We start from the raw sequence: 121,896 nt of genomic DNA on the forward strand, positions 1-121,896 counted from the left end.
TGGTTTGAATTTGGTCCTGATTTTGGATGAGTATCAGCCAAACCAATTCATCTAGTGGAAATTTAAAACAAAATACGTAATTATAAATATTTACTGCATTTCCAAAACAGCAGCTAAGGGAAAAAAAAGTTTACCATTAACAAGGACTTTTATAGATTAAACAGCATCTCCAAAGCATGTTCAAACCCTGGGAAACAAAGCAAGGCACAGCTAACAACATTAAGAAGCCCTAAGAGGAAAGTCAGAGCATATTGGAGTCTTTTATTAAAAATACACTCTCAGAAAACATATCCCTAATAATATTTAAATAGTCCCCAAAAGAATCAGCAATTATTTCCACCTCTAACAAAATTTAGAGAAATCAGAATATTAAATAGTATTGTCCAAGAACTTAAAATAAATACCTAGAACACAAGAGTTAAATAAAAAGGAAACTTTAATATGCAATATATATATATATATAGAGAGAGAGAGAGATAGTAAACAGATTCCCTTTCAGAGAGAATTTTATACTGAAGAATGAATTGATACATCCAATTCCAGCAATATGGCAGACTACTCGTGTAGAAACCACCTCTCAGTAAAAAATATCTTAAAATGCTCAACAAAAACATCTTTTATAAAGTATGACTGCACTGGTGGTAAAATAAGGGACACCATAGGAAGCCAGAAAAGAAAAAAAAAAATGCAGTATTCCACAGGAGTTAAAAAGGGTTAGAGACAGCATTTACTCTGAGAGATTCTGTGAATTCCTGGTGGCCTAGCACCTGGTTTTAATGACCCACATATGCTGGGACAGAAGACAAACCTTAGGACCCAAGTAAATGAGAGCTCAGATCAGAAAATCACACATAAGCTGGGAACCCCCATAAGGAAGTAAACTGTTAAAAAATCCAGCTGGTAGAAGGAAACAAGCCTTTGTTGGCAAAGGCTCTGAGAAGGGGAAGTGGGAAGAAAAAGCATATACTGTCCCAAGACTTCCTAATGACAAAGGTATACTAACTTAGTTTGGTATTTCTACTGACTCTGTGGCCTGAAAAAGCTCAAGCATAAATAGTAAAGTGGCCCTGGACTTCTGTGCTCCAGGGGAGTGGCAGAAGCAAACATAGGAATTTCAAGAACTCCTCTGGACACAGTTCAATGAATATATGCAAAAAAATGAAAATTCACTAAACACATGAAGAAGATACCATGAGCTAGGGATCAGCAGAAATAAGAAACTACAGACTCAAACAGGGGAAGACAGCAGATACTAGAATAATTAGATAAATATGAATGTTTAAAAATAAATGTTTTAATAGATTTAAAGCAATAAAAAGAGACCTTTTTTTTACCCCAACATGATGCCTGGGAGAAAAACTATATTAATCTACCTATATAAGATATATAGAGTTTTTCTGAAAATATGGGCCTTTTAAAAAAATTTCATTATATTGCTACCGACTTATGTGTCTCTTCTACGCCAGAGATTTTTTTAAGTTTCTTATTTAACTCTTTAGGCATGGTTCGTCAGAGAAATTTTTAATTTAGTTATTTCTCTAGCCTCTGTGAAATAATTAATGATATTTAAACAAACTCTTAATTAAGAACTAGAATTCATAACTTAAAGAATTTAAGATGTGTACTTTTATAACTAGTACAATCATCTTCTTAGTAATGTCTTATAAATTTTAATGTCCAGGTAGGGCTTTTATTCCTTCTCAAAATAAATAGAACAAAACTGAGAAAAAAATATATAAATAAATATGCTGAAAAAGAGAAACCAACAACTGACCAGGCAGATCTGAAAAGGAACTAAATAGAACTTTTAGAAATAAAATATATAAGAAATTAAATTGAAAGCTCAATACATGGGCCAACTGGGTGGCTCATTAAGCGTCTGCTTTCAGCTCAGGTCATGTTCCCAGTGGGCACCTGGATTGAGCCTTGCATTAGGCTCCCTGCTCAGTGGAGAGTCTGTTCTCCCTCCCCCTCTGCTTGCCACCCCTCCGACCCCTGGCTTGTGCTTTCTCTCTCTTTGTCAAATAAATAAATAAAATCTTAAGAATAAGTAAATGAATAGAAATAAATAAATAAAAATCTTTTTTCAAAAAAAGCTCAATACATAGTTAAACACCAGAGTAGATACAAATAAAAGTGCCCTGGTAAGCTTGAATATAACTGAATAATTATTTAAAAATGCACAAAGAAAAGAAAACGTAGGGAAGAGAGTTATAAGATCTAGAGGACAGAGTAAGCAGGCAGGCCCAATGTATATCTACTGGGAATTCCAAAATGACAAATAGAACAGGAGAAAGGCGATATTCAAAAGAATAATCACTAATAATTTTCCAAAATTCAAAAGAAACACTCAACCCTTAGATTCAAGAATGTAAGCCAGGATGAATTAAAAGAAATCCAAACCCACACACGTCATGTGCAATTGCAGAACATCAAAGCCAAAGAAGTTTTAAAAAGCAGCCAGATAGAGTATAGAAATTACCTAAAACGACATCATGATTAAAAGCAACAACTGAGGGGCGCCTGGGTGGCTCAGTGTATTAAAGCCTCTGCCTTTGGCTCAGGTCATGATCCCAGGGTCCTGGGATCAAGCCCTGCATCGGGATCTCTGCTCAGCAGGGAGCCTGCTTCCTCCTCTCTCTCTGCATGCCTCTCTGCCTTCTTGTGATCTATCTCTCAAATAAATAAAATCTTAAAAAAAAAAAAAAGAACAACAACAACTGATATCTTACCAGTAACAATGAAAATCAGGAGAAACTGAAATAGTAACACACTAAGGTAAAATAACTGTCAACTATATAACTGTACAGTCAATGACACTATTTTTCAAGAATAATAGCAAAATGCATTTAATTAAAATAAAGCACTAAGAGACCTTCACCAACTTGGCATCTAACTCAGTATATTTCAGAAACTTGTAATTCAGAAAGAAGAAAATTGTCAAAGGATGATCTCAAATGTAAAAAGAAATGGTGAGGAAAAAAAAGTAAACTTGTAGGCAAATCTAAACAAATTGTTAACTGTGTAGAACAGCATAATAATTTTTAATTTATTTCATTAAAAAAATCAAGAAAGAACTTAAATCTTAGAGAGTAATAGCATGTAAGTTAAGAATAGCAGTAACTGGAGTTAAAGATTCTAAGGTGTTGACATTATTTGGGAGGAGGACAAAATACTGACTAACTTGAACATAAATAACTGAAGATGATATTAAAATGTTTAAGGTGGGGTGCCTAGGTGGCTCAGTCAACTACGCATCTTACTTCAGCTCCTGTCATGATCTCTGGGATCAAGCTCAGTGTTGGGCTCTGCACTCAGCAGGGCAACTGCCTCTCCCTCTCCCCTTATCCCTTCCCAACTTCTGCTCTTTCTCTCTCAAATAATATCAAAAAAAGAATAAATAAACAAAAATAAATAAAGTGTCTAGGGTACCCTCTAAAAAAACAAAAAATAAATTAAACTTAGCCAGAAGGCAAGAAAGGGAGGGCGTGGTGAAGAAAATGTATTAGAACAAATAAACATCACAAAATAAGATAGTAGTACTGAATCTCAACAATTTGGTAAACAAAATAAATGTAAATGGGCTAAAGTCTCCAAGAAAAGGCAAAGACTGTCAGACTAAACATTCCAAATTCAGCCACACGATATTTACAGTAAACACATCTAAAACATAAAGATATAAGAAAAATAATAGTAATAGACACATTATTAAAGCTGGAGAAGGTCATGATACATGATTTGGTTTATGAGGAAGATGAAACAATATCTAATTTGAGTGTCCTAATAACATCAGCTCAAAATAAGCCAAAAATTGCAAGCTACAATAAGAATTAAGTAAGTTCATTACAGTGAAAGATTTGTATCTCTTTCAGTAATTGACAGTCCATGTAGACAAAAAACACACAAAGCATACAAGATTTAAACAACATATTATTTTTTTTAAATTTTATTTTTTATAAACATATATTTTTATCCCCAGGGGTACAGGTCTGTGAACAACATATTATTATGTTTCATTTTAGGGACACAACAATAATGTAAACATATTCTTTTCAAGAATAAATAAAACTTTAATGTAAAATGAAGATATTATAGTCTAAGGCAAGTTTCTATATGTTGAACTATATGAAATTGGTATTTGTATGTCAAAAACAGCTAAAAATCATAATTATGTATTATTTAATCTAAGATTTCAAATACTCTATAATTTATAGACCAAAATTTCTGACAACAATTTTGTTGGAACTTGGTACCCTCTCCCCCAAAATTAAATTCCCATGTGTTTGGAATATTAAAAATATCTAAGTAATTGAGGAGATAAAGAAGAAATAATAATAAAAACAATAAAAACTTAGAATTAAACATTGAACATTCTATTTATCAAAATTGTGGGAATTAGCAAAAATGATACATAATGGAAAGCATATAGTCTTAAGTGCTTATTTTTAAGTATGCTTTTTGCTTTTAATTTAAGAAGTTATAAAATTAAAAAATAAGCCTTCCCCAAATAATAGCAGAAATTAATGAAATAGAAAAATAGAGAAGAGCAACAAAACTAAAATTTTTTTGAAAAGGCTAACCAAATTGATAAATCTCTAACAAGCCTGATCAAAAAAGATGGGTAAGAGAGTGACAGCAGAGACCACAAGACTATAAATAAACATAACTAAAACGAAATGCAACTACAGATGGAGCAAGGTTTAAGAAATTTAGAAGAAAATACTATTAATAACTTTTTGTTAGCAAATTTGAAAGCTTAAGTGAAATGGACAAATTCTATAATAAATTAAATTCCTGAAACAAACTAAACAGAAAAAGAGAGAAACTGAATGTTTCTACAGTTACTGAAGAAAGTGAATTAATCATTTAAAACAAAACAAAACAAAACAAAAATCCCACCAAGAAAACACCACACTCAAATAGTTTTACAGGAGAGAAAAGAAAAGGAAAAAACTTACTCCCCAGTTCATTTTATGAAGCTAATACAACTTTAATGCCAAACCAAACAAAGGCAATATAAGGAAGGGAAAGTACATATCAATCTCAGTCAAGATAATAAACACAAAATGTACTAAGTCAAATATTACCACATTGAACCCAACTATATTTTTAAAATGTTTCACAAATACATGGCTGATTTAACATGAGAAAAATCTGTTCATTTATTTACTAAAGACTAAAGGAGAAAAATGATATGGTCATCTCAATAGATGTAGAAAAAGTATTTGATGAATTCAATAACAATTAATGATCAAAAACTATTAGTAAGTCAGAAATAGAAGAGAACATCCTGCAAGTTATAAAGAATATCTATGAAAAACCAAGATTAAACATCATGCTCAATTTTAATTTAAAAACATTAAAAGCACTCTATAAAATCAGTGATACTTGCAAAGATATCTGTTATCTCCATTTCCAACATTTACTGGAGGTTTGGTCAATATCAGCGTGTATGCTCACATAGACATAGACACACACACACACACACACACATGAATATAGAAAGACTTGGAAGAAGGAAATAAAGTGCCATTATTTTATTATTTATATCAATTGTCTTTATGGAAAACCCCAAAGGATTAATACATGTATAAACTATTTGGAATTAAAAAGATTTAGAAAGTATTTTATGCATAAGAGCACTACACAAAAGCCAATTGCACATGTATGACCAGCAATAACATTAGAAAAAGTAAATTTTTAAAAGATACCATTTATAATAACTAAAATAATTGAATTATAAATAACTATAATTGTTTAAACAAAACATATGTAAGAATTTTATGAAGAAAATAGTAAATGTTATTAAAAGATTTTAAAAATCTATATAAATATGGAAAAGTACCATGTTCATGGGTGAGAAAATGAATTATCTTAAGTGTCAATTGCAAAAAAAAAGAGTGTCAACTGCCTTCCAAAATTAATCTATAGAATCTATACTACTCCCTTCAAAATCCCACCGAAGTTTTTACAGAACTTGAAAAGCTGATGTTAAGATTTATTAAAAAAAAAAAATGGAAAAGAATGGTCAAGAAACTGCTGTAGAAGAAAAACTGGTAGGTGAATAGGGGATTGGAAAACCTGACCAACCAGTTATCAAAAATTATTCTAAAATTACAACAATTAAGACTGAAGATTTGCAGTCAAATAAGAGTTTAAAAAGAGACTCACATGTATACAGAAAGTTGATATACTGCAGAGAAGTCAGAACAGATTAGTGAGATCAGGACAAATTATCCAAGAAACGTTGTAAGGACATTTGGAAAATATAAAATTGTATCTCTATCCTACATCATACATGAAATTTCAGATGAATTAAGAATTTAAGTGTAAACATCAAAACATTTAAACTTCAAGATGTATAGATGTTGATGATTTCATGGTTGGGAAAAATTTCTAAATAATAACATGTTGAAGATAAAGAGAAAAAAATTTAAAATTTAAAATTTAGCAGTTTGGTCCACCAAAACACACCATAAAGGGGTTGAGAAAACAAGTCACAAAGTGAGAAAAAATATTTAAAACACATATAACAAAGAACAATATCGAAGATATATAAAGAACTCCCATAAATCAATATGAAAAACAATCCAAAAGAAAAATGGACAAAGATTTTTTTATTTATTTTTATTTTTTAAAAAGATTTTATTTATTTACTTACTTATTTACTTATTTATTTGTCAGAGAAAGAGAGAAAGAGAGAGAGCACAAGCAGGCAGAGGCAGAGAAGGAGGCTCCCCGCTGAGCAAGAAGCCTGATTTGAGACTTGATCTCAGGACCCCGGGATCATGACTGGAGCTGAAGGCAGTGGTTCAATCAACTGAGCCACGCAGGCATCCCACCTTTTTTTTTTTTTTTTTTTTTTTTTTTTAAGAAAAGATGTTTTTTAAAGAGGATTTTATATAAGAGAAATGATAAATGGCTTATGAGCACATGAAAAAACACTCAACTTCTTTGGGAATCAGAGAAATACAAATTAAAAGGTCAATAAGATATCCAAGTATTGGTTAGGACATGGAGGAATGGGGACTGTCAAACCTGGCTCACTGGAGCTTAAATTGGCTACTATTATTCTGTAAGCATTTTAGCATCAGTAAAGCTGAAGATGTATATTTCATGACTCAGAAATTCCATACCTGGGAATATACTCTAGAAAAATTTTTACACATACGTACCAGAAGATAAACACAAGAATGTATTATCTTACTTGGTGAGGTCAAAATAAGAAATTATTATGAAATACTTAATTAAGCGTCATACAACATACTTATCCAAAATTGATATTTATGGAACACATAAATATTCTCTTCATGGACTTCATTAATTATTAAATTTATTAATAATATCCTTTTGTAAATGCAGAGATAAAACACACCTGACAGATCAATTTTTGATATATCATGAATAACTTTTTGTTTGCACTGATAGGCATATATACTTTAATCACTAAAGACTAAACTGAGCATTTATAAAAGAAAGTCCTTTTTGAAGATTATTTCAATTTAATCAGGATTAAAATAAATAATACTTTTATCCTTATAAACTTCAAATAAATTTAGTTTTAATATCATACTTAATCAGAAAATATACAAAAGAAAACAATAAGAATAGGGAGAGCCTGGTGTCCTATGGTCTTCCTTAATAACAATCCATTTTCAAGAGACTATAATCTACTCAACAGAAATCGTTCTGCCAAGGATATTAATCAGATTCTAAGAAAATTCACACTCAAAATAATAAGCCACTAAAACCAAAACAATGTAGGTATTAGCAGCTATACAAGAAGTCAGCCTCTCTCCGATGAGTCATTTCTAAAATAATGAACATCTACGTCTTTGCTTTGAAGTGTTTTATTCAAGCTGGAAAATATATAAAGGTAGGAATCACCTACAAAGTAGGTTGACTGAGAAATTTTTCTTCATTTTCCATAGTCTTATTTGACTCTATGCAAACATCACACTAAGAATGGCAAAAATGAGTCTCTCTTCCTACCTATTAATCCTAACTTTTTCTCTGTTTTCTCAAGGCATTTTACTTTCAGCATCCAAATCCATAAGAAATTTAGAAGATGACATGGTATTTAATACATTCAGGCTGGGGAAAGCCTTTCAGAAGGAAGATACTCCACAAAAATCAGTTGCTGCTCCTTCTCTGGAACAATATAAAAATGATGAGAGCAGTTTCATGAATGATGAGGAAAACAAAAATTCAAAGGTAAGTGGCAATGTGACTTATCCTTTCTTCAATGGAAATCTGAATGATTTTTACAATCAAAGTAAAATTGATACTTTTATAAATAGAAGTATATATAAACCATCACACTAAGCTTTAGGAAAACTGATGAAATTTCATACACACCAGGTTGTTGTTGTTCTCTGCACAACACTCTTATCCAAAAGTTTTCGCCCCAAAATTTTTATCTAATGTATTTTTAAAGAGTCAATACTGTACAGAGCATCTCTGAATTGATCAATGAGAATATTATACAAATATATTACAGTCCTATTACCAGTAAGACAGCTAAAACACAAATCAACCTTTTCTTTACAGAACACAGACTCCAAACATAATTTCTTAAATCATGGTCTGCCACTGAATCTGGCTATAAAACCTTATCTTGCACTAAAAGGATCTGTAGCTTTTCCAGCTGAAAATGGAGTTCAGAATATTGAATCAACACAAGAAAAGAGAGAAATTGGGGATGAAGAAAACTCAGCTAAATTTCCTATAGGAAGGAGAGATTTTGACAGTGAGTAGTCTTTTAAAAAATTCAATTCTTATATCTTAATATCATGAAAATAGAAACTCGGTGTTTAACTGGAGTTGGATCTGATTTTAACAAAATCAAGTAAGACCATGGTTCAATTAAGTGACCCCTGCCAAAGATGTGGGATTAAAAGTCATTTAAGGGTTATTATAATTCTGATTTATTCAGAATTAGCTATTAGATCCGTTTTCTTATTTCTAATAAATTTTGTGTGATTATAATAGTGCTTTAAACAATTTAAACTTTTTTTCCCTCCAGTGCTCAGATGCATGCTGGGAAGAGTTTACCGACCTTGTTGGCAAGTCTGAAACCTGTTGGACAACATCATCTTTTCCGAAGAAAACAAAATCATTTAATTGTCTGTCGGGGAAAAAGCCCTTAACATTACTATGACTTGTGTTACTTTAAATGCTTGTTTCAAAAGAAAGCAGCTGCTAACATATATCTGTAGCCTAAATGATATGATTTATCTGTGCATTAAACTTTGTGAATATTCTGCATAATGATTTACTAGTATTTTTTAAATGCTTAACTTACCTTATATACATTTCAGACCAACATAATAAAGAATCATAACTTATACCTTGCTCTCTTAAAAATTAAGTAGATGCCTTTGGCAAATAGTTAAATATACACAGAAATCTAAAGCACATAAAAACCAAATTCATAGTCTAAAAAATTGAGTTAACTTTGTCTGGCCAGTAATCAATTTGTCCTTGGCTGTACACTTGTTGTTTTTTGCTACTCTGGCTACTTTGCCACATGGTTTATTCTGGAAATTGTTTGATGTCTCACATATCTTAATATTTTTATGTTGAGGTGGTTCATTTCCACTATCACAGAGATTATTTTTATCATCTAAATCCACCTGTTTCCTTTTTGAGCTTTTATTTCCTGTCTGACTACTTGATTTTCTTGCCACTTTTTCAATTTTACTTCTATCCAGATGAACATTTCCAGAACTTGTTCCAATTGCTGGCCTTCCAACAGATGAATTTACACCTTCTGTTATGCAAGATGAAAAAAGGAAAGAAATTACATAATATTTAGAATTACATGTGAAAATTACAATAAACTTTAAAAATCACTAAAGAATATTCAAAAATTTGATTTGCAATCACATGTAAGTCACATGATTAACAAATACAGCTACATTATTAGCACCTTACTTTCCATTTACCATATCATATTTTTATCCCACCAAACAACAAATATTTGCTTTCCTTGAATGCATGCACTTAATCTTTAAATGCTACATGTTATTTCTTAAATATATTTAGTTAATCTGTGTCCTATTCCTCCTAGATTTGTACCTAGGTTTAACTTTTTAAATAAACCCATCTTAAAAATATAAACCTTTACATTTCACATTTCATATTTTTCAAAACAAAATTTTGTTTTACTTAAGATAAAAACCAATTTGGGGTGCCTGGGTGGTTCAGTTGATTAAACATCTTCCTTCTGCTCAGGTCATGTTCCCAGGGCCCTGGGATCAAGCCCAACATATTGGCACTCTGCTTAGTTGGGGAGTCAATTTCTCCCTCTGTCCTTCTGCCTGCTTATGCTCTCTCTCTTGAGCGTGTTCTTTCTCTCTCTCTCTCTCTCAAATAAATACATAAAATCTTAAAAAAAAATTAATACACTAGAATTAAATAGTTATTTAATTACTCAAATAAGTTCAATTACCAGAAAGGTCATTTTCCATGGGAAGTACATACAAAGGCTTGGATGCTGAATTAACATCATTCCATTTATCCTTGTTTATTGTGCAGTCATCTTTATAAGTACAAGCAAACTGGGATCTAATTAAGGTTTGTTTCATCTAGTAAAAGGAATACAGAAGAACATATACAGTTTTTTAATTTATTTTTTTCGTCCAGACATAAAACTATTCTATGATAATCAAGATACAAAATTTCCCTTAAAAACTCCATTATTGGGGTGTAGGAAAAGAATATATGAAACAAGATGGGATCGGGAGGGAGACAAACCAAAAAAGAGACTCTTAATTTCCCAAAACAAACTGACGGGGACCAGGGGGGAGAGGGTGGTAGGGTTATGGACATTGGGGAGGGTATGTGCTATGGTGAGTGCTGTGAACTGTGTAAACCTGGCAATTCACAGACCTGTACCCCTGGGGCTAATAATACATTATATGTTTATAAAATATTAAAAAATTAAAAAAAGAAACTCCATTATTCATTGGGAATTTTTAACCCTTGATGTTTCATAATTTACTCATCCATTGCTACACAGGCATTTTTGTTCTTTTCAGTAATACCAGCTTTTTATACCTTTTAACAGTTTAGAGAAATCAGCTTTAGACTCCAGAACATGTGACTACTTGAATATTTAGGAAAATAAGAAAGATGATTCAAATTATACCATTCTAGGAAGATCTGACCAAGTGATTTAATGGTCAAAATAAACTCTTGCATTTATCTTCAAAGATCATAAGTAGGAGAAAATCAGAAAGCTAAATTTAATTCTTAACCACAAAAAAGGATGTCAAGAAAGTAATTTATGAAATGTATTCTGCAAACATAAGACCAGTGGCCACTTTAGGGACAGAAATTAATTTCAGAACAAAGTAACCTCTATGGATAATGCAAATTTCAGTAAATTACAGCTGATGTGTAATGACATTCAGTTATCATGGAGAGATAACTTCAAATTGAGATGTCAAATCCTTTTCAGAAATAGATGTTTAAATTTCAGATAAATGAATAAGGAAGACTTCAACAATTCAAAAATTTAACACTTCAAACCATAACTATATTATGTTGAATATTACTTACAAAATACTGATTGATAACAATGTTGTTCATAACATCTGAAAAAGCACAATTTTATACTTCATATTCAGTAGGTAAATACTATATTATACATTCAGAGAGATCATTGCATTAATCAACTTAGATGTTAGCAAAGATAATGGCAGTGAAATCCACAGACTAAGGTTTAAAAGAAATTAGATCAACCCAGTTGCTTCATCAAAGCAAGTGTTTCCAGGGAGCGTCTAGGTGACTCAGTTGGTTTACTGTCCAACTCTTGATTTTGGCTCAAGTTATGATCTCAGGGTCCTGAGACTGAGGCCCAGGTCAGGCTCCAAGTTTAGCAGGGAGTCTGCTTCTCTCCTTCTCCCTTTACCTCTGCTCCTCCCCCATGCTTTTGTTCTCACCTGTTCTCTTTCTCTCTCTCTCTCTCTCTCTCTCAAATAAATAAATAAATGGATCTTAAAAAAAAGAAAAGAAAAGAAAAGAAAAAGCAAGTGTTTCCAGGATGACTTTATATACTTCTGACTAATGGTGTCTATGAGAGCTCCAATTCCCACATTAAAAATTATGTTTAATTTTCTTTCATTTTAAGCACAAAAATTCACAAAATTGAAAAAAATGTGAATATGTAAAAGATCAAAAACTATTTTAAAAAGTAGAAGAGAGTATGGGGAACCTGGGTGGCTCAGTGGGTTAAAGCCTCTGCCTTCGGCTCAGGTCATGATCCCAGGGTACTAGGATCGAGCCCTGCATTAGGCTCTCTGCCCAGCAGGGACCCTGCTTCCCCCTCTCTCTCAGCCTGCCTCTCTGCCTGCTTGTGACCTGTCAAATGGATAAACTAAAAAAAAAAAAAAAGTAGAAGAGAGTAGTAGTGGGCTCTTGATTAGGGATGATGGACTACAACCCAATATCTTCCTGAATCTCTATGAATACAACTACTATTCTACAGTTTCCATCATGAGATGCCCTAAAATTCAACCAAAGGTTTTAACTAGCCCTTTCTGGACTTTATTAATTCCATAAGTAAAGAATTAAAACAAATGATTAAAGCTATTAAAATAAATTTTGTTAATAAAATGAATTCTGTAAAGTTTATACTATATCACATTGTTACTATAATAACATTGTCAAAAACCTTTTATTACTTTCTGCAAAACCAGTACTAACTGTTGATGTTATCGTTTTTTTTTTTTTTTTAAAGATTCTATTTATTTATTTGAAAGACAGAGATCACAAGTAGGCAGAGAGGCAGACAGAGAGAGGAGGAAGCAGGCTCCCTGCTGAGCGGAGAGCCCGATGCGGGGCTTGATCCCAGGACCCTGGGATCATGACCTGAGACGAAGGCAGAGGCTTTAACCCACTGAGACACCCTGGTGCCCCGATGTTATCTTTATTATTATCATTATCATTACTATTATCTGTGACATTATACATTTCTTTCATTTCACCAGAGTTACTGCTTAGAGATAATAAACTTATTCTGAGCAAATAAAATTATTGCCCATAATGAGCTATAAAAGAGTATGGTAAGACCATGAAGGCAAATGAATGCTAAGTGGCTGTCTAGGATTGCTTTTGTATTACCCAGATAGTGAATGCAACTGTGGGTGGCTTGGAGGACTTTAGCATCCCACCACAAAATCTTCATCAGCACCCCCATAAAATACTCTAAATAAAAATACAATAATTAGGGGTGCCTGGGTGGCTCAGATGGTTAAGCGTCTGCCTTCAGCTCTGGTCACGATCCCAGGGTTCTGGGATCGAGTTCCACGTCAGGCTCCCTGCTATGCATCTCCCTCTGCTGTTCCCCCTGCTTCTGCTCTTTGGCTCTCTCTGTCAAATAAATAAATAAAATCTTTTTTAAAAATTAAAATATAATAATTATATTATTTAGTACAGGAAATTGATGTTTTCTCAATCTCATGGTTAGAATAATAAACATTTCTTTAGAAAGCTGTGTTATTTTTAAAAATTTTTGACACACACCTAAGTAAAAACCTTTCCTTGCTGTGTAATATACAGTCACAAAATAAGTGTCATAGTCATCACACTAGATTTCCTCTCTTTAGGCCTCCTATAGAAAAATTTGTGAGACTCAGTGACAGTAGGGTAATTTCAGAAAACCAGAATTACAAGGTAATGATTTTTAAAATACTGAGAATGGATCCAGATGTAAAAGGAAATAGTTAACGACTTTATTTACCATAAAATATATTATTTATAAAAATATTAAAATATGAGAACCACAACAATTCTACGGTAATCTTTGGATACTTATGTCTAAAGGAAATAACTGAGTAATTACATTGAAGGTGTTTTTTCTTTTCGGAAGAGATTTTATATGAGTTTCCCTTTCTCTGCCCTGTACAAAAATCTCTTTTTATCAATTATGACTTATTAAGTTCCAACCACAGGCACACAGAATACTAAAGAGATTACTAAAATGGCTCCTATAATTACAAAGACATTTCACTTATAAAAGCTGCTTTTGACACACAGCTGGAAGAAATAATAAACTGGATAACAGACTCAAGATTGAAAAGTGTCAGAAAGCTAGCACCATAAGTAGAAAACAATAAGATGAGAATGAGTGAGGGTAAACAAAGTCCTATATTTAAGTTCAAAATATCAATTACAGATGAGGATGAGGAAAACTTGACTTAAAAACAACATATGAAAAAGAACTAGAGATTCTCATTGATCATGAACCTGACTGGAGCCAACAATGTGATGTCTGGCTAAAAAGATCAGCACAAAAAGACAATGATGTGATGGGAAAGGCACCAGATTTGTAGTTAAAAGACCTGCTTTCTAATACTGGCCCTATCACTTATAATCTAGATGATTTCATGTAAACTTATGAACTTCTCCCACTTATCCACACAGAAATGAGAATAATATTTATCTCACAGAACAGTCAGAATTAAATAGTTAAAAATTTGAAAGGACTATTTAAGTTCTAGAGCTCCATCTAGGTACCATGTAATTAATTAATGTAATAACATCTATGAAGACAGTTTTTCTGTAGAGTAGTAATCTGTTTAATTAGATTCCTCAAGACCAAGCCAACACTAAAATTATTCTAGGAATGCAACTCAAAAACTGAACTTATAATCAGCATCTTCATTTTAGTTATTAAAACAATACAAGCTGCACTGGCTTGTATTTATAATTTTAAAGAGATTGCTTTTCCTTTGTTCATAAAAGTTGAATTTTTCTGCACAGGATTAGTGGCTACATAGAATTGAGATTACTTCCTGTGGCAAATCATCCAAATCTCTCTGTGTATTTTATTTGGAATCACAAACAAGCAAAACAATTCCCTCTTGAAAGAGCTTTTGAAGTACTAAACAACTAAAAATATTCATACATGGCTGTTAAAGTCATTTTATGTTCAAGTCACATGAGAGAAAAGGATTGAACATTTTCCTTTGTAGAGTGATTTCCCCCCTTTGGAAAGATTTCTATCCACAGTAAAATTGCAATGAACTTCAAACTTGCCAAGAATTGGAAAAGTCCTTTTGCCACAAGCTCTTTTTAAATTGGAATTATTAGTAGGTTCCCAGTTTGAGGAAAATAGTACTTCACATAAGAAAGCCTGACTCCAGTTAGATTAAAACAAATGAGTCAAAATACTGTAAAAGTCACAGTCATTCACAGTCTTTCCTGGAGTTAGCCATTAATAAAAGATAATGAAAGTGCTAAGCCCCATTATGCTGATAAATTTATCAACAAGTATGAAAAAGGAAATTATTTTCAACATACTTATTAAATATGGAACTGTAAATAAATATTCTAAATTTACCTTTTCATTCTTATAGTATTATTTTTTCAAAAAAACAGAATTGCTACCCTTAATGGTATATGGATTGTAAATACATCAAATAAGCCATTTCTTCATCAGTGAAATTTCATTTATTTTGCTAACTAGCAGAAAGACAATATTTTTGACCTAAGTAGTAGCACTACTTTTTTTTATGACTCTTCATTATAATTACTATAATTACTATGTCTTTATTTACTCTTTGGAAATAGCATAAAGTCTTATACCTGAATACAAATTCTTGCTCTTTTACTTACTAACTTTACGATCTAGAAAATGATGCTTCTAGAATTGAACAATGATTAATTGTGATGAAGGATATAAAATGTCTAGTAAAACACTTGACACCTAGTGGGTACTCAATAAATACCAACTTCATTATTTCAGCCCAGTGAATTCAACTTTAGTTCAATCTAATACAAACATCTCCTATTCACTCTAATAATAAAAACCCTGCTCACTCTCTTAAAGTCTTTGCTTAATGTCACCTTCTCAAAGAGACCTCTACTAATCATCCTATCTAAAACCAAAACACACTCACAAGAACATATTCTCCTAACTCCCTTCCCTAGTTTTTATTTTACTCCACAGCACCTTCTAATGTTCTACATAATTCACTTTTTCATTTTGTTCATTATTTGCCTCTCCCAACTAAAATGTAAGCTCCATGAACAAAATCCTTAGTTTGGCAACTGGTGGTGACCTGCTCTGGCCTTCCTTTGGCCCTCCCCTCCTTAATGGACTTGTGCTGGCCTCTTCCTCTAGACTCAAGCGCTGACTATTTTATGGCAAGGGTAATGAGGAGTAGAGTGTGCCCACCTCTTTGTGGAGTGTCCTAAGAGTGTGGAATAGAACAAGGGTTGAAAGAGGGTATCGGGATGGGCCAAGGACTTCTATTTAAATTCTTGTACCCCAGCCCCACAAATACCTGGGGAAGATTTGCCCATGAGGGCAGTGGTTTTTGTCTGTTTTGTTCACTGATGTATCCCCAGTGCCTAGGATAGAGTCTGGTACCCAGCAGGCATTTGATAGATATTTGCTAAATGAATCATTTAAGTAAAATGTTAAGACTATAACAGATGCATGCAAGAGAAAGGTATGAAGGAACAGAGACATGAGTAAGCAAAGGCTTGGAGGAAGAAAAAAAATTTTACAGAATAGATTCTATTCTTTAATAGAGAGAAAGAAAACCATATGATACAGAAATGAGAGAAGTAGACTGGCAAAGAACAGCTATATCACCCTGAGGACAAAAGCACTGAGATAGAAAAACATGTACAAAGTAAACTCTACGTGGTGAAACCATTTGGCAAAGAACAAGAGAGATGCATACACACAGAGAAAACCTAAATCCCATTTGGGTACTGAGAATCATGCCACTGAGTCCTTAAGTCCCATTATGTACACTGGCCCTTTAAGGATTTTAATAGTCCACATTTCTCAGGTTCTCATGACACAATATCCTATCTTCTATCTATCTATCAATATCTTATCCTTACAATAAGCCCTCCAAAAATTAACTCTTACCCAAAACCACAAAAGTCATATTTTCCTTAACCTTGCCCCACACTATTTATTCACTCATTTTGTACAACTACCCAATATATACTCTATATGAGTGATATAATCTAACATTTTCATCAGATTATTTGTTCGGCTTGGCAGTCTCTCTTCCATTCTCTCTGCCTATTTAAACCTTATTCTCATCTCTCATGGTCAGAGCAGCATTTCCGGTACTTACTTGTCTCCTGTTATTCTTTTTGTAGGTATCTCTAAACTACCAGAATTGCAACTGTTTTAATATGCTATTCATCATGTCCTTCATCAATTAAACTTAAATAAAATTAAAAATCCACTGCCTCAGTTGCAATGACCACATTTCAAGTGCTTAATAGCCATGTGTGTTGACATAGTTATAGAACATTTCCACAGAAAATTCCACTGGAGAACACTATTCTAGATCAAAGCTTATCATCTATACCCTGTAGCACTTTTTTTTTTTTTAAGATTTTATTTATTTATTTGAGATAGAGCAAGAGAAAGAGAGCACACAAGTGGGGGCTGGCAGGGAGAGAGAAAGGGAGAAGCAGACTTGCTACTGAGCAGGGAGCCTGATGTAGGGCTCAATTCCAGAATCCCAGGATCATGACCTGAGCTGAATGCAGACACTTAACCAACAGCTGCTCCAACCTGTAGCACTTTTATGTGCTGCAAATGGATTCTCAAAGGACTCTAGGACATTGTTTTTTGCTGGGTTTGGATTATTGGAACACATATGCAACTTTGTATTAGTAAAAAAGACCTTACATCTGTTCCCCATGTCTTCCCCAAGTTTTCTAACAACTACCACCTGATGATGTGAAAGAACCAACTAAGCTTTAGAAAAAATTACTATCATTATATCTTCTAGAAATACCATTTCTTCCTATTTTCTCCTCTGGGACTCTAATTAGGCACACGTTAGACTTTTTCTAATTGTTCTAATGACCCATCTTCAAGTCCAGGTTTACCACCTATGCTATGTCCGTTTACTATTAAGCTCATGTAATGAGTTGTTTCAGATAATGTTTTTGTAGTTCTAGGAATACAGTCTTACAGATTTTAATTCTCTGCTGGAATTCCCCAATTTTTCACCCATTTTGCCCATCTTTTCCTGTAATTACTTTTATATGTCGAAAAAAATTTTAAAGACTTTAAAGATTTTATTTATTTATTTGAAAGAGAGACAGTGAGAGAGAGAGCATGTGAGGGGAGGTCAGAGGGAGAAACAGACTCCCGATGGAGCTGGGAGCCCAATGCAGGACTCAATTCCAGGACTCCGGGATCATGCCTGAGCCAAAGACAACTGAGCCACCCAGCAGCCCTATGTTGAAAAATTTTTAATCCCTAGCCTGCTAATTCAAATATCTGGATTATTTGTAAATCTGACAGTATTTTTAGTTTTCTCTCTTAATTAAAAGACAAATCTTCCTATTGCTTTTCATGTCCAGTATATTTTATTTTATGCTGGATACCGTGTATAAAGAAACTGTAAAGCCTCCAGATGAAAAACCTTCTTCTATCTACAAGGGTTTCTCTTGTCTCCATTAAGCAGACAGAGCAAAGGCCTGATAACCTCAGTGCAGTCAGGGACTGAGCTGACTAGTTAGGTTGCAACTTGTCATAACTTACATTTGACTTCTGGTTCTTATCTCTTCCTTGACAGTGTCCCTCCCAGGCTTCAGTCAAGAACTTCATGGTTTTCCATCGTCTCTGACCTAAAAGTCTGGAGGATTCATTCTGCCTTCCAGAGGTTTTTAACATTATGCTCTTTGGCCTCCCACCTGACTTCATTTCCAAATATGACAAATATGTGAAAGGAGACAGCTGTGTGTTGAAGGGGGATCGCACTCCTCAAGCAGGGCCTTGTCTTCTAGCTATCTCAAGATCATAGGTGATTGAGTTTACCAAATCGAAGCTCCTTATCCTCCCACCACTCAGTTTCAAAATCTAGCATATGTACAATAGGTAAAAATAACCATGCATTCGGGGTTCCTAAATTTTCCAAATTATTGCCAGTGCCTCAAGAGACCCAGAAACTTTGTTGGTTCCTCTTTCCCTCCATAGAGGTCTTTTACCTCGGCCAACATCAACCCTTGACTCATACCTGAAACTGGCAAATAATTCCAGGGAAGAAAGCAGTTGATAATATGCTGCTCACCTCAGAAAGATTTTACCCTCCTCAGATTTTTAGTCTACTTAAAACTATTAAAAATATATTACTTTAAAATATATTCTACCCTATTTATCTGCTTTTTATTGTTACTGTTGGGAGAAATGGTATTCTGCCATGACCTACTATATCCTAGTTCAAAACAATAGCCTCCAAGTCTGTGAGTGATTTCTTCATTCTGTTCCCTCCTTATTTGACAGCATTTTATTTTTTATTTTATTTTCTCCTCAGTTACATTTTGAAGGCCGCATACTTTCTGTTATTCCTCATTTTTCAGTAGCCTGAGGAGTGGTGGAGGCAGGAGTAGCATTTGTCAGAGGAAACAGTTTGAAAACATTTCTTGGTTTCCACTCTTTCCTAAGAGTTTATTATATGTTATATGTGCTATAGGAAGTTTTACTCCCTCTACTTAGCCACTATATCTCATTCAAATGGAAGGGGATCATTTGGGTAATTTCCCTGGTACATTATGTGGCATTAGAGGCTTCATTTGTGTGTGTAAGTTTCAGGGTTCATTTTTCACATTTAAGCCACATTACTATCTAATTGCCACTTCTATTATTTTTCTGATAAGGGAGGAAAAAAAGAATACACACACTTAGTTGGCGCCTCAGTTTGGGAAACATGAGTGGTAATTCTCAAGATTTGTCAACTCACTAGTATAGTATCCAGGGACTGGGCTGTATTAAGTTGCTAAGTCATGCTGTGCCTCTTCCCTCTAAAATCTTCAGTTTCTTTCCTTGGCCACCGTTTTCGAAGTTATTATATCTAACTGCATTATTTTTTTATTGTTTTCTCTTGGTGAATGTTTTTGTTAGTTATTACTTTATAGATATTTTAAGGGAAGAGAAATTCTATGAGTTACGTTCAATCTACCATTTTAATTTGGATATACTCAGAGTTTTCTAAGACTAAAGGTTAAACTGGGATATCTAATTAAGAATTTTCTAACTCCATGAGCACTGGACTGCCTGACTGCTTACAAAGGTACCAGTTATTGACAGTCTATTTTCCACACTACCTGAGTCCTAATTTTCACTGTCCCAACGACTCTATGTTTTAAAGATCCAGTATTTTCCTGATCAGCTCACCTAACTTACTAAATCAGTTAAGGCTGATTATTCTATGTATTATTTTAGGTATATGGGAAAAAAAAATAGACTCAAAATAAGGAAAAGACCTGTCATGTGACTTGTCTATTGTGCTTGATGTGCAAAACCTGCTAAACCAAGTTGAAAGGAATAAAAGTAATTAATTTACAGGGATATAAGGACGTATCTTCTTGAAAATCTTTTAAGAAAGAGGTATGAGGATACTTGCATGAACTGTTTGGAATTGGGGGTGGGACAGGGGATGGGATATAAACATTTTCTAAAGACTCCTATCAAAACCATGAAGGTTCAGAAAGAACCTTCTGATTTCTATCACAAGGGAGTTTACTTGACTGTCATTGACAAGTTTTCCAATAAGCAATAATGGGAAATAAAACGTGAGGACTTATAATGAATATGGTTGCACAAGACTTTGTGAACAGAGAGGGTATATATATATATATTTTTTTTTTTTTTTTTTTTTATATTTTTAATTATAAATGGGAAACTAGGGGCACCTGGGTGGCTCTATGGGTTAAAGCCTCAGCCTTCGGCTCAGATCATGATCCCAGGGTATTGGGATCAAGCCGCGCATTGGGCTCTCTTCTCAGCAGGGAGTCTGCTTCCCTTCCTCTTTCTCTGCCTGTGTCTCTGCCTACTTGTGATCTCTGTTTGTCAAATAAATAAATAAAATATTTTAAATAAATAAATAAATAGGAAACTAAAATCTAAGTTAAGTTAATTTGCCCCATATAATAATTACATGAATACTTCACAATTACCATCTACAACATCAATATTCTGAGTTCCTTAATATTTTCTATTTTTGAAGTGCTCTTTCCAAGATACTATTTCAACTACAGATCATATATTCTTTCCCTAATTAAAAAAACCATATGCAAAAAGAGCAAAAATAACCAGATAATAAGACAAAAAGCTATTAAACTACTTTTCCACAGTTACTTCATAGTAAATATTAGTAACATTTTTGTTGTTGTTGTTATTCCAACAAAATACTTTTTCTGGCTATGGTTCAGCTGTATACCTGGCTAAACCAATTATTTTCATACTTTGCTTTTATAAAGACCACTATACAGCAAAATACAATCATAAACACCAATTCCTTCCTCTCTCTATTGCCATTTAGTGTCAGAGCCAAGTAGACTAAGCCTATTAAGTAACAGAAGCAATGTAAATTTAATCTCATTAGTATTTAACCATGGCTTTGTACACTGGCATAAAACATTTCATAGTAGTTATGAGATCTTAGATAAGGTATTTTCTCAGGCTTTTGAGACTGTATTAGATAATCTCTCTTCTACTTCCCAAAACTTTATAAATTTGTCTGTACATTTTATAGTAATTAGCTGACTCTTAGCAGCTTCTTAAAAAAAAATAATAAAAACGTTCTCATTCTTCATATAGACATTTTCATTTTGATTTTCTTAATTCTAACAAAATATCCCAATGATCTTTTCTTACTTTAAATTCAATGAATTAATATGTAGTGTATTATTAGTTTCAGAGGTAAAGTTCAGTGATCCATCAGTTGCATATAACACCCAGTGCTCATACATCATGTGCCCCCCTTAATGCCCATCACCCTATTACCCCATTTTTCATTCCCCTCTCCCCCAGCAAACCTGTTTTTACCCTATGGTTAAGAGTCTCTTATGGTTTGTATCCCTCTCTGATTATGTCTTGTTTTACTTTCCCACCCCATCCTCTATGCTCTTCTGTTTTGTTTCTTAAATACCACACATGGACGAAATCATGTCTTTGTCTTTCTCTGATTGATTTATTTCACTTAGCATAATACCCTCTAGTTCAAACTATGAAAAGAGCACAGATGTCCATTGACAGATAAATGGATAAAGAAGATATGGTATATATATATGTATGCATATATACATATGAATATATATACACATATATAAAAGTGCTCAGCCACAAGAAAAAAATGAAATCTTGCAATTTGCAACAACATGGATGGAACTAGAGGGTATTATCCCAATGATCTTTAAACGAAAATATTAAAGTTTATCAGTATCCATAGCCTGGGAAAAAATTTATACATTACATTTCTGGTACTAATAAAGTCCAAAGAAGGATTTTTTTTATTAATATATAATGTTTATTATTTGCTTCAGGGGTACAGGTCTGTGAATCATCAGTCTTACACAATTCACAGCACCCACCATAGCACATACCCTCCCCAATGTCCATAACTCAGCCACCCTATCTCTCCCACCCCCACCCCCACCCCCACCCCCCAGCAACCCTCAGTTTGTTTCCTGAGATTAAGAGTCTCTTACTTACAGTTTGTTTCCCTCCCCAGTCCCATCTTGTTTCATTTTTTTCTCTCCCTTCCCCCCAAATCCCCCCAGCCCTGCCTCTCAAATTCCTCATTTCAGAGAGATGATATGATAATTGGCTTTCTCTGATTGACTTATTTTGCTTAGCATAATATGCTCTAGTTCCATCCATGTCATTACAAATGGCAAGATTTCAGTGGTTTTTTGATGACTGCATAGTACTTCATTATATATATAAACCACATCTTCTTTATCCATTCATCTGTTGATGGACATCTAGGTTCTTTCCATAGTTTGGCTATCGTGGACATGGTCGCTATAAATATTCGGGTGTACGTGCCCTTTTGGATCACTACATTTGTATCTTTAGGGTAAATACCCAGTAGTGCAATTGCTGGGTCACAGAGTAGCTCCATTTTCAACTTTTTGAGGAACCTTCATATTGTTTTGCAGAGTGGGTGCATCAGCTTGCATTCCCACCAACAGTGTAGGAGGGTTCCCCTTTCTCCATATCCTCATCAACATCTGTCATTTACTAGCTTGTTAAATTTAGACATTCTGACTGGTGTGAGGTAGTACCTCATTGAGGTTTTGATTTATATTTCCCTGAGGCCAAGTGATGTAGAGCACTTTTTCATGTGTCTGTTGGCCATTTGGATGTATTAACAAATGGATTTTTTTAAAAAAATCTTATGCCTTGACTATAAGTACTTATGCAATATAACAAAGGATTAACAAATTTTACTCATAGGAAAATTATACAAAACACCGTGATATATTCCATAGGTATTAAGTTCTGACAACTAAAAATTACCAAAATAAAGACAAGACTTACTAACAGAAACTAAATGGGTTTTGGGTATGAAACTGATGATAACTAAAATTTCTGCTATTTGGACTAGCTTTCCAAATGGGAATATAAATAGTATAGAAATTAGAGTTCTCAAAGTTGTATGAAGATGAATAACTGCTTGATAATTAAAGGTAATTGTAAATTTACAGGAAAATTTTGTTGAACAAATGAATGAATTTCCAAACATAGAAGAGTATATCTAGCACATAGTAGATGCTCAATAAATGTATACTGAATGAGTTAAGACTAAGTTTCTTTTCGAAAAATAAAACCAAGAAAATTTTAAACACTTAAAAAACATACTATTGGCTACTTACAGGCACAGGTGTTTGAAATGAGGACAGGAAAACTTAGTTCAAATCAAATAAAGATAAAAAAATACAAAGAATAACTCTAGTCAATAAACAATGTGAAATGTTCATCTTGTCTTAATCTACAATTAATGATAGTCTACATTGTAATGTCTTCAGACAGGAACCAAATGGAATTTATAGTCTCTCAAGATTTAGTTTAATATGTGAGAAATGTAAATGAGAAAATCATGTCTGATTTCCCCCTTCATTCACTGCATAGATATGTACTGAACACTTACAATAGCAAGTGCTTATTCCTTTCCTTCTTTAGGTCTAGCAGTTGGAATAAGCCAAAGACTAATTAGCCAAGCTTGTATAAAAGGAAGGTTTCTATATGTCAGTGTCATAACTCATTTTCCATTTAATTCCTATTGTTCCATATACAATATATATTTAAATATCCAGCTCAGTTTTCTATATTTCTTCTACAAATAAAACCATTTTTATCATTTTTACAACAGTACATTAAACTATACCTTAATTTTTTTCTCTTGCATTGACTTATGGATGCGTTCTCTTAGGGCTTTCACAGATGAATTATTCACTTGTATGGGAGATCTAAGTCCAAAAAAAGTAAAAATGTATAAACAAAAGTAGGGTTTGAACTCGTTTTTGCCCCTCCCTTATCCAAAAGCAGTAATAAAATAAAAAGACAACTAAATCTAGTTGTTTAATACTGCATAAAAGTGTCAGTATTACTGAGAGTTCTAAATATTAATAATTTGCTGTTAATTAATTCCATTACTACATATTTGAGTTTCTAATATATGTAAGGCACTGTGTAAGATATTATGAAGGATAGAAAGTAGATTCACTCACTGCCCTGAATTCAGGCATCCTAAAGCCTAAGGAAATAAGATACCCATACAACTAAAATTTAAAATAAAAAAGGACAAGTGCTGTAGCAGGGGAATTCAAGAGAAAAATACCGTTCAGAAATAGGACGGTCAAAGAAGGCACAATGGAGAAAGAAACACCGGAGCTTTGGAGCCAGACAACCCTGGATTCCTCAATAAATTCCTTTCTGGCTTAACAGAGCCAGAGTCATAACCTCTTTAACTCAAAAGACTGTTATATAAGAATAAAGAAGAGTCTATTCTAAGAAACACTAGTTTATAACCTTACATTGACTTATATTCATAAACCACATTGTCCTTAATTTTATCATTTCAATGCAGACCATGAAAAAATTCACTTTACCATGAACTGGCACTTGTCTGCACAATGACAACTGTAAATGCTAAGGAACTGTAAACAACTGAAATATGTTTGGCCATATGGTTAAGAAAAATACTTCTTTAAAATGGATGTAGGGATTGATTTTATTTATTAAAGTTCTATAAACACAAAATAACTTTCTTTTAAAAAAAAATGGTAGAATTGGGCCCCTGGGTGGCTCAGTGGGTTAAAGCCTCTGCCTTCGGCTCAGGTCATGATCCCAAGGTCCTGAGATCAAGCCCAACATCAGACTCTCTGCTTGGCGGGGAGCCTGCTTCTCCCTCTCTCTCTCTCTCTCTGCCTGCCTCTCTGCCTACTTGTGATCTCTGTCTGTCAAAAAAAAAAAGGTAGAATTGAATCTGAGAGAAAATTTAATCATTTATGTTTTTACCCAAAAAGCAAAACTTGTTGAACAGAAGTAAGGTAAAAGAAGAAAACACAAAGGTTCATTTTCTTTCCACTCTTTTCATAAAACATTGATAAAATACATTTTCATTGTTAGGAAAATATTTGAACACTTTTGAGGAACAAAATGAGTGAATTATATCATGCCCAAATATAAAAGGATAATCATTAAAACCTGGTGAAGAGATTTATTTATTTATTAAGATTTTATTTATTTATTTGACAGAGATCACAAGTAGGCAGAGAGGCAGGCAGAGAGAGGGGGAGTCAGGCTCCCTGCTGAGAGACAGCCCAATGCGGGGCTCGATCCCAGGACCCTGGGATCATAGCCTGAGCCGAAGGCAGAAGCTTTAACTCACTGAGCCACCCAGGCGCCCCAGTGAAGAGATTTAAATAAATTGGAGGACAACACTAAATAACAGACCATTGCAAGTTTTCTATTTAAACAGAAGAGAAAAATAGAAGAGAGCAAATAAGTAGGATGACTTTGTAAAGTTTCTCCACAATGTACTAAATAAAATTTAAGTTTTTGTTTTAAAATTTTACATGTTTCTATAAACGAATGTTCATGAATATAAATACCACAAACCTTTTCAATGTTTGACCTAGCTCTTATAAAAACTGGAGTGTATCAATATCTTTTTTTTGAGTGTATCAGTATCTTGCACAGAACACCAAAACTACTTTGGTAAGTATTTTTCTCCGTAAGAGGAAGAATTAAGAAATGTCAATTTCAGTGTAAGTCTGGTGTACACACTCTCTCCTGTTCTCATGAAGAGAAGCACAATACGTGGAGGATGGACCTTAATTTTTGGAGCAAGAAACTTTTGCTACTTGCTAACTGTACTCTCTTAGGCTGTACTTAATCTCTGTCTCTGTCTTTCAAGTGTCCAATTTTTAACTTATTACATGGGGCTATTACTGAAAGATGCTGTCATGAGGGCTGAGGTAATATAAGTGAAATAAATATTTCCAAGTAAAAACAAATGCAAAAAAATAAAAACAAAAATACCTGTCATATTCTCACAAAATACTGTTTTTATAAAAACTTCCTCATATCCAAATGTTCAATCTCCCTTTAAGCTTTTGTTTTCTTTCTTCACACTTTTCCATAGTCTCCAAGTTTCTTCTTAATCAATGAGATGGTGTTTTTTTATTCCCTTTGTAGACTAGAGTTAACATTTACATACATATCACTTCCACATTACTTACCTAAAAAGTTTAAGAATAGAAACTCCATTATAATGAATTGTGTTTTCATCATCATATAAAAGCTCTGCTTTGTTTTTGGTAGGCATACTGGCTGCTTCTTCATCCAAAAGAACTAGTAAAGTTTTCACAGTGTCTCTGCCACAATATGCAGTCCCATGGTTTATGGCATAAGATTTTGGCTAGAACAAAAAAATACTATTAAGTAAATGTAACAATCACCAAAGTTGGGGCAATCAGCTATTCTTTTCTATTTCTTGTGCCACTGTTCTCCTTCTGTTAAGTTATAAAAAATCAGCCATGGGAAATGGCTTTAAGGCATGTAATATTTCTTCCTCAAGTCATACTAAAACCAATCTTATCACCTTCCCAAAGAACAAAAAAAAAGAAAAGAAAAAAAAGAGAGAGAGAGAAAATAGTATCATCACAGGAAGATATTGGTTATTGGTTCTGGTTAAAATAACATATAGCTTTAAGTCAGAAAATTTAGTAACTATCTAGTTATGCGTCCCTAGCTAGCTTCATGACCTAGCTTCCCTGTGTTATCTTTTTCTTTCTTATACCAAAGTGAGATGGGGTTCTGTTGATGTGAATACCAGCCTCACAGATGGTTGTAAAGATTTATTCAAATGTGGGGCACCTGGATGGCTCAGTTGGTTAGGCTTCTGCCTTTGGCTTGGGTCATGATCCCAGGGTCCTGGGATTGAGCCCCACATCAGGCTCCCTGTTCTGCAGGAAGCCTGCCTCTTCCTCTCCAGCTGCTTCTCTCCCAGCTCATGCTCTCTTCTCTCCCTCTCTCTCTCTAATAAATAAATAAAATCTTAATTAAAAATGAGTTGATATTCATTTATTCAGTAATCCATTGATAAGTACATACCAAATCCTAAACAAAGTGGTTGAAGCTAAGACTACAAAAAAAAAAAAAAAAAAAAAAAAAAAAAACCACTGCCTCAAGTAAACCATAGTCTCCTTGATAAAATAAGTAAGTAACCAACAACTGCATTGCGAAGTACTAAGTGCTATTTCTAACAGAATGTATACATGGTACAATAGGACCATACAAAGGTACTGATCAATTGACTCTGGAATCAAGGATGGCTTCATGGAGGAGGAGACACAAAGGGGTGGAAGGGAACATGGCACTTTTAAGGACCAGGTTAACATGATATGGCTGAAGAACAGAGTAACCAAGAGGGAGTTATATGAGATGAATCTGGGAAAGCTCTATAAATCTGGCAAAAAAACTGTAAATCAATCTGTTAAAGGAGTTAAAATCTTTTCCTTTATTAATCAAGGACATAAATGATCCTATTTAGATTATAAAAAAATGACGGCAATGCATAAAATATATTCCAGGATAAGAATGTTAATAAGTCTGGAGACAAGACCACAAATTAAGAGATTGTAGTAGCCCAGGTTGGAAAAGAAGAAGGTAGTCACAGTGAACTAAAATAGTAGCAGTGTAGATAAAGAAAAAGCTGGTTAAAAGAGCAGAGCTACAAAAACTTAATGGACAGACAGAATATGGGAAATTAGATGCTAATATAATATTATATGCAGACACATGTAAGCACAAACTGAAAATATTTCTGGCTGGGTTTGATAGCAACTTACCTGTAGTTACATAGTTTATAATTCTGAGAAAGTTCCTTAACCTCACTGTGCTTCAGTTAAATCACTAGTAAAAAAAGGGGTAATGGTAGAATGATAGTGTACCCATTCAATATGTTAGACATTGTGCCTAAGTATCAAAGTTGCCCTTTCTGGAACATCTGTTGTAGCTGTACCATTTTCCTCAGCTTTTATCAATGTGGTCTTGGCCTCCTTTCTCTACTGGGCTTGACCAAACTCTACTGTAGAGCTACACTGGAATTTTAACAAACTGCTTATCACAATAATGATTGTTATCACATTATATGTGCTTATCACAATTGTAATGACTATGTGCTTAATATATATTTTTTCATCAGCACCAAAGAAACAGTCCATATTGTTTAATATTAACTTACTGAAAATTATTAGATAGTATTTTTCAAAGATTTCTGATTTGGTTGAAAATGTAAAATTAAGAACCAGGTTGTTTGTATCTTTATTTCTTGTGACAGAAAACGGCAGAGACTGGTGCTCTTAATTACCTGAGCTATGACAGTTTCTGATTTAGACTTATAGTAATAACCTGGTTGTCATTTGAGCCAAGCTAGTCACAGGAAGCATTAACACACATAAAACACATGGGGCAACAACCCAGAATCTCGGGGCGCCTGGGTGGCTCAGTGGGTTAAACAACCCAGAATCTCCCCTATGTCCTACCTTCCAATTAATCTGAAAACATGCACTGTTACAGAAAAATAACTAAAAATGGCTCCCCATGACTATGAAAATAGATAAATAATCAGTTAATAATAAATAAAATAGATGTATAATAATAATAGATGAATAATAAAACATAAGCAAAAGTCTTTCTCCATACACTGATTATCACAATCACACTAAGGAAAAGGGGCTTTTGTTCCTTGAATTAAACTGTAACAAATGGATTGTCACACATACACCCAAATTCCTTTTTAGAGCTGAAAAGATGGTAGCCAATTTCTCCTATTATACTATAGTTATTATACTGTACAAGTTTGCACCAAAAAACGACAAGAGGTAAACATTCTGGGAGTATATGGTTAAAAGATTTCTAAGTATAATAAAAAATCCCGATGTTTGCTGTAGACTGGTAATAGAGGTAGAAAACAGCAGATCATAAAGATGAAAAAATTCTATTAAATAAAAATAAACTGATTAGAAACGATTTCTGTTAATCTACAGAGTACCTAGGGCTGGGGCCAGAACCAGGGAAACCTGGCTTTTATTTTATATTTGAATAAATGGCAAAATAATGGTTTCATAAGAATAATTATTAAAAAATATTATAAGACATTTTAATATCCATCAAAAATTATAAACTTCTAGTGCTACAAGGGATACTGAAGATTATCCAACATGCTGCTTTAACAAATAGAGACAATTTGGCCCAAAGATGTTATGATTTATTTCAAGTTGAACATAATCCCATAAAATCCTATTGAGAAACTTAAATTTTCAATATCTCATAACACAGGAAAAACATTCTTCTGACTTAAGTAGCAATAGTAAAACATTTTTATAACAAGTAGAAGCGATAATGTTTTGTATAGAAGGATAATGAAAAATAAAAAGCTCATTACCCGTGCAGGACTAATGTCAGTGGTACTAACAACTACATCTCCTTGTTGAGAATTGATAATATTTTTAATCCTCAAATCCAAATCCTGAGTGACTTCCTCTACTGCTTTACAAAAAGGATCCCTGCTGTTTTGGCCTTTAATCAGCTGCATCTTTATCACTGAGAGTATCCGACCCCCTGCAATGCTGAAAATAGAAATAAGATCACCTTTATAATAATATTAGAAATGACAATATGCTTATAAGCTTGAAAATAAACTTCTCAAAGTTAATCAACACTTCAAAAAAATATGACTTTGATCTTACAAATCAAACTAACACATTTAAGAAAAGGATAAGAACCATGAGCAACAAAATTAAAAAGTTTTTCTTAAAGCAAGTCATTTCAACAAAGTTACTTCTTCCCTGATTTGAAATATGGGAAATGAATTTTAGTTATAGATGATATATAGTAAGTTTCGGGTATAGTTATACACACATAATATACTTAAAATACGTACCTTTAGATAGATACAAGGAAACAGAAACCCTATCTCTCACCGAATACCTAGAATCCCACATTACTTTAATCTTAAAATCATTTCAATAAGTATTAATATCCTTAAATCACAGATGAGAAAATTGAGTCTCAAAAAGGTTGAATAGCTTGTCCAAGAACACAGTGTTCTAGGCTGGGAAGGAGGTGGTGAGGACTGACCTGAAACATGACATTGCCTTCTAATATGAGAACTGTTATTATATGGAAGGGGAAATTAAGGTAGTTAATACTGATCTAAAGCAAATCAAAGACTAGACCAACTATGTCCAACAGACTCAGGTTTTAAAAAACCTGAAATCAATTATTTCTTTATACTAAACCTGAACCTGAATGAATTTAGGTTGCAGTTCCTGCTCTAGAAGGCTGACCTAAAAAAATGTGAGAAATATATAGGAAGAAGGAGTTTGATCTATTGCAAGGAAGAAATTAGAGGTGTCCAACAATAGAAGAGGGCTCTTTTTTAAAATCAGGAGATCTCCATCCCTAGAGGTATCCCTGGAAAGGCTGTGCAGTGCTGAATGAGAAGGTGGTATGGCCTAGCCATAAAGTCAGACTGCCTGAGCACAAAATAACAGTCCCCTCCCCCCGCCTCTCCCTCCTTTTATGTTGAGTATGCTATTTACCTTTTCTGTGACTTATATACTAACACAAAGGAAATTATGAAGTAAAGTTTCTATCTGCACTGCCCTATTGCCAGGTTCTATGTTTTCAGGAAGAAGACAGGTTTTCTAACAAACATTGGAAATATGACTGTTCACATTCAAATAGCTGTTCCAATGTATGACTAGACCAGTGTTTCCCAAATTTGCCTGATTATCAGAATCATATTCAGCATTTGTTTAAAATATCAACTCTGATTCCACCCTACTGAATCACAAACTGTAGAGAAGGGTCTGAACAGTTGTACTGTTTTAAAAATACTGCAGGTGATTCTGACAACTACATAAGCTGGAAAAACATTTAATTAAAAAAGGGGGGGGGGGAAGGAAGGGAAAACAAAAAAGAAATGAAACTTCAGGAGACTCCCATATGTTATCAAGTCTAAGAACAGCTGCCTTAGCCTTTCCTAACTCCTATTAAATTCTCAGCTGACCAACCTTGAACCATAGGTAGGGACATCTCTAAGCCTCTATTCAGCAGGAAGAAGCTACAGAAGATGAGACCTTCAGCCTTCAACAACTTTAAAGATTTAAGGGTCAACGTTGTTCGGGGGGAGAGGGGGGAATGATGAGGTAAACAGAGGCAAGAGAAATGTAGCTTAAATTAAATCTCCTTATTGTTAGCAGGCCTCTGATACCTAAAACATGCAGAGTGTGACCTTCCCTCAAGGTACTCACAGGCACCTTAGTACCTTAACATTTATGTTTTATTAAAGACTAAAAGTAACCTTATCTTACCAGCAGTTAGTCCCCTTAAAGTCCTGAAAGGCTTGCTTTCAAATTCCTTAGAGATTTGCACTATCCCTAACCACCACTAATTAACAAATGTATAATCATTCACTCCTCACAACCCAGGGCAGTTCTTTCTGCCCAGGGTTCCTGTCCCCATGCTATAATAAAATCACCTTTTTGCACTAAAACAAATTAAAAAGATTAAAAAGAAATGAAAGAAAAAGAAAGAGAAGAAAAAGCTCCTTGAGAAAGTAACAATCTATTTACCAATCTTTATACTACCAGTTTATACCTAGCACACAGAAGAAATGATTGCTACATTTGTTAAATAAATGACCACTATCACACCCAACAATCTAAAGTTTTTAACAGTAAGACAAAGATACATAGTTTACAATTACTATATTATTATTTGCAATACAAAAGTACCTAGGCCCTTTCCACTTACACTATGGCAGACTAAATAAATACTCTGGGGGAATATCTCACCAGGTTTGGCAGCAATAGGAGGAAATCTCTAATCTCTCCCCAAAAAAGGAAAAAACAAGAACTAGAGTGGAAAGTTGGGAGCTGTTAAGTGAGAGGCAAGCAGAATGAATGGATTTTCCTGAAGAAAAAAATCTCTGGTAGCACTTTGATCTGGATGGGAGAGAGCAAGTAGAGAATTTCACCTTGAGTCTGAACTTTCTGAGAGGAAGGAATTCCTATGACTTTTATGAGATTTATTTTATGTATTTTATATTCTTTTTTTTTTAAGATTTTATTTATTTATTTGACAGAGAGAGATCACAAGTAGGCAGAGAGTCAGGCAGAGAGAGAGAGAGGAGGAAGCCTGGCTCCCTGCTGAGCAGAGAGCCTAATGCGGAACTCGATCCCAGGACCCTGAGATCATGACCTGACCCTAAGGCAGCAGCTTAACCCATTGAGCCACCCAGGCACCTATATGTATTTTATATTCTTGAAGCTCTTTTTTTTTTTTTAATTTCTATTTGGTGATGGCATAGAAATACGATTGCTTGTTGTTTTTTGACCTTGTGTCCAACAACACTGTTAAACACTTCTATTAATATTAATAATTTGCCTTTATATTCTGGGAGTTTCTACATATACAATCATATTATCATCAAACAGAACTTTATTTCTTCCAATTGTTGTATCTCCTGTTTTTTTCTTGCCTTATTACACCTGATATCACGCTGAAAAGAAATGATAAGATCAAAAACTCTTACCTTATTCTCAATCTTAAATAGAATGATAAAATACTTTAACACCAAATATAGAAACCCTTTATCAGGCTAAAGCCCTTATTCTTGGCTCATTTGACATAGAGTGGGCAGCCCTATAGAGTGGGTATATTCAATAGACTTCTCAACTTAGTCCCTGGGCTTTCTCTTTGCACTCTCAGACTTAGTGACTCTTTAAGAACTGACCTTCCAAATCACCAAATACTCTCAAAATAAAAGCTCACTTCCCTTCTTGCCTTCCCTCTCTGGCTTTCTTCCCTCTCCTAGTTTTTGGCCTATATTTTCATTATATATGCCTACTCATCAATGCATTTAAGAAGTATTTTAAAACTATGCTATCCAGTATTATTAACTATTTTCAGTGTAAGGGTCAACCAGGGGAACTAATCTGCCATATATTGGTAATCAGAAGTCTGAGTAAACTAAAGAATTCATATATATGTGTGTGTGTTTATATATATATGAATTCTTTAACTCTAAAGAATTCATATATATGTGTGTATATATATATATGAATTCTTTAGAGTTCACACACTATATATACACACATATATACAGACAGACATTTTCCTTTTCTATGTTTTTTTCCCTTAATTTTCAAGGGAAAAAATTTTCAAGGGAATTCATATATATATATATATATATATATATGCATTTTCTTTTTCTGTTTTTTTCCCTTGATTTTCAATCAAAAGCACAGAAAGTAATTGGATGAAATGAAGCCAAAATGAAAACACAATACTATGAACTTTATCTGCAAAGTAATCTAATGGAAGAGTTTTGGAAAAGACTCAAAAGGATAATAAAATATGAAAGTGTTATAATGCCAATTGCAAGAACAAAAAAATGCTTTCAATGATATTAAGTAAAAGTCACCTCTGACTCTTTTTCTCTTTCCTTCTATAAGTACAAATATACTAAATATTAAAGATGATATGATTCCCTGAATGAATTATATTAGGAAAAAATATGTAAGATTTGTGTTTCAGATATTTGCCAAACTCAACATTTTGACCCTTGGGAAAAAACTTCAAACACCAGTACTATCACTAGTGTATTGCTATACATTCACTACTAAAGTCAAATATTAGCTCTTCAAATATCTGCTCAGCAACATGGTGGCATAATCCAGACTCTTGCTTCTAGAACCTGGAATCTATTAAGTTTTAACTCAAATGACACTAGGACATTTGTGCTAGGCACTGGGATAAGATAAATAAAATATTTTTAAGAGGTTACAACTGATCACATGAGTAAGTGAGATACTGAAGGTATAGAAGAATTTTGAGTGGGTGGGTAAGGAAAAAGGGGGTTATTCAGGAAGCATCTCAGAAGATAAATTATGAGTACTCTGGATCAACATTAATGGAAGACTTTAGGTGAAAAAGAGGTAAGCAGCAGCTCTGGACTACCAAATGTATCACATTAGAGCCCTGGGGAAGAAAGAGAGAAATAAAGCTACTGAGGAAAAACATAATTAAATCCCAAGTCTAGGGGCACCTGGGTGGCTCAGTTGGTTAAGCATCTGCCCTTGGCTCAGATCATGATCCCAGGGTCCTTGGTTCAAGCCCGCCATCAGGCTTGCACTCCGTGGGGAGTCTGCTTCTCCCTCTCCCTCTGCAGCTCCCCCTGCTTGTACTCTCTCTCTTTCTTTCTGTCAGATAAATAATTAAAATATTTTTTAAAAATCTCCAAGTTTGTATTAAAGTGTAGTGACTGAAAGAGAGCAATAAGCAATAATACAAATGATTGGTAATACTTCTGTGTAATTATTGAGTATCTTTACTATATGGATTGGCTTTCCCCTACCATCTTCAAGAATTAGATAACTATTTGCTAAAACATATCTTGAAAAATTAAGTATGAACAAGAACCATATGATAGTCTCAATAGATGCTGAAAAAGCATTTGACAAAGTACAGCATCCCTTCCTGATCAAAATTCTTCAAAGTGTAAGTGCACATACCTCAATATTATCAAAGCCATCTATGAAAAACCCACCACAAATATTCTCAATGGAGAAAAACTGAAAGCTTTTCCACTAAGGTCAGGAACACTGCTAGAACTTGTACAGGAATTCAATAAAGTGTCAGGGTATAAAATCAATGCAAAGAAATCAATAGCATTTCTTTACGCCAAAAGAAGACAGAAGAAAGAGAAATTAAGGAGTCAATCCCATTTATAATTGCTCCAAAACCATAAGATACGTAGGAATAAACCTAACCAAAGAGGCAAAGAATCTATACTCAGAAAACTATAAAGTACTCATGAAAGAAATTGAGGAAGACACAAAAAAAATGGAAAAATGTTCCATGCTCCTGGATTGGAAGAACAAATACCATGAAAATGTCTATGCTACGTAAAGCAATCTACACATTTAATGCAATCCATATCAAAATCCCATCCATTTTTTTCAAAGAAATGGAACAAATAATCCTAAAATTTATAGAACCAGAAAAGACATTGAATAGCCAAAGGAATATTGAAAAAGAAAGCCAAAGTTGGTGGCATCACAATTCTGGACTTCAAGCTCTATTACAAAGCTGTCATCATCAAGACAGTATGATACTGGCACAAAAACAGACAAATAGATCAATGGAACAGAACAAAGAGCCCAGAAATAGACCCTCACCTCTATGGTCAACTAATCTTCAACAAAGCAGGAAAGAATGTCCAATGGAAAAAAGACAGCCTCTTCAACAAATGGTGTTGGGAAAACTGGACAGCCACATGCAGAAAAATGAAAATAGACCATTTCCTTACACCACACACAAAAATAGACTCAAAATGGATGAAGGACCTCAATGTGAGAAATGAATCCATCTAAATCCTTGAGAACACAGGCAGCAACCTCTTTGACCTCAGCCGCAGCAACTTCTTCCCAGGAACATCACCAAAGGCAAGGGAAGCAAGGGCAAAAATGAACTATTTGGATTTCATCAAGATCAAAGTCTTTTGCACAGCAAAGGAAACAGTTAACAAAACCAAAAGACAACTGACAGAATGGGAGAAGACATTTACCAACGATAACAGATAAAGGGCTAGTATCCAAAATCTATAAAGAGATTAGCAAACTCAACACTCAAAAGAATAAATAATCCAATCAAGAAATGGGCAGAGGACATGTACAGACATTTCTGCAAAGAAGACATCCAGATGGCCAACAGACACATGAAAAAATGCTCCACATCACTTGGCATCAGGGAAAAACCAATCAAAACCACAATGAGCTATCACCTCACACCAGTCAGAATGGCTCAAATTAACAAGTCAAGAAATGACAGATGCTGGCGAGGATGTGGAGAAAGGGGAACCCTCCAACACTGTTGGTAGGAATGCAAGCTGGTGCAACCACTCTGGAAAACAGCATGGAGGTTCCTCAAACTTCCATGAAAATAGAGCTCCCTATGACCCAGCAATTGCACTATTGGGTATTTACCCTAAAGATACAAACATAGTGATCCGAAGGGGCACGTGCACCTGAATGTTTATAGCAGCAATGTCCACAATAGCCAAACTGTGGAAAGAACCTATATGTCCATCAACAGATGAATGGATAAAGAAGATGTGGTATATATATACAATGGAATACTATGCAGCCATCAAAAGAAATGAAATCTTGCCATTTGCGACAACGTGGATGGAACTAGAGGGTATTATGCTTAGCGAAATAAGTCAATCAGAGAAAGACAATGATCATATGATCTCCCTGATATGAGGAAGTGGAGATGCAAGGTGGGGGGTTTGGGAGTAGGAAAAGAATAAATGAAACAAGATGGGATTGGGAGGGAGACAAACCATAAGAGACTCTTAATCTCACAAAACAAACTGAACGTTGCTGGGAAGGGGGGGGGTCGGGGGAGGGTGGTGGGGTTGTGGATATTGGGGAGGGTATGTGCTATGGTGAGTGCTGTGAAGTGTGTAAACCTGGCGATTCACAGACCTGTATCCCTGGGGCTAATAATATTATATATGTTTATAAAAAAATTAAAAAATTAAAATAAAAATTAAGTATGATTAAGTCCTCCATGAGATATATAAAAAATGTTTCTAGGATATTTTTTAAAAGATTTATTTATTTATTTGAAAAGGAAAGAGAGAGCGCACACACAGAGGAAGAGGGAGAAGTAGACTTCCCTGTTGAATAGGGAGTCCGATGTAGGTTTGGATCCCAGGACACTGGGATCATGACCCAAGCCGAAGGCAGATGCTTAACCTACTGAGCCACCCAGGCTCCCCTACAATATTTTTAAATGAGAAAAATGTAACAATATCATTTTGGATTGGATAATTTCAAGTAGATTTAACATTCTATAAAGGTATAATATTTAGTCCAATGAATACAATTCAAGTGTATATTAAAAAGTTGTCATAAACTTGAAATACACAATTTTAAACATTTGAACAAGAGAGAACTAACTAATTTATGTAACCTGAAACCCTTAATTTAAGATATTTTTCAGGAAAATATAGTATGCATTTTATGGTGGCACCTACTGGCAGAATGTAGAAATACAACCAAATTACTGCTAAAATGGCTTGATGAAAACTTGGCAATGGGGAGGGAAGTGTGAGAATCTGTTCTTTCATTTCTTCCCTATCTATTCTCCATCTTCTTTTTGATTCGAAGATTATTGTGATTCCCTACCACCTCCACCCTATTATAATCAGTTATAAGAGTTAAACACATTTTTATCTCTAAGTTTTGAGGTTGAGAGATAGAGGCCAGAGCAAGATACAGGCAGGAATTAGAGCACATAGGATTTCTATATCATACTGAGGCTTCTGGGGTCTTTGCCTATACCTAATATGAAGTCATTGAAGGATTTCATTCACAGAAGTAACATTTGTTGTTTTGGAAAGACCTCTAGCAGCAGTAAGGACAATAGGATGGGGCAACTCAAGATTGGAGGCAGAAAGAATAACTCCGATAGAAGTGAAGAAGTTTAAGCAAGAAAGGATAAAAGTCTGAAAACAGACTTTCCATTAAAAAATGGAATCAAGATAGGAGCTATAAGACTAGAGATGAGAAGAAAGAGTATCAAAATGTTAAGAAGAATTTATGGGGGTGCCTGGGTGGCTCAGTTGGTTAAGCAACTGCCTTCAGCTCAGGTCATGATCCTGGAGTACCTGAATCAAGTCCCACATTGGGCTCCCAGCTCCACGGGGAGTAGGCTTCTCCCTCTGGTCTTCTCCTCTCTCATGCTCTCTCTGTCTTTCTCTCAAATAAATAAATAAAATCTTAAAAAAAAAATAGAATTCATGGATCTTGGTTACTGAAGGGACAGTTAAAGGAGAAATGGGAGATTAGGATATGTTTCAGATTTCCTGTTATGTAGCTGGAGGAAGAGAGGCTTCATCAAGTTGGGCTCTTTAGGAGAAGAAGCAGGTTTGCAGGAAGATGATTTGGTTTGGAATATGTTAAGTTTTTGTTGCCTTTGAGATCACAACATATAGTTGAAGATATATTTTTGATACTCAGGAAAGAGGTTTGAATCTCACTGAAATATAGGTTTCGAATTTGCATATATGCAGTCTCAGACATAGGTGGAAAATAGACTGAAATCTCAGAAGCACAGGGAAAACGAGTTCTAAGAAAGAAAATGATCAAATTTAAGGGCACGACAGAGACCAAAAATTCTACACCAACTAGATCACAAGTGTTCTTTGGTAGAATAGCTTCAATAGAGTGGAAAAGTGAATTACTGTGAGTCAGTTAAAAACAGACAAGTAAATAAATAATTGAGTGTCTACTCTGTGCCAGAAACTGTGCCAGGACTAGGGAATATTAGTGCAGAAAATCAAAAGAACCCTCATAGACTTTACAGCCTGGGGAGAAATATACACTTAAAAGATACAAAAATCACAATAAAGATGAAATAAGGAGAAAAAAAGGAAAGAAAAATTGCTCAGGTGGACTATTTAAATAGACATCCACATGAACATACCCACTATTTAGACATCTACTTCTTTAGTGTTTTCCCTAGAACATAGAGTAATTACTCACTGTGACAAGAGAGGATATCCAAAATAACTCACTGATAAGTTAAAGAATTTAAGTCTATTCTCTCATCTTAGATGCCCCTAAAATGTACTTCTTTCCTATAGATAATTTATCCCAACCAGAAATTCCTCAGGAGGGGCGCCTGGGTGACTCAGTGGGTTAAGCCACTGCCTTCGGCTCAGGTCATGATCTCAGGGTCCTGGGATCGAGTCCCGCATCAGGCTCTCTGCTCCGTGGGGAGCCTGCTTCCTCTCTCTCTCTCTCTGCCTGCCTCTCTGCCTACTTGTGATCTCTCTGTCAAATAAATAAATAAAGTCTTAAAAAAAAAAAAAAAGAAATTCCTCAGGAATGTAATTATAACAAACTACATTGGATTGAATATACACATTTTTATCTTCTCCCTCCTAAAATTGCACTAAAAATGACAAAAAGACAAGTGTTTTAAAATCCGCAAAGAAAGAGAATGTTGGGGCACCTGGGTGGCTCAATCACTAAGTGTCTGCCTTTGGCTTAGGTCATGATCCCAAGGTCCTGGAATTGAGCCCCGCATCAGGCTCTCTGCTCATCGGGAAGCCTGATTCTCCCTCTTCCACTCCCCCTAGTTGTATTCCCTCTCTCTATGTCTCTCCCTCTCTCTCTCTCTCTCTGGCAAATAAATAAATAAAATCTTTTTAAAAAAGAAAGAGAATGTTAGAGGAGACAATAACAGATGACAGCAGAGACATATAATGAAAGCATGGAAAAATGAAAAGCAGCTACATGTGGTAGCTGACTACTTTCAGAACAAAGAAAGCTAAAACACAAGTAACTGCTGAAAGAGACACCAATAAGAAGCAACCCCAGAAATTCTCAGAAATCGAATTCAATACTGAAGGCTACAATAAAGAAGGAGCTGCAAACAAGCAAGCTGGTTGACAGTTTACATCAGAAGCACTTAGACACCTAAAATCGCCTCTCCTATTCTGAGCAGTCAGGCCAGTGCACTTCTCTCCCCTAAGCATGGAAAGCAAGACTACTCTGAAGAAGCTACCAGATCGGCTCTGGACCTTGAGGCAGCAGGGACTAAAAATAGAGTGATTAAGTAAAAGTCTACATACTGAAGTGGGAGACTCAACATGAACCCCTTACCCTACCTCAAATTCCAGCATATTATTAGCTAGACTTACAGCTTTCCAAAAGGGACTGAAGGATGCCACTCTGGGAACTTTGGGGGTAAGTCCCAAAGAAAAGACCTATTTTTACTGACATTGCAGAATCCCCAACAAAAGAGCCAATGGCTACCATACTATAATGAAATCCATTATATAGAGCTACTAATCAGCTTTCTATGGTTTCATTCTTAAATATGATAAAAGGACTATTCAGAATCACCACGCATTTTAGAAATACCTCCAACATGAAAGAGAGCAAAACAAACAAAAACATTCAACTTAGATAAAGAACCTCCAGGAAGCAGATAAAAATAATCTTAGAAATAAACACAACAATCTTAAATAAATAAAACATGGCATAAGATCACATACAACCAAATGTGAGAATACAATAAAGGTATTTGTCTCCTATTATTCTCAGAAAGCTATATGAGTAAAATAAGGGATTTATCAGCTAAAAATAAAGTGACAAGATCCAAAAAATAATGCAGAGGCAAAGAAAATTCACAGGTAATGAAGCTTCACCATTACCACTATGAAACAGGCTGAATAAGCAAAAGTGCACACTCAGCAAAGAAGATAGAGGGCTCTCTAGAGGGAATGCCTTCAAGGGCAAAAACCAGAACTGACAGATGATCTAATAAGAAGAATATATATGGTTTTGTTGGAAAGCTCAAAAGAGAATCGATGATGAATATACAGGAAGTAAAGCAAAAGAGAAAAATAGATAATTATTAAGTCTAGGAAAAACACAAAAAATTTGTACAAGAAAGGAAGTATAATTACAGCATATCACATAGCTTAGGTATAGGCAGTATTTACAGAGTCATAATAATATAAATTCTAAAATATAACTTAAACTGAAATTGTGGTATAACTATATTAGAAGGATAAAAGAAGATAAGTTCTGTGAATATGACAGGATGGGGAAGACAGACCAGGGGTGGCTGGGAGGTTGGTGAGTTAGTAGCAAATCACCATCTTCCAGGGTAGGAATTTAATAATATCTCAAATGGAAAAAAAAATCAACAAATAGTTGCATTAAAATTTCATTTAAATGACGTAAATATAAAAACAAACACACAAAAAAAATTTAAAGACCATCTGTGGAGGACTTTTTTACTATTTGACTTTAACCAAATATACTTATATTTGCTTTGCTAAAAATAAAATGTTTTTAAAAATTATCCACTATCTTAGAAGAAATAGGCAGCCAATACATTATTTGAAAGTTCAGAAGATGCCACTGATATTGGCTATAAAGTATATTCAAAACCATCTTCCAAATTCACTTTCTTGTAATAGACATCCATAAAGACAGAGGATACAATTCAGAATAAAATCCTGAGAAACAAATTCTTCTTTGAATCTTAAAATAAAAAGAAGTTTCAAGAAATAAGATACAGTAATTAAGAGAATGGGTTCCAGGTTGAGAACTGAGTTCAGATCCCAGCTGTGCTACTTAAATAGCAATGTGACTGAGGTAAATCACTTAAGTCTCAGAACTTCACTTTCTTCCTCTATAAATTGGGTATTTATATAGTACCTATAATGTAAGGTTGTTGTAATGATCAAATGATAATCCCCATAAAAAGCCTGACACATTAAAAAGTGTTCAATAAATACCAACCCATTCGTACGCTTTAGCATACCCACCGAATGGCAATGATCTACCATGATTGTTAACATATACAGCTCATTTCTGCACCCCCAAAACTAATCACAAAATTACTCATCATCCAATATGTGTATATTATAAATGGGAGTTTATCAGATAAGAAAGAATCTCTTACTTCTAATATCATATAAAAACAAATTTCAGATAAACCAGAGATTTACACTCAAGAAAATGGGAAAAAAATTAGCCAGAAGTAGAATATAGATTTTATCATATCTTTGTCAATTTCCTCATTCTTGGTATAAGTTTCCTTTAGTACTAACTACAAATTTTAAAGAAATTATCTGTTCAGTCACGTCCAGTCCTCCAAAATCTATTTCTTCCAGATAAAGACAAATAGCCCTCTTCTCTAGTCAAATTTCACGTGAACATGCCATTTGACTTTGGCAAAAATTTTAGAATCAAAGATAGGCAGAAATAGGGAAAAAAGTCATGAGATTATAATTTATTCATCTAGATATTGTTTCTTTTCCTTACTGTTGATGTTAGGCATTTCAATAGCTCATATAGTCAAATCTGCATCTGATCCTGTAAAATTTTAAAGACAGATTAATAACACACATTTGCAATTTATGAAAAGTCATTACCTTGGATTTGGTACTTCTCCAAGAATCTCATCTAAATTGTCAATGAAGTTAATAAAATTAGACAGTCCTTTTACATGTGCCCTTAAAGGATCAGATGGTGATGGTGCATATCCCTTCCCTCCAAGCTCCAGTGTTCTAATAAATGATGTGGCCACCTATGAATTAAAATAAATGATTCAGTTATGTTTAAGGATTTAGTACATTAAAAATAAAACTTTATGAAACTGGGTACATTTATATTATTTCTTGGTATACAGGTAAAGTAAGTACTTTTTATGATTCATGTCACTTTAATTCAGAAGCATATAATTAAACAAACAGATGCCAGGCAAAATTCAGGCCAAAAAAGGTGATGGCAATGTGAGTGGAAACTGAGAAGCCAAGTAAGGTGACAAACTAAGGGCATAAGAATACATTCATAGGGATACCTGGGTGGCTCAGTGGGTTAAGCCACTACCTTCGGCTCAGGTCATGATCCCAGGGTCCTGGGATCGAGTCCCACATCAGGATCTCTGCTCCGCAGGGAGCCTGCTTCTCTCTCTGCCTCTGCCTGCCTTTCTGCCTGCTTGTGTGCTCTCTCTCTCTCTTTCTCTCTGACAAATAAATAAACAAATAAAATCTTTAAGAAAAAAGAATACATTCATAAGAGCGTATCACTAATTATAAAATATTAGTGTATGTATACTACATTTTACTATGTAACATTTTACTATGTAGTATACTACATATACTAGATTGTATGCTACAATCTATATTCTCATGTAGATTAAACTGGAATTTTTAATATGAAACAAAGGGTTTTTCAGGGTCAACGGTGTTGATTTATTCAAGGATAGGCAATTAATTCAACTCTTCCAAGCTTTATCTTTTTTATTTATAAGCTCAACATTTAGACTAAATAAGAACAAAGCCCTATCTAGCTTTCACATTTTAGGATCATTTGATCATGTGTAGTTCGAAAGGACTTGCCTTACGATGACAAAAATATATACAGGATGCTATACTTAAAGAGTATCTCCAACAAAGATGAAATATTTTAAAGAGTATCCTAAATTCTATGAAATTTCAGTAATTTGTTAGAAAGTTCCAAGGTTAAATAATGTAGGAAACGACACATTAAGTAACAAGGTTAACTTAAGCAGATTTCTTAATGGTAAGACTTCTCAGAGCTTTTGATATACATATATGCGTTACATATCTACAATAAAGGTAATATTTCCAATAAAGGTACTATTTCCAAACTGTTTGCCCTTGGAAACATCTTATTCAAAGAGCACTTAACAGGGACTTTTGCCTTTGGAAATATTTATCCAAGGAGAATTTAACAGAGATACCACTCTATAGAACACATGTCGGAAAACATTGCTTTAGAAAAATTTTCTCTAATCAAATTTGAAGAATATGGTAATAAATAACAATACCATAGGTTTTCAAATACAAGAGAAGAGCATATATTCAGAGTTTAAAAGTTGTTTTATCATAGCTAAAAGAATTCTATATTAAGGTACATATATCTACTGTTCATAAGTCTTTAAAATATATTGAAAATGTAACATGTCCATACCAAAAAGATAGACATCTTTTTCTCTTGAGCGGCATGTTTCAAATCAGTGAAGGCTTCTCTTCCAAGTCCTCTATCAGGAATATTGAGAACATGAGCCAGAGCCAGGTCATTCTTTGAATTCACAAGCAGGCTTAAATATGAGTAGATAATTTTTCTTGCTAGTAACTGCACCTGTACAAAAAAACATTATTTTCTTTATTGAAGTTGTTCTAAATCAATAATCTTTTCTTCATACACAGTAAAAATACTTATGATTACTCAATAATAATATCTCACTCAACTCTATGGGAAAAGAGAAGACTACCATACAACAAAAGATTGAGTTGGACAATTAACATATCCCTGCTCATGAAACAAATGTGCCACTACTAAGTAAGTATGAGCAAATAACAATGATCATAATTGTTGAAAAATACCTCTTAAAAATTATATAAAGGATAAAGTCCAAAGTCTGAATTTCCAATAAAGCTGAATCTCATGCCCTTGTACACATTTGTCACTAAATAACAAGAGAAATGAAGTCTCTTAAAGCTGAGGGAATAGGCTGACTGGCACTATTTGGTCCTATACGTACACAGGGCTGGACACAAGGGCTGAATTTAAATGGTTAAATTTGGGGGTAATTATTAGATGCTGACTTTGACAATACCAAATAACCAAGTAAGTATTACAATGAAGAAATTCAAGCAAGTGTTAAGAAAATAACAACAACAACAAAGGAAAAAAAAGAAAATAACAAGTAGTTGATGTCATTGACATGGTTCTTTCATATATTCTATACTTGTCTTTTATGGTCAAGGGCATTTTACAAACCAAGGCATTCAATGATCTTATTCTTAAAATTACCTACTTATAGCTATATAGGTTTTTGCAAATTCTAGTATTGAGGAAGTGATACTGTGAACTCCCACAGGTAACAATTAAATATTAGTAAAATTTCAAAAACATAACTATACTGGAAAGCATACACAAAGCAGACCCAACATAGAGGATAATTTTATTTTAAAAGAACTGCAACAAGAAGGGTTAAGAATAGCAAGTTTGTGGGTATTCAAGGTCCTAAACTTCCTGTGGAGAAGTGAGTGATCATATGAACCTCACAGAAAACAAACATAAAATAGTAAATAAAAAAAATCTTAAATACTATTTAAAGACAATGGGAAGTATCTAGAAGGTAGATAGGAGCTGGAGGAATATTTAATTTTAGCAGAACTGCAATAAGAAGGGAATGAATTAGGGGTGTCTGGGTGGTTGAGTCAACTGACATCCAACTTTTGATCGCAGCTTAGGTCATGATCTCAGGGTCATGAGTTCAAACCCCACTCTGGGCTCCATGCTGGGCATGGAGCCTACTTTAAAAAAAAAAAAAAATGAATTAAGTTTGTGGTTTACTGACTCAAATTTCATGACTATAGCTGTGGCAGATATAAGTGACTATAATGGTGCCCTCTGAATCCAGGGCTGGAAAGCAGCTATAAATTTAAAGGGGAAAATCTTGGACATAATTGAGAGCATAAAGAGCCATAATCCATAGCTGACAGCAAAACTACACAAGCATGGGGGAGACACCACAGGTCCATCAAAAACACAGGCAGAAATAAGAAAGAAATACATTCAAGAAAGACTGAGTTACAAGGAACTAGAGCTATGAGTTGGAAGGTTTGCTAAACTGAGTACATTCCTCAACTGTGTGTAGCTTAAGTCACAGAAAGCTGAAGCTGGACAGGTTTGAAGTGTTAAGAGTAGAGAGCCAAAATTAGTCAGAACAACTGGAAAACACAGGAAAATCCCAGGAAAAAAGAATCCATGGAAAGAATGAGCTCCATACTTTCCCAAATCCTTGGTTTACTGCCACGTTTTGCAGGCAGAAGAAAGACCTACAAAAGTCAACCTTAAAAAAAAGAAAACCAGCAAAGGAAAACAATAAGAATAGATATCCAAAAAGCTTCAAACCAAGGAGACAAAATATGAAGTTAAAATCCAGGCAAGAAAACTGCCTACTGGAATAAAAACTCAATTGTCTTCAGAAGAACATGACAAAATCCAGAATCACTATAAAATAATATCTATAATGTTTTTGTCTGAAAATTATAAGACAGTTCAAAAAAAAAAGTGTTACCCCCACTCAGGATAAAAAGCAGTCAATAAAAATTAACACCAAATGGACCTAGATACTAGATTTAGCAGACAAAACTCTGAGGTCGCTGCTATAAATATATACAAAGAACTCAAACCAAAAAATATTCAATAAATTAACAGGGGAAATGACAACAGAAAAGTGGACATTATAAAGAAAGTAAATTCCAGAAATGAAAAGTACAAAGACCAAAACAAAATTTGCTAAATGGGCTCAAAAACAACTTGGAGAAAGTGGAAGAAAGTATAAGTGAACTTACAAATATATAAATAGAAATTATCAAACCAGAAAAACAAAAGAAGGAAAGAAAAAAGGAAAGAAAAATAAAACCAAAGAGCTCTGTGTGACATGTATTTAGAATCCCTGCATAAAGAGCCATAATCCATAGCTGACAGCAAAACTGCAGAAGAGTGAAATAAGCAGAAAAAAGTATTTCATGAAATTATGGCCAAAAATATCCCAAATTTGGTGGAAAACATTACTTTATAGATCTAAGAAGCTACTCAAGTAGGAAAAATACAAAGAATATCAGTCCTGTTCTATAATTAAACTCTGACAGCCAAAGACGAGAGGAAAAACTTGAGAGTAACGAGAACAAAATGACACATAACATACTAAAGAATAATGATAATAACAAATCATCAAAAAGCCAGAAGACACTGCAACAACGTATTAAATAGGCTGAAAATGATCTTAAATATTACAGTATAGTCAAAATAATACAGCATTTATGAAGGGACACTCCTATCAATGAAGTAGAACAGAGTCCACAAATAGATCTAACAGATACAGCCATTTGATTTTTGACAAAGGTACAAAAGCAACAATGAAGAAAGGACATTGTTTTCAATAAATAGTTAGTGTGGGAACAACTGGTCAGCCATATGTGAAACAAATGAAGGGGGGAGGGGGTTTGGGAGAACGGGGTGGGATTATGGACATTGGGGAGGGTATGTGCTTTGGTGAGTGCTGTGAAGTGTGTAAACCTGGTAATTCACAGACCTGTACCCCTGGGGATAAAAATATATGTTTATAAAAAATTAAAAATTAAAAAAAAAAATGAAAAACACAGAAACTTCACACTTTTTTCTTTTCTTTGTTTTTTTTTTTTTTTTTTTTTTTAAGATTTTACTTATTTGAGAGAGAGAGAAAGCATGAGCAGGGGGAGAGACAGAGAGACAAGCCCACTAAGTGGGGAGCCCAGTGTGGGAATAAATCCCAGAACCCTGACATCATGACCCGAGCTGAAGTCAGACACTTAACTGACTGAGACACCCAGGTGCCCCAACCTCACACTTTTTATAAAACTTAACTCAAAGCAGATTATAGGTCTAAATGTACAATATGTAAAACTGTAAAACTTTAAGAAGAAAACGTAAGAAAAAATCCTTATGACTTGGAATTAGGCAGTTATTACACGTGACAATCTATAATCAAAAGCACAATCTATAATAGGATAAAATTGATAAACTGGATTTCATCAAAATTACATTATTTTAATGGAATTCTCATCACCTTCTCAACTACTTCCACCCCATTTTCTTGATCTGAAATCTTGTTGTAACTAATTCTTAAGTGTTGATCCCATGCTATTTACTTGAAATACTCTCCTTGCCTATTTCCTTAGAAAAATAAATACTATATCAAAAACTAATAATGTATTATATGCTGGCTAATTGAACATAGTAGTAAAAAAATAAATAAATTTAGAAATAATTTAATGAAAAAAAATGGACTCCACAAATTCTAAACTCAATTCATTCTCAAAACTTGAAATTCAGTAAGTCCTTCAGTGACTGACAACTTAGCCAAAGACCCCATAATTTATCATTTATAATTCTAAGAAAATATTTTCCTAATTAAAATTAAAATATTTTCATATTGCTTAACTACATTTTAACTTAGAAAGCATAAAAGAGAGTTTTAAAAGGTAGCAATAAAAATTATAAATTATTAGGAAGTCTCTGAGACAATTGTTAATAAAGTTTCAAGTTGGGGCACGTGGGTAGCTCAGTTTAGCATCCACCTTCGGCTCAGGTCATGATCCTCAGGGAATCCAGCCCAGCATCAGGCTCCTTGCTCCACAGGGATCCTGTTTCTCCCTCTCCCACTCCCCCTCTGCTTGTGTTCCTTCTCTGGCTGTCTCTTTCCCTCTGTCAAATAAATAAATAAAATCTTTAAAAAAAATTTTTAAAAATAAAGGTAACATGCTTTTGGATTATTTAAATTTCTTAAGAAAAACAATTCTTGAAACACAGGAGGCAGTCAGGGTCTATTTAAAAAAAAACTTTATTGTACAGGAAAAGGTTACCTTAAATATGGACTTGAAATTTTAAGCAAAATTGATTAAAAAAAAAAACTTAAATATTAACCCTCTAAAGTTTTTTTCTTACATATTAAAAATATGAGACAAATGTTACCTTTGCAGAGAGGCAATTTGCAGAGAGTAATTCATGTACTCCCTTTCTTATTACCCTCTTACACCTAAGCCTATCAGGCACTTATAATTCCCTGCATAGATCTTAATGGTTTCTGATGCTGTGTATTTTCTTAATCTTTCTACTACTTCATGAGTTTCAGTAAAGCAAATGGTGTGCCCTTAGGGCCTAAAAGAATGACTGGCATTATAGTATCTAATCAATTCATTTTTGTTAATAGGTTCTCAATTAATTTTTGTTCAATGATAAATGTAAAAAACTTAATACACATATTTGGCTCTTTTAGAAATTTCAGAATGAAAACTATTGATAAAAATCTATTTGGGATCTATTAAGCACTCACATATTTGTATTACACTGCCTTAAAAAGAAAATTACTTCAAGTTACAGCTAAATCAAAATCACCTTTAAGATCCACCCTAAAATTTTATAACTTAAGGCATTATATAATTTTCCGCTTAGATTTCAACTATCTTTTTATCTTTACTTTCAGTGTAAATCATAATACTTCAAGTGAATCTATAATACAGAAGTTTCCATTTTAACTTCACAGTACAATAGCCTAAAACATATGAACCTCCCCTTTATCTTAACCCTTCATGTTTCGAAAGAGTAACACATTTCATGAAAAATCAAAAAGAAGGAAAAAAACGACATTCACATTGTAATCAGAAATTTTTTTATTCTTTCTACATTTAATTTCATTGAATCCCTATTTTACTGTGCTTTTGCTGTCCAAAAATAATGAGAATTTACCAAAATGTATATATCTGATCCTTACTAGGTATCAACGAGGGCTTAAACCCCATCTACAACTTGCTCTTTAAGGCTAGCAAATTCTGCCCTTCTGATCTATGATGCTAGACAAACATCAGGGAAAAACATCTTGGAGTCCCCACAGTTAAGAGTGTTTCTTTTAACTCATGGCTGCAATTGGAAATCTATCCCCATCATTATGGTCATATAACATGGCAGTTATGGCAGTTATGGTTTCCCTGCTCTTATATTTGCAAGTGTGTTTTAAAGAGGCTCTCTGGAAAAGCATTCCACATAAATACAGTTATGATATCCAGAAGCAAGGGCCTAATTGAAAAAATCCGCAAGATTGAAGCTTTTACCAAGATACCAAAAATAAAGATAATGTTCTGTTTATTTATTTAATAAACTAATTCGGTCCATACCACAAAGTATTTGCAATGTTTGTTTAGAAGTTGAACAATTTTATTTAAACTTTCTGGCATTTCCAAGTTTCTTTTCCTGTCCATTAATTATTACTGAAACGTAGATATTCAATCTCAATTTGAAGATGTCAGTTTTTTTAGATTGAGATTAATAATTTATACAGCTATTTTTTTACTTTCTTTGCCAAACACAAAAATTCTTAACATAAGATGACCAAACAAGCAAAAAAAAAAAAAGAGTAGAACTAAAACTAATATAGCAGTAGAAATTTTTATTTAACTGATGATTTTCTTTTAGGGCTTTTATTCCATTTTTCCCATCTTTACTTCAGAATTTCTAAAGCAGTTTAGTACCTTAGGAAAAATAAAATAAGGAAACAAAAATATTGTTTCTCAAACTCATGCCATTCATCTACTTGATGACTCTGGTGTGGCATTAGTAAGGTACATTTTGTGATCAAAATATATCTATGCAAGACTTCAGTCCAAAAAGTCACTTTGGAATTTTAATAGAAATATATTGCCTTCCAAAAATACTTTGCAAAAAGAAAAATCAGAAGTCTGCAAGTAACAAAAAAATAGTTGAGAAAATGACTGCTACTTTAATAGTCCTCATAAAATCTATCAGCTAACTAGTAGGTAGAATACTCTTAGAAAACAATCCAAAGAGGCAAGAGATAAAAGTTGAGTATTAACACAATGAGAATATTTTTTTAAATGAGAAAACTATATGCTTGCAATGAAGACCCATTAGTTTCTATATGCTATACTCTTTTTTCATGGATATCCATTTATGACAACATTTTATAACTGTAAGCCAAAATTATAAACAGCTAGATATTTTACACATACAAATTCATTCATTTCTTGTAAGGACACAATAACAATTAATGCTTCCTCCCTATAGAGCCTGTAATATAAATCAGAGAGAAGAGATTTGTAAGTGATATACTCTCTTGATATATGAATGCATCTCTTAAGTACCAATGAGAAAAGACCAGGCATTTTGTAAACATTTTATCAATATTTGGCCCCAGAGAAAAAAATAATGGAAGTGAAAAATTAACTTCAACTAAGAGAAAATAGTTACAAACGACTAAAGGGAATCACATCTGGGCAGAAAACATTCTAAGATGGACTTGGGATATTTTATTATACCAGAAAAAAGGGAAGTGCTTAGAAGTCTAATAGGGCATGTAAAAAAGACACAGAAGCTTGAACAGAATCCCTCCATTTTAGCATCAAAGGTTAAGGACTGTAATTAATTTTAAAACCGAATAAAAATTCATGAGTCCACAGCAATAAATACATGCATAAGGACAAAGATAAACAGAATAAGATGTAATTTGCATCCTATCTTATAAATAACTATTATCCCAGCTCCTAAACTGGTAATGAAAGAGAAAGAACTGGGGCACCTGGGTGGCTCAGTGGCTTAAAGCCTCTGCCTTCTGCTCAGGTCATGATCCCAGGGTCCTGGGATTCAGCCCCACGTCGGGCTCTCTGCTCAGCAGGGAGCCTGTTTTCTCCTCTCTCTCTCTCTCTGCCTGCCTCTCCACTTACTTGAGATCTCTGTCAATTAAATAAATAAAATCTTTTAAAAAAGAGAGAGAGAGAAAGTATTAAGTCATGACTCTGCCATTCCTAGGGAACTACTTCCCTACATAGCTTTATCTTATCAAGCTCTGCTTTACTGAGAAATGGCAGCTAATTAATGTAAAGACATGACAGAGTTAGAAACTCACCATTTTGCAAACACTAAAGAAATAACTGATTCAGACAAGGGTCATGAACATATGTGTAAAACCACTGGGTGAAAAGTTGCTGCAAAACAGTATATTTATACAGTGTCACCCCACAGATTTCTGTTGACAGCAAAGGGAAAACTACATCTTTATCCTAGAGAGATCTGGTAATTTGGGACAACTTGAGTTTGTGTCTCTTAATACGATACCTTCAGTTATGAAGTACTAAACTTGAATCTAAGCAAGCTATTGCATAAAACTTCTAGTTTACTGGAAATAGAAGAACAAGATAAATAATTCCAGGAGTACTTAAATACATAAATAAGAAGAGAAAAAGACTGAGGGGAATTCTCCTAGATTAAAAATCTAAAGAGAGATAAAACCATTTGGAGGACAAATGGAGAAATCTGAATAGGGAAGACAGTAAGTGATATTAGGGAAAATTAAGTTTTCTTATATATAATAATGGTATTATGTTACTGCTTCTATCTTCGGGAAATGATATGCTAAAGAACTTTAGGGATTAAATACCATGATGTCAGAAACTTAACTTTCAAATACGGCACAAAAAATATTAAATGCAGATGTTCAAGCATGTTAGTAAGTCTAGGAAGTAGGTGCACGGGTATTTATGAGGGCAGTGACAAATATATTTCTTAAAATGTGATCTTTGTGGCATGGGACTTATGGGAGAATCTGCCTTAGCAATATTTCCTTAAAAATGAAGGTGATTGTCAAACTGAATAAAGAAGATAGATTTTGATATGTTGAATGCAGTTTTACTGTTTTCCAATACTCAAATTTTTATCTTGTCAATAGTGATTTTATTTACCATAGAAAATTCCATAAACATAACCCCCACAGTTTTTAAGGGGTTACTATATTTAATTAGGTACCTAGCATAGCATTTTACTTAAGGTAAATTATATTAGACCAAACCTGTGGTTTGTTTTCTGTGGTTTGTTTGCACAACAAACTTATTATCACAATTTGTGATGCATCAGTTATCTACTTCAAAGGTGACAGAACAGAATTTTCAATTGTACATAACCTCCCAAGAATCATTCATTTAAAACCATAAGCAAATTTGTCAAATACAAAGATTCAAATAACTCTGGCAACTTAGACCTTCTAACTACTTTTCAAAGACTGATGAGTGATACTTATTTTTGCATAGTGCCTGTTATGTTGTCCCAAAACCTGGAAGGCACTGACTGCTAGGATCTCAGCAGTCTCTAATGCATTACTCTTTGCAAATATAGTTTTATTTAAACAAATTAAAAACTTTTAAAAATGAGAAAAAATAATAACTGTAATGTACAAATTCATGGTGATTTGAAGAGGATCAGTCCTGCTCACAATTTTTCAGTACCTTTTCATTATCCTGGTTGTGTTTACTCATTGGTGATGTTGGTACATAAAGATCAGTTTCATCAGTTACTACATACTGTCTCCCAGAAAGAAAATCGCGTAGCTGACTCTGTAGAAAACAAAGGAGGTTACTAATAAGGTGCTATGACAACTATTAAAAATATTTCACACCAAGCTATATATAATAACCCATTTCTCTATCATTATTTAAAAGTGATAGGGGTGCCTGGGTGGCTCAGTGGGTTAAAGCCTCTGCCTTCAGCTCAGGTCATGATCCCAGGGTCCTGGGATCCCCTCATCAGGCTCTCTGCTCATCAAGGAGCCTGCCTCCTCCTCTCTCTGTCTGCCTCTCTGCCTACTTGTGATCTCTGTCAAATAAATAAATAAATAAATCTAAAATAAAAATAAAATAAAAGTAATAATGCTGGCTACTTAACCCCCCCAAAAAATACAATATTTAGTCATTTTAATTTTAAACTAATATCAGAATTTCCTTTAGTATAAGCCTGCCATTAAGTATAGGCTTCCATAGTACACATGTTCCCAGTCCACTCTTATCATTAACTAGACACACATATACTCCCAAGTTTCATTGCTCACTACCATCTTTTCTTGGATAGGTACCTGCTCTCCAATTCATCTGTTTAATTATTACAGTCTTCAAATGGGCAAATTCTTCACTTGAATTATGAAGATGACATTCTTCAAATTTTTGCAACCCTCACAAATCCTTCCTTTAACTTAGCTGGTAAGTGATATCTTGTTGAGGATGAGATTCTTAGGTCACTGTCCTCTTCTTTCAGGACATGCTATTTCATTGTTGTTCTTTTTAAATAACTTGTTCTTTCCACCAGGAAACTTATAATATTTATCTTTATCCTTAAGAGTTTGGAAACTTTACCAGGATATGCTTAGGTATGTGTCTTTTCTCTTCAATACAGTCTGGAACTTCATAAACACTTAACAGACTCGGGGAAATTTTATTATAACAAATGTGGTTAGAATATTTTATTTAATCATGACCTCTTCTGCATCTCATCCTTTTTCTCCTCTGGAATTCCTATCATTTGTTATGTTAAATCCTCCAGATCCAACCTCCAAGTTTCTTAACTTTTCCTTCATAATTACTTCATCTTCATATTTTTCTCTCTGTGCCTTAAATATATATTTTTAAAGATTGTTTTTTTAAAAGATTTTATTTGAGAGAGAAAGAGACAGAGTGAGAGAGATCAGGAGCAGCAGGGAGAGGGAGAAGCAAGCTCCCTGCTGAGCAGAGAACCCAACGTGGTACTCAATCCCAGAACCCCAGGATCATGACCTGAGCTGAAGGCAGACGCCTAACTGAGCCACCCAGCTGCCCCTCTGCTTTAAACATTTTTTGTATTTGACATTCAGAACTCTGATTTGTGCCTGAATCCATCTGTTGCACTGGGAAGACTTCTTTTCCTCTTTTTTAAATCTAGAAAGTCTTAATGTTTAGGTGTATCCTTGAATTTCCTGAGTACTTAACTACTTTTATGGATTCACCATTAAGAGCGCTATTCTGTTGGTCACATGTGCTCTGAGTTAACTCATCTTTCTGCAAGTGCTGGGACTCATTAAGTGGCTGTTGCTTTTCTTCATAGGCTAAGGCCCTGACTGTTGAGGTACCTGAAGTGAGGACAATTTTACAAGTAATAAAAGTTGAAAATGTCTCTACTGTTTACAAAGCATCAGTGGAAAAATAAACAGGATGCCAGTCACCTCCTTAAACCAAGAGAAAGTCTTTTTGTGGTCTCTCAAGGATCACCAACAGTATACCCATCCATTCAGCTACTTCTTGGCTTCCTAAGTCAAAGAATCCTGGCACACTCAGATGGAATTTTTGACCTTCCCCAGAAGGTTCCCAGATTTCTGAGGGCTGCTAAGTTCTTCTTGAAATCTACCATTTCTTCTCCTCAGCCCAGATCTCCAGTATCCCTCAGATTATTGTTCAGTTCATGAGAAAGCAAATTCTGTACCAATTGTCTCAACTTGGACTCCATTTAGAAATCGAGGTCTTATATGCTCCCAGATGTCCACAGGCCCTGCATGCATGTTCCCCAGGAGAGGAATTATAATGTGTGAAATACACTTCTGCCTTATTTAAGCTACTATAAATAAGAAACAAAGATACATAAGCATATGTATCTTTAAAGACACTTTTAGGAGCACTTGAGTGGTTTAATCAGCTAAGGATCCCACTCTTGGTATCAGCTCAGGTTATGGTTTCATGGGTTGTTATCAAACCCCCATTGGACTCAGCGCTCAGTAGGGGGTCTGCTTGAAGAGTCTCTCCCTCTGCCCCTCCCCACTCTCTCTCTCTAATAAATCTTTTTAAAAGACACTTTCAGCATAAATTAGAATTATTTTAACGTATTTTTGAGGAAATCAATCTAAGTATCTGTTTTTCTGCTCAGTTTTTCTTCATTGGAAATTTCCCTAGAGCAAATAAGTTGTCAGAGATCAAATCTTCCATTTTAAGTGCAGAAAAATTTCAACTTCACATGCTATCATCTCAGCAGCTTCCACTCCCCTCCTGAAATTCTGCAGAACATGCTGATGTTTGGAGGCACAGAACTCCCTCCAAGGTAAACCTGTGTATCTCATACTACAGTTGATACACTTAAATGAAGAGGCTTATTAGAAGATTTATTAGACGGGGGGGGCCTGGGTGGCTCAAAAAGCTGAAAAGCGACTGCCTTTCAGCTCAGGTCACGATCCTGGAGTCCCAGGATCGAGCCCTGCATTAGGCTCCCTGCTTAGCAGGGAGTCTTCTTCTCCCTCTGACCCCCCCCCCCAATGCTCTCTCTCTCTCGCCCTCTTACTCTCTCTCAAATAAACATATAAAATCTTTCAAATAAAAAAAAAATCTTACAGAAAACTTAGACAGCAACAAAGGATAAGGTGAAAACAATGTGCCCAAAAACATCAGGCAGATTATACTCTTACTGGCTTATCAAAAAATTCTCTTTGTTGTTCCTACAATCCAATACTTATGTTTGGTTAGCCTCTCTAAATTAACTATATGAAAAATAGTCAAAAGTCATCTCTACAAGCAAATAAAACAAAGGTAGGAAGGAATGAAGAAAAACAATCTTCCCTCACAAGTATCTTTACCATAGTGTGGGTCTCAGAAAGTTACGACAGGGGGCACCTGGGTGGCTCAGTCAGTTAAGCATCTGCCTTTGGTTCAGATCATGATCCTGGGGTCCTGAGACTGAACCCCAAGTCAAGCCCTTGTTGAGCCCTGTGTTGGGCTATATGCTCAGCGAGGAGCCTGCTTCTCTCTCTCTCCTTCTGTCCCTCTGCCCCAACTCATGCTCTCATGCTCTCTCTAGCTCTCTCTCTCAAATAAATAAATAAAATCTTAAAAAAAAAAAAAAAAAAGAAGAAGAAGAAGAAGAAGAAGTTACAACAGGGGAAAGGGTTCTATTATAGCCCAGTAGGCCAAGACCGCAAACTGCCTGCCAATATCCACTCTCCCCTTCTTCATCAGTAACAGAGATTTTGTTTTTATTCTGGCATGTTACCCAGAAAAAAAAAGGACTATATTCTCCATCTTCCCTAACATCTTGGTGTGGCCATGTGACTAAGCTTTGTGCAAGGACATGGAAGCAAAAGAGCTATGCCTCTTTAAAATGAAAGAAGAGTGCTGGGTTCCCTTACTACTTCCTGATGCAAGGAACGCTGATATGGAATCTGGAGTTCCAACAGCTAACCTGGACCACAAATGATCTTGAGGATAGAGGTCAAGAACTAAGATGAATAAGCAGAATGACAGAAAAATCCTAGGTATCTGATAACCACAGAGCCATCACATCAGTCCCATATGCTTACCTTAAGACTCCTTTTATAAAACAATGAAATAAAACTTCCATTTTCGTAAACCACTGTTAGAGGTTTCTATTACAAGGAGCCAAAACATGATTCCCAAGTTTCAGACAGAAATATTTATAAAATATTCTAATATCTTAGAAAATATAATAAACATTTTCTTCTAATTATATCTATAATTATTTAGTTATTACTACTATTTAATTACTACTTTATTGGTACTCAGTAATGTTAAGATAAATATACTTCAACACTTTAAAATAGATACATCCAAATATATTCTAAAAGTTTATTAATTCTAATGTAGATAAAACCAAACTAGAAAGGATGGCATGCCATTAGTTTTAAAATTTATATTCAATAAAAAAATAAAGCAATGAATGTGTGTATGCAAAAAAAACCAGGAACAGTATATTACCCCATGTTTACTGTATCATAGTATCATCACAAAATGATACCCCATCTCAATAATTAGTACTACTAATCCATAGAAAGAGTCATAGCAATCATTTATACAACATATGCCAAATGAACATGTATACATCAAAACAAGAAAGTAAAATATAAAAGCAATCCTTGGCATGAATTCAAAAAGAAATCATAGGGCGCCTGGGTGGCTCAGTGGGTTAAGCCGCTGCCTTCGGCTCAGGTCATGATCTCAGGGTCATGGGGTCGAGTCCCACATCGGGCTCTCTGCTCAACAGGGAGCCTGCTTCCCTTCCTCTCCCTTTGCCTGCCTCTCGCCTGCTTGTGATCTCTCTCTGCCAAATAAATAAATAAAATCTTAAAAAAAAAAAAAAAGAAATCACACATTTGGGACTGATCTCTTTGTTAAAATTTTTTGATCTGGTAAGAAGCTGTTCTTATATTTCAACCAAATAACATAATTTCAACAAAATTTACCACTGAAATATTTCTTTCCAGTAATAACTAACTTTCAGGTAGCTAAATTTTCCATTTCTAACATGATCTGAAAAGCAAAAGCACTATCAAGTTACTATAAATGTTGATACCATAGTTTAAAATAAAAATAAATCTAGCCAAATTTTCATTTAAGACAGAATTATTTTAAAAAATACTTACAGGGGATATGTTGGCATTATTTTCACAACTAGAAATCAAAGCACTACATTTTTTATAAACATCAATCAGATCTACCATATTACTATTCTTTAAGAAATCATCGTAAGTCCTCCTAATGTCCTCATAATGGTCAATCACTTTTGTATTTTCAAATGGTAGGTTCAACTTCTCATGTAGAAAGTATTTCCAGGTCAATAAGACATCGCTGAGGGAAACTGTAAATTCTCCACTATGCTGAAAAGAGACAATGCCAAAAATGAAAAGATAAATTTAGGTACCAGAATATTCATTAATCTGTAATTGAGACGGGAAATACAAATTGAGTTTTGTTATAGAAAAGTGTACATTGAATTCTTGTGGATTTGAAAATAACATCCAAGTTCAGCTATGGAATAATTTTTAAACCACATAGAAAAGGATTTTGTTGGTTTTGTAAAATACAAACAACTATGGCAAGTTTGGGCATGACAAAATTAGCAAATATCTAGTCTTTCTTCATTAAATTTCTTCTCAAATTCAGGGTATGGGTGGGCAGTGATCTGTTCTTAAGTACTATTAATTGGGGAAAAATTTGATTCTGTTAATATTTAGCTCCTTTTAGCTCTTCTAATGCATTTTTAATCTCTTAATCAAAATTTTCAATGCCATAGTGAATTACTACATACCACACTTCCAACTGTTAGTCTTAAGACATGATCATAAAAACTAATTTTAAAAATCACATTTTATTTCATTACTGTTCCAGAAAAAGCAAAATAGCAGTGCTAAAACCTTGGGTCGGAGAAGAATTTTGATTCTTCCCTGCTCATGGACACACCAAACTATAAACAAGTGTTAAAAAGCCACAGTTTCTTTCTATAAGCTGCTGGATGTTCCTATTGAGGTAAAATTGTTCTTTTTTCTCTTCTTCAATATCAACATGATGTATTAGTCAGTAGACATGCTGAAGGTTTTTTTTAATTGATTGCATTCTGCTTCCAGATATTAATAATAGTGCCCTCCTAAAAAAAAAAAAAAAAGCCAGCCCTAATTCAGTAAAAAATTCTAACTACTCCTTTCCAATACAGCATGAGTAACAAATATCTTTAAGTATTCATATGTAATTTTGTGAAATGTATTATGTTGCTTTTTTCCACAATTAAGTTCCCTTAATATGTTAGTAGTTTCTGATAACACCAAGATCTTTCCATCATTTGCACTGAAAGATGGGTGGATATTTAAATAGAACTATAATTCACTGGAACTAAAATTGTAACATCATCTTTAGCCAATGAAGAATAATAAAAAGAACCAAAAAGAGTCAAGTAGGGGCGCCTGGGTGACTCAGTCAGTTAAGCGTCTGCCTTTGGCTCAGATCCTAGAGTCTTGGGATGGAACCCCATGTCTGGCTCCCTGTTCAGCAGGGAGCCTGCTTCTCCTTCTCCCTCTGCCACTCCCTTTGCTTGTGCTATCTCACTCTCTCAAATAAATAAATAAAATCTTGAAAAAAAAAAAAGAGCTGAAAAATAAACTTTCTACTTAACTGACTCTTTTAAATTTACATTTCTTTTACAAAAATCAGCTACATTTTCTAGTTACTATCTAAATTTAAGGCAATTATGTCCAAACTGCCTTAAAAATTATTAACTTTTTACTCATCCTCATGGAGACAAAGAAAATTATCCTTACTGTCCTTGGAGGGACCTATTATATCAAAATTATAAAAATTAATAATATTTCATGAAATTAATTCAATGAAAAACCAAAAAAAAAACCCAGTAACTCTCAAATCTTGAATCCATAACCCAAATGTAAGACAGATTTTTAACTTCGCAGCATTGCATCAAAAACTGTACACTTTACTTCCCAATCCCACAAAATTACACAATAAAATTTCCAAATGGTATTTAAGTTAAACAAATCCAGCTATTTAGAGTTTCAAAACTAAGTTGTCTTATCTCAAAAAATTCCTAAAACTGTTTTGATATGACATCTTTCTTATGAAAAATAAATTAAAATTTTGCCTAACATAAATGTACAATTCAGTCTTATTCGGTTGACTATAACTAGTTAAAGTAAAACCAGGCAAGCTCTTGATCTTGTGAGAAAAGGTTTTGACTAGATTAACAGTGTTTATACTGGGATTGTAAAAACATTTTAAATCCAAATAAAAATGTACTCCAGATATCAGTTTTCATGATCAGGTGCCCACCATGACAGCATATTCTATTATTCAAACCAGTAACAACTGATTCAGAGAGCTTGTGGTCAAATCAGAAAATGTTTTGCTAGGAAAACATGCCAGCTGGCTAATATCTGAAGGAAGTTCAAGATGGTCAATGCTTTAATTCTCTGATGGACATAAGAAGGATTGTATTTCATAAGAATAAAATGAGGAAAAAAATGAAGTTACATTTTTTCAGAGCACTTGTACTTTGTATATTTTGCTGAAGGTATTTTTATAATTATTCAAAAACTTAAATAAACTTCATATTTTTAACTAACTGGAATTTTTATTGTTATCAAAACAGAAAAGATAGGAGGTCTGCTTAAGAGTATTAATTGGCTATGTGACCATGAGTAAAATACTGAAAATCCTGTGAATACTTTTCCTTGGTTATAAAATGAGATTAAACAGATTAAATAACACCTGATGAATGGCAGGTGATCAAAAAATGTCATTCATTCCCTTTTCTCATTCAAAGTAAAATAACTGTTTGTTAGGCAGGTATTAGATAAATGTAATATAATTGTAAAAACTGTTTCGTCTTATTCATTATGTCAAAGTTAGGTCATTTTCAAATCTGACAGTCAACCACAGGCTGTGGCTTTCCATGAAGTTATAAAATTAATATCTTTGTTTCATCCAATGGAACATTTGTAACGTTTTAAGGCTATTTAAGTTCATGAAAAATAGCATTTATGATGTAATTGCCAGACAGAGTCAAACTACAAAGTCAATTCTAAGGAAAGGAAAAGCTAAAGTGCTATCTGCAGCTTAATAATAAAAGTCATATATATTTGCCATGTAGTCCTCAAAAAATCTATGGATTTTTACATGGAAGTCTGCACACAGCTGGGGATGCCTGAGCTAACTCCACATGGAGACTGAGAGTCAATCAGAACTGCAGCCCAGCATCCCTACTGCACATGTGCACACACATACACAAACTGTGATAAGCTCAGTTGCAATTCACCTCTCCTCTTTTCTCCCACCCAGAGTCTGAACTTTCACAGTGAATTAGCAAGTAGAAAATTAACAAGTAGAAAGAGATCCTAAGTGTGTGCTACACAGACAAACCCAAAAGAAAAAATATCTTGAATTGAGTATTTCAACATATTAAAATTTTTACATGAAAACTAAATTTTCTTCAGGGTATATTTCACTTACCTTTTTGATATATTTATGCTTCAAAAATTATTCATAAACAAACAGTAGGTGATACGAATACAGTCTGCTTAATTCCAAAACAATAGCTCTCAATTACTGTATAATAATGATTCTTAATAATTGCCTCAATTTCTCTCTCTTCTCATTTTCAAGTGAATGATCGCCAAAGCTTAACCTTTAGATAGTCTATTCCATTGATATAATATCCGCAGAACCTATTATCTTGGGGTACCATTCCTTCGGGTTACTAAAGGAGAGTTTTTTGGGTTTTTTTTTTTTTTTGGTTGTTTTTCTTTTTAATGCTCAGGCAGTAAAATTAGAAAGACTTGAATATGGATTGCAATGGGGAGCAAAATAAAGAAGCTGTACAATGACCTTTGGGTGTCTAGCTTCACTGACTGAGTGAACAATGGTATATAAGATTGAGACTAAGATTGGCATATAAATTCTGATAAAACAATCTAAAGGAAGTATATCCAGAGAAGGTAAGTAAAATGGAACACATCAGAAGTTACCGACAAAGAGTGTTACAAAGTACATGTAGAATTCTTTTAAAGAGTAAAAAAGAGATAAAAAGAACTCAACAGTAAAGTAAGTAAAGGATATGAATGAGCAAACAATAGAGAGGATACCTAAAGAGTCAAATAATCATCTTAAAAGATGTTTAAATGCTCTAATAGAAAAATTAAAATGAAATACCCTCTTTTCTCTTTTCTTGTTCTTAGATAACATCTAATATGGAGAAATATAAGAAAATTGTATACTACAGGAATATATTCTCCTATACTGTTGATATAATGTAAATTCTAATAACCAAGTTGAAGACAAATTTGGTAACATCAAGTCAAATTAAAGATATATCTGTCATATAACCCCTTGTGTATAGAGCCTAGAGAAACTCTTGTTCATGCACAGACATCTCATTTCAATGAAGAACTGTTTATAATACCAAAAAAATTCAAATGACCCAAAGGTCTATCAATGAGTAAAGTATACCAGTCATATAAAGGATGATTGTTAAAATGAATAAATTAGATCAACTTTTCTATCAGTACCGAAAGAGGTCTTGAAAACAATGATGGATAATAAAAACAAGATACAGAAAGGATGTATACCATCTGTTAGAATTTTAAAACAGACATATTAACAAGACTATCTGCCTGGTTGGATATGCAGAGAAATCCCTCCTGGCATGAAATACCTAAAACTACAAGAGAAAATAGAAAACTTTTTTTAAACATGACTGAATTGTTCATAAGAAAAAGGAAATTACAAAAGGTCAAAAACAATGAGCAAGTGCCAATAAGCAAACGGTGAGACCTGTATTTTCCAGGTAACTACTATTCCCCGGCACTAAAGAAGCTGGTTTTTATGAACCCTGAGCACAAAGGTTAGGAAACAAAGCTAAGCATAAGAAAGATGGAAAGTCGGATCAAAACCCCCACCCTGCCTACCTTGCCAAAACCAAAGGTTCAAAGGTCAACAGTCTTGATATGTCCACTAGAAAAAAATCTGTCCAGCAAAAAGATGATGATGAAGATATTTGCCAGTGAAGAGATTTCTGAAGTAGCCCTGGTACTATGATTACCTCTCTGGATAATCTTCATTTAGGTTTTATTTTTATTCTTTTTTTTAATTTAAATTCAATTACCATATAGTGATTATTAGTTTCAGAGGAAGAGGTCAGTGATTCATCAGTCTTATGTAACACTCAGTGCTCATTACATCACGTGTTGTCCTTACAGCCCATCACCAGTTATCCCAGCCCTTTGTCACCCTCCCCTCCAGCAACCCTCAGGTTTGTTTCCTATGATTAAAAGTTTCTTATGGTCTGTCTCCCTCTCTGATTTTGTCCTGTTTTATTTTTCCCTCCCTTCCCCTACAATCATGTTTCATTTCTTAAATCGCACTTGAGAGATCATATAATCGTCTTTCTCTGATTGACTTATTTCCATTAGCATAATACCCTCTACTTCCATCCACGTCATTGAAAATGGCAAGATTTCATTTTTTGATGGCTGCATAATATTCCATTGTGCCTAGATATACCAATCTTCTATATCCATTCATTGCAGATAGACATCTGGGCTTTTGCAATAGTTTGGCTTTTGTGGACGTTGCTGCTATAAACATTCAGGAGCACGTGCCCCTTTGGATCACTACATTAAATCCTTCAGGAAATACTCAGTAGTGCAATTGCTGGGTCGCAGAATAGCTCTATTTTTTTTTTTAAGATTTTATTTATTTGACAGAAAGAAAGAGAAATCAAATGTAGGCAGAGAAGCAGGCAGAGGGGGAGGGAGAACAGGCCCCCTGCTAAGCAAAGAGCCCAATGCGGGGCTCAATCCCAGGACCCTGGGATCATGACCTGAGCCGAAGGCAGAGGCTTAACCACTAGGCCACCCAGTCACGCTGGGTAGGTCTATTTTTAACTTCTTGAGGAACCTTCATACTGTTTTCCAGAGTGGCTACACCAGCTTGCATTCCCACCAACAGTGTAGGAGGGTTCCCCTTTCTCTGCATCCTCACCAACATCTGTCATTTACTAGCTTGTTAATTTTAGCCATTCTGACTGGTGTAAGGTGGTATCTCACTGAGGTTTTGATTTGTATTTCCCTGATGCCAAGTGATGTGGAGCACTTTTTCATGTGTCTGTTGGCCATTTGGATATCTTCTTTGCCAAGACATCTGTTCATGTCCTCTGCCCATTTCTTTTTTGTTTTTCTTTTTCTATTTCCTTCCACTATTTTAATGTGAGGATAGTGTTAAAAACATAATGATAAGAAACCAACAAAAACAACGAAAAGAGAATGTGGTGCATAAACAATGAATTTTGGATCACTGAAAAAAATAAATAAAAATAAAAAACCAAAAATGTGTGTAGGCATTATTCAAGAGAGTTAAAATTCATTTTATTTTTTTTTCAGCATTCCAAGATTCATTGTTTATGCACTATACCCAGTGCGCCATGCAATTCATGCCCTCTTTAATACCCAGCACCAGGCTCTCTCCAACCCCCCACCCTCCCTCCCCTCCAAAACCCTCAGTCTGTTTCTCAGGGTCCACACTCTCTCATGGTTCATCTCCCTCTCTGATTTCCCTGAACTCACTTCTCCTCTCTTTCACCCAATGCCCTCCATGTTATTCCTTATATGTGCCACAAGTAAGTGAAAGTACATGATAATTGGCTCTCTCTGCTTGACTTATTTCACTCAGCATATTCTGCCCATTTCTCGGTTGGATTATTTGTTCTTTGGGTGTTGAGTTTGGTAAGTTCTTTATAGATTTTGGATACTAGTCCTTTATCTGATAAGACATTTGCCAATATTTTCTCCAGTTCTGTTGCTTGTGTTTTGGTTTTGTCAACTATTTCTTTTACTCTGCAGCTTTTCACCTTGATGAAGTCCCAATAGTTCATCTGTGCTCTTGCTTCCCTTGCCTTTGGCGATATGTCTATGAAGAAGTTACTGTGACTGAGGTCACAGAGGTTGCTGCCTATGTTCTCCTCAATGATTTTGATGGATTCCTGTCTCACATTGAGGTCTTTCATCCATTTGAGTCTATTTTTGTGTGTGATATAGGAAAATGGTACACTTCCATTCTTCTGCATTTGGCTGTCCTCTTTTCCCATTACAATTTGCTGAAGAGACTCCTTTTTCCATTGGACATTCTTTCCTGCTTTCTTTAAGATTAGTTGACCACAAAGTTGAGGATCCATTTCTGGGTTCTCCCTTCTGTTCCACTGATCTATGTTTCTGTTTTTGTGCCACTGTCTTGATAACTATAGCTTTGTAATAGAGCCTGAAGTCCAGAATTGTGATGCCACCAGCTTTGCTTTTCTTTTTCAACATTTCTCTGGCTATTTGGGGTCTTTCCTTGTTCCATACAAATTTTAGGATTATTTGTTTCAGCTCTGTGAAAAATGTCGATGGTATTTTGTTAGGGATTGTACTGGATGTATAGATTGCTCTACATAGCATAGGCATTTCCACAATATTTGTCCTTCCAATTCATGAGCATAGAACATTTTTCCATTTTTTTTGTGTCTTTCTCAATTTCTTACGGGAGTGTTCTATAGTTTTCTGATACAGATCCTTTGCCTCTTTGGTTAGTTTTATGGTTAGGCTTATAGGCTTTTATGGACCATAAAAGCCTCTTATGGCTTTTGGTGTAACTGTAAATGGGATAAACTCCTTAATTTCTCTTTCTTCTGCTCACTGTTAGTGTATATTCATTTAGACTGTTGCCTAATAATTAATTTCTGTTGAGAAAGGGGCAAACAGTCAACTACTTTAGAAGAAAACTGGGATTTATGCCCTGGAGAGGGTAAAACAGAGTCTCTGGACCAAAGAGTACACGTGAAAACAAGAGTCCCCCCACCCCCACCCCCCAAAAATATATATATATATATATATATGACTTTTTATATTCTAAATACTGAAACTTCTTTCAAGCACCCAACACATTGGCAGCTCAAATTTACACCATTTGTGTAAAGACTCTTTTCTGAAGAAACTGTTCTAAAAGGGATATCTTTTTTTTTTTTATTTTTTATTTTTTATAAACATATATTTTTATCCCCAGGGGTACAGGTCTGTGAATCACCAGGTTTACACACTTCACAGCACTCACCAAAGCATCCTCCCCAATGTCCATAATCCCAACCCCTTCTCCCAAACCCCCTCCCCCCAGCAACCCTCAATTTGTTTTGTGAGATTAAGAGTCACTTATGGTTTGTCTCCCTCCCAATCCCATCTTGTTTCATTTATTCTTCTCCTACCCACTTAAGCCCCCATGTTGCATCACCACTTCCTCATATCAGGGAGATCATATGATAGTTGTCTTTCTCTGCTTGACTTATTTCGCTAAGCATGATACGCTCTAGTTCCATCCATGTTGTCGCAAATGGCAAGATTTCATTTCTTTTGATGGCTGCATAGTATTCCATTGTGTATATATATTCCACATCTTCTTGATCCATTCATCTGTTGATGGACATCTAGGTTCTTTCCATAGTTTGGCTATTGTGGACATTGCTGCTATAAACATTCGGGTGCACATGCCCCTTTGGATCACTACGTTTGTATCTTTAGGGTAAATACCCAGTAGTGCAATTGCTGGGTCATAGGGCAGTTCTATTTTCAACATTTTGAGGAACCTCCATGCTGTTTTCCAGAGTGGCTGCACCAGCTTGCATTCCCACCAACAGTGTAGGAGGGTTCCCCTAAAAGGGATATCTTAAAGGTGGGCATCAGATATTTCCCAGCCAAATAGCCCAGTCGGATCAGACTAACAACCCCTAACCCTCCAAACAGTTTCCATTAGCATTTTAGTGATCCACTTAAATATAAGTGCATGGTCAAGGATCATCATGAAAAAAGTCTCTGTTGGAAGAATAATAAGACTAATAAAACAAGAAACTTGGATAAAGATTATGCAAGAAGAAAACCTCAAAAAATATCATTAATAGTCTCAACAGAGAAATATACACTTGAAGCAAGAAGACTATGGTATTTCAAAAAGAGAGAACAAGAAGAGCTATTGGAAATAAAGAGGATAGATGATAACAGGGGTGGAAGACTGGCCCAGTCAACAGAGCATGTGGGCGCCTGGGTGGCTCAGTGGGTTAAGCCGCTGCCTTCGGCTCAGGTCATGATCTCGGGGTCCTGGGATCGAGGCCCACATCGGGCTCTCTGCTCAGCAGGGAGCCTGCTTCCCTCTCTCTCTCTCTCTGCCTGCCTCTCCATCTACTTGTGATTTCTCTCTGTCAAATAAATAAATAAAATCTTTAAAAAAAAAAAAAAAAAAAAAAACAGAGCATGTGATTCTCAATCTCTGGGTTGTAAGTACATATTGGGTATAGAAATTACACAAAAATAAAATCTTAAAATAAAGATGATAACAGAAAATCCAATAATTATTAAACTAGTAAGCATTAAATATTGAATATCTTATTGAATATTGTTTGGAAGAAATGTAAAAGGTAAATGGATAAACTGATACATCCATAGAGAGGACTATTACTCACTGCTGAAAAGACAGACATGGAGGAACCATAAATGCATCTGGAAGAAAGTGAAAGGAGCCAACCTGAAAAGGCTATATACTTTACAATTCCAACTACATGACATTCTGAAAAAAAGGCAAAACAGTTAAAAAATCAGTAGTTGGCAGAGGTTGGTGAGAGGGATGAATAAATAGGTGGAGCAGAGAGGATTTTGAGGGCAGTGAAACAATTCTGTAAATACTATAAAGGTGCATACATAACTTATATTTTTGTCAAAACCCACAGAACGTACAATACCAAGAGTGTCTAAGGATAGACTCAAGATGTCCACTACTTACAATCAAATTGTTCATACAGAGTAATATGAATAATATGTATGCATGTGTACAATACATACCTGGGTATATTTATGGATTTATATTATGTAGACATATAAAAATATTAAAGAAATAATGTAAAGGTGGCAAAATATAAATTGGTGAATTAAGTGAAGGGCATGAAGGAATTCAGTGTACTATTCTTGTGACTTTTCTGGAAGTTTAACTTTTTTTTAAACACAAAGTCCAAAAAGTGTGATTTACATTTTTTTTCCTTCAACATACCTATATAAAATTGGTTTTTAATAATGACTGTGATTAAAAACAAGAAACAAACAAGTGGGACATGTAACCACCACCACCACCCTTCAGCCACACTGGTTCTTTGGCATTTTCTCAAATCTCCTGGCAGTTTCCTGCCCAGGGCCACTGCATATGCTGTTCTTTCACCCTCATCATCTTGCCTCCAACTCTTTGCCTACTTAACTCCTCTCCTCCCTTTACAGTTCAGCTTGATTTCTCCAACCAAGTCAACTCCATGGTCCCATGGCATTATATACCTCTTCTCACGGCTATAATTTTGCATTCATTTGTGTTTTTCTCTACTAAATATCTACCTCCCTCACCAAGCAATAAGCCAGGCAGGAGCCATGTCCAGTTTTGCTTACCATTTTAACCCCAAAACTTATGACAATGCCTGGAACAAAGGAGAGAAATGCCTGGAACAAAAGAAAAAAGAAAAGAAAAGAATAAGAGAAGAGAAGAAAAAGAAAAAGAAAAGAAGAGAAAAAATATCTCCAGAAGGGAGAGAAAAAAGGAAGAAATTAACATTTAACATATATATAAACAGCTATATGGGCCTCTTTGCTGTTCCTTAAACATGCCAGACATACTCCCACCTCAGGGCCCTTGCATCAGCTGTACCCTCTGCTCATAATCCCTTCCCACAAAAACTCCCATGACTAGTTCCTTCTTTGCCTCTTTCAAATTTGCTTAAATGGCAACTTGTAGCTGAGGCTTTTGACCACCCTATTTTAAGATAAAAGTCCACTTCCACCCCAAGCTCTATACAATCCTTCACTATATCTCTTAATTTTTCTGTCATATTTATGACCTAAAATACTAAATATCTTATTTATTAGAGTATTATCTGTCTCTCCTCACTAGAATAGTGCCATAAAAGCAGAGATTTCCCTCAGAATGTTTAGAATAATGTCTAGACATAGTAAAAATTCAAATATTTGTTAAAAGAATGACTATGTAAGATAGAATTTTATCAAGATCTATGTTCAAAATTTATTTTAATATATACTGTTTTAAACATGCAAAATTGCTAACTGCCATATGTAGTAAAGACTATCTCTTATTTTAAGATTATATAATTCCTAATTTTTAGGCATTAAAATTCTCTTTCTTTTTCAAAATTATGGTTCTAGTAACTACTTTTTTCTCAGTGGCCTCATTTGCCAATGTGAGAAATGTTTAAATCTGTCAATGTCTAATTTTTTCTGAAAATTTTATTGGTATATGAAATCTAAAAATATGGGAACTACTGACATATAGGATTAAAATAATTCATCAGAATGTCATTTCACTATCTAGCCCAATAGACCTACTGAAACTATTCCACACTTCAAATACCTTCTCTGGTCAAGAGAATCTCATTATCTTCAAACCGTCAAGACTTCAAACCTCCTGGATGCTTCTTAACTGATTTTTCCTTTCCTTCATCCCTTCCTTAAAACGTTCCCATCCAAAGACTTCTCCTCATTTAAGTAAGCTACCCGAAATCCAGTATGTTTAAGTCATTTTCTTACCACTCAGCCTATATTCATCCTTCCCTCATCTGAACACCTTAAGGCCTTTATGTACAGCTCATTCCAAAAACAAGTTTTGTATAAGCCAACCATGTAAGGATCAGATTAAGAAAAGATTTTAAAGAGACAATTTCCAGAGCCTCAGTGCAGATGAGGAGAATCAGAATTTCCAAGACTGAATCACAGAAGCTAGTATTGTTTAAAAAAACCCTCCCAAGTGATTCTGATTCTTAGCCTGGCTTAGGAATAATCAATCTATACCATAAATTCTGAAATTAGTCATAAAATTCTTTGACTATATTAAAACGAACACTATTTATGTGTGCCTTCTAGAACTTTTTAAAGAAGAGAAATCATAAATAAAAATATTTTTAACCATAATAACAGTTGCATGTTTATCTTAAGACTTCACATTAAACATGGAATGTACACATCCTACATTATACTATCCATATGAATAGCCTTAATTTTGAAGCAAGCTATTTCAAATCCAACTGTAATATTTTGACACAGACATGCAGATGCATTTTTGAAAATAGTGTATTGATATTCTCATAGGAGGGCATATACTACAAAGAAATTAATATAATTAAAATAAGCAGCTACCAACATTCACTTAAAAAAAAAAAAAGTAAACCTAAATATAGTCTACTAACCTGTTTGTTGTTCTCTGCTATGGAAAGCTGCAATGCCAGGAGCATGGAGTCTGCACCACATACAGTAGTTCTCTCAGAGGTACAAAGAGTGTGCCAATTCCTCCTGAACTCTTTAATCATATCCAAGACAGACTTCTGATTAAGCTCAACCATCCTCTGAAAGCAGGACAGAATGCAATGTTAAAAAGCTTTATTTTAATTGGAAACTAATATTTAACGTGTGTAAGAAAGCAGAGTTAGAGAAAAATAAGTAGTGAACTAGAGGTCCTTTCATATTTACTAAGATTGCCTTTCATTAAATTTAGGAAAACAGAACAATACAATTTCTGCCCAGTCATAGTTTTCTTAAGCCAAATCTTTTGAAATAACAAAACCCAACCTCCAATCTGAAAATCCATATAAAACAGATATGCAAATTCTGTAAACTTATAATTATAGACACAGACATAGTTAATTAAAGCTGTATTTTCAAAACATTTGTTTTTAGATGGTAAAATGTGTGGTAGATTGCCCAAAAAAAAAAAAAAAAAAAAAAAATCAGTTTCCTCCCATCCCTATGTTATCCTAAAAGAAATAAGTCTATTTTTCCACCCTTTAATTATGGATCAGTCTAGTAACTTGATTTGACCAACTGAATATGGAAGAATGACATCATGGAGGCTCCAAGCCCAGAGCTCAAAAGGCCCATGCAGAAGAGTTAATGCAGCAGGCCTAATGTCTATTTTTCAAAGAACTGCTTACAAGGCTGGCTCTTGGCTGCACCTGGGAACTTAGAATTCAGGAGGGTTTCCATTATGAGTGGCTCACTGTGCCTAAACTATATAAATAATACAGTTTATGCTTTTCTTCTGAGTCTGGATTTTACAACATAGACTGAAGACATCTACGTCCATACCCTGGACATTGAGTCTCTAAAGATCTTCCCTGACAGACAACATGTTATATGGGTTGTCACAATTTGTTGTTGGAGGATTTAAGCATGTCTTGTGTGACTTCACTAAAAGAGGACTTTAGGAAGCTTATGTCTGATCACCCCAGGACTTCGCCCCATGCACCTTCTCCCCATATAGCTTCTCTCTTTCCTGATTTTATTTAGCATCTTTTTGCTGTAATAAATTATAGGTATTGGGCACAACTATAGGCTGAGTCCTTTAAGTCTTCTTAACATCCAACCTGGAGGTGGTTTTGGTGGCAGGCCTCCTGATATATGGCTTTGCAGCTTTAGTTCTTAGTCTCTTGTTACTCTAGACTACCATATGAAAAAGTCCAACTTCACTTACTGGAAAGGCCATATAAAAGAGAACCAAGTCACTCCAGCTGACAACCAATACCAACTTAAAGAGTCACCTGGGGTGCTCTGTTATTGGGTGTCTACCTAAGGCTTGGGTTGTGGTCCTGGGGTCCTAGGATTGAGCTCCATGTGGGGTTCCTTGCTCAGTGGGAAGCCTGCTTCTCCTTCTCCCACCCCCCTGCTTGTGTTCCCTCTCTCACTGTGTCTCTCTCTGTCAGATAAATAAATAAAATCTTTTAAAAAATTGCACTAAAAGCCATAAGATACCTAGGAATAAACCTAACCAAAGAGGCAAAGGATCTGTACTCAGAAAAATATAGAACACTCCCATAAGAAATTGAGGAAGACACAAAAAAAAGGAAAAATATTCCATGCTCGTGGACTGGAAGAATAAATATTGTGAAAATGTCTATGCTACCTAGAGATATCTATACATCCAATACAATCCCTAACAAAATACCATCCACATTTTACAACATAGACTGAAGACATCTACAGAGCTGAAACAAATAATCTTAAAATTTGTACGGAACCAGGAAAGACCCCAAATAGCCAGGGGAATGTTGAAAAAGAAAAGCAAAGCTGGTGGCATCACAATTCTGGACTTCAAGCTCTATTACAAAGCTATAGTCATCAAGACAGTGGCACAAAAACAGAAACATAGATCAGTGGAACAGAAGGGAGAACCCAGAAATGGATCCTCAACTTTGTGGTCAACTAATCTTAAACAAAGCAGGAAAGAATGTCCAATGGAAAAAGGAGTCTCTTCAACAAATGGTAATGGGAAAATAGGACAGCCAAATGCAGAAGAATGAAAGTGTACCATTTTCCTATATCACACACAAAAATAGACTCAAATGGATGAAAGACCTCAATGTGAGACAGGAATCCATCAAAATCATTGAGGAGAACATAGGCAGCAACCTCTGTGACCTCAGTCACGCTAATTTCTTCATAGAAACATCGCCAAAGGCCAAGGAAGCAAGGCCAAAAATGAACTATTAGGAGATGCAGAGGAGAAGTGAGGGAAATCAGAGTGGGGGAAAGTGGGGGAAATCAGAGCCAGAGACAAACCATGAGAGACTGCAGATTCTAAGAAACAAACAGGATTTTGGCGGGGAGGCGATGAAGGGTTCGGTAAGCCTGGTGGTGGGTATTATGGAGGGCACATATTGCATGGAGCACTGGGTGTGGTGCATAAAAAATGAATTCTGGAACACTGAAAAGAAATTTTAAAAAAATAATTTAAAAAAATTTTTAAATGAACTATTGGGACTTCATCAAAGTGAAAAGCTTCTGCACAGCAAAGGAAATAGTCGACAAAACCAAAACACAAACAACAGAACAGGAGAAGATATTGGCAAATGTCTTATCAGATAAAGAACTAGTATCCAAAATCTATAAAGAACTTACCAAACTCAACACCCAAAGAACAAATAATCCAACCAAGAAATGGGCAGAATATGCTGAGTGAAAAATGTCAAGCAGAGAGAGCCAATTATCATGTAGTTTCACTTACTTGTGGAGCATAAGGAATAACATGGAGGACATTGGGTGAAGGAGAGGAGAAGTGAGTTCGGGGAAATCGGAGGGGGAGATGAACCATGAGAGAGTGTGGACCCTGAGAAACAGACTGAGGGTTTTGGAGGGGAGGGAGGGTGGGGGAGTGGGGAGAGCCTGGTGCTGGGTATTAAGGAAGGCACGCATTGCATGGAGCACAGGATATAGTGCATAAACAATGAATCTTGGAACACTGAAAATAAAATAAAATAAAAAGAATTTTAACTCTCTCTTGAATAATGCCTACACACATTTTTGGTCTTTTTTTTATTTTTTATTTTTTCAGTAATCCAAAATTCATTGTTTATGCACCACATTCTCTTTTCGTTGTTTGTGTTAGTTTATTACCATTATGCTTTTAACACTATCCTCGTGTTAAAATAGTGGAAGGAAATACAAAAAGAAAAAAAAATGGGCAGAAGACATGAACAGACGTTTTGGCAAAGACATCCAAATGGCCAAAAGACACATGAAAAAGTGCTCCACATTACTTAGCAGCAGGGAAATACAAATCAAAACCTCAGTGAGATACCACCTCACACCAGTCAGAATGGCTAAAATTAACAAGCTAGTAAATGACAGATGTTGGCGAGGATGCAGAGAAAGGGGAACCCTCCTACACTGTTGGTGGGAATGCAAGCTGGTGCAGCTACTCTGGAAAACAGTATGAAGGTTCCTCAAGAAGTTAAAAGAAAAGCTACCCTGAGACCCAGCAATTGCACTACTAGGTATTTCCCTAAAAGAGTCAAATGTAGTGATCTGAAGGGCATGTGCACTTGAATGTTTATAGCAGCAATGTCCACAATAGCCAAACTACGGGAAAAGCCCAGATGTCCATCTGCAATGAATGGATAAAGAAGATGTGGAATATCTAGATACAGTGGAATATTATGCAACCATCAAAAAATGAAATCTTGCCATTTTCAATGATGTGGATGAAAGTAGAGGGTATTATGCTAAGTGAAATAAGTCAATCAGAGAAAGACAATTATCATATGATTTCACTGATATGTGGAATTTGAGAAACAAGGCAGAGGATCATGAGAGAAGAGAGGAAAAAGTGAAGCAGGATGAAACCAGAGAGGGAGACAAACCATAAGAAACTCTTAATCTCAGCAAACAAACAGAAGTTGCTGGAGTGGAGAGAGGTAGGAGGGAAGGGGTAGCTGGTTGATGGACACTGGGGAGGGTATGTGCTATGGAGAGCACTGATTGTGTAAGACTGTTGAATCACAGAGTTGTACCCCTTTACAAACAATATATTGTATGTTAATTTAAAAATTATTTTAAAAATTTAAAAGTTAAAAATTATTTTTAAAAGATCAAGCAAAATAATAACTCCACTAAGTTTTCAGGTGGTTTGTTACACAGCAATAGATAACCAGTATGATATCTAATATTTAGGAGTTTCTTTGGTGCCAGAAATTTCTCTAAAGCTTAATATTTAGAACATTAAAACGTCTTCAACATCGCTTTGGCATCAGGGAAATGCAAATCAAAACCTAAATAAGATACCACCTCACACCAGTCAGAATGGCTAAAATTAACAAGTCAGGAAATAACAGGTGTTGGTGAGGACACAGAGAAAAGGGAACCCCCCTACATTGTTGGTGGGAATGCAAGCTGGTGCAGCCACTCTGGAAAACAGTATGGAGGTTCCTCAAAAAGCTGAAAACAGAGCTACCCTATGACTCAGCAATTACACTACTGGGTATTTATCCTAAGGATACAAATGCAGTGATCTGAAGGGGCATGAGCACCCGAATGTTTATAGCCACAATGTCCACAATAGCTAAACTATGGAAAATCCTAACTGTGCATCAACAGATGAATGGATAAAGAATATTTAGTATATCGAGATACAATGGAATATTATGCAGCCATCAAAAAACTGAAATCTTGCCATTTGTAGTCATGTGGATGGGACTAGAGGGTATTTTGCTAAGCAAAATAAGTCAATCAAAAAAAGACAGTTATCATATGATCTCAGTGATACGAGGAATTTGAGAAACATGATAGAGGATCATAGGGAAAGGGAAGGGAAAAAATGAAACAAGATGAAACCAGAGAGGGAGACAAACCATAAGAGACTCATCATTGCAGGAATCAAACTGAGAGTTGCTGGAAGGGAAGGAGGAAGAAGGTTGGGGTGGCTGGATGATGGACTTTGGGGAGGTAATAAATGGAATGTGAGTGCTGTGAATTGTGTAAGACTGATGAATCACAGACCTATACCCCTGAAATAAGTAATAATTTATTTGGTGATTTTATAAATAAATAACCAAATAAAAGTTTAATATTTAATACCTCATTCAATCTCTGAACAGAGTCTTATGAGGAAGGTCCATTATTATCCTCATTTTACATCTGAAGAATCTGATACCCCATGTCACTCAGCTAGCAAATGGCAAAACAGACTTAAACCCAAGATGCTTAACTCCATAAGCTCTTAAATCACCATATTACATAATTTCTCCTGACAGATGAAAGTCTTTCAAAATAATAAGATGTAGTTCTAATGTTTTACATACTCAAGTCTATATAAGAAAACAATTCTTTTCTCTGAGTTTACAGACACGGTTGCTAAAAGATTTTTGGTGTTTTTTTTTCCTTTTTTTTTCTCTTAAGTATGCTAGTCTCCAAGATATTCATATACCATTGTCTTATTTGGGGTATATTTTACTGTACACATTCCATTTATTACCTCCTTCTGTTATCTTTTTTCTTTTTCATGTGGTATAAATAGAATCCCAAATATTTATTCTGTATTTCAGGTTTATACAATCAGGAAAATGGGCATAAAACATTTAACAAAGCAGTAATTCATAGTTGTATCAGCAAGTAAAAAACTGTAAATATCTACATATATACAAATACTAGTAAATAGCTAAAGCTTATATTTCTCATCAAATTTCACCATCCTTTCTTAAAAGCAAAAGAAGTGAAGAAGTAATACTTCAGTGATATGATCAGTTTGCCTGAAATAAATCTTTAGTACTAAATTATTCAGTGTACTATTTACAAGTATTAAGAGTTCTGGAGAACATGAGTGGCTTGGTCAGTTAAACGACCCACTCTTGATTTCAGCTCAGGTCATGATCTCAGGGGCCTGAGATCCAGCCCCATCCAGCACTCCAAAGCAAATAATCTGGCTTGATATTCTCTCTCTCCTTCTCCTCTGCCCCTCTTCCATGCTTGCATGAGCACCCACTCTTTTTCTCTATAAATAAATAAACTTTTTAAAAATTAAAATATGAGTTCAGATTGCTAAAAATGAAAACTAGTCAAGAATTACACTGTTCTGAATCCTGGCTGTACCACTTACTAGCTGTGAGATCTATACCAAGTTATGTCACTTGCCCTGCCTCAGCTTCCTTGTACTGAAAATGAAAATAACAATTGTTCTTATCTCACAGGATTTTGTGAAAAATAAATGAAATAAATACAAGCTTTTAGCACAGTGTCTGACACATATAAAAGACAAAAGTCTCAGGGTGCCTGGGTGGCTAAAGTCATAATCTCAGGGTTCTGGGACCAAGCCCTGCATCACTGGACTTCCTGCTTAGCAGGAAGTCTGCTTCTCTGTCTCTCTCTCCCTCTCCCCCTCCCCACTTCTCATTCTCTCTCTCTCATAAAAATAAATGAAAGCTTAAAAAAAAAAAAAAAAAAAAGCCCAACAGTCTCTTCCAAGGGTCAGCACACTTGTTGGAAAGGGCCAAATAGTAAATATTTAAGAAATGCAAGGCATACAGTCTCTGTCAAAACTATTCAACTTGGGGTGCCTGGGTGGCTCAGTGGGTTAAGCCGCTGCCTTCGGCTCAGGTCATGATCTCAGGGTCCTGGGATCGAGTCCCGCATCGGGCTCTCTGCTCGGCGGGGAGCCTGCTTCCTCCTCTCTCTCTCTCTGCCTGCCTCTCTGCCTACTTGTGATCACTCTCTGTCAAATAAATAAATAAATAGATCTAAAAAAAAAAAAAACAAACAAAACTATTCAACTTGACCTTGCTGTGTGAAAATAGCCACAGACAATACATAAACACAGGAGCATAGCTGTGCTTCAACAAAACTTTAGTAACTGAAATTAACTTTATATGATTTTCACATGTCACAAAATATTATTCTTTTGTTTTTGTTTCAACTATTCAAAATGTAAAATCTATTCTTACCTCAGGAACTAGCTGTACAAAAGCAAGTAGTGCCCTAGTTTGCCAAATCTGGTCTAGTCTCAGCTCTTTCAGCAGCTAGCAGGCTATATAAGCCTAGGCAATAAGCATTATAACTGGCTGCCTTGATGAAGGTATAATCATACAGAAAACAGGAATAATACCTTCCAGCCAGTTATGAGAAATCAATGAGATAAGGAATATGCAAGCACTCTGAATGTCAGGCTACACTACAGGAAAACAGCAGAAGGTGGCAGGGATAATAAACACTTGTTTAAAAAACAAACAGACTGGATTCCAAATTGCACCGGAGCAAAAACTGTGAGGCAGGAAATGATCACTGGAGAGACAATGTGAAATGGTAAAAGAATTTCTGAGTCAGACATTCAGGGCCCACGTCCTGGTTCCCCAATTTATAAGATGTATCTCCTTTAAAGTCTCTGATGAACATAAATGTCCTCAAATATAAAACAGTTAAGTTATCTTACCTCATAAAACTATGAGATACAAGTGAAAATCCACCTAGTGCCATTCATTTAATTTAAAAAAGGCGAGGGCAGTCTTTGGTGCTATCGCCGTCGGAGTGCGGATCCTAAATTTTCTTTGGGAGAATATAAAAGAGAGAGGGCGAAGTAATGGAACTGGAGTCTGAACACGTCTTGGAACTAGAACCCCGGTCTCCTGACAACCTAATCAACCTAAGTAGACCTCTTCGAGCCCCCAGGCGTCCAGTCTGCAGATGATCCCACAGGACCTTCTAGGTTTATTCACTAGATATTGTGAATTCTTCAACATCCCCAAACCGAACCGGGTTCCAGAGCAAAGCCACTATTAACAGCCATTTAGAGGTCACCGAAAAATCTCTCGGTCTGAATCACAAATTAAAGTGTGACAGGCGGGCAAGGAAGCCATGAGACTCACCTGACTCGGGATAGACATGGTAGGCTCAGACTGGACTGAAAAATTGTCCTGCCGGGCTGTAGTCTCAAAGCTGTTAAAAGAGTCCGTCGCGAGTTCTATTTTAAATCTCGCGGGAAGGCTCGGGAACCAATCGCCGCTTCCGCCCTCTGACCCGGAAGCAGAGTCGGCGCGCGCCGCTGCAGGCTGGGGAGGAAACCAGATTTCCTCTGGCCAGTTTTCGACAACCTGGTGCGTATCGCTCCTGAACCTGAGGGTTCGCGCGGGTTTACAACTGGCCGCCTAGTGCTCCCATCCTATTCTTGCGAGTTCCTTCTCTCCCGGGTCGTGTCCCACCTCTCTTCCCTCTGACCTCGGGCTTCGAGAGGTGGTAGCGGGGCTCACGGGACTTGCCTGTCTGGGAGAGACGTTGGAGCTTTTTGCGGGTACTTCAGTGGTTTCCTCCCTGTTCCGCTCTTCAGTTTTAGAGGGCAAGTCCAGCTCGCCGTACAGTGAAACCCTGAAAATGTAGTGAGACTGGGCACAACTTAACAAGCGATCAAGGGACCGAGTTTCCTGACCTCGAATCTTTCCCACTTCCCACATCGCTGTGCCTCTATGGGCATCCACCTGCTGGTCACCCTTAACAAATGTCCGGTCCTGGATTCCCAGTCGTATGGTTACTAGTTTATAGGCTCCCTGAGGTGGGATTCCTCTGATTCTCCGTAAATACTTGATGATTTCGTTACTGAGTCCAACTATTCTCAGGACAACTGCATCCAATTAAAGGGGGGGGGAGGGAAGGGTGGTGGAAGACCTCTTTAGATCCCTAAGTCTCCTCTGGGAATGCTACTTCCAGAGTGCACATCAGGCCATAACAGGTTGGTGGAAGTTTTGTGCCTGATTTTACGAATATCATTTTTATATCACACGTTTTGGCACTCTTTCTCCAGGTCTTACTGTGCTTTTCACACAGAATCGTAACTCTTACCGGATATTGTGATCTTCACGGTGGAGGCCTGCTTTTCTTCTCTAGCACTTGCGTCCAACACCTAGTAAAGTATTTCAAATGCTGTCTCCTCTATGAGCTTGGCAGCTAACCTATTAAAGCCTCGATTTCTTCTTCTGTAAAATGGGAACCATTTCCCTCCTCTTAGGTTTGCAAGTATTAGGTGGCATAATGTCAGTAAAATCCTTAGCATGGCACCTGCAAGCAGTGCTCTGTAAATGTTAACTATCATTAATTTTTTATGAATATATTCACTACTAAACTGATTCCATCTTCAAGTACTCACTATCTTTTTGTTAATCTAAACAGGATATGATGATTTATTCTGCAGGTATTATTCATAAAGTATTTAAAGAAGTACCTGGTTTGGTATGGTTTGGGTTTTTTTGTAGCTGTCTGTGGCATCTGAAATACCATGTCCTTATTTTGATTCATTTGCTGAAAGTGACTGACACTTTGATGGTTTCTAACTATGTCTGTGCTGTAATCCACAGTTTCGTGACCTTATCCAATAGAAGGCTATTTTATTTTTACAACTGCTCAAGTATTGACATACAAGATGAAGCAAGATGCCACAAGAAATGCTGCCTACACTGTGGATTGTGAAGATTATGTGCATGTGGTAGAATTTAATCCCTTTGACAGTGGGGATCCAGGAAACCTAATTGCATATGGTGGCGGTAATTATGTGGTGGTTGGCATATGTACATTTCAGGTTAGTGTACAAAATTCAGTGAATGACATTGAAGCTATTTCACTGGTTAAAAAAACAAACTTTGGCAAACTGGGTAAACTTGGAAAGCATATTGAACTTGATTGTAAGAGAAAAAATGACATGAAGAACTACAGAGGAAGATATTTCCAGTAATATATGCCTGAGATTTGTGCATACATTAAATAGGTAGTGGGGGAAAAAAAAAAAAAAGACTATGAGGCTTCTCTTTTTGCCTCGTGTTTGGAAATGGAATATTCTGGTAATTGAAGGTTGTGGCTAACTGAACATTTGGTATGTACAGAGAAAACTAGGTCTCAAATGAGACCTAAGTAATTACTTAACCCAGTTTTTCTACATTCCACTTTGACATAGGAAACAAGCCTAAAGAATGATCCTCCAGGAGATTTTACAGCTGTTGTGATATTCAGCTTCTGTATTAGTATGCTCTCATGGTTTTTGTACATCTAAAGCATACATCCAGAATAGACACAGTATGGGACCCTGTTAATTGAACAGGAAATTTGGCATAGTCATTAAGACAATGAACTCTGGAGCCAAAATGCTTGGGTTTTTACTTCTGCCTGTCTTTACCTCTTAATAACTATATGATGCTGAGCAGGTACTTAACCTCTCTTCTATAAAAATGAGGAAAATAATACTTAATAGGGTTTTGTGAAAATGTAGTTAGTATGTCATGTAACGTTCCTAGAAGGCATCTGGCACAATTAACATATATATATATAAAATTTAACTGTCACTAATCTGGTCAGTGTTGCCCCCCAGCACCAGCCCATATTTAATCACCAAAGCAAGATTGCATTGTGGTGAGCACATACGATGTTTTCTTACAGAAAAGCCAGTTCCACATGTGAAAGAGTCTAAACAATGTGAGTTCAGCCCTTAGAAATTTTGGCTAATAATTTGTTTACCAGAATATTATTCCTAAAACAATATTTCTCAAATTAAGATTAATCGGTGAGGTAATTTGGCATTGATCAGTTTTCAAAGATTTGAAGTAACTTTACCACTAAAGTAGTACTATTGTAAACATTATTATTTACTCTTTTACTCAGGAGGCAGTATTTTATTTCAGTATACTGTTTTGACATCATAAATGCAGTTTAGCACTTTACAGTGCATTAAGTAAAGTTATATAAAATTAGACTGCATGCATATTTATGCTAAGGAAAAAGTATGAATTAAAGGCTTCATTTTTTTGGTGTCTGAGTAGAATACAAGAGCTCTTACATTTTCCCACATTGTCTCTTAGGATTGGGGTAGAAATTGCTAGCTTTCAGGCTAAGTGACCCATGGCCTGACTTTAGCTGGACTACTTAGTTAGGATCATAAAAAGTCCACATGATTAGGAGAAATAATATAATACACTCTTGAAAAAGACTGATGGTAAAACCATTTTTCTGGTGCAGGCTACTAACCCACAAAAGAATAAAGGAGCTCCCTACGGGTGAAACTAAGTTTTCATTACTTTTAAAATTAAGAACTGAATACAGAATTGTATTTAAAAAAATACTGAAAAGATATGTTTTATCTCTAATTTATGTTCAGCTAAGAAATGAGAAAGTCAAGAAGGGAGAAAAAAAATCGGGGGGAAAAAAGGTGATGAGTGGCAGAGAGAGAAAAAGACGATGGAGAAGAAAGAACTAGCAAAAAACATTTGTATTGCTCTGTCCTGTCTCGCGCATTGTCCTTGTTGATCCTCAGACCTGTCAGATTGGCAATCTAGGTCTTACAGCCAAACTACCTAAAGAAAGAATTGAATTTTATCAACTTGGCAAGTTTCTGTGCCAAGTACTGGCAATAAAATTAAGCAACTGTCCCTGTCCAGAGTTCCCGTTGTACGTCAAAGAAGTTCGGGGATTTATATGACTAGTAAATGAAAAAACAAGCTGTAGACCCCATTTAATAAACCCCTTTTCCTTTGATGCTGCTATTCAGATAGATTGAAGCCATAATTCTAACAGTTCTGGAAGAGATTCGAGTCCCAATAATTTGCCCTTGAGGATTCATAATATATTATTGTTTCCCTTTAAAGTTATTTTGTTATCTAATTAAACACTATTAAGCATTGTTTCTATTCTATCATGTTAGAAACTTCAAGTTCCATAGCATCCAATTTCATGCTTCTTGTCTGAGAAAACTAAGTAAAGGTAAATTGAATTGAAAGTTTTCCACATGCCTGTTGGAAAGGCAATCCTCTTTCTAAGACTCCTAGGAAAACACTGTCAATACGGTAGATTTAAATTTCAACAAAGCATTTTTCAGAATCTTATGGTGTTCTTTTGAATATGTTGGAAATTTGAGCTGAATGTTGTACTATTAATTGGTGTCATGTATTTGTCAAATATTAAGTGCAAAATAGAACTGGTAATACCTATGTTAAAAAAGCAAGGACCCTGACCTCAAGATGTTTAAGTGTAAAACCGTGCAGTAAGAAAACTGTTATAAGAAGTCCTATGTGCAAAGGGTAGAGGGAACATGAAAGTTTCAAAGTCTATTCAAAGGATCACCAATAATGAATTAGGGACTTGAATTTCGAGAACATTTGATTTAAACAAGCACATTGAATTTATGTAGAACGTGAAGCTGAGAAGAATACCTAATGCTTTGAATGATAAATTCCACTTAACAAGTATTTATTGAGTACCTGTTGTATGCCAGACACTGTGCTTAGAGTTTAAGTATTTAATAGATTGGGTTAATGTGCCAAGTTGAACAAGCTAAAATTTAATAAAGTCTTAAAATGACAGACTGCTGAAGCTAAAAGGGACAATTGTGACTTAACAGTTTTTAGTCATCTGGATGTTCACTATGAAACAGTGCAATGATTAAACTGCCAAAAGGAGTTAATTCGGTGCTGTCCAGTAGAAATACAGTGTGAGCCACAAATATAAATTTAAGTGTTGTAGTGACCACATTATAAGAAGTAAAAGTCAGATGAAATTAATTTTAATGTATTATTTTACCCAGCATATCCAAAATATTTCATGTGTAACCAACATAAAAAATTAATGAGATATTTTATATACTTTTTAAACTAAGTCTTAAATCTGGTGTGGATTTTGTACTCTATAAAGTATGCACGGTTTGAACTAGCTGTATTTCAAGTGCTTAATAACCCCATGTGGCTAGTGGCTACCATATTGGACAGCATAGCTCTATATCCTTTAATCTTTACTTCATTTCTCAGCAATGTATGTTATGATGCAAATGAGATCACGTATTTGAAGACATTTCAGAATGGTATTAAAATGTTTAAAACTGCCATGTGAAAGAGGGATTAGACTCAGAATGGTAAATATATTTTGTGTTATTCATCAGTTCTGTCTGGTGAAGTTGTGGCTTATAGTGCTTTAAGACTGACACTGAATCTTCTTTAAATGTGTTCACCTAAGATCAGCTGTGGCCAAATACTTGTCTTCACTGAAGTAGATTTCATCTATATGGTTCCAGGAAGCAGAATTTGGAGCAATTAGTAGAATTTACAGGAAAACAGATTTGGTTTTAATGTTAAAGAGAGCTCTTAGAATTAGAACTTCAATTCTAATTCAAGGTCTAACTTGAGTTGAATAAGCTCCCCCAAGAAGTAGCTAGTTCCCTGTCACTGAGAATGTTCAGAGAAAGGTTATGCAGACTCTCCAGATGTTATATAAATTCAAGTGTGAGGTGAAAGAAGTGGACTAGGTAAACTTTACAGTCTCATCTGACTAAAAGTCTGTATTTGGCCTTAACTGGGTATGGTGGGAGGGCCTGCCAATTACAAACCCTTACAAGAGCCCTTTCATCAACCTGGCTTTGCCCCAACCTCAAGCACACCAGAGCCTTCTATAAGGATTTGTATTGCAGCAAGTTTTCCAAAGGATCTTAATTTCCTGCCTATACAATACTGCCTACACCCCAGACTAAACCCAAAATAGCATTTGTCTCTGCCTATACCACACACACACCCTGACCTTTTAGTTGGCTCAGCGGCAGACATTGCTGCCAGGAAAAAAGGTTTCACTGGTAATAACATAAAGCTCAAGCTATACAATCCCTGGGATTTATTTATCTCCGTGGCCATCCAATAACTCTATATATACTTTGGGTAACAAATTATAGGACCTAATTGTCAACACTGTTGTTACAGTAGCACAGTAATCTGTGTTTTGATGGTAAAAACTTCATTTTTAGAAGATTGATTTGTCCAGTGTGGAAAAATAGATGTAACCCAAACTATGAAGTCAGCTATGATTAGGCTCTTAACCTGATTTTAAAATTGCTTAGTGGTTGCTGCCTTGGCATATCTGGCTGTTAGCCATACAGTTATACACACAGATTATGAAGTCACAAAATTTGACAGTGTTTTTCTTTTTTTGATAAGTGCATTTCTATTTCCTATTTTCATTTATGGAAAAACTTATGCTGTTAAACTCAAGTTCGTCTGAAATTTAAAGTTATTTTTCAAGGGGCATTAGAATTATGTAGAGAAAACCATGTGGAATGTATTTGTGAAACAAACGGCTTTGTTAGGATCCCAAGGACATTTTATCCTGGAAAAATCAACACATTCAATAGGATTCACTTAAACCTTGCATTTAGATTCAGGATGAATGAAATTCTTAGAACAGGCCTTCAGATAATATCCTATCTATGTAGACATATGTATCGCTTAAGTAAGTTTTGCCTGCTCTGGATTTTTCCCCTGGTGTTATTTTATAATTCTATAAACTTAGAAAAGATAATTGTATCACTTAATACAGAGGAGTCCTTGGAAAAATTTGTCATGAAAAATTTTGCTGCAGTCTCTAGATCCAGTTGGGGTATTGATTTAAATAACAAAACAGTTTTTAAACTTAATATTTTCAAGCCTATAAAAAGTATTTTAAAATATATGTTATCTATATAAGGTATAAAGAACAATAAAATAGATTCCTGGATGCCTACTACCCAGCTAAAGAAATAGAACATTAGTAATTCTTCTGAAGCCCTCCAGGTGTTCTTCCCTTACTGCCTTTCCTTCTCACCTTCAAGTGGTAATCATGCCTGAGATTTTGTGTTGTTTTACTTTGTTTTTACTTTATAGAGTTACCATATATGTAGGTCTTACAAAGGAGTATATTGGCTTTCATGTTTCAAATTTTATCAATGAAATTATTCTGTATTATTTTCTTCTACCATGTGTTGCTATTAACATTGTATTTGTTAGGATACTCTATGTCACAATTCATTTGCTTCCATTGTTGTATGGTATATTTAGCACATATAGCATGATTAACCTGTCTATTCTTCTATTGGCTATGTGGTTTATTGTTAATTTTTTTACTCTTGAAAACATTGCCAGAATGCATATTCTGTTGTCTTCTGTTTGTGTTTTGTTACCTCCTCCTTTCATTGTTTTCCTCCCTGATAATTTGGAGGTTTTGCATGCTGTTTCTCCTCTTTTAATGGTTACCAAAGACACTTTACCATGCATACTTAATTAGACAAAGTCGGAATTAATATATTTGGGCACCTGAGTGGCTCAGTCCTTAAACATCTAAGTTCTGCTCAGATCATGATCCCAGTGTCCCGGGATCAAGCCCTGCATCCAGCTCCCTGCTCAATAAACCTGCTTTCCCCCTCTCCCTGCCTGTTGCTCTCCCTGCTGTGCTGTCTCTCTCTCTCTCTCTGACAAATAAATAAAATCTTTTTTTTTTAATCTTTAACTTCTTCATGAACAAAATAAGGATCTTTGACTCTTGAACTATCTCCTCCTCCAGACTTACATTACTGTCATATTTTAGTCCTCAGTTGTATTTCTTTTCATTTTAAGCCACAAATTATGTGTTATAGGGCTAATATTTGTTTAGATTAACCCATCTGTTTGCCTTTGATTTTTACTCACTGTTCCTTAAATCTCAGGCCTTCTGGGGTCATTTTGTAGTAAAGGATGTAATAAAAGTACACCCTTTACTACAAGAAAAAGTTTATTACTAAGTTCTTTGTGTAAAGGGCCAGATAGTGAATATTTTAGGTTTTTCCAGCCACTAAACAGTACCTGTTGCAAATTGTTCTTTGTTTTCTACAACTCCTTAAAAATACAAAAATGAGGGGGTACCTGGGTGGCTCTGTCAGTTAAGCGCCTGCCTTCAACTCAGGTCACGTTCCCAGAGTCCTGGGATCAAGCCCTGTACTGGGCTCCCTGGTCAGCAGGGAACCTGCTTCTATCCTCTCTTGTGCACGCTCGCGCTCTCTCTCTCTCTCTCTCTCTCTCAAATAAATCTTTTAAAAAAAGAAAAAAAAATATATATATATATATATATATATAAATTCTCAGTTCATGGGCTGTACAAAGCCAACGCATAGACCAAATTTGGCCCAGCCATAGTTTGCCATCCTCTGCTCTAGGAGATCTTTTAGTGAGGGTTTGCTGATGCTTAAGCCTTGGTTTTCGTTTCTCTGAAAATATATTTAATACAACTTCATTCTTGAAAAACAGTATGGTTGTGTGTATAGCCCTAAACTTTTTTCTGTCATTGTTTTGAAGATCTTGTTCCACTATCTTCATGAATTTGTTGTTTAAAAAAACTATGTGCCAAGAAGTCTATGGTTCTAATTCTTTTATAGGAAATCTCTTATATGGGAAACCTGTCTTTTCTTTCTGGTTGCTGTTCTAAAAGCCCCATCCTCGTCCTGCTTTCTTTTACCTCCCTCCCCCCTCCGCTCCCTCCCTCAGTTATATCATGAGAGTTTGTGTGTGCATTCTGAAGTTGCACTATGTTGTATCTGCCTGCGGATTTTATTTAAGCTGTCTGGGACATATTGTTCTATCTATATATATGTATTGGTGCCTGTCATCAAGTATGGAGGATCCTTTGTTATTATCTCTTCATCTTCAAATATTGCCTCTTCGCTCATTCCCTCTATTTACTCCTCTACAACCCAAATGAGATATATAGTGGAACTTCTCACTGAATCCCTTTTAACTTTTTTTTTTTGCCTTCTCTTTTCTGCATTCTGAGTAATTTTTTCAAGTCTGTATTCCAGTTGCTGTAAGCATTTTTTTTTCCTTATGATATTTTCATCTAAATGTTTTATTTGTTTCTTTTTAAAAGCTGCCTTATCATTCTTGGTAATCTCTTGTTGCTTACTCATACTTGTGTTTGTGGTTCTTTGTTTTCACATGTTTGAGTGCATTTGTATAAGATCATATTTGATTGAACTATATCTGTGGTAACTTTTTGAGACCTGGGTAGAGGTAGTTCATCCAAAGAGAATTTGCCTTTGTCTGTCAGGTGCTCTGGGCCACTACCAACATATGACCATTTTGAAATCAATTGTCATTTTCTGGAGCACATAACTAATGTGAATTCAAGCTACAGACTCATATTACAGCCAGCTAATGGTAGAGATTTCTCATAAGTGGCTTTTCTCTCTTAGCCTTCACCCATGGTAGATATTTTGCATGGCACTTTTGGTTTGGAGTTTTTTTTCCTACTTCCCCTTTAAAGGACCTGGATCTTTGCAGAAGTCTCCAATCATCCTTCCTTGTGCAGGCACTAAACTTTATCTTTTTTTCCTGCAAACTGAACCTGTTAGTTTTTGGATGTGGACAGAAGTACTTAAGATAGCTGCGTTACATTATTTTTACAATGGGAAGGTTTTTCAGGTGATTATCCCTATTTCCAGACCTAAATACTTCAAAATTCATTTTTTCCTCATCTTCCCATGAAATAAACTGAAATTACTTTGGTAGTACCAAAGCAGGTAAATAAGCTGACTTTAAATATCTAAACCAGAATCTTGTATCCAAAAGATTAAATTAACCAGATTGTATTAACATATTCCCTATTCATAGTCCATAACAATATTAGATGAACAATTTGTAACATCTTACATATGTATAGTGCTTTATATAATGCTGTGTAAAAAAAATAATATATTTACTGTTTGTTTTTAGTTGTCCTACAGTGTTTTCCACAAGACTTAGACAGTTTGAGCTATTTTTGTTGTCACTTGCTCAGCTAACCAGTTAAATCTCTATATCTAATCTGTTTTTGAACTTCTCAAAAGCATATATAAGGCCTCCTGATAAATTCTTCATTATGGTAAAATCAGAATGTTATAGTGTTTGTTTTCATAACTTAAAACATTTACTGTATATGCTTAGGAGGAAGAAGCAGACGTTGAAGGAATTCAATATAAAACACTACGAACATTTCAGCATGGAGTCAGGGTCGATGGCATAGCGTGGAGCCCAGAAACTAGACTTGATTCATTGCCTCCAGTAATCAAGTAAGTTTAAAACTATTAAGTGCAGTATTTATTAATGTCCTTTGTTTTAAGTGATCTGAAGCCTTTGATGATTAGGACTTTTTTTCCTCCATTTCCATTTTTCCCAATTTCAGATATTAGATCTTTTAACATTGGCCATTATTTCTTAATTTAGTCTTACTATCGGAATTTGTGATTTAAATATGCAACATGGTAGTGATGCCTTGAATATGTGTTGGGGCCTGACTACAAAGCTCTTTACTGAGTTTCATCTGAATCATTTGAAGTCTTCACAGATTCTTCTCTGAGTTTACCACTTATTGAAAGTATAACTGTTAAAATAAGTAGATTTGATTGAGACATTAATGAACCTTACTGCTACAGAGGCCAGTGTCACATTTTCTTGTTTAACAGTATATAAAACTATAATTCTAATCCTTGGGCTTCAGTTTTTATGAAAGCATTGAAAAGAACAATTCCTTTTTGAGAAAAATCTTGACAGTACCTGCTGAGGCCTTCTTCACAAAGGCAATGTGTCAGATTGTTTAATGTTTGTTACGAAACACTAACCTTGCTTCCACAGATTCCAAATCTAAAAGATATGCCTTCTTTTAGTAAACAATATAGCAACCATTAGTTAGCTCTTACTGAACTAACCTAATTTTTTTTAATTGAGGGATAATTCACATACAGTGAAATTCTCAACTTCTAAGGGTACCATTTAATCAGTGTTGCCATGCATACACTTATATAACCCATATCCTGATAATACATAGCATTTCCATCACTTCAGAAGTTTCTTAGTACTCCTTCCCAGTCAATCCTTGTACCCCATCTTCTACCAAAGCAACCATTAATCTAATTTTCAGAAGTGAATTTTGCCTATTCTAGAACTTCATATAAGTGGAATCATGCGGAATATACTTTTGTGCCTCATTTGTTGTTTTTGAGATTTATTCATGTTACAACTACCAGTGATTCTTTGATTCTTTTTATTTTTGAAAAGTATTCCATTACATGGTATAAATACCACTGTTTGTTTATCCATTCTCCTCTAAGTAGACACCAGACAGTTTCCAGTTTTCAACTGTTAAGTTGCTGTCAGCACCCCTGAATATATAGCTCTTAGTAGATACATGGTTTCCTTATTCTTGGGAGTAGAACTGCTAAATCAGAGGGTGGTTGAATGTTTTTTTAACATTTTAAGAAAGTACCAGTTTCCATAGTGGTTCTACTGTTTTATATCCCCACCAGTTAATCTAGAGAGGTTCAACTTGCTCTACCAGCTCTTCAGCATTTATTGTTGTCAGTCTTTATTTTAGCCATTATTTTTGGAACCACAATTTCATTTCCCTGATGACTCATGATTTTGAGCACCTTTTCATATACATTCTATTTCCTATCTAAAGAATATTTGCCTACAACAAGATTGTGAAGATGTTCTGTTTTCTTTTAGAAGCTGTACAGATTTTAGCTAACCGAATTTTAAATAATCCACACAACAGCACTTGTTAATATACATATATCATTGTTAATAGCCAGTTTGCTGTTCATTTCCTTTTATATTAAAAGAAAGTGTTCTCAAAATCTGGAGTTAAACGAGTCAGTTAGCTTCTGCATTTTTTAGCAGATCTTGAAAGCTAGACAAACTATCTTCCTCCATGGTTCTGCTTGATGCCTGTAACATCATAAAATGACATATGCTGTTATTGTTTCATCTTTTTTGTTGATGTTGTCTGATAAGCAGCTTCAGATTTTTTCTGCAAATATTTATGATAAATTCAGAATATTAACCAGCCATCAATTTTAAAGACAATATTTTTAGGCCAAGCCAACTGCACAGTTTTGTTTTTAAATAAATCAAATATTTTATTATAAAACATTACACATTTACTGTATCAAATTTGGAATATACAAAATATTTTTAAAGGCCATTTCTACACCCAGTATCCTATTTTTTCATAAATAACTTCACACAATTGTGATTAAACTATATTTGTATTTCTTGTTTTACTTTACTTCTATATCTATAATGTATTTCTTATTTTACTTTACATACATATATACGTAAAATAAAATAAATAATAAAGTAAAATAAGAAATACATGATATTTTTTTTAAAGATTTTATTTATTTATTTGACAGATAGAGACCACAAGCAGGCAGAGAGGCAGGCAGGGAGAGAGGAGGAAGCAGGCTCCCTGCCAAGCAGAGAGCCCGATGTGGGGCTTGATCCCAAGACCCTGGGATCATGACCTGAGCTGAAAGCAGAGGCTTTAACCCACTGAGCCACCCAGGTGCCCCATGATATTATATATGAATGTATATATGTATAAATGTATACATATATGTATAAATTTATATATGTATAAATGTACATTTATACATTTGTATATACATTTTTATACATTTATACAAATGTACTTTTGTACATTTATATATGTACTATTAGTACATATATAAATGTGTGTATATATATACATACATATATATTATACACACACATACACACACATATATACATATATACACACACACACATATAAAATGTATTAATATGTATTAATAATATATATTAAGATGACTCATGGGGCGCCTGGGTGGCTTCGTTGGTTAAGCGACTACCTTCAGATCAGGTCATGATCCTGGAGTCCCAGGATCGAGTCTGCATCAGGCTCCCTGCTCAGCAGGGAGTCTGCTACTCCCTCTGACCCACCACTTCTCATGTTCCCTCTCATTCTCTCTCTCTCAAATAAATAAAATCTTAAAAAAAAAAAGATGAGTGAGGTATAACTTGGGATCTGTCTTATTGTTAGCTTAACTTACAGCTAGAAAGAACCCATTCCTAGTGTTTTATCTTTAGCATTTAGTTGCCTTCAGTTCTGCTCTCTCTCTCTCTGTTCATCCCTGCTTGCTTTTCTTCACACTTGCTGGAAAGTAATGCTTCACCTTACTTTTATTCGCTGACGCTTTATGGTTTAATTAAAGGATGGTGTAAATATACTTACTTAAACTCGAGCAGCAAAGTTTGGAGAAAAGTGGAACAACATAAAGTTTGCCATAAAGTTGTGTATGTGTGTCTGTTTGTTTTTTTCTTTTAATAAGATTCTTTCATTAATTTTTTTTTTTTTTTTGTAAATAATCTTTGACCCCTGTAAGTCCTTTCTTCTCTGATGTTTTTACTGAACTTGGCCTTATCATCTACTAATACTTTATAAACCTTTTGCTTGGGATATTTCTTTTAGAAACCTTCTAAAGTAATCTTTTTCTATTTTAGAAATGATATTTTGAAGAGAGATTTTAAAATGATTTCTTATGACCTAAGTATTAGGAGAGCTCACATTAGTAATGTTGTTGTAGCAAGTCTGTTCTAGAGTTGCCTCTGGATGTGAAAATATGAATATCCAAAATAATAATAGGAGAAATTCAAAGGAGAAGAATTGGGTAGATAAGCTTTGCTTTTTAGTTATTCTTACCTTTTATTTGTGTTATGAAATGGAGCATAATGCCAAAAGTGCAAAAAGGTACATACACAGTTTATTGTAAAAGTTTTGTTTTACTATTGTATTGTAAAACAAACTGTTGTAAACAAACATCTGTAATGATCACCCAGGTCAAGAAACAGAATATTCCTAGCACCCAGGGTCCCCATTGTGCCCCTCCCAAATCATCCTTCTCCCTTACCCTTAAAGATAATTAAGCTCATGTTTATTGTGACAGTTATTTTCTTTCTTTTTTAAATAGTTTTATCGGCTATGTGTCCATCCCTAAAACAATATAGTTTATTTTTTCCTACTTATGAACATTCATACAAATGGAATAATAATATCCTTTTTTTATCCTGCTTTGTTCACTTAGCATTATGTATGTGAGATTCATTGTTGTTTCTGCTTGTAGCTCTAGTCATTGATTTGAATTGGTTTTTGTTTTTTCACTTCCAGATTTTGTACTTCAGCTGCTGATATGAAAATAAGATTATTTACTTCAGATCTTCAAGATAAAAATGAGTATAAGGTATGTTGACAAGTATAATTCATAACTCTTTATTTTAAAACATTTTTTTTTCAATATTTTATTTATTTGACAGACAGAGATCACAAGTAGGCAGAGAGGCAGGTGGAGAGAGGGGGAAGCAGGCTCCCTGCTGAGCAGAGAGCCTGATGCAGGGCTCCATCCTACGACCCTGAGATCATGACCTGAGCCAAAGGCAGAGGCTTAACCCGCTGAGCCACACAGGCGCCCCTTAAAACATTATTTATGCCTTTTTACTTGGATTTATCTCAGTTTGAAATGTTTGAGGGTTGCCTGGGTGGCACAATCGTTAAGTGCCTACCTTCGGCTCAGGTCATGATCCCAGGGTCCTGGGATCAAGACCCACGTTGGGCTCTCTGCTCAGTGGGAAGCCTGCTTCTCCCTCTCCCTCTCCCCTTGCTTGTGTTCCCTTTCTCTTTGTCAAATAAATAAATAAAATCTTTAAAAATAATAAAATGTTTAATTTTCATCTTTAAAGTATATAATTCAGGATCTCATTTACTCTATTTTTGGCTATAGTAAGGACTACAGATTATAAATCTGATATTTATTAAAATATTAGGTAGGCACAGCAAATGAGGCGGATTTAGAAATTCACATTTGGGTATAGTAAGAGTACAATAGACATGAACACACATAGAGTTGAGAGTCAAACTTCGAGAGAACTTCGAGTGCAGCATGTAGGGTAAGGTGGGATTATAAAGCGCTTAAGAGCACAGACACAGGATCCAGATTGCCTAATTCTATCATGTAAATAACAGTATGACTGGTCAAGTTCCTAATTTCTTTGTGCTCAGTTCCTTATCTATAAAATGAGCATAATAATAGCATCTGGCTCAGAAGGTTATGAGCATTGATTGACTGAGCTAATTCATACAAAACAGAACGTTTTGTACATAGTAAGTTCTATATATGTGTTTTCTATTAGTATAATGAATAACCCTGTAAAATAAGAAAAAGACAAATACTGTATGATCTCACTTATAGGTGGATTTTTAAAAAGCCAAACTCATAGGAACAGAGAGTAAAATGGTTGTTGCTGGGGGAGATGGGGAGATATTGGTCAAAGAGTACCAAACTTCCAGTTATAAGGTAAATAAATTCTGCAAACCAAATGTGCAGCATAATATGTATAGTTAATAGTATGGGTTGTATACTTGAAGTTGCTAAGAGAGTAGATCTTTAATGTTCTCACCACAAAACAAAAATGAATTTCTGGGTTGTTGTGGTTATGGGCTTCTAATACTAACTTGTCTCCAGTGCTGGCAGTTACATAGAGGAAAGTAAATAAAGACCCCATAAGGTGAAACTCATACTATGTTTATCAAGTTGTTAGTATGCAGAACAGTAGGTATGACTTGGGATTCTATCTCAGTGCAGTGCCCCTAGAAATTTCTTCTAGCTTTAATTTTTATTTAAGATTTATGTAACAAGTAAGAGAGGAGGTAAGATGAGGACAGGTACAGTAAAAAAGTGTGTGTGTGTTTTTATAAGAAATGCATACTAGAAAAGAAAGATCAAGCTAATAGCGTGTGTTGAATGATCAGCTTCTTTCCAAGATAAACCTTCCAGAAAAAGTGGGTGTATAAATCATGCCTTAAAAATAGCAGATTGCTTAAGAAATATTTATAGAAAAGGGAAGCATGCAGTGAAAGCTTTTAAGGCAGTGAAGTAAAAATATTAGGTAGAAATTTTGTAGATTTTTTTTTTCTGTATTCTTACTACCTTTTCCCCTGATGTCAGGTTTTAGAGGGCCATTCAGATTTCATTAATGGTTTGGTGTTTGATCCCAAAGAAGGCCAAGAAATTGCAAGTGTGAGTGATGATCATACCTGCAGGTATGTTACTTAGGTTTAAACCACACTTTTCAATTTTTATCCTATTTTAATGAGAATTACATTATAAAAATTACAGAAAATTTAGCTCCTGTATATACTCTGTAAGATGTTGTAAAAGATGCATACTTTATTTAAATTGTAAGCATGGCACAAACATGAGTTTCAAAACTGGTGAATTCCAGTTAGTGAAAACTTCCCTCTCTGCCTCTTATTGTAGATTTGTATATTTATGAAATTTAAATATGTATTGTGTCAAATTCTCTAATATTGGGTAAGAGCAGTAAGATAATAAAAGGCAACTGCCATATTATGAAGTTATTTCACAGATCCTGTCTGATAAGATAATGTTTATAAATGAATTGCAAATCTCATTTGCTAAAGTAAGACTCACAGGAAATTTCCTGTTTTGACTAATTTGGAAGTTTCTATATAAGGCTTTCTGCAGATATAATGCATTTCAATATCCTATTCAACTCCACCCCTAGTTTGGAATGGATGAGATAGCTATGACATTTTTTAATATTGCTTAAAGCTAGAGAATATCCCAAGTAAAACAACAAGATGACAGCAAGAGTAGGAGGTGGAAATAAGCTGAGGAGTTAGGAGTGAAATGGAATTCTATAAGCATGCCAATTGCTTCACTTGCTTTAGCAGTACTATGAGGGGGGAGAAAAAAACACAGCTCTGCTATTTTATATAATTTTAATGTTTGGTAAGACTATGACAAAATCATTAGTATTCATAAATACTTTGTGTGTGTGTGTGTGTGTGTGTGTGTGTGTGTATATATATATATATATATATAAAACCGTTAAATATGTGTCCTTTCACACTGGAAGTAAAGCCACTGGCTACTTTTTAAATTTTAATCATAATAGCTCATCTTTTTAAAGTTATAGAGTCATAGGCCATTATTCTTTATGTACTGCCTATTAAAATTTTCATGTCAAGGACATGAAAGATTTACATGCCATTAAGATTTTAGGGCCTCAAGTGTTACAAAACCAAGTTTATTTAGAGACCTGAAGAGTAAATGGGACCATTTTTAGAGTAAAAAGTTAGATTAGATCACTAGATATAAATAATGACATTTTCATTCTCTAACTCCTGAACTTTCCTAATCACAAGCATTTGGAATAATGAAACCTGAGAAGGGTGAAAATGAGTGCCTTTGAAAGCCAAAGGATAGCCTCTGAATAGGGAATATTAGCCAGAGACCTGGGATTACATTCAGTGGTCTATGATTACTTTTTTTCTTGTAGTAGAGTTTTGGGTTTTTGTAGCGTAGTAAAATTGTCCTAAAATTTTGGGACTGACAGAAGGTTGCCAGTTTTTTATTTTGTCAAGTAATAAGAATTTTAAAAGGTCTACTGCTTTCTATTATTGCCATCATTTTATGAAAGTAAGAACAATATTACTCTAAAAAGGAGAAAGACTTAACTTCAAAGTAAGTCCTTTAAATAAACATAACTTTTTTTAAAAACGTACTGTGTTGCCCCTAATTGCCTTATTTTGCTAGACTGTGGTTGATGATGTTATTGTTCAGCAAATACTTACTCTCCCTCCCCCTTTCACAAGAATGGAGGAGATTTTCCCACACTATTGGGCTTAGCTATGTGACTTGCTTAGGCTGATACAATGTTAGCAGCTGTGATGCAAGCAGATATTTAAATGATTTACCTGGTTTGTCTTAACTTACTGTCCTCTGTCTTCTATAAGATGAGCATGTCTAGATAGCTACTGGTTTCTCATTGTCCGCAATGAGAAACACATGGAACGAATATGGACCTATCTGGCATTTTGAAACAGAGCTTCCCACAGACTCATGAGCAAGAAATTTATGCTTATTTTTGTAAGCCACTGAGATATAGGGGTTGATAACATCATTTTAGCAGTAGCTGGGGAGGTAAATTTAGAATTCATCAGCTTAGTTCACCAATCAGAAATAAAGGACAGTTCTGATTGGCCATTAAAGTCAAACCTTTTGGGCCAAAAGCAGTATAAATAAGACTTTTAAAAGAAATAGCATAAATCAAGAAGTTTAAGGAAGAGTAGTAGGTATCATACACTCTCATAGTAACAAAGGAAAGAAGGACTCCTGATAGGATTACAAGAGAAAAATATTTCAGTACAACTCTCTTTATTTATCAAAGTATAGAATTGCCAAGTTGCTAATAAAGACACCATCCAAATGGCAACTACAGTTTGAGCAATGGAAATAGCTATTTATATCTAGGAATCATTCCTATCACTATACTAAAGAAATCCTACCGATTAGTTTGGATCTGCATGTTTCACTTGTTCATTTGGATAAATAAAATCCTTGTCCAATTATAAGCAGAGCCTGTTTCATCTTGGGAGGTAATACCATGCTTAAAAAAATACATGCTCAGTAGAGTAACTAGACTGAAGGTCAATAAGGAACTAGAGGATTTGAATAACATTATAAATAACTACACCTAACAAATGTATACAAAACACTTTGAACATCAGCAGAATGTACATTCTTCTCAAGTGCACATGAAACATTCTCCAGAATAAACTGTATGTTAAGCCTAAAAATAAATTAAATAAATTTTAACAGATTAAAATCATGCAGAGTGCCTTCTTTGACTGCAGTGGAATAAACTAGAAGTCAGTAACAGAGAAAAATTGAAAAATCTACAAATATGTGGAAATTAAATATCAACCTATAAATAGTCAAAGAAGAAGAAATCATAAGGGAAATTAGTACTCTGAGGGGGCACCGGGGTGGCTCAGAGGGGTAAGCCTGTGCCTTTGACTCAGATCGTGATCTCAGGGTCCTGGGATCAAGCCCCACATCAGGCTCTCTGCTCAGCAGGAAGCCTGCTTCCCCCTCTCTCTCTGCCTGCCTCACTGCCTACTTGTGATTTTTCTCTTTCTATTAAATAAATAAATAAAGTCTTTGAAAACCAAAAAAAAAAAAAAAAAAAAGACATATTTTAAAAAAAAAAGTACTCTGAGATGACTAAAAGTCAATAAACAGCAAAATTGATAAGATGTATAGGAGGGAAATTGTGTCTGTAAATACCTACATTGAAAAAGAAGGAAAAAGAGAAGAAAGAACTTGAATCAGTAACTTTAGTTTACACCTCAAAGGAGCTAGAAAAAGAAAAAAGGAAACCCAAAGGTAGCAGAAGAAGGGAAATAAAGATTATAGCAGAGATAAACAAAATAGAGAATAATGGAGAACTGATGACACCAAAAGTTGGTCCTTGGAAAAGATATAACAGAACTAGCAAACCTTTGGCTAGGCAGAATACTCCAATTAGTAAAAACAGAAAAAGTGGGACATTACTACCAACCTTACAGAAATAAAAAAGATTTTAGGAGAGTATTATGAACAGTTACACACCAGCAAGTTCACCTAGATGAAATGGCAAATTCCCAGAAACACAAAATTCAAGAAAAAGTGAGAATATCTGAATAGATCTATAACAAAGAGATTAAGTCAATAATCAAAAACTTCCCAACAAAGCAAGCCCAGAACAAGATGCCTTATTTGTGAATTCTACCAAACATTTAAAGAAGAACCAATACCAGGCTCTCAAATACTTCTGGATAATAAAATAGGGGACATTTTCTAAGTCATTCTATGATGCCAGCATTATCTTGATACCAAAGGCATCACAAGAGATCTGCAAACCAACATCCCTTACAAATATCGGTGAAAAAAATCCTCAACAATATCTATTTAAAATTAGAAAGCTCTTAGAAGATAACATGGGGCAAATCTTTATGACCTTGGATCTGGCAGTGATTTCTTAGAAATGACACCAAAGGTGAATATAACAACAACAAACTAGATATAAATTGGACTTCATCAAAATTTAAAACTTTGGGGGGCGCCTGGGTGGCTCGGTGGGTTGAGCCGCTGCCTTCGGTTCCGGTCATGATCTCGGGGTCCTGGGATCGAGTCCTGCATCGGGCTCTCTGCTCGGTGGGGAGCTTGCTTCCTCCTCTCTCTCTCTGCCTGCCTCTCTGCCTACTTTGTAATCTCTCTCTGTCAAATAAATAAATCAAAAATCTTTTAAAAAATAATATTTAAAACTTTGGGCATCAGAGGACACTGTTAAAGAGCAAAAAGACAACTCACAGAATGGGAGAAGATATTTGCAAATCCTAACTATAAGGGTCTCATCCAAAATATATGAAGAACTCTTACAATTGAACATTAAAAAGACAAACAAAAGACAACCCAGATAGAATTGTTGGGTCATTATATTGTACACCTAAAATTAAAACAACTCTATATGCTAATTATGCTTCAGTAAAATAAAGACAAAACAGACAAATGTCTTGAATAGACAAATCTCCAAAAAAGATATAAGCTAACCAACAAGCACATGAAAAGATGCTGAGTGTCATTAGACATTAAGGAGATACAAATCAAAAGCACAATGAGATAGGGGTGCCTGGGTGCCTCAGTTGGTTAAGCAACTTGCCTTTGGCTCAGGTCATGATCCCAGAGTCCTGGGATTAAGTCCCACATCAGGCTTCGAGCTCCACAGAGAGTCTACTTCTCATGTGCGCTCTCTTGATCTCTCTCTCTCTCTCTCAAATAAATAAAATCTTTTAAAAAAAAAACACACAATGAAATATTGCTTCACACTCACAAGGATAGAAAAGAACAAACACAAATAGAAAGTAACAAGTGTTGGGAAAACTGAAGAAATTAGAACCCTCATTCTCTGCTGGTGGGAATGTAAAATGGTATAGACATTGTGGAAACATTTTAGTCATTTCCTCAAACAGTTAAACATGACTCAGCAATTCTGTTCCAAGGTAAATGTTCAAAAGAATTAAAACAGGTCTTCAAACAAATGTGCAAAGGAATATTCCTAGCAGTATTCATCACGATAGCCAAAAGGTAGAAACAATCCAAATGTCCAAGAACAAATGGCTAGATAAACAAAATGTGGTATATCCATATTTTGAAACTTTATTCAGCTATAAAAGGGAATGAAGTACAGATGCATGCTACAACATTGATGAAACTTTATGCTAGGTCAGAGAAAGTAGACATAAAATATTCTCTGATTCCATTTATATAAAATCTACAGAATAAAGAAATCCATAGAGACAAAAAACAGATTAGTGGTTTCCAGGAACAGTGGGGGTGGAAGGGAATAGAAACTGCTCAATGGGTACAATGTTTGTTCCCTTTTGTGATAATCAAAATGTTCTGGAACTGGAGAGTGGTGATGGTTCCATAACATTGGGAATGTACTAAGTGGCCCTAAATTATGCCCTGAAAATGGTTAAAATGGGGAGTAAAATAAAATAAGTGAATAAAATGTCAAAAATTTTTAAATACTAAGTTTTATTATATAAAACACTATAGTCTGTACAAAGGAATATTACATTATCACGTATATAACAAAAGAGATTATATAATAGGAGCAGGACTACAATACAGATTCTTAACATTTTGTACTATAAAGAGCAGAAGAAATATTTCTCTGACTCCGTGCCAAGTTAAAATAATTTTTAAAATAAATGTGTTTTAAAATATGTACATTTAAAATATATGTATTTTCTAATGTTTAACTTTGTCGTTTCAGAGAGACGGAGTATTATAATTAGCTAGATTTATGGTCTTAGGGACATCATTTCAAAACAATCTATCTCCTGAACAGGTTCATAAGAATTATACAGTTTATTTAAATTGCCAAATTCTAAATCAGACACTAAAGGTAGTTCTTACTTATACTAGTATGTCAGTCTAGGGAATAAAAAGTTGTCGCTTATTTCTTGTTATAACGAACAAATAAATGTATTGAGAATAAATTAATCTATAGACTAGTTCATTCAGTCAGCAAATAAACATCTACTGTATGCCAGGCACTGTGCTAGGTACTTGGTCTTCACTGACTTATTTTTTTTCTTTCTTTCTATGGGACAGTAGGGGAAAGAGTAGAGGAAAGGGAGGGGAAATCACTGACATTTTTAAGCCTGTAAATAATCATTTTGGAACCATTTCAGGCTTCTCCAAGACTGACAAAGCTATTTTATTTTGTATAAACGAATTACAATATTAATAGCCAAGTATTACTAAGTATTTTATTGTGCTTTACTGTATGTTAACCACCACTCTAATTACCTTACCTATGTAAATTTAATTAATTTTTACAACAACTCTGAGATAGGTACTATTTTTTTTGGAGATAGGTACTATTTTATGCTCATTTTATATAATGGGGATACTAAGAGGCTAAGTAATTTGTGGCAAGGGACATATCTGCTGTTAAGTTGAGGAACAGGCATATCAGGCAGTCTGGCCCTAGTACCTGCATTCACCTGCCTGAGTGATGATTTTCAGGTGTATCCTAAGAAGATGGTATTCACATCTAAAAATATTTTAGCTTTTTCTTCTCTATATTCTTTGCTATAACTTCATTAATTCAAACTGTGAACTGAGGTGCTACTCATACTCTGAAATATTATTATAGAAGATGATAAATTTTATCTAAGCTTCCGTGTAGTTTTAGTATTCTGTGATTATGCAAGTTTGTAAGAAAATCGAGTTCTCATTTAAGTTAGCAGTTCGTTATTAGCCCCAATATCCCTCTTTTAAAATAAATATTTTACAGTGCCAGCTATACAGTCTTAAATGAAACTCATGAAAATATAAGCTATCAAAGTATAAAAATCATCAAAAATATTTAGTGCCTTAATTGTATTATACATTTCTATAAAAAGAAAACATTATTATAGAGTACCTGTTGCAGTGTGTATATAATTAGGACTATGTAGGAAGACAACTGAGAAAGTCTTTGTCCCTCTTTACAATGAATAAAGTTGAATATGAGAAAAATAAAATGACAGGGAAGCATAAGGCAGAGACAAGGCTGCCAATGCACAGTTCCAGGGATATGGTTTGCATAAAGTACAATGTAAATAGTGCCATCTGGAGTGCTGCAGTGTCATAGCCCTGAGTAAAGCTTCAGTTATTAGAATAAAACTCACGTCATTAGTAATAAAAAAAAAAAAAAAAGTGAAAGAGGGAAATAATATTTCAAAGTAGAAATAACACAAGACAAGTTATAGAATGTCAAGTTGAAAAACTAAGGAAGGATATTGTCTTGCAAATCAGTCAGTTTTTATATGGATGGTATCAGAATAACTGTTTTGCCATGGGATGGGATACTAAAAAAATTTGCAAAAACTCTGTCTTTTATCTTGAAATACCCCCACCTTTTTGAGGTATTTCTAAGTTTCATTCTCATTTAATGAATCAATCCATTTAATCCTCAGAAACCTTATGTGGTAGGTTTTCTTGTTATCCCTTTTATATAGAGGGGAATTCCAGGCAATCTAGCTTAACTACGTTATGCTGTTTCTACTTTAACACTCTTGAAGTTTTAGTCTTTTTATATTATTGAAAAGACAAATGTTCAGATTATGTCTGTGTTCTGATCAAAATCAATTATTATGTAGGGATTTAATAAAATGGATAGAATTGTAGTTAGAGTCATGCCTGCAGAATTGTTATCTCTTGTGAAGAATTTATAATTTTTGAAAGATACCTTTGCTAAAACATTCTAGTACCAGTTCTTGAAATGAAGATGTCATATTCTTCTTTATACTTCGTTAGCCCAGTTTATAGACAAAGAGTAAAGACAAACAGATTTTTATAGAGGATAAGGAAAATTATTCTAGAGGAAACTGCTCTGGCCTTTGCACTAATAAGGTATTTTTCAGTGTCAGCCTTGTTTTACTGCCTTAAAGTCATCACAGCATCTAGAAGGATGCCTTTGTGGCAGGTACTCAGTGACTGGGTGAAGGAATCAATGCCACTCTGTACCTATCACAGCATCTTCTCATTACCAAACAGAGCATCTGACAGATGTGTTTAAGAAAAATACCCAGCTAAATCATGGCATTGCTAGCCATTCAGCCTCATGTTTGATACCATTTCCTTTGTGGTCCTTCATCCTGTCCACCATATTCCAATACATGGGTATGTATATATATGTATGTATATATGCCATGCACAGAGAAATGACAATATTGGTGTTCATAATTATGACCCAGCATTATCAAAAGAAGGCTAAAATTAATATAATATTTGAGAAGTAAATAAGTACATATTCATTTAGAAAATTAATTATTCCATACTTCCAAAAGAAGATAAAAATGATAGTTAAGTACTTAATGGGTTAAGCTTATTATTTTAAAAACTCACTAATACAGAACATCTTATTCCCAGTCAGTGCCAAATAACAGATGTTCTTGTATATTAAAAACAGTACCGTTCTGTAAGAACAAGTCAGATCAACAAGCATTTATTAAACACGTTTAGTATAGCCAACATTTAGTACTTTGGGGGATACAAAAGAAATAGAAGACCCAGTACTCACTGTAACTACAAAGGATGTCAGAAGTAAATCCCTTTCCTCCTCCACCCCCTCAATAGTCTTTTTAAATATTAGATAAAATTTATGGTGAAGGAAAATTGGCTTCTAGAAACCAGGAATTCTTAGCGTAAGACTAAAATAATAGAAACATGTAATGTGCTATTCATTTTGTCTATAAAACATGGGATATTAGTAGCTGTCATGTTCTAGCTGTCATCATTTTTAAAAAGAATGGAAGAGGGGTAGCATATAAAAAATAAGATTTTTTTTTTTTAGGAATACAACCAAATCACTGGATAAGGGAATACCAAATTACCTAAGATATTCACTAAGCCAATTGTACTGTTTTTTGAAAAATTGTACAAGAGGAAAAAGAATGTTTATCACATGTCTTCTGTGTACCCTAGATTATCATTGTTCATGTACATTTGAGAGTCCTCAAAATCCATAACTAAGTTGGTTTCCTACCCCATTCCCCACCCTAAATGGGATCACTAAATGCATGATCTATTTAAAAACAGTCCTTGATCTATTTAAAAATGGTCCTTGCGGGCCACCTGGGTGGCTCAATCATTAAGTGTCTGCCTTCAGCTCAGATTATCCCAGGGTCCTGGGATCGAACCCCACATGGGTCTCTCTGCTCAGCAGGAAGCCTGCTTCTCCCTCTCCCACTCTCCCAGCTTGTGTTCCCTCCCTCTCTCTGTCAATAAATTTAATTAATTAATTAACTAATTAAAACTTGTAAATAAATAAATAGAAATAGTCCTTGCAGGAAACAGAAAGAAGGGAACTGAGAACCTTCAATGAAGCATTCCTTGGGAGGTTAATCCCTATTCAGGAGCAAATAAATTGTGCCTAAATAATTACAGGTACAAAGTGAAATCAGGAGAATTTATATTCTTTATTGTAATATTATGATTAAATGCAGAAATAAAGTTCTCTGCTTGTCTTCTAAAATTCCCTATAATTTTTGTAGCATTTTGAATCAAGATCAATTATTGCACAGTTTTCACAAGAGCTTTAAGAATGGAATAAATAAAGTTTGTGTTGGGTTTGGTAATAATTTACCTCTAATGAATGGAACATAAAGATTCTATGTCTTTATAAGAACTAACCGAAAGTTATACTAAAATCTGTTGTTTACATTTGCAGACCTTTTTTAATTCAATGCAGTATGTTAATGCAAGATTACAATAAAGTTATGAAGTGATGCAAGACTTTTCTGATCTTTTATATGATTGTGTAATGGTGACACCACTCTAATATTCAACTCTTTGTTCTCTCTCATGTCCCATTATAGATGAAATACAAAACCAGTATTTCATAAAATGTATTACTGTATCAATGATTGCAGTAATGTAAGCTTGTTTTATGTGGCCCTCGTGTGGTTGCAGTAAGTGAATTGTATAAATGAGAATCAGATCCATAAACGTTTTTCAGGTTTGTTTTGAAAGTCCATTTATGTCACTAATGAGGACTACTTTCCCTCATTTACAACAGAATAGTCAAATTTTAGGTTCTAAAGTATATCGAAATCTTTCTTGGAAATAATGAAATGCTAATATTTCCTGGATAGTATTAGTGATGTTTATGTTAGTTAAAGGAAAGGTCCTTTTACTCTGAATTCCTTGAAAATGAAATAATTGTATATGATCTGTTTGAAAACTGCCGTATGGTATTTCTTTGCCATTGAGAGTTTAAATTTGAGGTTTATTTTTAAATGTGGCAAAATTTCTCACAATTCCTGTCCTTCAAAAATCTGTCTATATAAGTTAAGATTTAATTCTCCACTGGGGCAGCCTCAGCTAGTTTCTCACCTCTGTGATGATAAACTTGTAGTTTCTGCCGAATTTGTTTATAATTTCAAGAAAACGAAATGAAAGAATAACATGTGAGCTTGTAAGATTTTTTTTAACACCTCTAAGGTTTTATGAAGATTTACAATAGTAGATTATTTTATGTATGCTATAGTTGGTTTGTTAGTGTTGTATTTGAAACAGGCCACCTTTGTCTCCCCTCTAAAATACACACAGACTTTGATTATTAACTCTATTTTTGACTCATTTTTTTGTTTTTGAAGGATCAAATAATAAGCAAATGCATTTATCTCTCATTTTCATCCTTAATAATTTTTCTTACAACTTGCTTAGTAGTCTCTAGCATTTAAGAAGAAAAACCAAAATCAGTCTTATCTTATTTCTCAATATTTTTTTCTCAATATATTTGAAATACTGATACATACTGAAAGTACCCTGTACAAAATTCTTATTTTATATTATCATGGCATTTTGTCAAAGGCTTTTGCCCAGCTGACAAAGTTTATTTATTCACCACACTAACCTATCATACCCACTGTCAGATTTGCCCATCTAATCCCTAGATTTGTGCCTTCAATAATATGGTTTCCTACCTCTGAATTCCTTTTGCACCTAAAACCAGAGATTTTAACACTAAATTGCTTTGTAATTTGGTTTCGCTTCTTCCTAATTCTACATTCACTTACTAAGGAAATATACTGTTTTCCCTTTTTTTGAATTATCCGTATGGTGATGAATAACTTAGTGGTCAATTACTTGGAAATGGGAAGGAAAAATCTTCATTTTGTTATCACAAAATTCAATGATAAAGGGGTTTGTTGTCTAAGAATATTGGAAGTCCCTTCCTTGCTCCCAGAAACACTGTAAAGTAGATCCTCCTTTTTTTTTCTTGCTCTCATATTTAATTAATCAGTAACAACTCATGTGATCCAGTCAAGTCTTTTAGAAAGATTACAGTTAGTATTTTTTTGGCTTTACTGGTTAGAGAAGGACAAATGGTTACAGATGTGTCATTTAATGTCACCCATTCCTTTTGTCTGTACTGTCAGAAACATTTGGTAGCAGAAATTTCCTTCTACAGTAAACTTCTTAACAATGAGATGCCAATAAAAAATGGAGAACAAATAAAAAGAACAGAGTATTACCCAAGAAATTTCCTTTCAAATTCTCAGAGGAAATATCTCCCTCTATTAATTGTCAATTTAAAAGACCCTTGAGAATACCTAGGATATCTCCGATATGCCAACACCCAATTTATGGGACCTTTTTATTGATTAAATTGGACAATTACATTTAAATACCATATGGTAGGGATACTTAATGTCCTGCTGAAAAGCACTCAGCCTGAAAGGAGGCAATAATTTTAACAATAAACTAACTACCAAAAGTATATTTAATTCACAATGTTAGATCTGGATTCTCCCTCTGTAAATTTTACAGCTTAAATCTAATAAGAGTTCAACGTAGGACCATGGAGTTGGGAGGGCTGGAGGTGTTTGTTATAATTATAGTCAAATTGGGTCAGAGTTGTCATTATTTTACTTGAAGAGGGATGCTATTTGTATTACAGTGCTCTTTGATTTAATCTATATTATTGACTTCTTAATATGTCAATAAACTAATTTTACCTTAAAAGCTTTTTCTTTAAAATCTCCCTTGTAAACTTTTAAATAGGTATACAGTGTATTTCAAATAGCTTCTGATTTTTGGTCAAGATAGTTTAATTTAATAATGTGTTTTTAAACATTTATAGTCTATTACCTTTCCATGTGCTTGAGTAACATCTATTAAGAAGGTTATGAATCCTAACAGCTTTTCTTTTTTTGTGACGTACTTCTTCGTTGAAAAGTATGCTGCTGTGGTTGTAACTAACTTTAAGTAGCTTTACTCATTATAAACAAATTTATTAGCAATAAATTTGAAAATATTGATATGAATTTTCAAATTTATTAATTTGTTTTCTGTTACATTAGAAACTCTCATCTGATATGGTCTAGACCTACAGTTTGTTAAATAATAAAAGTCAGTACACTCAATCACAAAACTAAAATACAACCTACTGAATGGGAGAAGATATTTGCAAATGACACATCTGATAAAGGATTAGTATCCAAAATATATAAAGAACTTATACAACTCAACACCAAAAAAAAAAAAAAATTAAAAATGGGCAGAAGACATGAAGAGACATTTCTTGAGAGAAGACCTACGGGTGGCCCACAGACACAAGATAAGATGCTCAGCATCACTCATCAGGGAAATGTAAATCAAAACCATAGTGAGATAACACCTCACACCTTTAAGAATGGCTAAAATCAAAAACTCAAGAAACAAGTGTTGGCAAGGATGCGGGGGGAAAAGGAACCCTCAGGCACTGTGAGTGGACTGCAAACTGCTGCAGCCACTGTAGAAGACAATATGGAGGTTCCTCAAAAAATTAGAAATAGAACTGTCCTACAACCCAGGAATCCCACTACTAGGTATTTACCCAAAGAATGCAAAAACACTAATGTGAAAAGATACATGCACCCCCTTGTTTACTGAAACATTATTTATAATAGCCAAACTATGGAAGCAGGCCAAGAGTCCATCAATAGATGAAAGGAAAAAGAAGGTGTGGTGTGTGTTTGTATATGTGTATATGTATAATATATATATAGTACTTGGAGCTAGAGAATATAGTGCTAAGCGAAGTAAGTCAGAAAGATGAATACCATATGATGTCACTCATGGAATTTAAGAAACAAATCAAGGGGGTAAAAAATGAGAGAGAGACAAATCAAGAATCAGACTCTTAACTACAGAAAACCAATTGATAGTTACTAGAGGTGAGATGTATCAGGGGATATATGAAATAGGTAAAGGGGATTGAGAGTACACTTATCTTGCTGAGCACTGAGTAATATATGGAACTGTTAAATCACTATATTGTACACCTGAAACTAATATATGACTGTATATTAACTACATCGGAATTAAAATTTAATTAAGCTAATCTAGTCTCAAAAAATATGAATTAACTCAGGAAATCATTTTAAGAGATTGTCTACCTACCTTATTTTAATACACAAGATATGGATGAAAATTTATCAATTGCTTATTGCCAATTTTTAAATTTTAAGCTAAGACATCTATTTTTCCATAATTTATGGGTCTGATGATTAGCACTGGACATTTTTTTTGCATGAATCACACCCATGGTAGTGACTATAGTGAAAACATCTAGACTTTTTACTTTGATTGCTTAATCTTTTGTAACTGACATACCTTCCTAATTTAAGAGCATTTTTAAGTTAGAAATTTACCTTTAGTTAGTTGCCATCAACTTAGTTTCATTGAAATAGCTTTCGCATTCATATTCTATCAGCTTACATAATACTAGTTGTGTAATTGTACTAATAAATAGGCATGGGTTTATACCCCATACGGTGGTTTACTAAGTTAAAAAAAAAAAAAAAAACCATCTTCCCTCTGTAAGTCTACAACAAATGTACATGTGAACCTATTAGAAAATAGCCTTGTTCCTGTCAATTCTATAGAGGGAAAAAGGAAGAGTCTGTCAGAAGGAAGTGAGTTAAGAGCTTTGACTACATATTGTATTCACTACATCTTAAAATTTGTGCAAATTAATCTATACATGGATAAGTGAAAATAACATAATATGCAAGAAAAAGGGGAAGATTTAAAAAATCTACCTTACAAGTAAGACCAACTGAAAAGTTGCACATTTTGCCAAATGATTGTTTTAAGATTGTTTTTATCGTAAATTTGTCAGAGAAAGTGTAGGTTTCTTCCGTTGGTAATTAAAAGAAGTATGAGAGTTAAAAATAAGGTATGGCCAGTCTGGAAAGCTATTTGACAATACCTGCTGGAGTTCAACATATTTGTAAGCTATAATCCATCAATTCCATGCGTAGGTATATATACTCAGCAGGGGTGTGTGTGTTTGTGTGTTGGGGGTGGGGGGATGTGAGTGTATTAACTAAGAAACATACAAGAAGATTTACAGCAGCATTATTAACAATGACCAAAACTGGAAACAGCCTAAGTGTCAACAGTACAGTAGGTAAATACATTACAGTGTGTTTAATTAATGGAATACTATCTACAGCAACAAGTGAACAGAATATAACAACATGTGACAATGTTAGTAAATCTCACAAAATCTAATGATAAGTGATAGGTGCCAGACCAAGAAAATACGTACTACATGATTCCATTTTATGATGTTCAAACCAGGCAAAGGTACACAATTTTGTGAGAAGTCAGGATATTAGGTGCTTTTTGTGAGAGAGTAAAGAAGATCAGAAGGAAGCCCAGGGTGACTTTCTGGAGTTCTGGAAATACTGTTTCTTAATTGAGTGCTATATTCTCTGAGCTGTGTGCTTAACATTTATGTGTTTTTTATTATGTATGGTGAACTGCAAAAAAAATGTATCAAAAAATAAAAGAATGTGATTTTATCTGATGGAACTAATATTAACTAGATGAGCCATGAAGTAATGACAGAAAAATGAGTTGAGCTCTACAAAGGGATTTGAGAAGAACTTAATTATGGAATCAATCAAAAAGGGAAATAAGACTTAACAACTTAAAGTATACCATCTGTAGCTTATTTAGTTATAACTCATTTCAGCCCAATTTGTTGTATTTTGCACACTTAGTACTTAGATTATGCAACCACTGAGAATTATTTAATAAGCACATAAATATAAACCATAAATCACTTTATCCTAGTCCTATAAAGTAATCTGGATCACCCTCATTTTTAAGTCAGGTTTTTTGTTTTGTTTTGTTTTTAAGCATCAGGTTCTGTTAGGATAAAATACTATTTAAAAATTAGACTAAAATTTGGTTCATTGGACCAAATTAAAATACACTTACTTAATTGGCCTATTTTTGTAGAATGTCCTTATTCATAATTTCTACCTCTTTGGTTTTCTTCATTTGAAAGGAAAAAAATGATGAAAAGGTTCGAAAGAATGGAGCCTTTAGACCATTCCCTCGTGAGACTCACTGAATTTGCAAGACATTCCTACTATTTCAATAGTGGTAAAATATATGCTAGCCCAGCACTTTATTATGCAAGAGGCAATAGAGAAGAAAGAAATATTCAGTTGCCATAATTAATAATCTTATTCATTGTGGGAAGTGAAACACAATTGCACAAACTATTGGTAAATGTGATTCCCTCTTCAATTAAATTATAATTGTTTCCCTTGTATAGTAAATATAGATGAAAAGTGTTGATTTGGCAAAAGAAAAAGTATGCTTCTAAATTATTTAATCAAATAGATAATCATTTTGAAAAACATTTGTGTTTGTTTATATGTAACTATAATATTTCATAATTGAAGATCCTATAATTTCTATAAGAGAGAAAAAATATTTCAAATAATATGCTTTGGCACAGAATAACAGCAATGTTCAATACATATGCTATTGTTTTTGAAGTAAATCTTTCCCTAAACTTCAAATGTATACTCCTTAAGTTTGTTGAAATTATTTTGTGATCCCTAATGGGATATAAACTATAAACCCTAGAAGAAAAGGTCTAAGGCATTTTGATGAGCTGTTTTAATTCTTAATTTAAATTCTTAAAGACCAGAATTCTGTGGGTACTTTGCCAACCACTCAGAACTTCTGCCTCCTGCCATGCTAACTCTTCCACACTCTGTACCTACCTCTGTGAGATATAACTGGCTGAGTGTGAAGGATGAGCTGGACAACTAGCAGTCTGGATGGGGAGTAGCACTTTTCACAGTAAAGTGCCATTATTGAGATTTCTAAGTCTTGATCTCTGCTATGAGGTTGGGAAAGAAATTGAGATAGAAAGCCATGTCAGCGAGTAGCTTGGTCCTTGTTACTATGGATTTGTAAGTGTGAGGAGGAGTAGGAAGAACCAGGTATCTGTTCCTTCAACCAACCTTTACTCTGGTGGCTTTCAATCAAGGCACCTTTAATAAGCAGAATTGGGGAAGTAAGCCAGATCAGAGAAGGTATAAGATAAGAAGCAGCTCCTGGCACGGAAAGCCAAAAGCAGAAGGAATTAAACAAGTATGGAAATTATCTCCCTAAATCCATGTCACATCACCTCATACTAGCTTCTTTATACATTATTTTGGAAAATGGGAGTATTGGGGGTAGGATGTGTTAAGCACCCCTGGCAGAAACCGTTACTGAAATGACTAATGAAGTAGGAAGGCAACCTATTTAGTGAACTGGAAACTTCAAGATTCTGCCCACAAAATAAAGATTATATGAATAGTTTAATTTGGTTACTGTGTTACAGTGTTAAATTAGAAAATGTATGTGATTGTTTTTCCATGACTGAATATGTTAAAACTTCTTCACACTGCTTTCAGTTTTTTTTAAAACATATACTTTAGCTATAAATATCTATATAGTATAATCTCTAGTTAATAGCTTTGAATTAATTGATGGGAGTGTCATTTTTATTTTAGTAGTGATATAGCAAAAATATTTAACATTATATTCTATTCTTTTATTAGGATTTGGAACTTGGAAGGAATGCAGACAGCTCATTTTGTTCTTCATTCCCCTGGAATGAGTGTGTGCTGGCATCCTGAGGAAAGTTTTAAGGTTGGTATTTATAACTTGGTTTTCTTTTATTAAGCTGAGAAGACATATACAGGTGTAATACATGCATATATAGAGGAGAAAAATCAATTACTTTTTCTACCTCAGAGACTCTAATTGTCATAAATGCATCAGACTAGTGTAGAATTCTGTAACTTAAAATCTCTGTATAATTAAGTTTTTATTTTACAACCATCATCCATAAATGACATTTTTCGGAGTACATTTTTCCTGCCCTTTTGAAGATTGCAATCTAAAAACAGATGCCCAATCTATCTAGTAGCAATATTCATTAAAAAAAAAGTTAAAATCCATGCTTGAAGCTATAATATGTAAACAGAAAGCATCACTGACAAATTTGAGCTGGCTGCAGTGGTATTCAACTCTTATTCAGAGTAGAGCTTTCTAAAATTCTAAAAGTACACTAGAAGTTATTATCAATTGACCTTAATTCTTACTTCATTGAGAGGATAGGACTCATTGAACAAAAGTTCTCTCATTTGCCAGTATCTGCTCTGGCATCACTCTATTTGATCTTTCCCTAGAAGCTAAGCAGTTACCGTGTTCCATGGTGGTGGGTATTGTGGAGGGCACGTATTACATGTATCAGTAGGTGTGGTGCATAAACAATGAATTCTGGAACACTGAAAAGAAATTTAAGAAATAAATTAAAATTTAAAAAAAATTTTTTTAAAATAAGTTACCATGTTCATCTTGTTAAAGTTAATTCTTTAGCTGTATAGATCTCATGCCAGTTCCCTAGGCATCTTGCTTTTATAGCTTTCTAATGTCTTTGTGCTTCTCCATTGACTCTTTTCCATTCTCATAGTTGTACAAAAAGATAAGCTTGATTTAATTATAGGAAACGCTTGTATAATACTAAATATACTTGGCCCATTGTCAACTTTTTATATTAGCTCACTTAATCCTCATGGCAACCTTATGAGATAGCAGCTATGATCACCCTCATTTTATAGAAAACCCATTTCTGTCACTTCTATCTTGAAACCCTGCTCACTTGATCTTTAAAGATTCATTATTCTAGTCCTCTTGAGCATCTCTGCAGGTATCTTCCCTTTTTCTTTCTCCTTTGCCAACACTTCTTTTACCATGTATTTGTGAATTGTTGGAAGATGTAGTTTTTACCAACACTGTGCCCTTTACGTGTGAGAGAGGGTAAAAGAATGAATAAAGCCCCTGCCCTTATGTTGCACAATGATGGACTTATAATAAAGAAAAACCTATAAATACAGCAACACAGATTTTAAGTGTTTTAACTGTTGGAATAAAAAAATCTAGTAAGTAGATCAATTACATAAGAAAGAATTAATCAGATCTGCTGATAGCCTTCACAGAGGAGGTAATCCTGAGCTGAGATGTTCCAGACTATGTAAGTATGTTTTCTGAACCTTAGGATACCATGAAAATTTGTTTCAGGCAGGTTGGATCTTTCTTCAGTAGAACTGGACACTCTGTATATGTGCATGAGTAAAATTTTCCAATTTATTCATATTACATATGTAGGGATTGTTCCATGTATAAGTAATGTTTTAGAAGCCAGGCCCTATATTTTATTTTAGGCAAGATTTCCCTCCTGTAGTGGTGAGTCTACATGAACTATAACAAGGATTCTAACCAAATGTTAATATCACCGTATATAAATACAATAGACTACCTTTTTTTTCTCCCTAGAGAGAGCAGGAAGGGCAGTGGGAGAGGGGGAGAGAGAGAATCTTTTTTTTTTTTTTTTTTTAAGATTTTATTTAAGAGAGAACACAAGCAGGGGTGAGGGGCAGACAGAAAAGCAGACTCCCTGCTGAGCAGGGAGACCCATCTGGGGCTTGATCCTGGGACTCCAGGATCATGACCTGAGCCAAAGGCAGACACTTAACTGACTGAGCCACCCAGGTGCCCCAGAGAGAGAAAATCCATGCTGGGCATGGAGCCTGACATGGGGCTGTCTCCCAACCCTGAAATCATGACCTGAGCTAAAATCTAGAGTTGGATGCTTAACTGACTGAACCACGCAGATACCCCAGGTAAGCTACTTTTTTTGTTGTTTCTTTTTCTAATAACTTTATTGAGATATAGGCAATATGCTATAAATCCACCCTTTTAAAGTCTACAGTTCACTATTTTATAGTATATTTACAGAGTGCAAACAGTACTAGTATTTAATTTTAGAATATTTTCATGAACTCTGAAAGAAAACCTATACCGAGCTCTGCCCACCACCACCAGCAACCATTAACCTGCTTTCTGTCTTTATGTATTTGACATCCAAATGGGCTGCTTTTTAAAATCTGTGACCTAGATGAGAAACCAGAACTTTTCTTACAACTTCTTTACCGAAACTTGAATCTTAATGCTTGTGATTCAGATCGCTTTCCTCCATATGCTTTAAGTTAATTTCTGTTTTTCTTCTATCATTAAAACTCCATCCCACCCCACCTCCTTTCTTTTATTGTTTCCGTGACTTCAGAATGTTTAGAAGTCCGTGCTGTAGGTCACATACACTCAAAATCCTGAAATCGCTTTTAATGTCTTCACCCCATGTATGCAAACTTTTCCAGGTTTTTAACTTTTCCTTCCTTAGGAACATATTACTAGACCACTTTCTTTGTCATTAAGGTGCATTCTTCACCTTTCTGTTCCCACAAGTAACTCCTGCCAGGGCTTACCGCTATTTCAAAAGTTTTGAACGTTAAAATACTGGTTTCATCATGTCTCCCCTATACTCAAAAACCTAAAATACAGAAAGGCAACACAGAAGTGATTAAGAGTATGGTCTCTTGGGGTGCCTCGGTGGCTCAGTCATTAAGCATCTGCCTTCGGCTCAGGTCATGATTCTGGGGTCCTGGAATCGAGCCCCACATCAGGCTCAGTGGGAAGCCTGCTTTTCCCTCTCCCACTTCCCCTACTTGTGTTCTCTCTCTCGCTGTGTCTCTCTCAAATAAATAAGTAAACATATTTAAAAAAAAAAAAAAAGTATGGCCTCTTGAGATAATTGCCTGGAGTCATATCCCAGTTCCACCACTTACAAGCTATGTGTTTTCAGGCAAGTTGCAGAAGCTCTCTCAATCACTGCCTTTACCTCTTCTTCTTGTAAAATGAAAACTCATGAAGACTAAGTGAGTGAACTCTTAAAAAGTCCTTACAGAAAACCTAGCACATAATAAGCACTTGATCAATTTGAGTTTCTTGTCATTATTAACACTTATTACTACTAACCGATCTGGTGGCTCTCTGTAATCTGATGTATCCAGTCAAGCCCATTTTGTTCTATTTTGCTTAGCCTGGATAAAAACAAGGTAGCTAGAGAAGAGAGAGATGGGTCCATGACTATCTGTCTCATAGAATTCTAATGAAAATCATATGAGGTGTGAACTACACACATAATCTGGAAAGCAAAAAGCAAATACTAGCATTTGATAGTTAATAAAAGATACAAAGTCAAAAGATCTCAAGAATTTATTTCTTTTTTTAAGGATTTTATTTACTTATTTGTCAGAGAGAGAAAGATAGAGCGAGTGAGCAGGGAGAACAGGCAGAAGAAGAAGCAGGCTCCCACCTGAGTTGCGAGCCTGATGTGGGACTCAATCCCAGGACCCTGGGATCATGACCTCAGCCAATGGCAGCCGCATAACCAACTGATAACACTGGCATCCCAAGAAATTAAGATCTTAAATCTAATTGACCACAGTTGGAACTAGGATTTTACCAGGTAGTAATAATAGAACCAAGAGTTGAGGATGTTACGGAATCAGATCTGAGTCTCTGACTCTAAGGGAGTGGATTGCTGCTAAATCAAATGGGGTATAATAACCAACACTTGTTGAATGCTGTCTGAGTGCCAGGAACTATGCTGAGTATTTTACATGTGTTCTAATGTAATTCTCTCAAAACACTCTGAGGTTGGTAACATTTTTCTGTCCATTTTATAGATAAGAAAACTGAAACACCAGAAAGTTAATAAGTCGTTTGTCCAAGGCCACACAAAGATTTGAGCTTACTCTGATTCAAGTACTAGTGTTCTGTACTACAAAAGAAATATTCCCTCTGAAAATTCAGTGCATACTCTGTTTATAGTTCTGAGAAGTCCTAAAGGAAAAGTTCCCCTGTGAACTTTTTAGCTCTAGCAGTTCTCAAACTTATTTAACTTTTTTACTCTATGCTTTCAACCAAAAAAAAAAAAAAAAAAAAAAAAAAAAAAAATCTATCATTACAGTTGAGCACAGTTGAAAAAAGATAACTAAGAACTGAGTTTTCAATCTGATTTCAACCTATAATAATAAATTTTTTTGAGCCTGTTCTGTGCTAAGACTATTCTAAGTGCTTTACATATATTAACTCATAACCAAACTATGAAATAGGTACTGTTACTAGCTCCACTTTTATTGATGAGTGCAGTTGCAGGCTCTGCCACAGGCTAGCAGTGAGACTTCAACAAGTTACCTTTGTCACTCTGTGCCTCAGTCTCCTCTTCTGAAAAATAGGATTAATGACAGTAATTTTTTCATACAGTGGTTATGAGGATTCAGTAAGGCAGGGCATATAAAGCTCAGTGTTGCATTTGTTTTTGTTGTATATGTCACTGACCTGATGTTCTTGGCAGTAGAATTAGTATTATTTTAACATTCTGCCTATTAGAGAATAGTTTTAAATTCTACCTTTTCTATTAAGAATCTCATAATGGAAAAACTACCCATATTCTATTTATATTCTATGGTCAGTTTTTTTTCCCTAATTCTCTTCTCTAGATGGGAAATTTCTTTATATCAAAGATCATCTTTTACTTTTGATTTCTGTTGAAATTAGCATAGTATTTTGCATAAATACTATGTATTATATATAATTCATCTTCATTATTCACAGATTCTGTATCTGCAAGTTCATCTACTCACTGAAATTTATTTATAACCCCAAAATCAGTACTCATGGCATTTCACAGTTGCAGACATGCTCAGAGCAATAAGAAATTTGAGTCGACTAATGTGCACATTTTCAGCTAAGGCTGAATGAGGCCAGCACTCTGCCTTCTTGTTTTAGCTCTCATACTCTAAAGAAGTGTCCTATTTGTGGTCTATTTTTGAGCACGTTTTTGTGCTTTTTGTTAGTGATTTCACCATGTAAAATGGTCCCCCAAGCATAAAGCATAAGTGCTAAAGTGCAGTCTAGGGTTCCTAAGTGCCAGAAGGTAGTGATGTGCTTTATGGAGAAAATAATATGGTGTTAGATATGCTTTATTCAAGCATAAGCTATAGTGCTGTTGACTGTGAGGTTTGGGTTTGGGGTTTTGTTTTGTTTTATTTAAGATTTGTTCATTGTATTTTGGAGAGGGCAGGGAGGGTCATAGGCAGAAAAAGAGGAACTCAAGTGTAGTCCACACTGAGTGCAGAGCCTGATGCGGTGCTTGATCTCAGTAACCTGAGATCAAACCTGAGCCAAAACCAAGAGTTCAGGCACTTAACTGACTGTACCACCTGGGCACCACGGCTCTGAGTTCTCGCTATGTTAATGAATCAGTATATATGAAATGTTATCTTTAAACATACATAAGACCAGATTATGCATTGGACAGTTACAAAAAATGTTATGCTCAGAGACTCACAAGAACCAAACACTTTATTTTCCCCAGGATCAGTGTTCAGTATTCACCAATTCCTCATTCACAGCAACTTAATAGGCTCTACCTACCATGAATAGTAAGACTCAACTCTATGTGTGGGCAGTGGGGAAGGTGGAGGTAGATGCTCAGTAAAGGTCTCTTAGATGGTGAATAATAGAATGACTGCCTGTAGTCCCAAGCCAGACATGATCTGTGTTACTAGAAGTAGTAGTAATACTTTAATGGTGTTTTATGGGTTTAGGAAAATACTGTTAATGTACAATATCACATTATAGCTGTATGGAATAATCTTGAGTCTGGTATAATTATCCCGCATTTCACAGATAGGAAAAAAGCAAACTCTAGGTCACTCAAAAGATTAGTAGAAACCAGGATTATTGACAGTAAGTCTCTCATTGTTTCCAGGCCACCACTGGTACTTCACACCTTCAGGAATGTTTGCACTGTAATATAATCAGAATTACAAGAACATTCTGTAAAAGTGAGAACTTTACAGAAAATGTAAGGAGTCTTTAAGCCATTTTATTTGCGCAACAGCTACATATCTATTCATAGCAATTTCTTTACCTTAACTCCCACAAATAGGTATCCTAATGCCTTGCTTCTTTGAGTCTAAGAAATAAATTATTTCACGTTAATATTTTATAAAATGGAAATTATCTTATAATTATTTTTGCATTGATAAAATATTTCTTAGAGGGGCGCCTGGGTGGCTCAGTGGGTTAATAAGCCTCTGCCTTGGGGCGCCTGGGTGGCTCAGTGGGTTAAGCCACTGCCTTCGGCTCAGGTCATGATCTCGGGGTCCTGGGATCGAGTCCCGCATCGGGCTCTCTGCTCAGCAGGGAGCCTGCTTCCCTCTCTCTCTCTCTGCCTGCCTCTCCATCTACTTGTGATTTCTCTCTGTCAAATAAATAAATAAAATCTTTAAAAAAAAAAATAAATAAATAAAAAAAAAAAAATAAGCCTCTGCCTTCAGCTCAGGTCATGACCCCAGGGTCCTGGGATCGAGCCCTGCATCGGGCTCTAAACTCAGCAGGGAGCCTCCTTCCTCCTGTCTCTCTCTGCCTGCCTCTCTGCCTACTTGTGATCTGTCAAGTAAATAAATAAAATCTTTTTAAAAAAAATATTTCTTAGATAGGAAGGGAAGGAAGAAGAGAGGAATCAGGGAAGGAAGGAAGCAGACAAATTCATTATTCAACATCTTAAATCATTAGTATTTTAAAATAAAGGAAATATTGAAGAGTACTGTTTATTGAGTGAGTGGCTACTTTGTGACAAGCATAGTACTGGGTGCTTTACATGTATTACTTTTTTAAGATTTTATTTTTTTTAAGTGATGATCTCTACACCTAACTTGTGGGGCTTGAACTCACAACCCCGAGATCAAGAGTCACATGCTCACCCAGGCATCCCCCTATAATACTCATTTAATCACCACAACAATGCTGTAGCTATTCTTATCCTCACATACACATTTTAGAAAGGAGAAAGCTGCCAATTGAATACTTGTAATTTGACCATTTAGCTTTTAAATGAAGGAAGCAGCGTTGCTCCCTAACGTCTGTGTTCCTAACGTCATGCTTCCTTCCATTCTGGAAACAATCTCACATCACATAAGGGTGTGTAACACATAATATAGCTCTGTTGAGAAATACACACTTAGCTGTCCTTTCTAGACAACATAACTTAAAGCTATAACTTTCCCCAGAATGATTCTTTGGACTTATTTTTTCCTAGTAACCATACATCATCATTTAAAATTGTACTCAACTTTCCTGGGTCTTTCTTTCACCAGTTTTCTCCGAGTTTTTTAATATTTGACAGAGATTTTTACATAGGCCTCTCTTACTTCATTTACACTTGATGTTCCGTTTGTAATATATGCAGATGTTTACATATTATATGTAATGTTGGATTTCTGCCTCAGATTTGGCTAGTGAATTAGGTGAATTTTTTCTGTCCTGTCTTACAGCTGATGGTTGCAGAGAAGAATGGAACAATCCGGTTTTATGATCTTTTGACTCAACAGGCTATTTTATCTCTTGAATCAGAACAGATGCCATTAATGTCAGCCCATTGGTGCTTAAAAAATACCTTCAAAGTTGGAGCTGTTGCAGGAAATGATTGGTTAATTTGGGATATTACTCGATCCAGGTACTTCCTTAACAGCTGTCTGTTGCATACCCCAAAAGTCAGTCACTATTGTTGACTGATCCATGGAGCCATTCTTGTATACCTGAGCCTCACTATAGAGCAGAAACAAGTCTATCTTGCAAAAGGACCAGAGCTGTGGGTTTTTACGTAAGAGAGATAGATGCCCATGATTTGCAGATTTACTTTGAGAGTAGCCCAGGAAGAACAACACAAAGAAAAAAATCGTTGAGCAATGTTTATTTACATTAAAAAAAAGAAGAAAAACATTGACTTGAATGATGGTGTTCTGTAACAGTTCTAAATCGTGTCTGTCTCTATGTCTCTATCTCTATATTTCATCTGTGCTCATCCAGGGCTTATTTAGAATTTTGTGACAGTTTAAGTAAATTGGGCCTTGTGTCCTTTAAAGAGAAAATGCTATTAAAACCTTAATTTAACCTTAATTCCTCTATTTGAGACCAGAACATAAATTCATAAAATACATTATGTTACCCTTCAGTTATCCTCAAGATAAGAGACCTGTCCACATGGATCAAGCCTGCTTATTCAGGTAATGTAACATTTGTGTTCAAGTTATATTTAATTTTTTTAATTTGGTTACTTTGTCACATGCTATGTCACCATACTTTCCCAATTCTCTCCTTTGCACTGAGGAGTTGGGAATATTTTGGCGTTTGTTTTCTGATTGTTTTATAAATGGTTGTTTTGCTTTCCTAACTAAGTCTTTTGCTTTTGTCTTTTGGTCTGGGTAAGGGAGTGATTCGCTTTCCAATATTTTCTTTGAAGAATTTTATAAAATACAAAACACATTACCATTCAACAAACACCAACAATCTGGAGTATATACTTCCTTATATTTTGTTTTAATAAAGATGTAAAATGTAGGTGGGCCCACGTTTATGCATATAAATGTCATTGTTGTGCTTTTAGTGAGAACACACTGTATTGTGTATCTGTGACTTTTTTCCTATTAAAATTAATATACATGTCTACCTTGTTCTTTCTCATTGACCTTTGCCTAGTATTTCATTGTATAATGTAGTGACTAGGGTGCTTTTAACTTTAACTAACATGAAAACTTACTAACCAAGACTAAAACAAGTAGTGTATTTCTTATATGCTGTATTTCATCAAATCTAAAGTACCCCCAATAAAATTATAGGACTTGGGCACAACATCATTTTTTGTACACATTAAAAATATATATATTCATCAAAATGTAAGGTGCCATAGATTGTAAGATACACTCCTATTTTAAAAATGTGAGCACATCACAGAGACATGAATGCTTCTGAAGGAGCCAGTCTCAGGACTGGCTCAGTAGCTCATCAGTGCCAACAGGAGTTCAGCCCTTTCCCTCTGTGTCCCCAGTGGCAGCTTCCGGCTTGTTGCTTCATAGTCACAAGATGACTACCAGAGTTCCAGGCGTCATAGCTGCATATAAGCTTGTCCAAAGAGGAAAAGAAGGAGTACTCCTCTTTTATTAGGGATTGCTATCAGTACATGTCATCCCCTTCTGGTCAGCCACACTGTTGGAATGTAGTTTGGAGTTCATTTAGCATGGAAGAAGGGCAGAAAGGCTATTGGACAGCAACTAGTAATGTCTGCCCAAATAAAAATATTAATTAGACTTTAGCCTATGTGTGTGTGTGTCAACAAATCCTTTCTTTTTTCATGTATCTTCCCCACTCCACTTATACTGCTAGGCATGTTGCTGGAGCTATACTAACACTTTTTGATTCATTAACTTACTATATTTCAATGTCTAGGATATCTTGAAACTTAAGTAATCAGATATATAAATATTCTAGGTGTTTAAATACATGAATTTATAACTAATTTTTCTAGCAAATGTCAATAAGGATATTAATTTTTTTAATGTATTGCACTGTGAAATACTTTATATTTGTCTGATGCCTTGTTTATATCCCCACCACATTGTCTCCTTTGGTTTTAAGAAAGGAACTGCTAACTTTGTGTAACTTTGGAACTTAACCAAGTGGCACATGGTAAACATTTAATATTCACAAAATGAGAAAATATTTATAGCCAACTTCGCAGAAATTTCCAGTCGAATTATAAAATTGTATTAACAATTTAGACTTATAAAAGTATTGGTTTTGTGCAAAAAGAAATGGTTTTAGAGGGGTGCCTGGGGGCTCAGTGGGTTAAAGCCTCTGCCTTCAGCTCAGGTCATGGTCCCAGGATCCTGGGATCAGGCCCCACATTGGGCTCTCTGCTCAGCAGGGAGTCTGCTTCCCTTCCTCTCTCTCTGCCTGCCTCTCTGCTTACTTGTGATCTCTGTCTGTCAAATAAATAAATAAAATCTTTAAAAAAAAATAGTTTTAGAAAAGTTCATAGTTATCTCTAGGGTACTATGGGTGTTTTTGTCTTTTCTTAGGTGGTCCACAATTAATGAGAACTTGTTCGCAACCACTGGTTATCCTGGCAAAATTGCAAGCCAGTTTCAAATTCATCATTTAGGACACCCTCAGGTAATTTAGAGTTGGTTTGTGGCATATGTGTTTTTAAATTCATGTTTTCTACTTTTTTTACTCATAGCCCCCAAATTTGTAATGTGTAACTGAAGACATTTGTGAATGTCTTATCTGCTTAAATTGGAAAGAGAAAGCATTTTTGGTGTTTAAATCACCAGTGGTAACAGACCTTCTTCCCATTGTTCATGTGAGAAGCATTTTATTTTTTCGTATTTCTTTCTTCATTTAAATATAATAATTTATTCACCTAATTGGTTTAGGCTGCAAAAATGTTTAAGTCTAAGCTAAATCAGTTATTCTTAGATTATTTGTATCTTTCATTCTAGCCAGCTACAAACAAATATGAGGGAGCATATTTTTAATTCTATTTCCTTTATGTTAACCAAAGACAGTTTATCAATGCATTTCTTATTTTTGAAGGGTAGTTTTTACTTTATCAACTTTGGTGATTTAATAAGTTTCTTAAATTCTTCACATATTTTGTAGCCTGTCCTCATTGGTTCTGTAGCTGTCGGATCTGGCCTTTCCTGGCATAGAACTCTCCCACTGTGTGCAATTGGAGGAGACCACAAGCTGTTGTTTTGGGTGACTGAAATGTAAAACAAATTTTCTGTGTACCTTAGATCCATAAACTTTGTATTTTTAATACATATTTTGGAGAATTTCTTATTTTTGTATCAAATACACTGTAAACTCTAGAAGTGTCCCAATTGTTGTTTCTGTTAAATAAAATATTAATGGTTTGAAAAGTCATTTGCCTACTCTTTTCTTTATGTGTGTGTATATATATACATATATAACACATACACGTTTTTGTAAATCATCTTTTGAGACTATAATTAACTCAGCAGCTGTAGAAAAGAGATAACTAGGGAAACATACATATTTGTGATTTTATCACAGGATTATCCAAAGTATATCCTCCTCTATACTTCAAATATAGGCTGTTTTCCTAATTCTCAGAGACACAAACATTTACAAAAGTAAGAAAAAGTCTTTCCTTTCAGTGTTATTCTGGAAGTGGTTCAGTGTATATGTGTGGTTGTATCCATTTTTGTTAGCATTCTGTATGTGTAAGTGTCATACAACTTCCTCAGTAATTATAAATGATTATTATTCAATTTAATATAAAGAATGATTTTTTAGGGATGCCTGGGTGGCTCAGTCAGTTAAGGATCTGCCTTCTGCTCAG

General features: G+C 34.8%; 3 protein-coding genes across 7 annotated transcripts; 2 read left to right on the plus strand and 1 right to left on the minus strand.

Moving 5' to 3' along the window:
• Nucleotides 1–7,482: 7,482 nt before the first annotated feature.
• Nucleotides 7,483–77,918, minus strand: LOC101679925 (PARP1 binding protein). 2 transcript variants are annotated; one of them, XM_045084782.1, is made up of 11 exons: nucleotides 77,803–77,918; nucleotides 69,868–70,023; nucleotides 57,701–57,934; nucleotides 52,764–52,871; nucleotides 43,891–44,055; nucleotides 42,327–42,481; nucleotides 29,736–29,919; nucleotides 26,527–26,705; nucleotides 24,168–24,249; nucleotides 10,454–10,589; nucleotides 7,483–9,772 (listed from the first exon to the last, which is right to left on the minus strand). In XM_045084782.1, the coding sequence occupies exons 1-11, from the start codon at nucleotides 77,818–77,820 to the stop codon at nucleotides 9,432–9,434; spliced, it is 1,758 nt and encodes a 585-aa protein (XP_044940717.1). In that variant the 5' UTR covers nucleotides 77,821–77,918; the 3' UTR covers nucleotides 7,483–9,431. The 2 variants fall into 2 exon arrangements, with proteins under 2 accessions (XP_044940717.1, XP_004743044.1); XM_004742987.3 differs by having other exon boundaries at nucleotides 43,891–44,061.
• Nucleotides 7,966–8,757, plus strand: PMCH (pro-melanin concentrating hormone). The gene is made up of 2 exons (XM_004742986.3): nucleotides 7,966–8,214; nucleotides 8,551–8,757. Exons 1-2 carry the CDS (start codon nucleotides 7,966–7,968, stop codon nucleotides 8,755–8,757), a joined length of 456 nt encoding a protein of 151 aa, XP_004743043.2.
• Nucleotides 77,919–77,933: 15 nt separating the features above from the next.
• On the plus strand, nucleotides 77,934–121,457 carry NUP37 (nucleoporin 37). 4 transcript variants are annotated; one of them, XM_004742989.3, is made up of 10 exons: nucleotides 77,934–78,030; nucleotides 79,282–79,502; nucleotides 87,652–87,776; nucleotides 91,697–91,769; nucleotides 93,531–93,625; nucleotides 110,336–110,426; nucleotides 118,025–118,206; nucleotides 118,706–118,756; nucleotides 120,608–120,701; nucleotides 121,191–121,457. In XM_004742989.3, exons 2-10 carry the CDS (start codon nucleotides 79,347–79,349, stop codon nucleotides 121,302–121,304), a joined length of 981 nt encoding a protein of 326 aa, XP_004743046.1. In that variant the 5' UTR covers nucleotides 77,934–78,030; nucleotides 79,282–79,346; the 3' UTR covers nucleotides 121,305–121,457. The 4 variants fall into 4 exon arrangements, with proteins under 4 accessions (XP_004743046.1, XP_044940720.1, XP_044940719.1 ...); XM_045084784.1 differs by lacking the exon at nucleotides 77,934–78,030 and adding an exon at nucleotides 78,236–78,659; XM_045084785.1 differs by lacking the exon at nucleotides 121,191–121,457 and having other exon boundaries at nucleotides 120,608–120,710.
• Nucleotides 121,458–121,896: the final 439 nt, after the last annotated feature.

The sequence above is a fragment of the Mustela putorius genome, unplaced genomic scaffold (assembly GCF_011764305.1).
Source record: "Mustela putorius furo isolate JIRA1106 unplaced genomic scaffold, ASM1176430v1.1 tig00000788_pilon_pilon_pilon, whole genome shotgun sequence".
Classification (NCBI taxonomy): Eukaryota; Metazoa; Chordata; class Mammalia; order Carnivora; family Mustelidae; genus Mustela; species Mustela putorius.

Bases quoted from the DNA above. Each gene is read 5' to 3' on its own strand.
- PMCH (XM_004742986.3), top strand. From the start codon at position 7,966: ATGGCAAAAATGAGTCTCTCTTCCTACCTATTAATCCTAACTTTTTCT. The intron at 8,215-8,550 runs GTAAGTGGCAAT...TTTTCTTTACAG, and splicing joins AGGAAAACAAAAATTCAAAG to AACACAGACTCCAAACATAA.
- LOC101679925 (XM_004742987.3), bottom strand. The intron at 44,062-52,763 runs GTACTGAAAAAT...TTTTTTGTACAG, and splicing joins ACAACCAGGATAATGAAAAG to GTGCAGTTACTAGCAAGAAA. The intron at 24,250-26,526 runs GTAAGTAATGTG...TTTTGGACTTAG, and splicing joins TCTATTCTTAAACTTTTTAG to ATCTCCCATACAAGTGAATA.
- NUP37 (XM_045084783.1), top strand. From the start codon at position 86,947: ATGGCACTTTTGGTTTGGAGTTTTTTTTCCTACTTCCCCTTTAAAGGA. The intron at 87,151-87,651 runs GTGATTATCCCT...GTATATGCTTAG, and splicing joins ACAATGGGAAGGTTTTTCAG to GAGGAAGAAGCAGACGTTGA. The intron at 110,427-118,024 runs GTTGGTATTTAT...CCTGTCTTACAG, and splicing joins ATCCTGAGGAAAGTTTTAAG to CTGATGGTTGCAGAGAAGAA.